Genomic DNA, 144,179 nt, shown 5'->3' with positions numbered 1-144,179 from the left:
AAAAAAAAAGACTTGCCGATTCAGACGATTACATAAACTATTAGTTGAGTGATTGACCAAACATGTTCATTTTACTCAGTGGGTCAAGCTCAGAGAATTGTAGCACTCAGCAATAATGCATCTAGTAAGACCAGAGCAGAAAATGGAACGATATGGCCGGTATGATACATGTATGATCAAAATCCAAGACAGTATCCAGTCAAGTATTATACAATTAATCTCATATCAGTACACTGAACAATGTTTTTTTCCAGACTCTAGAGCTTGCATGCAATGCTGCATTCATTGTGCTTGAATTAGTCTTGATGAATTGCCTCGGCTGCAGAGTGAGTGAGTGAGTGAGTGAGTGAGTGAGTGAGTGAGTGAGTGAGTGAGTGTGAAAGTGAGCCCCCTCGTATCAGCTCAACCACATGCAAACAGTGCAGGTTTATGACAGTACCAAATTAGACTTGGCACCCTAACCCTGACCCACAGTCCTTCATTTCTCTGCTCTAAATCCCTTAATCCTCACTGAGGTACATCCTGTTGGACGCTGCTCCCGGGTCATCCTGCAGAGGAGAACTGCCACAGCCCATGGGCACAAGTTGGACTCCCATTTTTCCCCACTGGGGACTAACCCTGCTAAAAATACAAGTCACTATACTGCAATTTTCACCTGGCAAATAGGGCTGAAGAGAGGGCACAGCATTCACTGAAGGATTGGGGAGGGGGTTATGCTGTGCCATTGTGCAGGAAATGATTCTATTGTTTTGCAGCGTGGAGATTAAAAAAGGTACCCAGAGTGCTCGGCTGTAATGGGTTTATTAGAGAGCATGGCATGTGCCAAATCTCAGAGAAAACACAAATGTACTCTAAATCGTAGCCCCTCCTTTGTGTAGATGCGTATTATTTTTTAAATCAGCAATCTGCAAGCCATGACATGTTCCCATGCAGGTCTTGTCTTGGCTTGTAATGTCAATATGCACTGCACATTCATTTTCACACAATGTAGCGTTCTGTTTTCATTCATCATGTCTACCTCATTGTTATAGCCTGAATATTAATGTACTGTCATGACGGCTCCTGCCTTTTCAGACGCTGCGGTCTTCTACAGCGCACAGTTGATACCAGAGAGCTTTCAAGAACCAGTATCTTAATCTCGGCTGCTGATATAATTATACCTATTAATGGCTGCTAATATTGCTGCGGTTACACAATTTCACTATGCTCAGGAACAAAGTTTCGTTTCCTTTCATCTAGCCTACCGCTGTCGTTTTGCTTCTACTAACGTTTACATTAACGCCGATCATTACACTGACAAAATGAAGAAAACGCTCCGAAAAGGAGCCAGCGTGTTTAGTTGTAGTCAAGCCTGTCCACACTCTACAGGTTGCTATAAACACAATAGAACCACCATAAATGGAAGTACGTAAGCTGTCCCTGAATGCCACATGTGGCAGACAGAGGCACAAGTCGAGCCCTTAAAACCAGAGCTGACCGCCGCCGCCACCACGCCACGGTGGAGCAGGGCAGCGAAAACAAAGCAGAGCCGTGTGAGGAGAGGAGGAGGGGGGAAGCAGAGGAGGACCCCCACCGCTGCATACGGCCCGCATGCAAAGCAACAGCGGTGCAAAAGCCGCGTTGGTACAATGTGTCAACACCCTACAGCATCTTCCTGTTGACATCTTTGCATACCAGACCCGTTAGATTTCCTCTAAACAATACAGTGCGGACGCGTTTGTGTGCGCGCGCGTTTCCAAGCAGCAGTGATAAACACGTACCATGCCGCGTGGTGCGCTGCACGAGAGCACAGCCACCATTAGCGCCCCTAACAAAAAAGAAAAAATCACAATAATTAAAACAGAAGAGTTGTCCTACCTGCAGGTGTTGCTCCGAAGATCCGCACCACCGGCACTTTCTTCACCTCGCTCTCCCTGAACTCGGAGTAGCACACGTCCAGGTCTTTAATGGGACTTTGCAAATAGAAGTCTGCGGTGACGATACGCACGGCGAACATGACTGCCGAAAACCGTCAGAAAAGCCCCCAAAAACTACCGTCGGGAGTCCATAAGATGCGTGCTACTCGGCGGCCAGTCGATACCAGCCGAGGGGGGTGCTGTCACGGCGGTAAAACAACGACAAAGCGGAGGGGAAGCCCGGTTGTGTCCCATGAAAAAACGCGAACAAAGATTCCCGTGGCTCCAGCGCGCCCCCGAGGTGCCGCCGTTTAGGTTCAGCCGCGGCCGGGGGAGAGCTAAACTCGACGGCGAAGAGTAATTACCGGACGCTCTGCAGCTGTCAGGTCCATGTTGAACTTGTAATTGTGGCTGTCCCGTGATTTAGCGCTCTCTATGGTGTTTTTGTTTTCCGCCAGTAAGACGTTCCCCAGGCTTCCGGTAGCTAGCGTTATCTTTCCCTATCACGCCTCGGAACTCCAAGCCAGCCCCGTTTTATCAGACAGTCCCTCGGTTGTGCTCCTTCTTCGTCCATAACAGGCTAGCCCGCATTAGCTCGCCTATGAGGGGAGGCAAGCTAGTAAGATGGTTCAATAATAGTACTTCCGACTAAAATTTTCAGAATAAAAGCAATGTTGACGCGTCACCAGCGCAGTCACACAAAGCACCACGGTGAAAGTGACCGCTTTATTTTGGAAGACTCACATCTGTCGCAGTTGTTTATGGACAGCCGTTACGGTCGCTGCTTTTATCGACTGCCTAGCCGGCTAACCACGGTAGTGCGCAGACGTTTATTTCGCAAGCAGGACTAGGTCTCGGAGGTCTCCCTTCGACATTTGTTAAAAGGGTAGGATTGATTAAACAGACCGTTTTTGGTGTTGTCCTCAAGCACAAACGGTGCAAATCAAAACGTACATGATTTTACCGGTAATATCCGGAAGCATCATGTTTGGCATTTCAAAATAATAGCATACGACCCTGATGATTCAGAACAGAAACAGGTTGTGGGTTTTCACATTCAAGGGAGTTCTCTTGCTATTTTGGTGCGTAAAAGTCACGATAAACACAGTAAAAGAAAAGAACTAAAAATTCTGGAGACCACACTTTAGTGTTCATGAGGCTGGATGAGAGTCAGTGTCAGTGGGGGTCCCGGGCCTTGTTGATGAGGCCAGCTGCAGACGGGAAGAAGACCCAAGAATAAAGATTCAGCATTCAGTGCTTTATTTCAACATAGTTGATTAGAATTTTATTTTGTTGAGCTCACATAAAAACATCTTCACATACAATTACAACACTATATGAAACAAGTGGTAAAAACATAACATGGCCATAGTCATCAATTAACCCATTATGCATTAAACAATAGGCTAAATAAATAAAACAGGCGTTCCCATGGGGATGTCAACAGCACCATAAACCCACTATACCATTGTGAAGATACCATCACAGTGTTTTATGGACATGAGAAATTTAGGAATCAAGTACATGAATGGCCTCTGGGTGAGTGCTGCCGCAGAACCTGGCTGTCTACTACTTTTCTGTGTTTTATAAGAATGGGGAAGTTAACAAATGGTTAGCAGGGTAAGAGGAGTCTAGAATGCACCCTTAATTGTTTCTAGAATGATAGTGTAAAATGTGTGCATGGATTGAAAATCAGCTGTTGAATTCAGTTTCCACTCCTAAATGGTTCAGGCCACATTTCGTCCTCTGCGTGTGATAATTGGAAATGACTTGAAGCCAAGGTCCGTCTCCTTTTCAATCACAAAACGCAAAGAGGGCATTTTAGAAAATGTGGCCATCCTCTCTGCTCTATATGCTTAAACAATACAGGAATTATAGAATGCAGACACACAAAAGCTTTAGAAAAATGTCTTTAGACAAAACAATAACATTGGAGAGCATATTGTCAAAGCTAGAAGCCTAGTTATTGATCAGTTCATCATACTATATATCAAATTAAACCTGCAGGAAGCTTAGGCTCATACCTGACTCCCTATTTATGTAATATGAAACTTAGCCTGACTCCTTAGATAGCACTACAGCCCGGTGGAAAAGTACTTTTAGATCATAAATAATGAAAGAGAAAAGGGATGAAAAAAACCCACTTTATTTCTTTAGTCCTTTGCATATGTCTAGTGTCTGTTTATTTAATAACTAAAGTTGTAACAATTAAATGGACATCATGCAGCGCTGCAGCAAGGATTGCCAGCAGTTTCAAACTGACGCCCTTGGTCGACTCTTATTTTGTAACTACATGCACTTGAACAAGGAAATGGGGAAACAGCATTGTGGAACTTGATGGAAAGCTTGAGACAGTTCACCCCATTTGCCACTGCAGCATCAAAACAAGGATCAGACCCACATCAAAGAGCTGGAAAGCATCACTTTCCCTATTGGTAAGGAACACGTTTCTCATTGGCTGTTTCCTGTGCTTGGGGAAAAAAAAAAAAAAAGCTATCCTAAAATACATCAAACAAATAGGTATCACTTAGAAACATCAAATCCATTAAGAAATTATACAATTTAGGCGTATTGAAAAATCCATTAAGAGCAATTGGGCTGCCCTTAGCAGATATGCTGTTAGCTTATATGGGAATATTACATTGATACAAAAGGATGACATTATCATAAAATACAGTGAGATGAACATGAGGCCACCACGGAATAACACGGACATGTTGTAACATCTGAAATATTCATATCATTTATATTCATTATTGACTATAGTGATTTTTCATAAAGGCAGTTTTTATGGAGCTTATGCACAAGCATTTAAATTGCAGACAGATGAACCCAGTCTTGGCATATTGTATACTGTATCTCCTCTTCAGGGTCGTAGCTCATTGCAGACATTTTTTTTTTTATCAATTGATATTCTACATCTATCACAAATAAATTCTGGCATTTGATATAACCAATATTCTTAAATGTGACTGGCATTGGAACAACATTTAGACCATTGTATAGGTAAATACAAATATAATTTAACAGTTAAATTAACGCAAACAATGTTAAAAATACAAAAAATATATATTCTGGTGTTTTGGGTTGTAATTTAAGAATCTCTTGGGGGGGTGGGTGGCACTGGTGGAATTACAACTTATGACCTCAGAAATTTCTGAAATTCTGCTCCTCTGGTAACTTTTTGTTTTATTTATGATTTTAGTGTCAGAATTACAATTCATCAAATGGAAATATCTGTTTTGACTCGGAATCGACTTATTATTACAGATAAATCTAATATTTCTTCTAAACGTGATCACACTCAGAAAAAAATATTTTATTGGTATTATAGTCTTTCCACCTTAAAATCAGTCATGCTATTAAAGTCACACATTCAATTAAAGGTCCCATGTCTTTTTTTGTTATAAATCAGGCTGAGGTGCTAAATAAATACTGTGAATGTATCAAAACGCTCAATCCACAGAGAAACGCACACAGCCTTATTCAGAAACTGTGCCTTTAAACGAACCAACGGGACTTTCGTAAGGTCGTGATGTCACAACTATACTGTACATAGGTAGAAAGTGACGCTACAGTGCTGTTACATTCAATTCATTCCCTGGCTGCAATGACAGCGCAGAGACTCCGAAAGTGCAGATGCAGAAGACCCGGAAACACTGACCAATCAAAACTGGCTGGGCTTTTTTAGGAGGGGGGGCTTAAAGAGACAGACGTTGAAACGGAGTGTTTTACACAGAAGGTAAATACGGATATATTTAAACAGACAGTATGAGAAAAATGTGTTTTCTGAACATTAAAGCATGTAAACATATTCTATTAGAACCCCCCACCCCATATGAAACTTAAAATGAGCATAATATGGGACCTTTAAGACTTTATCAGTTATAACCGATAGCCTTGTTAATCTTTTAAAACCTCCCAAGCAGACGTTTTTTGTGACTCTGCCACAAGAGGTAGTTCACGGCAGTGTGTTTGATGCCGTTTTGCCTCCTACACGTTTGATCAATTTAGTATTCCAGTCAGATTCCTATAATGGCCTATACATAGCAGGCAGCAGTGGTGGATGTGCTGAGCTCACTGCTTTCTCCTCTCCACTGATAGAGCCATAACCTCTCTAAACAGCTGGTTCGGTCCGGTTCATGCCGGGGACAAGAATGAAAAGTGTTTCATTTGCATTTTCATCTTGATGGAGGGGGAACCTCTGTCTGCCAGAGTGTGTGCTGACCTTGAGTGAGAGCCTGACCGTCTTAATCAACCAATCAGCAGGCATCTGCTTACGTCTGCCAGCACCACGCCTGAGGTCATCGAGAACATACATTAAACCGACCCAGAAATATGATATATGCCATATTTAATGCAGTGTTTGCTGGGAGCTTTTATCTAAAGTGCTTCACAGTATACTGAGTGCATATGTATGGATGTCCTCAGTGGGAGCAGAGCCTCAAACTGTGATGGTGAAAGTGCCATTTACTACTTACCTCCATCATGAGCACCCACTTTCCTCTCAGCAATAATGATGGAGGAGAATTAAAGAAGAAAAGGAGTTCAATTCAATTTGCAATTTTATTCATAGTATCAAAGCATAACAAGAGTTTTTGCAAGACGCTTTAGAGATTGAGTAGGTCTAGACTCAATCCCAACAATTCCAATAATTTCCCCAAGAGCAAGCATTTAGTGCAACAGTGGTTAGGAAAAACTTCTTTTTAGGCACAAACCTCGGACAGACCCAGGCTCTTGGTGGGCGAGCATCTGCTGCTGCCGGTTGAGGGTGATGAACTGTAGCAATTATAGGAACAATAAAGATGATGAAATTATGACTAGAAATAATAGTTGTAGCAGTTCAGGGCGTAGCAGGGCACTGCAGGGCATAGTAGAGCGTAGCAGGGCATAGCAGGGCATAGTAGGGCACTGCAGGGCGTAGTAGAGCATAGCAGGGCGTAGTAGGGTGCAGCAGGGGTAGCAGGGCGTAGTAGGGCGTAGCAGGGTGCCGAGCAGGACCACGGTGGCAGCTGCAACCAGGATTTAGGTGCCACCCTGAGCCAACCTGTGGCTTAAAGGAAAAGATCCCCCCAAAAATACAAATCCAGACATCATCAAGCCAACCCCATGTCAGTGAAAACTGGTAGAGGTACACAGAGGAACCCTAATAAGTTTGATCCTAAACTATTTATGTCAACAGCCCCAGACAAATATCCCAGTGTATTCAGCATCACTTAGTTAACAAACATTACCAACTCAAGGGCCACTTACTAGCTTTTTCCTGAGCTTTCAACCAGCGTTTCCTTACCCAATGGAGTTTGCGTAGCTGTTATAAGAATGGCTCAGATGGCATGGGTCGTACACGGGGGGAGATGGTAACCCGTCTCTGTTCAAAGATGTCTGCAGCGTCATCCACTGGCTTCTGGTCAGTTACCTTTTCTTTTTTTTTTAACAATATTTTTATTATTTTTTCATTGCAATTATGACAGTATCACAGTAGCAGCTCCCCTATGTCTTCTTCTTTTACAAACCGGTCAAATAGCCTCCATATTTTCTCATACACCCCCAAGTCTCTGAATATATGTCAGTCTGTCCATTGACATACATTGCGCCATATTCTTGATCCGAGCACCAATTGTAGGTGCCTACATTTTCTTCCAGATGAGAGCTATAGTCCTTTTTGCCTGTATTGTAGCAAAATCAATATATTTCCCAATTCAGATTTGTTGGATACAGGTGCAGCAAAATCATCTTAGGGTCAAGTGGGTCAAAAATGTTTTTTTTGAATTTAACAGGAGTTGTGTATGTCTGCATCAGCCAATTTAATTGGAGTAGCTTTAAATTAGACACAAGTTTCCTTCCAATTTTTTTCTAAAATGTCCTCTTTTATGACCGCCCTCCATGTCTAACTATCGATGATTCTTTAGAGCCAGATGCAAGCCAGTTATTTATTGATGAAATGACTGTAAGAGCCATTTTCATTTGTTTTGGGTGTAGGACACAAATTGTATACTGATGTCACTAGTGTGCTTTTGAGTGTCTATTTAGGTAGGAACCTTTTAACAGGTAACAGGGGGTGCTGTTAATTGGAGGAGCACAAACAGTTTTTGACCGCATCAAATCGCTACACACCGCAACGCTCATGTGGATGTGTAAATGTTTGTTGATGGAGCTTAATGGACACATGGATTCTTGCACGTTCATTTGAAGAACATTTTGATCAATAAATGTCCATCAAAACGCAACAATGACTATTGGAGTGATTTCTACAGTAGGCTACTGAGCGGTGTAAGGTAGAAGAGAGCGCGTCAGCTAGTTTACTAGCCATAGACTGTTAGTTTCAAGTCTGTATAGCAGGCCCTCAGTGGCTTTACGTTTTTAGGCTTAGCCATTATAATGACCTTTGACCTCTTCCCAGGGGATGCGGTTTGGGTCCGGTGTTGACAGACAGCTGCTGTTGTCTGTTTGTGGGAAAAAAAGGAATCCTCCACACTCACGCTGCAGTGACAGAGGCAGGCTGACCTGATTGTTACTGATTCATCACACTGTGTCAGAGTGTCCCATTAACAAAAGCAAAAAAAGGAGGAGATACTATGACAAGAGCTCTTTAGACACAAATTAAGGTTGTTTTGATCCACTTTAGCTGGACTGATGGTTGTTGTGATGGATATATCAAGGCGCAGAAAATAAATCATAAACTGAGCCAGTGTTGGGAGTGTATTTTACAAGCAGCAGGGCAGATGGAGAGGGGGATCCAGATATCTACATCTGGTTGCTTTGGGCTCACCAGATAAGGCAGAGTCAAGTGGCACGCAAGTCCTGGAACAATGACAAACAGTGGATTTATTGGTACTGGCAGCACTGTGTTTACAGACTGCACCCTGTTGCAGGGGCTGATAAAAGCCTGGATGGACATCACCAGAGTTCCCCTCATACACACACTGATGTGAGCAAATCATTTTTGTCAGGTTTGGTAAACAGGCTGACAGAATTGAAGTAGTCTGTGCACACTGACAGGGCACAAATGATGAAGTTCAGGGTGAAAGCTGGCAGTTGGACGTCTCTCACAATACGTTGGCTTATCAGGGAGTTAGTGCTCAACATATGGACAGGATGTGTCTGCTGGGCCCCGTCTACAGCTCCTTCAGCACAATCATGACCCTCGTGAACTCACTGGGTAACAATGGCATTTATTCTAAAGCAATATGAAAACACAATATAAATATCATAAACTAATATTGAATGGAAATTGAAGCTATTGCCATGAAGAAGTCACCAAGACTGGGAGTAATTATTTGGGACATGCTGCCACCTGCTGGTTTATTTATGGTTTATTGGCTCTACAGAAATACACAAATGGTGTACTGTGGAACCCCTAGAATAAGTATAGGCTTTACAGTGTTTATTATGATCTATTAGTAAATAGTTCAATTTAAAAATAAAAGCAATTATAAATTGATTAACCCCTTAACGCCGACTGTCGCTAATTTGCATCAAACCCCTTCCATTCTGACTGCAGGCGAGATAGCGTGTGTATTCCCCCCAATGCCGGTTTGTTTACATGCGATACATACCTCGGAACCTTTTACACACACTGGTTTCTCGTAGGACCGGTCGGAGTGGGCGATACATCCGTTTCACGTAACCAAAATTAACCCTAACCCTACCCCTAACCCTAAACCTAATTCTACCCCTAAACCTAACCCTAAAGAAACTACTGTCAATGTTAGGGAATAGGAGAGTGTTTTCTTTCTTGCCGTTGTCAAGATCCATGTATTTGTCATTTACGGTTTAGAAGTTCTAACAACTTTGTGACATTAATGAAATCTACTATGTGTTTTATTAATTTTACCATTTTGTAAAGAATTTTACCATAATGCCTGTTGTCGCTAATTTGCATCATACCTAAATTTATATCTATTCCATATGCTATAGACAAATTAACAATCTCAACTTAATTTAGCATCAACTTGGAGCCAGAAACACACATAATATTTTGTTTATATAATTGTGAATAAATTCAGGCGTCAAGGGCTTAAAACCATTTAAATTCAAATGCTGCATTAATAAGGTCAAAATTAAATAATAAAATGTTGAAAAGATAATTAAATCAGTCTGTAATGATGGTTTAAAAATCACTATTTTAAAGTGGAATAGCAAAATGAATTGCAAAACGTCTTACTATCACTTTCCATTTCACAAAAATTTGTCTTCTGCTTTAATAATTACAGTTTCTATTTCATGAAGCTGCACTAATCAATATTTTCACATTAACAATCAAGGGTTAAATGACGTGGAATGTAATGGTGACAAACCCACAGAGAATTATCAGCCCTGCACTTCCCCTCAGCTCTCTGGAGCGTTAAGTCTCTTTTAGCTCGGAGTTTTGATGTAAAGCTATAGTGCGTAGTTTCTGTTGCTCCGATTAGGAATTCTAAGTAATGACAATACAACTGTCCGCGCGTCCACATGATACAAGCCTTCCGTGATCACAAACCCCCACCCCTCCTCCACACGGTTGCCTGTAGCCAAGGAGGACACGGAGGATTAAAAAAAACATGATGGACTCTTCAGAAGAGGTAATCATCTTCACTCGAGTTTCTGTGTGTGAAAGTCAAGCGGATTACATTACATGTCATTTAGCTGACACTTTTATCCAAAGTGACTGACAATTGCTATATATGTCAGATGTCGCATGCCTCAGGAGCAACTAGGGGTTAAGTGTCTTGCTCAGGGACACATTGGTTGATGTATTGCAGTGGGAATTGAACCCAGATCTCCCACACCAAAAGCATGTATCATATCCACTGCACCATCACCATCACAACACAATCTTCTGAACACAGTCATACTGAGAAATACAGAGAGAGTTGTGTGGAGCTGATAGTCATAATTAGCTTTGTATTAACTCATTTGGCAATGGCTTGATGTAACAGACGTTCATTAATATCAAAAAGTTACGCACCAAAGCTTTAATGGCACAATTTAACTGTTTTGGTTCACTCCCAACACTCTCATCAGCCTCAGCAGGAAGCTGTTTTCAGTGAAAAAGCTCTGATAAACCAACAGTAGCTACCTGCCCAGAAACAAACAGCAGACTGGACAAAGTTAGTGAAGATCTGGAAACATAATGGAGCATTTAGCAGCTAAAGAGAAGCTCTCAGACGCAGATGGGAACCAAAACAAAGTGATATGGAAAGTGTAGAATAGAGCCATACTATTCAGTGACCCTACGCCCACTTTCATGGCATGGACTCAACCATTCTCACCTGACTTCACTCAGTCCCAATCATGGTGGTCCAAACTCACCTGACTTCACTCACTACTAATCGTGGTTCAAACTCACCTGACTTCACTCACTACTAATCGTGGTTCAAACTCACCTGACTTCACTCACTACTAATCATGGTCCAAACTCACCTGACTTCACTCACTACTAATCGTGGTTCAAACTCACCTGACTTCACTCACTACTAATCATGGTCCAAACTCACCTGACTTCACTCACTACTAATCGTGGTTCAAACTCACCTGACTTCACTCAGTCCTAATCATGGCCTACTCCACAAGTCCCACCCATTTCCTTTGTTGTGGCTGGCAGCAACATGAAGCAGCATGTGAGGGCCCTTCTGTCCCAATGATTCAGAGACAAAAACCTATGGTTGTACTTGATCTTGTCTTTTATAAAGTACTTGAAAGCAATACTTAAGTAAAAGTACAAGTATCTTAGCAGAAAATGATTTTGGTAGTTAAAGTCACCTTTTAGAATATTAGTTGAGTAAAAGTCTTAAAGTACCTGATATTTACTGTACTTAAGAATCAAAAGTAATTTTATGATATTAAATGTACTTAACTATTAAAAGTAAAAGTAAAAAAAAAACTTTAATAACTAGTGTGGCTTCCTTATAGTGAAGCATAATATAATAAGCATAATTCTCCTTAAACATCAAATTCATATTCTGACATCAACTAAAGAGAAACAGAAACTTTTTTGTGAGCATGAATCTTTTACTCCAACGTATGAAAACATTTCTTGCAAGTATCACGTAACAAAGACGCTGAGGAGAAATGTATGTACAATGTAGGTTTAAATAAGCACATTGGCTGAAAGTAGACAAAAAAATTGTGGGCGTGAGAGCAAGTTATAGAGAAGGGACTAAGATGATTTTTTTAAGGCTCCGTGCTCTAGCGATGACATCACCGACTGTAAGTCACACAATACACACCCATTATAATCGTCCTGAAAGGAACACAAAACTTAAACTTAATATACACAAAAACTGTTAAATATATCAATTTGCTGAGATAGAGCCTAATAGCTGAACTTTTTGTGAATGGTTTAAAGTTTGATTGGTGTCTGTAGGTAAAAGTATGAAGTAGGAGTAGCGTTTTGAAGTAGAACAGGATTTGAAGCTTGCTCTCATTGACTTTTATTGTAAAACATTTTTTTTAAAGCTTAATATTTTAAAAAGGTATAAATAGCAGAACCAATGTTCAAGAAGTCCCATCATGTGCTTAAAGAACTGAACATTTTGATTTTTGAATGTTTTTTGTAGGTGAATGCAGAAGTTAGAGGCGACTAAAGAAATAAAGAATAAAGAATCGGATAACAATACTGTGAATGCTGCTGAATCTGGTGTCTGCTGGAAATAAATAGGGAACTGTTTTGCTAACAACTTTGTAAACTGATGATATTTTAATGTTGTGTTTACAGCTTGTTCTGCGGCCCCAAATCAAGATTAAACAGTATTCATTACTATGATATTAGAAACACTGGTACATTTTGTTTTTATATATATATATATATATATATATATATATAAAAAAAACGAACAGCAAAGCTGTATCTGAAAACACTTTACGACTAATTTTCCACAGTATTAACAGTCCTCATGCATACAGCATGTTGAGGCCTTGACAAAAGGATCCATTTATTTTAAATTGCTTATGTTCCATACTTGTCAGTCCTTTGTTTAGTTTTTCTCAGAGGGGACGAACAGTGAGGGTGAGCCCAACCCCTTGTTGGGGGATGATGTAGCGCTCCTCCCTGAGCAGGCGCAGCAGCAGGTCCTGGGTGTCCTGGGGCCAGTGGTAGATCCTGGTGCTCTGGAGCCAGTTGGGGACATGTCTCTGTAACACAGACATACAGCACCAAGGGTAAGTGAGTAGAGCTAGCGCTAGTGTATATCAACAATGTTTCATTTCTGGGATTGTTCTGGTGCTGCCGGAAATTCTGATGGATGTCTCTAATTTTTGGCCAGATATCCGTCATCTTCCTCTTTCTTTGTGTTAGCATTTTAAACTCTGGTGGATTTGTGAGGACTATGGTTAACTGCTCCTCAGATCTCTGCAGGGTAAATCCAGACAGCTAGCTAGACTATCTGTCCAATCTGAGTTTTCTGTTGCACGACTTAAACAACTTTTGAACAAGCGTGTTCGAACATGTTCTATCAAAACAAGTTCCTTCCCGGGGCTATTTTGCAGAGGCACCGTGGCTCTGTCCGGCGCTTAGTGCCGCCCCATACAATTGTGATTGGTTTAAAGAAATGCCAATAAACCAGAGCATGTTTTTCTCCCATCCCGGAAGGGATGTGGAGGAAGGTCTGGCAATGCGAGACTAAGCTAGCGCTTAACCCAAAGCGGTATGTCCTAATGTACTGAAGACTAAAGTATTTTAACCAAGATACAACAATGACTATTGGCATCCAACAACTACATCTCCCATAAGTCTTAGCCATATATGCTATATGCCTGGTGTGAGAAAGGCCTATTGTCACTGGCGGTTCTAGAGGGGGCATTATTAAGCCTGGACCCCCCCCCCCATAACTGTGGCAAATGTTTCCCATCTGGGCCGACATTACTCTCCTTAAAAAGGCCCTTTTCAAGTTAGAGTGAAGACAATATCATATGAAACCACATGACCTAGGGAATCTATCGGTACCAACCATGCCATGCTAGCTTGTTGGCAACATTTTCTCTTAGCTCAAGATATCTGAATGAATATGGGTACCTACAGGTCTCCCCTTTACAGACATGCTTTATGATATTTCATGCAGTTTTTTCATGTGTAAATGTGTTATTTTCACCTATTTTAAAATTATGTATTTGACTATTTCTGTATACTGGGGTCCCTAAACGGTCTTGGAATTACATAAATTGGGTACGACTGCATAGCTGAGACTTTTGTGGATTCAATGAGTTTATGCGTGATGATGTTATTCCGACAGTACCTATTTCATTGTAGTGAGACCAATTTTTGAAACTTGACCTCACTGTATAAAATGACCTGCTGTAACCTCTCGAATAAGCACAGCCTCATGAAACTTTACAACCCCAAACTACAGACCTAGGGTATTAAGAGGATGTGTGGCTTTAGGTATATTGATAACAAGTGGGTTTCTGAGCAGTTTTCCAAAACAGAAGTGCTCCTCATCCAGTCGCCAAAATCGCAATTCTTACAGAAGTCTCCAAATTTTAAAGGTTTTTAAAAATCACACACCAAATCACAGCATGGATTTTCTATGGTTGTAAAAAAGGTTAAATTCTGCACCAAATCTGTGTAACAAATGGTATCAACCCCAAAATTGCTGCAACAATTTATGAGACATAATGGAGCATGAGAGCATCATAAACTTCTATCATAATGTTCTGACCCCTGATACACTCTAAAGTTTCATTTAAGTCATTTAATATGCGCAAAATGTTGAACTTGACACACAGTGCTGAGCTGCATCCTAAAATTTCTGATGACGTATACCACTTCTATGTGGCTTCTACTGTTAGCCTGCTATCTTCCCCTAAAGATCCACTGTCTCCACTAAAAAAAAAAAGACAAAAATGTGTCTATTGTGGATCTCTAAGGGTTAATATGCGTGGTGCCCCTAAAATCACATGTGGCCCCATGGCTGGCCGCCTCATCTAATACGGTCTAGAACGGCCACTGCCTATTGTAGCCTCTGTCGCCTCAGCTACTGTACTGGTTAGTGGTTGGTGATTTGAAATGAGGGCTAGCACTGTAGAGAACTGCTCATCTTAAAAGTTCACTTCACCCAAATCACAAAAACATGTTTTCTCAATTATCTCATGTGGTCTTCTTCATTCAGCAAAAGGAGCTGAGTGAAGATGTGGTTGAAAGCTCTGAGAGCTGACACATCTGTGTCAAGAATGAATTTTTTATGCTCATATTGTTTTTTACTTTTTGTAATTTGGGAGAACAGACTCTTCACTGTGTTTGCTGTTTATTGTACTTACCTTGGATGCATTAGGAAATACCACAGGTACCAGTCTGAAGTTAAGGCAGCCTTGTTGGATGAACTCATTTTGGATCTTTACCAAAAGAAACACATACTAATCAGTGCTTATAGTTTCCCATACGCTTAATAATACAGCCTAAAAAAATACTGTAATTAAGTGCTTCCTTTGCATTTGTGTGATTCAAAAATAGTTAGCATTTGTCTATGTGTCCATGTTAACTGTAAGTTGTACTTAAACTGCTGATACACTGTAGCCTGGACTTAAAAATGTACAGAACTCTGAAGTCTGAAAAAGGTCATGAATACAGAGAGTTGCAACACGCATCATTGAGCAGTGACAGTCTTCTAGGCCCACAGTCAGGTTGCTTGAGCCACTGTGACACACTAACACCGTGGGACAGTGGGTGGAACTGGCAAATAAAATGCCCTGTTTTTAAGTCCCAGTAGGCATTTCCTCATTCTCCTGTCCCTATTGTCATGTGGTAGTAGGGTGTGTAATGACAGAAACCTGCCACCAGAGGGTGATATTTCACACAGACCTCAGATGTTGACAGCTGTCTCGAAAACTAACATACAATATACATATTAAAACAAAGTACAATTAAAATCACAAAGTGATACATGAAAATAAAGTGTGGAGAAGTCATCCAAAGGCCTAGTGCAGGACCTTCAATGGTTTTTAAGCCAAGGACCCCTTAACTGAAAGAGATGGATCAGGGACCCCCTACTACATATATTGTAGAAAATTAAGTTGTATAATAAACTGGGTCTACAATAACGTGTGGGTCGTCTAAAGCTTTTATACATACATTTTTAGTGCATAGATAGCTAGATAGCTAATTAAATAATAGATGTTGGCATGATTTTATAAATCAAGGTTAATACTAAACATGCATGTGGCACAGTGAATCCTTAGGATTAACTGCATTTGTGGATACTTTAGATCAGGGAACCCTTAACTGAAAGAGAGATGGAGCAGGGATAGCCTGGTCCTACCAGACTCTGGTCGATTTCATTTGTACAGAGAGTCTGACCTCTCTCCATTGACAAGTGTTAACTTCCTTGAAGGCGGGTACTCTGTTGAATTTTAAAACTATTGGATCTGCCCAGTGCTCTGGATCTGACGTAACCAATCGCCAACGTTTGGTCGTGACGTATGTCATGCTCATGTGTAACATGAGGTTAAATTCAATTAAATTGTATTTATAGTATCAAATTATAACAGGAGTTATCTCAGGACACTTTACAGATAGAGTAGGTCTACACCACACTATAATTTACAAAGACCCAACAATTCCAGTGATTCCCCCCAAGAGCATGCATAAATGCGAGGTTAGACAGAAAAGAACTATCGGCTTATATTTAGCATTAGCATCGATAGCGTTAGCCTTAGCCAACTCCTTCACCACTAACGGAGCGAGCTGGAAAATCCAACTGTTCCCGAACCCTGTAAGTGGTTAAGTGTGCGAATTGTCACCTGATTGTGAATGTACTTGGTGTGCAGACCATGATCGTCATCTCCGTCTCCCTCCACGTCCTCCTTGTACTTGGGGCTGATGACCACGATGATGAGCACTGATTTCTGTCAAATGACATCTCACTGTCAGCATTACAAGTTTGATTCATTGTCTCCGCTCTGACTCATTAGTGCCACTTACGTCGTTCAAATATCTGTCCATCCACTTGTTGATGCCCATTCTTCGGATTGGATTATCAAAGATGTCAATCTGTCGACAGACAGGCAGAGGGTGGGTGTTTATAATGAAAAATCACTGAGAATCAAAAGTGATGGAAGACATGGCATAACTTACTGCTGGTTTGAACCCCTGGTCAGTCAGAAATTTGGTAAAAGGAATGATTTCTTTGGCTGTATCCACTGAATATGTGATGAAAACATTCCCTGTCAAAAGAAGGTCAGTGAAACATCCTTAACTATTACATTCTTAGGGATTAGAAAAAGAAGGTTACATGCACATGTTCATGCAGGGACATTGAGTAAGTTTACATGCACACCAATATTCCACTATTATTCAGAATATGACAATATTCCGAATTTGAAACGGGTCAAATAAACAGCATATTCCGGTTGGATATTCCGAATAAGGCCTTTTTCCAAATATAGCATTTTATGAGTAAAACGTGGGATATTCCGGTATTATTTGGGTTTTAGAGGCATTCTTTGGACATGTATACAGCGCATTCGGAATATGCGTCTCAATCTGGGTTTTTACCACAGTTTACGGCCTTGTGCCTGTTTACTACTTATGGTCAGCTCTGCGCGTTGCTATGGTTGCTGTACACAAACCAACCAGCAAACAGTTTGCAAGGCTGCAGACCAAGCCCCCAGGAACAGCACCATGTCTTGAAGCAACCATGGGTTCAGCGGCCAACGGTGGAATTGCAACGTCTGACAACCCGCTGGCCCAGAAAGACTTTTCCCATAGACTTTACATGGCAAAAAAATACCTAACAGGCCGAACACTTCTTGTTCAAACCATCATGTTTTAAAATTTTTGACATGCACTAATAGCCAAATCCAGAATTATTTAACTAGGCATGATGAACACACATATTGAACGCAAGCAGACCTGTAAAAATGGATACAATGGCAGTAATTTATCATATGTATTATCTTATGATACATCCGAGCGCTGTATGATGTAAAGCCTGTAACGTGGATGTAACGTTATTAACGACTCTGTTCCCAAACTGCCGGGGTTAGCTAACATTAGCGGTAGCTAGTAGCACGACTCAATGATTACATCTCCTTGGTTGTCTTAATACAAGCATCGTTTAATGTTATTTTGATGAGCGTTAAACAATGAAAACACAATGTTTAACATTAGTGAATGTTTCAGACATGATCGGCGAGTTCTCCACCGTAGAGCTACCTACTTGTTTCCAAAGAGAAAGCTCATGAACGAGCCGTGTTGCTAGAACGAGCCGTGTTGCTACAACAACTCAAACAAACTGTCGCTGTCACAATGTCCATTGTGATGTCATGGGCCAGTCAACGCAGAAGATCCGGGTATTTATCGAGCTCCATGACTGCGTCATGCGCTTTTGAGCAACTCTCAATGGAATGAACGGGGCTTGGCGCCGAACGAACGCTGTATCCAGTTCTCTTAATACCTCCATGCTGCAGATCCGATAAGGAGAAACACAGCTACTTTTCAATATCATCAAAGACTTGGATATCAACAGGTTTTTGGATATGCGCAAACATTGTGGCGACCTTTTCAAGAAGCTGGTTGAAAGAAGAGGGAGGCTGTGTTTGCACGGTACAACAAGTCCACCACCGTTGGTAAACTTTGACATTTTTTATTTATGTTGCACGGCTACATGTAAACGGGAATATTAGTGGAATATTCACTTTCATTAGGCATGTAAACAGCTTAGTTGGAATATCGTCTTTTTTCGGAATAATAGCAAAAACCAGAATATTACAGTATGTCAATGAAGTAACTTACTACACTCCTCAGACAGACTGATGGTCTTCTTGAACTCCCTTGTGGCTGGTCCTGGACCAGCCTGGAGGGAGCGATTCACACTGACTTCATGCATCACATCTCTCTGAGGGGCCACATACTGAGGCACAGACCCATGGGGAGCATCTTTACGTTGCAGCCTATTGTAGGGTGGAGTCCTGTGGAGGGAATAATAAAAAAACATCTGAATTCTTAGGAATTATTGTAGATGTAAGGTTAAATTGGAAAATCCATATTGCTCATGTAAGTGGTGAGGTCTTTGAAGATGCTTGGTATATTGAGAAAGGTTTATTCTTTGATACATCCGTATTCCTATTTAATTATTTATTATGGTCTAATTTTTCCCTATATCAACTACTGTAATATTGTTTGGGCTGCTACATCTCCTCCATTTCTCACCAAACTACTTGTAATTCAAAAGAGTTTCTTGAGAATGATTTCATATTCCAACAGAAGAGATCCATCTGCTCCTCCTTTAGGCCTTTATTTATATAGGACAGCTGAAGACATGAAAGAGAAGAGAGATGGGAAATGACATGCAGCAGGGGGTCACAGGGCGGAGTCAAACCCACAGCCGCTGTGTCGAGGAGTAAACCTCTAGAGATAGGCATGCTCTACCAGGTGAGCTACCCAGGCGCCCACATTTCACTTTTTTATTTTTATTTTTAAGATAATTTTTTGGGCATTTTTAGACCTTTATTTGACAGGACAGATGAAAACATGAAAGAGGTGAGAATGACATGCAGCAAAGGCCTGCACGTCAGAATCGAACCCGTGACCGCTGCGCCGAGGAGTAAGCCTCTATATATGGGCGCCTGCTCTACCAACTGAGCTATCCGGGGGCCCACATTTTGCTTTTTTTTTAACTCTTTCTTCAGATATTCACTCACACTCAACTAGACACATTTTTTTTCTTCCGTTTGCCTATTTGTCGTACATCAAGATATCCTTTTTGATAATCAGATATAGAGGTCCACTGCTGGGGAATTCATAGAATATGTCACTAAAACATGACTTCAGCTCACAGTTAAAAAAGTGTTTGATTTCATCTTAAAGTCACCCAGGTCTTGGGATCATTTTTGGTCTTTTTTGTCCTCTTTTTTTTCTCTCCCTGTTTTTTTTCTTGCTTTAACTGTGTATAATTACCTGATATATATTGACATAGTGTGTATGTTTACCTGTTTGTTTGTTGCTTCTTTTTTTACTTTTTTGTAGAGAAATGAGCATGTTTTAGTATATATTTGATTTTGTAATAGGGGAGGACGTTGAATAAACCTTTCGGGATTCTCTCCTCTCCTGCACTGTAGTCGCTTGTTTAAAAAAAAAAATAATCTATTGTATGTATTTCACTTCTTTGTGCAAATAAACCAAACTAAACACGCTGAGGTTTATGCAGGACATCTGTTCAGAGTTATACGAATCAATGTTGAAAACATCAGATCATAATGACAAACAGGACAGGAATCATTCTCATACCGTGACGGTTGGTGGTGTTGAGGCTCCTTGCATGGATCCGCTGGGTAATCATGCTCGTGATGATAATAATTGTTATTGTGACGGGGCAGATTTGCTGGAGGGCAGCACGCACATTGTCTGAGACGACTCCCCTGCATTGGGTTGGGGCCTGCAGAGACATACAAGAAGTTTCCAACTCAGCAGTAATGAGGTCATCCAGACTCAAACGGAAAACACAGTGCGCAGCAGCCAAATGATACCTTTTGGGAGGTTTGGGAGGCAACCTTTAGAACTAAATCCATCACAGATGTAATGATTACTGGATCTGTGCAGAATCAAATCAAATGTTCCAATTATGGAATACATTGTATCATTTATCCTACGTTTGGAACACAGTAATTCTAATAGTTTTTTTTAATGTAAAACAGCTCATGGTACCCTTTTCCTCTAACTATCACTTGAGACACACTTTTTTTCTCCTGTTCCTGCACTATCTACCTCTACAGCTAAGAAAGTTTATGTTTAAAGCCCCCCTCAGATTGGATGTAAGAACAAATGTAAGAACGTCTACACCACGTGTCAAACTCAAGGCCCGCGGGCCAAATCAGGCCCCTTGCAGATTTTGATTCAGCCTGCATATCAATTTAGGTTCACAATACATTTTGGCCCATCTAGTTTTTGTCACTTTTGCTGAAGCTTTTGGCTCTATTTTTTTTACGTTTTTGCCACTTTTCCTGACATTTTTTCACCCATTTTCTGATGTTTTTCTTTCGATGTTTTGTCAAGTTACTTTTCTGCAGACTTTTTGCGGTCTTTATGTTGACCAAACTGTGAGAAGGCTATATGAGACATGCAATAATACAGTAAAAGATGTTTGACTTTTTCTCTTAAATAAAAGCATGTCAATAAACATACAGTACATGTCTGGCCCTTAATGTGATTCTTATTCTCCAGTGTGGCCATTAGTGAAATTGAGTTGGACACAGTTTTCTAATGATAATGCATCACTGACACTGACCGGTCATGCGTGCTGCCGCAGGGTATTGTGATGGGACGTAGTAGGTGTAGTTAACGACAGACTTGAGTGAGAGAGGGGGCTCCAAGTGTTCTGCCTCCTCCACAGAGTGATCCTGGGGCCAGTTTGAAGGACTCGCAAAGCCTCTGCTTTGGTTTATCGTGAAGTCCTGTTCGTACAGCGGCGCCTGCTCTCTGAGGCCATGAGGCCAAACATCTGCAAACTGTCCCCCTGAGCGTGTAGCGGGAATGAAACAAGGTTCCGGGGCCACATGACAGGCTGCTCTGGGTTCATGCTGGTGCAGGCTCTCAGGGAGTCTCCACTGGCTGACATTGTTTGCTGCCCCCCTAGCTTGCTCATAGCCATGGTCCTGCAGCCGTTTGCTGGTCTCTGTATGTCCACTACACTGTTTGCAAGAGGCAGGCAGGGCCAAGTCCAGACTGGAGGATGTCATGCTCTCATCCATCTCAACGGGAACACTCTGGTGACGACAGAGTCCTAACAACAAGAGTTAACAAACCGGTTTTCACGTCACTCAGACATTTTTGACAGACTTATGACTGCTGCGAGTCTGATGGCGTTTTGTTTCCTACCTTGAGAAGAGGCCATTCTGTCACTGAGAAAAAGTGTCTGTTGCCTCTGGTGAAGAGAAAAGGAAAACAACGTCAAAGGAATTCAACGGAGTGTGACAACTTAAAGAGCCCAGAGACAGGAAAACAAGTGTAGTTTCAACTGAGAGATTCAAAGTCCACTTTTCAAAGTCATTACCAAGAAGTGAAAACTCTAACCCCGAATGGAAACGCACATTTAACAAACATAGCAGACAGAAAAGTATTAGAATGAAAGTATAAACTGTTGAGGCGTAGTATTCACAGTACACATTCTTGTTTCTTCCTCAGTGAATAGGTGTGAAACACTACACGTACCTTTAAAGGTGCGTTTGAGTGTGATATGTCAACACGATCGCTGCAAACTAGTACAAAGGTCAAAATCACGGATCTAAAGGTATGACAGGTATGCCTTCTTAAATGACAATTAAACTATCTCAAATGTTTTTAGTATGTTTGTCCATATAAATGTACACACAGAGAATAAAGCAGAACTTCACTGGGGTCCCACACCTACCTTTTTTGGATCCGCTTCTCCCTCAGCCGCAGCACAAACCTGTTCTGAGGCAAACAGGAAATATTCCCTCTATGCAAAGCAGGGAAGTCTCGTGACCCATTTATGCAAAACTAAACCAGTCAGGTTCAACTGTAACTTAGTCTGTAGCAAGTCTCATTTTCGTCAAGCAATGCAAGCATTCAAGCTATTCATTAAAATCAGTCAAAAAGTACACAATTGACTTGACATTTACACAAATAGAAAAAAAAATGTGTAGATGTATATGGGTATGCATGTGTATATGTGCCTGTAAGTAGGTATATATACACGTACTGTACGTGTATGCATATATAAATAAGCGACAAATTAAATTGTTTGTATAAACAGTAACTAGTATGTAAAAGTAGAAAAAAGGGGGTAGGACCAGACATGTTTTTTTTTTTACTTCTTCCTACTCCTTTTTTGAACATGGAAATCCTTATTTTATAAACATTTACAATCGTTTTAAAAGGTATGTTTGCAGAGTATTTCGTTTTTGTTGGTTTTCTTGCGTGTACTGAAATGTACATGTTCTTATTTATCTTTTATTTTATTTTGATCATGTTGAAATAAACTTAATCAAACAATAGCACTGCAGCACTGCTCACATTTATTCAGATTTTATTTGGAACAAATCATTATACTATTTAATGTTATGTGGCAGTTTTGGAGGAGCAAATATTTTCTAAATATTTTTTTTTAATAATTCTTTGGGCATTTGTAGACCTTTATTGATAGCTTAAAGGTGCTCTAAGCGATGTCACATGTTTTTTAGGCTACAACATTTTTTTGTCACATACAGCAAACATCTCCTCACTATCTGCTAGCTGTCTGTCCCCTGAACACACTGTAAAAAAAATCTCTTCACTATCCGCTAGCTGCCTGTCCCCTGAACACACTGTAAAAAAACATCTCCTCACTATCCGCTAGCTGCCTGTCCCCTGAACACACTGTAAAAAAACATCTCCTCCCTATCCGCTAGCTGCCTGTCCCCTGAACACACTGTAAAAAAAAACGCGCTCTCTGTGGACAGCCCAGGCTCCACAAATGGCAACAAACTGGGCAAACCTGCACCATCAAACATAACAAACAGTGTTCCAGCCAAGAAGGAGTTGGGGGTGGGAGTTGGAGGGTTAGTGCGCGAAAGCATGGAAGGGAAGGGACGGGATGAGGGGGGGCGAGCTAGCCTCCGTTTTGTTTGACAATACTTTGTACGCCAACAACAGGTAACGTCACCCAACATCGCTTAGAGCACCTTTAAGAGAGGAAAGGGGAGAGAGAGTGGGAATGACATACAGCAGGTCAGAGTCAAATCCACAGCTGCTGCATTAAGGACTGAGCCTTCGTACGTGAGGAGCCTGCCCAACCAGGTGAGTTACCCAAGCACCCCCTGTTGCTCTCCTTTTACTACTCCACGTGACCTGGGTGACTCAGAAGCTACAATTAGGCTACATACCGAAGAATATCTTTCAGTTATGGCCTCTTCATCACATGTATCGTTAATATAGTTCACCCCCACTGTTAAGGAGGGTTCAGGTTTAGAGGTTGATTGCCATCGTCATGGGGCACCGGTCAGAATGCATAGGAAAAAGCCAGAGAGAAGTTCAGTCCATTCAATGAAGATTTATTTAACAAAGGGGGAGGTAAATGATACTGGATAACATAACAGAACAGACACACATGGGTTGGAGAATCAGCTGCCGCCCCATGTGAAGGTGTTGAAGAGACTGACTGAGAGTGAGTGCAGTCTTAAATAAGGAGTGACCAGGTGAACTCAATCAGGTAATCAGAGCAGAAACAAAGCCAGTGATGAAGACAGGGGAGAAAAGGAAGTGAGGTACAGGAAGTGAGGTAAGTGTGAAAAGAAAGTGTCAGAATAAGATAAAAAATAGGGATCTTTAGTACAGCCGCCCCCAGATTTCTAGTTAGAAATGTGTTTACAGACCAAACCAGAATCAACGGTCATCAGGCAGGCCAGGAAGGGGGATTAGATTAACTACAGGTCTGACATAGGACTTGTCTTTCACTGTGACTGCAGCTGTCCTAATGTGGCCATCTTTGCTTGGTAGGAGGCGAGTCACCTTTCCTACAGGCCAAAGAGCTCTTGGTAGCTGCGAGTCAACAATCATCACAATGGAGTTTAGTTGCAGATCTGGTTTGTCCTGGTGCCATTTATGTCGTGTTTGAAGTGATGGTAGATAGGATTTGATGTAGTGTTTCCAGAAATGGTCAGACAATATCTGGGCATGGCGCCATCTCCGTTTACCGTGAAGATCAGAGTCTGGGTAGGACACTAGAGGGAGTGCTGTATCATGTCGTCCCATGATGAGAAGGTTGGGAGTGACTGGATCAACATCTGCGATGTCGGAAGACACATAGCCGAGTGGTTTTGAATTAAGGATGCCTTCAATTTCAATTAACACTGTCCTCAAAACCTCCTCAGTAACCATTTGTGCACCAATGGTTGTCCTGAGAGCACTCTTTACCGAGCGTACTTCCCTCTCCCAGACTCCACCGAAGTGGGGTGTGTGTGGAGGATTGAAATGGAAGTGGATTTTTCTCGTTGCCAGTACTGACTGAAGAGTGGGAGAAAGGTTATTCAGAGCATCCTGTAATTCTTTGTTTCCTCCTCTGTAGTTGGTTCCTTGGTCACATAGGATCTCGTTTGGTTTTCCTCTCCGAGAAATGAATCGTTAGAGGGCCATGAGGAAGGAGTCTGTATCCATATGACAGAGGAGGTCAAGATGTACACATTGTGTTGTGAGGCATTTGAATATTATACCCCATCTCTTCTCAGATCGGCGGCCGATCTTGACATTGTATGGTCCAAAACAATCTGTTCCTGTTGAGTAGAAGGGAGGTTTAAATAACCTGAGACAAGCCGCAGGTAGATCAGCCATCTTTGGGAAGATTGGTTTCGCTCTCCACTGCTGACATGAAACACAGTTGCGCTGATGTCGGCGCACTGCCTCTCGTCCTTTCAAGATCCAAAACTTCCGACGTATTTCAGCAAAGAGTCTCTCTGATCCAGTGTGATGCAGAATTCCATCATAATCCTGAATGATCAGTTTTGTCACATTGTGAGTGGGATCAAGCACAATTGGATGAATTGACTCCACATCTAGTTGATCGTTTTGACGTAATCGACCTCCAACATGAATTAGTCCAGTGGTACTGCACAGTTCTGGGGATAAACATAGTAAGCGACTATGTGGTGGAAGTGGTTTCTGGTCTTTGAGAGAAGCTAGGTCCTCACCAAAACTGTCCGCCTGTGCTTGTCGAAGGATTTCCTGTTCTGCTTTCAGGTAGTCAGTTGCAGAAGGATTTTGACTAGTCAGGTTGGTGAGGGATTTCGCAGTGACATCCAGAAGCTCTTGGTAAGTCTTGAAACCATTAGCAGCAGTGTTGATAATACCACAGAAGTAAGACCTTTTCAACTCCATCCAGTCATTAGATTCATCAGGTTCAACAGATTGAAGTTTGGGCCAAGTATCTGGAGGTTGATACAAGAATGGTGGGCCATTGTTCCATCGGTTTGGACAGAGGCTATCCGACAATGATTTGCCTCTTGTAACATCGTCTGCAGGGTTATTGGCTGAGTCAACATATCTCCAGTCCTGACTGCTTGTGAGATTTTGAATCTCCGATACTCTCGCTCCTACGAATACTTTGAAGCGGCAAGACTCTGCTTGAAGCCAGTGGAGTACAGTGGTAGAATCAGTCCAAAACGTTGTGTCTCTGATTGGTATGGTCAGTTCTTTTCTGATAAGGTCACAAAGGTGTGCACCGGTTAGTGCAGCACATAGCTCCAATCTTGGTACTGACAACTGCTTCTTTGGGGAGACACGTGAACGGGCTAACATAAAACCAACCTCCACTTGGCCTTTGTCATCTTCCGATCTTAAGTATGCAACAGCACCATACGCATGTTGAGAAGCATCACAAAAGATATGGATGTCTTGCACCGTGGGGGAAGTATCCATCTCTTTAGAAGTGTAACATCGAGGGATGGTGATTTGAGGGAGGTAGAGGAGTTCCTGTTCCCAGGATATCCAAGCTGCTAGGATCTCCTGTGGAAGAAGAGGATCATCCCATTCTCTTTCCTTTCTCCATAGTTGTTGAACCAGAATCTTTGCACGAGTTGTATAAGGTAGGAGGTAGTCTAATGGGTCATACAGACGAGCAAGGACTCTGTAGATGTAACGCATTGTTATGGTATGTACTTCCAAGGTTCTGTATTTGTACATAAAGAGGTCAGGTTTGCAGTCCCACAGCAATCCTAGTGTGCGTTCTTGGGGATCAGCTCGGCCTTCAGAGAGCCAAAGTTCACTGCTTTCGGATCTTGCTTCAGATGGTAAATGGCTGATCACAGCAGGATCATTGCTTGCCCATTGACAGAGGTCAAAGCCTCCAGTTGAAAGGGTAGCTCTTAATTTGTCAAGGAGTGTTTGAGCTGCGACGGATGAAGGGAAGCTTTGCAGGCAATTGTCAACATAGAAGCACTGGGTTACTGAATTCTGCACCAATTCATCAGGTTCGTTGTCCTTCACATGTTTCTGCAGGGCATAAATTGCACAACAGGGACTACAAGTGGTACCGAAGGGTAGGACTTGCCATTGGTACACTGTAGGGGGAATATCTTTGTTCATATCACGCCACAGGAATCGAAGGAGAGGCCGGTCTGGAGGCAAGAGACGGATTTGGTGAAACATGCCTTTAATGTCACCACTTACTGCTATGGCATGTTGCCTGAAACGCAGCAGTACACCAAGGAGTGACGGCCCAAGGATTGGTCCTGGTAACAGATACTTATTGAGGCTTTGTCCTTGGAAAGTGAATGAACAGTCAAACACAACTCGATCTTTGTTGTTATGCGTTACCATATGGTGAGGAATGTACCAAGCTTCGTTGCTGCTGCGAACCTCTTCAGGGGTCAGCTTGGCCACATAACCAGCTTTCTCAAGCTTAGCAATTTGATCACAGTATGATACGGCTTTCTCTGGATCCTTTGCTAGTCGGGTTTCAGTGTTACGAAGTCGTGACATTACTGCAGAATGGGGAATGTTTAGAAGAGGAGAATTTGCTAGCCTAAGAAGGGGAGTGGCATAGCGTTCAACTCCATTGAGTTGAACTCTTTCTGTGGCCTGTTCAAGACGCTTCAGGGCTTGTTTGTCTTGCCTTGATCTGATGACCGCTTTCTCACTGTGTATAGGTAGAGTGTCGAGTTTCCAGAGTCTTTCAACGTTGTAGTGCAATTCATCTGCAGGGGAACGGAAGGATGTAAACAGACATTGGACAGGCACAGCGTAATCTCGTGGTTGGAAGTCTGTGATAGGGCCTTGAAGTGTCCATCCTAGACAGGTTTTGACAGCTGCTGGTGACCTAGGAGGGCCTAGTCTGACAGGAACAATAGGAGTGATTAAGTGGATATGGTCTGAGCCTATGAGCAGCAGTGGTGATGCTTTGTTAATGGATGGTAATGGTATCCCTTGGAGATGCTTGTATTTCCTTTGAAGAGAAAGCACAGGGTAGGTGTGATCCGAGAGTGCCAACTGGCTTGCAGTAAATGCATGATTGATGGTGAAAGTTTTCTCAGGATATGCAACAGGAGAGAGCTGAAAACTTACAGATGAGCCATGAAGAGTTTCAACATCTTGGCGAACAGTTCTGAGTGATAGGTCTTCAGCTTTACCTTTCAGGCGAAGATGCTGAGCAGCTGACTGCAGAAGAATGGTAGGTTGAGAACCATCATCAAGGACAGCATAAGTCTCCAAGGTTTTCTTCCCATTCTGAAGCAGCACTTTTACAACTTTCAGGAGTACGCCATTGCAGTCACTTGGTCGGTCCAGATATAATGTCCTCACAGAGGTAGAAGGATTATTGGATCTCTGATTCATCTCACACAGGATTTGTAGATGTCTTCCTTTGCAGGTGGCACAGGACTTCTGCAAGTCACACTTTGCGGCTTGGTGAGTGCGAGCACAGCGCCAACAGCGTTTATTGTCCTTTATCCAGTTTACCTTTTGAGCCTTTGTCTTATCTATGAACTCAGAACATCTGCTGATATGATGTTCACATGATCGGCAGTATGCACAGGTTGCTCTTGACTTTGGAAGTGGTTCTTGAGTTGGCGTGGATTCATTGAGTTTGTGTGCCCCATGTAAAATGGTGGTTGGAGCAGGTATAAACTTACGGGAATGTCTTTGTTCATTGGAGAAGATGGAAATCTCTTTTCTGGATTGACAACGAGCCTCAGATTGCAACCAAGATGAAAACACAAGCAAGTCATACTTCATGATACCTTGGTTTCTGTAGACATGCCGTTTGAAGCGACTGGAGTGTTCTGCAGGCAGCTTGTCAAGTAGACGATCCACATGAGAGCCACAGAGAAGTTCTGCACGTCCTTGATCTTCCATAGTGCTAAGCAGACCAACCAGTGCTTGAACACGAAGAGCAAAGTTATCGAGAGCATGACCATCACCTGCTCTAATAGGAGGGAGATCCATGATGTTCCTGAGCTCCTTCAGTGCTAGTTGTCTAGGTTGCCCATAACGTTCATCAAGAGCATCAATGGCTTGTGTGTATGGGTCAGAAGCATAGGAAAAGGCAAGGGCTAGTCGTTTGGCTTGGTCCACTTTAAGATGATCTAGGAGAACATGATATTTGAAATGCTCCGTTTCATTGGGATTGAGTAAATTATTAAGTGCCATCCGTAACATCCTGTACTGCATTTCATCCTCTCGAGTAAGGTCCAGGAAAGAAGGACCCTCAAGCTTGTATACATGTGTTCTGCCTGTAGGGAGTGCCAAAGGTCTCGGTTTGTGGTGACTAAGAGATGTAGAAGACTGAGGCCTTAAAGGGGAATACGGCCTCTGCTGGGGGGAAAAGGAAACAAGAGGCTGAGCACATGAACTTTGTAGGTTAACCTCTGCTGGTGCTGCAGGAAAACTGGGAGGTGGCAGCTCTTGTAAAGGGATTGGTCCAGGTGTACCAGCTGAAGGAATTGCATTATCGAGGTTTGGAAAGTCAGGTAAATAGGGCAGGCTCGACGACATAGCAACAGGATGATGTCTGATCACTGGTGGACAGGAGGAAGAGTGATGTTGCAATTCAACACTTGGAAATCGAGCAGCTTGCGGTTGCGCTTGAGAAACTGCTGTTGGGACATGCACTGAGTGTCTACTCCCTGTAGATAACCCAGGCCAGGATGAACAGGAGGAATGAGGAGTAGATCTATCCATCATATGCTGAATACCCCTCATTGTCACTAAAATTTCCTTCATGATTTCAACATGATCAGTTGGCACAGGAGGATCATACATCTTATCTTGCCCTTTGCCGTCATCCTGCGACCCATGTGTGTCTGTTGTATGATGTGGGCATACTGTCTGGCAAGCAGCACCTTTCACTCCAGGATATTGAACTTCATAATCTTATAGATAAGCAGGAGGGTGGGTTGTCCGTTCAGAACGTCGAGGAGTTCCATCTAATGGCTTTGCATCCATGACAATGGTATATTATAATCTGGCTCGAAGGACCATGTTAAGGAGGGTTCAGGTTTAGAGGTTGATTGCCATCGTCATGTGGCACCGGTCAGAATGCATAGGAAAAAGCCAGAGAGAAGTTCAGTCCATTCAATGAAGATTTATTTAACAAAGGGGGAGGTAAATGATACTGGATAACATAACAGAACAGACACACATGGGTTGGCGAATCAGCTGCCGCCCCATGTGAAGGTGTTGAAGAGACTGACTGAGAGTGAGTGCAGTCTTAAATAAGGAGTGACCAGGTGAACTCAATCAGGTAATCAGAGCAGAAACAAAGCCAGTGATGAAGACAGGGGAGAAAAGGAAGTGAGGTACAGGAAGTGAGGTAAGTGTGAAAAGAAAGTGTCAGAATAAGATAAAAAATAGGGATCTTTAGTACACCCACCCTACATTATAATGTTAACTTACTCACAATGCCAATGCTGCCATGCTGATGTTTTTCAGGTATACTGTTTAACGTTTGCTAATCAACACTCAACACAAAGTACAGCTGAGGCTGATGGGAATGTCATAAGTTTCTTTTTTTTCTTTCTTTATTTTCTATTTTGAACAAAAATTAACAATAAAATAAAATATAAAACCACAATAAGTGCGTAGCAACACACCAAAAGGAAAAACAATATCTAATCTGTCCGAAAAGGAGTGGGATGAAGCCGAAGCTTGTTTTTTTCCCACCCCTCTATATATATATATATATATATATATATATATATATATATATATATATATATATATTTTGTATATGTCTGTATCATATATTTTATATTATATATTAATAGAAAGATAACAAATATACATAAGTACAGTCAGTATAATAACCCACCCAAGGTGTCTGGTATACTCGCCATACCCGACCTGTCGAGCGCCAATGTGACGTCATGGGAGCGCCGTTTTTATTTAGATGCGCCGTATACTATTTATACCTGCGCTGGTGGTCACGACACTAGCTACAGTCTTCTCCTGAACAGAGGTGGCGCTGATGAGGTAAGGCTACCGACTTTGCTGTTTCTACGGACTAGAAGAAGAAGAACAACGGCAGAACTGGCAGCAGCACTGACGTCAATGCTTCGATTTGATTGGATGAGCTACTTGGTGGGATCAAGCCTTTCATTCGCCATAAAAGAACTCATCTTAACCCAGTAAGTTTACAAGAGAGACTTGCAGTCACTCTGAGAGTCCTGGCATCACGTTACCCTCGAACTCATCCATGCTTCCTGTTTCCGCTTTGTCGTTTGCTGCGAGTGGTGCACGCGCCAGCGAAATCTACATAATTTTGACATCACATTGGCATCTACCAGGTGAGATACCCAGGCGCCCTTTAAACAACTTTTTAACCCCTTAACGCCAACTGTCGCTAATTTGCATCACACCCCTTCCATTCTGACTGCAGGCGAGATAGCGTGTGTATTCCCCCCAATTTGTTTACATTCGATACATACCTAGGAACCTTTTGCATGCACTGGTTTCTCGTAGGAACTACATCCAGTTCACGGAAGCGAGATTAACCCTAACCCTAACCCTAAAAAGACTACTGTCAATGATAGGGAGTAGGAGAGTGTTTTCTTTCTTGCTGTTGTCAAGATTCATTTATTTGTCAATTACTTTGTGACATGAATAAAATCTACATATCTGAGATGGGAAAAAATGTGTTTTATTAATTTTACCATTTTGTAAAGAATTTTACCATGAATGCCTGTTGTCGCTAATTTGCATCATACCTAAATTTATATCTATTCTATATGTTATAGACAAATTAACAATCTCAACTTAATTTAGCATCAGCTTGGAGCCAGAAACACACATAATAATTTTTTTTTTATATAATTGTGAATAAATTCAGGCGTCACAGGGTTAAACTTTATAATGATTGTACAATGTTTTAGCACCAGGTCCAAAAACCCACCCCACAGATCGTGATGCACATACTTTTTAAAGTTGTTCTTATTTTGAGCTTTTTAAAGTTTAGTTCTTCTCTCAGATTATACCCACCCTGCCTTTCCATAAATATGTTTTGTAAATTTCCCAGAATTTCCCTTTCTTTGAACATGATTTGTGCTGTCTTAAATTTAATCAAATCAATCAACTTCAGAATAGCTGGTATTTCATCACAATCCAAGAATTGGATTCATTAAAACCCTGAAATGATGGTGGCGCTAGAGGAAAAGTGAAGGCGTCACCTCCTACATGTGTGCAAAAGGAAACTCCAGACAATGACTGGAGCTTTTATGAGAAAACAGTTTAAGATTAATCCTCTGGGGGCCATAACATTTTTTTTTCATGGAAACACGTCAAAAGGTTCATATATTTCAGTCTGGACCAAAGTTGCGACTGACCAACCTTGCCATCCCTAAAGCCTAAAAACCAAAACACGAAAACAAAGATGAAAGGATAATCTGACAGTCTTAACTCAAGGTCCACTTTATCACGTGTTCACGGCTTTTGTGGGGATGGCTTGGTTGTCATCACATGACCTAGGTATGTATCCGTCAATGAGGACTATAAAATGTGGTTGAAAGCCCTGAACAAAAGGTAGTAAGTAGATTATTTTGTCAGATAAAAAGATAAAAGAATAAACGTTCATACTTTTTGACTGTCTGATCTCTGTCCATTCTTCCAAATCCTTTCTATTCTGCAATCAGTTTGAGATTGGTTAGCACTACAGTCACAGGCTCCCTGGATGGCGAGGCCTTATGATCAACCACTGAGAAGACTTTCATGGTGGTGTGGGTGATGACAGAGCTCAGCTTACGTGCCTTTGCCTTACAAGTCACGACTTGGACCAGCTCCCGCCGGAAGCGCCGGCTGACCATGCAGTAGAGCAGGAAGTTGGTGGTAGAGTTGAGGTTCTGCAGCATGTTGGCCAAGTCTCCAGCCACATTGATGGGGATGTTGTAGTCGTTCCGGTTGAAGTTCTCGTGATTGTACTTGGTCCTCAGGGTGCAGTATGTGACAAAGCGGGGCAGGCTGAGGACGACGAAGGCCACAGAGACCGTGCCCAGCAGCAGGATGGTCCTCCTCAACATGCCCCTGGTGCTCCTCCCATGCATGACGCGACGCTCTTCCTTGGTGAAGAGGTTGCTGGCGTTGCACAGATGGTACCCGATGAGGTAGTTGAAGATGATGACCAACACAATAGGGACTCCTCCTGAGAGGAAGGTAGTTATCCACACTATGACAGTAGAGTAGGTGTGATCGCGGTAATGACACCGAGGCAGCCTCATATTTTCCCCGTCCACTGTCAAGTTAACAGGTGTGACAGTGTTGATCCAGCCCAGGGGCACAGATACAACATGTGACACCAACACGATAGCTACACACGTCACTTTAGTGACCCAAGGCTGGTAGAAGTGCTGCTTGGCCGCTGTGCTGCGAAGAACAAGGTAGCGCTCGATGGTGAACACCACCACGATCCAGGAGGAGCTGTAGAGCGATCCATACTGCAGGAATCCCAGGATGCCACACCAGGGATGGGAGTGCCAGAAGGGCTGCAGTAGCCAGAAGGTGAGGGTCAAGTCGATGAGGATCACCCACACCAGGTAGAAGGTGTCTACGATGGCCAGACAGCTCAGGTAAATGATGGCCGTGTCGGACATCCCGCAATTACGGAAGCAGATCATGTAGAAGGTAAAGAGGTTGGCTGGAAGACAGGAAAACAAAGTTTAGATGGCTACATTTGCCTGTCTGGTCGAACTTTAATTATATTATGCTTTTTGGCTTTTTCCCTTTCCTTTGTTGTGTTATATATCTTTTTGTGCACGTTATAGGTTTACAAAGTGAAAAAGCCCAAAGTCCCCCCCAAAGGGACTTACCATCTCCAACAGAAAACACTGTTCACAAACTGCTCCAAACAGCTCTACTGTAGTCCAGCCTTTACTTCAGAGACAAACGTGGTCACTTTGGAACACACGTTATAATGCTCGCCTAGCTTTCTACACAGAGAACCCCACTGAAGACAAAGACTCTGAGAGACTATTCTCATTTTCCCAAAACACAAACCTTTGTAAATCCACCTTTTAAAACCCTAACTACAACAAGAAGGAGGAGCAGGGCTGGCCTGGCGGGTCAGCTGACCCAGAGCTACGGTGTGGTCACCGAAGCAAGCAGCAATCTTCCGATTCGAAACCATGCAGTGTCTGGGTGAGTCAGTTTAACACAGCACGGACCCCTCTAGATGTAGAAAAGACATACACTCATCCAGGCAAGTTTTGTCTCATTCTCACGTTAAACGCAACATGTACGGAAAAGGGATTAACGTTACGAGTTAGGTTAACCATTAGCAGCTGTGTGTCTGTCATACAAGCAGAGGTTAGCTTTAGCTTTGTAACACTGACTGAAAACCCAAACCATAATCTAGAAAATGCTTAAACACAACGTAGCACTGAGGGCAATTTACTGCAGAGTTTGGCGATAACTCTCTGCACACATTAGCATCTAGACATTTGATTAATATTCTGAAAAACAATATTGAATAGTGCCAACCAATTATTTTAATGCTTAATAAATCAGTCACTAAATTAATGGACATTTTATGGTTTGCCAGAATGTTTAGCCTAGCTTAGCTCATTTCTAAATCACATGAGGTACCCTGGTAATATGGCTTAAAACCCTATTCGCACAGGACTTGTATACACACAATAACACAACCTCTGTGTTTGGCAAAATATGGTAGGCGGTGGAATTTGTACTTGACAAATTACAAAAAATGGCAGATTTGCACCCTCTCCGTGAACCATCACCTTATCGTGGTGGAGAGGTTTGTGTGTCTCTGTGAACCTGAGGGCTGTGTTGTCTGGAGCTTTGTGCTCCTGGTAGGGTCTCCCAAGGCAAAGTGGTCTCAGGTGAGGGGCCAGACAAAGAATGGTTCAAAAACCCGAATGCAAAAGCTAAGCAGAGATGGAGTGACCCTGCCCGTAGGAAGCCCGGGGCCCCGCCTGGAGCCAGGCCCAGACGGCGGGCTCGCCGGCGAAGCGCCTGGTGGCCGGGTTTGCCACGGAGCCCGCCGGGCACAGCCCGAACAAGCTACGTGGCAACTCCCTCTCCATCCCATGGGCCCACCACCTGTGGGAGGAACCGTTGGGGTCGGGTGCGATGCCACATGGGTGGCAGTGAAGGTCAGGGGCCTCGACGGACCAGACCCGGGCGGCAGACGCTGGCTCTGGGGACGTGGAACGTCATCTCTCTGTGGGGAAGGAGCCGGAACTGGTGCGGGAGGTGGAGCGCCACCGGTTAGATCTGGTGGGGCTTACCTCTCACGCACAGTCTTGGTTCTGGAACCATACTCCTGGATAGGGGTGGACTCTTTTCTTCTCCGGAGTTGCCCAGGGTGTGAGGCGCCCGGGCGGGTGTGGGGATACTCACAAGCCCCGGCTGAGCGCCCGCTGTGTTGGAGTTTACCCCGGTGGACGAGAGGGTCGCCTCCCTACGCCTGCGGGTTGTGGGGGGAAAACTCTGACTGTTGTTTGTGCATATGCACCAAACAGGAGTTCGGAGTATTCGGCCTTCTTGGAGACCTTGACTGAGTCCTGCATGGAGCTCCAGTGGGGACTCCATTGTTCTGCTGGGGGAATTAAACGCACACGTGGGCAATGATGGAGACACCTGGAGGCGTGATTGGGAGGAACGGCCTCCCTGATCTAAACCAGAGTGGGTGTTTGTTGTTGGACTTCTGTGCTAGTCATGGATTGTCTATAACTAACACCATGTTCGAACATAGGGATGCTCATAAGTGTACCTGGTACCAGAGCACCCTAGGGCCGAGGTCAATGATCGATTTCATAATCGTTTCATCTGATCTGAGGCCGTATGTTTTGGACACTGGGTGAAGAGAGGGGCAGAGCTGTCAACCGATCACCATCTGGTGATGAGTTGGGTCAGAGGGTGGGGAAGACTCTGGACAGACCTGGTAAGCCCAAACGTGTAGTGCGGGTAAATTGGGAACGTCTGGAGGAGGCCCCTGTCCAACAGACTTTCAACTCACACCTCCGGGCGGAGCTTTTCGTGCATCCCTGTGGAGGCTGGGGGCATTGAACCCGAGTGGACAATGTTCAAAGTTTCCATTGCTGAAGCTGCGGCGAGGAGCTGTGGTCTTAGGGTCTTAGGTGCCTCAAGGGGCGGTAACCCACGAACACCGTGGTGGACACTGGTGGTCAGGAAGCCGTCCGACTGAAGAAGGAGTCTTTCCGGGATATGTTATCCCGGAGGACTCGGAGGCAGTTGCAGGGCACCGAAGGGCCCGAAGGGCTGCAGCCTCTGCCGTGAAAGAGGCAAAGCAGCGGGTGTGGGAGAAGTTTGGAGAAGACATGGAGAAGGACTTTCGGTCGGCACCAAAGTGCTTCTGGAAAACTGTTCGCCACCTCAGGAGGGGGAAGCGGGGAACCATCCAAGCTGTGTACAGTAAGGATGGGACACTGTTGACCTCAACTGAGGAGGTAATAGGGCGGTGGAAGGAGCACTTTGAGGAACTCCTGAATCCGACTAATACGCCCTCTATGTTAGAGGCAGAGCTGGAGGATAATGGGGGATTGTCGTTGATTTCCCAGGCGGAAGTCACTGATGTAGTCAAACAACTACACAGTGGCAAAGCCCCGGGGATTGATGAGATCTGTCCAGAAATGCTCAAGGCTCTGGGTGTGGAGGGGCTGTCCTGGTTGACACGCCTTTTCAACATTGCGTGGAAGTCTGGGACGGTGCCAAAGGGGTGGCAGACTGGGGTGGTGGTTCCCCTTTTTAAAAGGGGGACCAGAGGGTGTGTGCCAATTATAGGGGTATCACACTTCTCAGCCTCCCTGGTAAAGTCTACTCCAAGGTGCTGGAAAGGAGGGTTCGGCCGATAGTCGAACCTCGGGTTGAGGAGGAACAATGCGGATTCCGTCCCTGGTCGTGGAACAACGGACCAGCTCTTCACTCGCAAGGATCCTGGAGGGAGCCTGGGAGTATGCCCAACCGGGTCTACATGTGTTTTGTGGATTTGGAGAAGGCGTATGACCGGGTCCCCCGGGAGATACTGTGGGAGGTGCTGCGGGAGTATGGGGTGAGGGGGTCTCTTCTCAGGGCCATCCAATCTCTGTACAACCAAAGCGAGAGCTGTGTCCGGGTTCTCGGTAGTAAGTCGGACTCGTTTCAGGTGAGGGTTGGCCTCCGCCAGGGCTGCGCTTTGTCACCAATCCTGTTTGTAGTATTTATGGACAGGATATCGAGGCGTAGTCGGGGTGGGGAGGGGTTGCAGTTTGGTGGGCTGGGGATCTCATCGCTGCTCTTTGCAGATGATGTGGTCCTGATGGCATCATCGGCCTGCGACCTTCAGCACTCACTGGATCGGTTCGCAACCGAGTGTGAAGCGGTTGGGATGAGGATCAGCACCTCTAAATCTGAGGCCATGGTTCTCAGCAGGAAACCGATGGAATGCCTTCTCCAGGTAGGGAATGAGTCCTTACCCCAAGTGAAGGAGTTCCAAGTACCTTGGGGTTGTGTTCGCGAGTGAGGGGACAATGGAGCGGGAGATTGGTCGGAGAATCGGCGCAGCGGGTGCGGTATTGCATTCAATCTATCGCACCGTTGTGACGAAAAGAGAGCTTAGCCAGAAGGCAAAGCTCTCGATCTACCGGTCAGTTTTCGTTCCTACCCTCACCTATGGTCATGAAGGCTGGGTCATGACCGAAAGAACGAGATCCAGGGTACAAGCGGCTGAAATGGGTTTCCTCAGGAGGGTGGCTGGCGTCTCCCTTAGAGATAGGGTGAGAAGCTCAGTCATCCGTGAGGAGCTCGGAGTAGAGCCGCTGCTCCTTTGTCGAAAAGGAGCCAGTTGAGGTGGTTCGGGCATTTGGTAAGGATGCCCCCTGGGCGCCTCCCTAGGGAGGTGTTCCAGGCACGCCCAGCTGGGAGGAGGCCTCGGGAAGACCCAGGACTAGGTGGAGGGATTATATCTCCAACCTGGCCTGGGAACGCCGATCCCCAGTCGGAGCTGGTTAATGTTGCTCGGGAAAGGGAAGTTTGGGGTCCCCTGCTGGAACTGCTCCCCCCGCGACCCGACACCGGATAAGCGGACGAAGATGGATGGATGGATGGATGGCAGATTTGCACAGTAAAGTAATCCCCAAGTAATACTAGTCCCTTGCAAATAGGGCTGGACAGTGTCTTTTTTTAAATAGTCAGAACGAGGCTAACAGTTTTCCCCTACTTCCAGTCTTTGAGCTAAACTAGGCAAATCTGGGCCAGATTAGGCAATGTAGACACGGGCCTGTCCCGGCAGAGACATGGCTGCTGGACACGGCTGCCCGCACCAAAACGGGTTCTGGCCCTTTTGTGGCTGCCAAATTTGGGCCAGATTAGGCCTTGTACACACGGGCCTGTCCCGGGAGAGACATGGCTGCTGGACACGGCTGCCAGCGCCAAAACGGGTTCTGGCCCTTTTATGACTACCATATCTGGGCCAGATTACTTTTAATACTTTAAGTACATTTTCCTGATGATACTTACATACCTTTACTTAAGTAACATTTTCAATGCAGTATCCTATTTTTACAGTGTGGTATTAGTATTTTTATTTAAGTAAGGGATCTGAATACTTATTCCACCACCGCATCCTGCAAAGAACACCGAAACTTATCTTGAAAACAAAGAAACCTTGTTATCTGAATGTGGGTTTGAATCCCAATGTACATGTATTACATATGTGTGTAGCTTATTGCTGTAATGTTAGTCATTCATAAACAATGGTTATTGATTTCTGAGGGCAGAGGGTCATAGTTTGCAGGAAAGGAGGCTGATTGCTGCCTGCAGGACAGAGTGAGCTTAAAGTGATTGATTAACAATAATAACGCCATTAGTTACCTATAAACGTATGACTGCTCTGATAAAAGCTATACAAGCATGGACAGCCAAAGACCAAACGAGATGACAAGATACAAACCTGGAATACCCATGACACAAAGCAAAGGGTAGTAGATCTTCTGAACGGTGACGAAGATGGTGACGCTGGCTTCCTCCATGGTTCACTCACCGCCAGGCAATAGCTAACATGCTAATACCTGTAATAAAGCCATTAGAGAGGTGAAGGGGAAGAGGAGTACAATAAACAAATACTGATGAGGGGTGATGTTGCAGATTACAGCTTTTAACTCTTCAGTGTTGGAGCTTTAGAGCTTTTATTATTTAACTATTTCTTTTGCACATTAAGGTGCTGTGAAAACAATTATCACCTAAATGACTGTAATTTGCATTTCATTTACTTTTGGTTGTACATCAGAGGCCATTTTATCTTTTTAGCCTATTTGTCTGTGTCAGTACTCTCATAAATGCTTTGCTCAACTATCAGAACTTGCACACGGAGATTAGACAGGTCCTCATATGTTACAGTGACAAAAAGAACTTGATTCAGTTTCCAGTTGAAGTGAGCCATTCAGCTGATGACTCAGTAAGCACTGGATGAAAGCTGATCTGCCTGTTTGGGTGGGTCTCACCTGGGAGTCACTGCAGCGGAGGTTTCTGTCTCTCTAACTGCCGGGAAAGTAGCTGTCCAGTGTTACATAATAACAGTACACTGATCCACTGTTATCTTGATGCTATCGCTGAGAGGTTCATTCATATTCAAACAACCTCTTGTGCAGACTACTGTTAAAAGCCATGTGTATTTCAGTTTGCGCAGTGACCATATGGAATGGACTAAACAATGAAATCAAACAGAGCCATAATGTTATACAGTTCAAAAACAGATTAACGGAAACAATACTTGACCAATATAAAAAGGAAGGGACCTGAACATAGGAAATTATTGTGTAAGTATTTTGCTGTATGTTGTGTATTGTGTAAGTTATTATATGACCTAAAATTTCATATACACATATCTTTTTGGTTTTGTAATAATATGATATTGTAAAGTAAGGGAAGATTTTATAAGCATTATACTTCCTCCTGCTCCTTCTCAAACTCCTTTTTTAGTTCTTTGTTAAATTCTGAATAATTGGTCTACGTTTGAGTTTATGTTTGTTTTAATAATAATAATAATAATAATAATAATAATAATAATAATAAAATTAATTTATTTAGCGCTTTTCACAAACTCAAAGTCGCTTTTTGTTTTTAGAACATACTGTTGATGGTTAAATAAAACATAAGAATACAAACTATGAATACAAAATCAATACAAAATAGAAATAGCTGTCTAATGCTTGTTTTACTGCGGCTCACTTTAACTTAACATAATCAAGGTAGAATGTTTCAGTCATCTCTTTGTCTTTCACAGCAATATCAAAATCACAGGTTTATTATCTTCATCTGAGTCAAAACACCAATATTACAATGGATAAAGTCAGACATACCTGGTGTCTATATATATATATATATATATATATATATATATATACTCCGTGCTGTGTTCTATGTAGCTATGAAGATGTCATACAGAAGTGACTTCTGCCACAGAGGTGCATAGCAGCTGGTTATGTCTCCACAATATAAAGACTCTATGAGGAGGGATGGATGAGACAGCTCCAGCTGTGCTCCCATAAAGCTTCAGGAGGAGGGGTCAGGCTCAGGTGTTCCTAAATGATACTCAATGATACCAATAATTGATGGCACCAAATGAAACTATGTTAGGAATTAACCAGTATTTTCTAAATTTCTGTGAATAGAAGTTATAGTAATGATTATTTTTAAACTCATCAGTTTGAATAGGCAGAAACCAGCTACTTCCAGTTTGAGATGAAAGTGCTAGGAGAGAAGATACAAGGATAGCTGAGGACAGTCAACATCAGAAAGATGGTAAAGGAACGTGGAGAGGACATGACGTGTCTATTGAACCGATGAGTTTTGAGGTCTAACAGAAACCAGGGAGCTTATCCTTATGTTTTCGCGCCTCGCAGTTTTCCATGGATTGGGGTGGCACCTGGACCGTGGTTGCATCTGCTTCCGTGGTCCTGCTCAACGCCCTGCTACGCCCTGCACTGCTACTATTAGTTCTAGTCATAGTCCTTATTGGTACTATAATTGCCACTGGCATTGTTCATCATACCAACTGCTATAATTATTATGAATGTATCAGTGTCTCCGTGCCCACCAAGAGCCTGGGTCTGTCGAAGGTTTCTGAAGAAGTTTTTCCTCACCACGGTCGCACCAAATGCTTGCTTGTGGGAAATTGTTGGCTCTTTGTAAATTATAGTGTGGTCTAGACTTACTCCATCTGTAAAGTGTCCTATATAACTTCTGCTGTGATTTGACACTATGAATAAAATAAAATGTAATTGCTCTGCAGAGTTGCATGGGAAACTTTGACCCGGGTAAACCTTTAGTGGGCTATAAGCACACACTTTACACCTCCCACCAGTATTGATCCATCAAACAGTAGAGGACAAACAGAGGCGAGGACTGCAATAGACCTTTCTCATAACGCCCATATTGATTTGTCACATACTGGTGTAATAACACAAATATTGGCTGCATTCCATCTTGGTGTGCCAGTGCCCTGCTCACTGGCTTGGTTTAGGCGACTGGGACACCGAGATGAAATCATTAATGATTAAGTTAGTTTCACCTGTGTTTTTCCTGATATGGCACTTGAAAAGTCGCCGCCCTGTGAGAAAGGTCTGTTCTTTCATCTCAAGAGGAAATATAACTAGAGGTCTTCATGGGCCCACTCAGACTTGCTCCCAGGTCTAAATTATATTCAGTCGAAACCAAGTCTGTGTAGGGTCCTGTTCTATTGCTACAGGGCTTGGGTCTGTATGTACAATACTGACACAACCGGACTCATTTCAGTTCTGATTACATGGTTTGTTATAATCAAGAATTAGTTTTTCAGGTGAATTCAGAGAAAAATATATAAATTGGTGGTCTTTTTTAACATATAATAGCATGCTAATTGGGGTTTTATCATTCATCTGTTTGGGTCCAACACATTTGAATCTGTTTTAATTTCATTAGAAGCAGTATCTCCTCCAGTTTGGTTGTCACAATAACACAACGGGCTGTGTGGGAAGCCTGTCGGGGACCATGTTAGAAATGACTACAACCACACAGTGCATCAGAATTAAGCATTCCAACGTGGGGCAAAACCCTTTAAATAGAAAAAAGGAAAAAAGTGCCCTCTACTGTTGTCCCCTGCTTCAGACTTTATGACGTTCAGCACTGTGTCTACCTGGCACTAGTCTATAGGCTACCGACGTTTCATTTAGGGGATTGTAAGCCCGAAAAAGCTACCTCTCCTTATGACCTGTCTCTCTTAGTTACGTAGTTATAGTTACGTTGTTATAGTTCTAGACTGCCGGGGGACTTCCTTCCTTCCTTTGACACACTGACCTGCCTTCTCCTCTCCCTTTCTATTACTATTACTATTACTATTTGTGTGCATCCCGTCCCAGAAATGCTTGTTACTAATCCTAGCTTCTGGGGAGTTTACTCCCCGGAGTCCTTATGTTTTTTCCCCCAGCGTATTTCCTTGGAGAACGTCGGCACCAAGATCCTGGTTGCAGCTGTCGCCGTGGTCCTGCTGCACTCACTGCTGAGCTCAGCGGTGCCCTGCAATGTCATGCTGCTTCCTGCTGAACCCTGCAGCTTCCTGCTGCTTCCTGCTGAACCCTGCAGCTTCCCGCTACATCCAGTCACTGTTCCATTATTAATGTGACTATTATCGCCACTGTTCATCACACCCCCAACCGGCCCGTCAGACACCGCCTACCAAGAGCCTGGGTCTGTCCGAGGTTTCTTCCCAAGAGGGAGTTTTTCCTCGCCACTGTCGCACTGCTTGCTCTTGAGGGAATTACTGTAATTGTTGGGGCTTTGTAAATTATAGAATGTGGTCTAGACCTACTCTATCTGTAAAGTGTCTCGAGATAACCTATGTTATGATTTGATACTATAAATAAAATTGAATTGAACTGAATTGAATTGTTTCGGTGGCGCCGGAGGTTCCGCCGAATGTCACTCATTTTTGGCCGGATGTCCGTCTCCTTCCTCTTTCTTTGTGTTGGCGTTCTAACCTCCGGTGGATTTGTGAGGACTATGGTTAACTGCTCCTCAGATATCTGCAGGGTAAATCCAGACAGCTAGCTAGACTCCAATCGGAGTTTTCTGTTGCACGACTAAAACTACTTTTGAACGTACACATGTTCCACCAAAACAAGTTCCTTCCTGAGACTATTTCAGAGGCACCGTGGTGCCGTCCGGAGCTTAGGGCCGCCCATGATGATTGTGATTGGTTTAAAGAAATGCCAATAAACCAGAGCATGTTTTTCTCCCATCCCAGAATGCTGTGTGGACTAGCCAGCCCCTCCTCCGCAGCGCTGTGGAGGACGGTCTGGCAATGTAGCTAGGACCAAATAGACTTAAATAGTAATAGTCAAAATGCATAAAAATACATGTAATGGAAAGACAGCTTTCTGGAGTCTGAAAAATAACTCTGATGATGTCATTAGTGTTATCACAGCTTGGACTTGAGACTTATTTATAACTTATTATTCATAACAGAGAAACTAGTTGTGTCCATGGAGTTGCTTCACAGGGATGTAGTGTTTTTATTTAAATAGTTTTTAGTTAAATCTGGATATGTCTCTTGTGAATCCCATACTAAATATGTTTTCTCCTCTCCCATCAGACAGCGTGCTGGGTTTGACTTCACACACAGAAGTATGTCATGGTTTCAACACAAACACTGGCATGTGGAAGGGAAGTGTGTTGGAAAGAGTGTAAAATGTTTATTGTTCTTTTCTGAATTCCAAACGCCAAATCACTGAATTAACAAAACAAGTTGTGTTAAAAAAAAAAATGGAAATGAAAAGATATAAAGGAGGGAAATTAGCGACACTTAAAACCATTTAGCTGTACAACTGACACATAAAGGCTTTTCCATTGGCCCCGAAAACCATCTGCAATAAGATCAGATCAGGGTGGGTTGGATCCGTTTTCAATTCAGTGGGTTCCTTTGTGAATGCAAACCTTAAAATCTTTATTTTCAATTCTGAATTGCAACGTGAATCGGCCCCCGAGCCTCCTCCTGATCATACAGTACGACTGGGATCACTTTAAAAGGGTTAAATAAGAACATACTCAAAGCAAAGACTCAAAATACTGATAGAATATGACCGTGTCAGTAAAACATAAAAGAAGAAATAACTCGGGAGAGGAGCTGGTCCAGGTTCAGCTGATCCAGGTTCAGCTGGTCCAGGTTCAGAGATGGAGAGGAAAACGCCACCGTCCACGCTGACTTCCCCCGGGAAAAAAAAAGCCGTCCTGGCGAGGAGCGACCAATAAGTCGTACATACTCTCTTCTTAAATTAACTCAACCTTTCTTTAAAGACAGAAATATTTTCCACCCAAATTGTTTCCGAGTTATAAGCGAGGAGGGATATGTTCAAAATCCTCGCACGCTCGGTTCTCATTCACCAAAAATGTGAGTGTGTATATCGTTTGTAAAAGAACCTTGTCCCGTACAGCAACAGGCGCTCTGAGGAAGCTGTTTTTGGGGGGGTGCTAGAGAAGAACAGAAGGCCAATGGAGGGCTGCGTCATGCTCGTCTGAAGAAGCCTCTGCAATACGCAATACTACGAACCCAAAAAGTCAGGAATAAAAGCAATCATCTTTTTTTTTTTTTACACATTATGGAAAATTAGAAAAAAATATATGGAGGCTTCCAATTCAATTTCTAGAACATGATAGAGGAGCTGCAGTATAATACACGTACAACGTCCTTCTCTTCTTTTGCCTTCGTCATGTTGGTCATCATTATTTTGTGCAGGAGAAAATAAAATCAAATCAAAAAGCAAACAAATAAAACTAAAACAAGCCTTTCTTATTTACATTGAATACATTGCATTAACCCTAACCCCAGTTACCTCCGTCCATCCTCCACCTCCTCCACTTCCTGTACTTGGTGCAGACCCCGGCGGGGGCCCGGCTGTACAGATCCCTAAAATAAAGGCCTGACTGGGAAGGCTCTAGAGTTTTTGTAACAGCGCTGATTGGGCCAGTCCTGTCCCAGCCCCCCGGGCCAACCCCCCCTCCCCTGGGCGAGACAGGGGGTCTAGAGGTTGTCCCCGGGCTGGTACTGAGGCTCCGTGGCTGTGAAGTAGTCCTCCAAGAAGGCCTGCAGGTACTCGAAGGTGGGCCGCTCCTCGGCATCCTTCTTCCAGCACTGCAGCATGAGCTCGTGCGTCGAGATGGGGCAGTCCTGGGGGCACGGCATCCTGTAGCCTCGCTCCACCTGCTCCAGCACCTCGCGGTTGTTCATGCCTGGAAAATGAGGCACACGCAGAAGGTGAGTAAGTGCACCAGGGGCTCTTAAACCGATCGATGTGGCAGCTGCGTGGAGACCGACTGCTTTGATTTTGCCGTGGTGACCTTCCACGCAAACACAATCCCACTGCTCCCAGTCCGGTGATTCTCAATCTGCAGTCTCCCAATCAGTCTCTCCAGTCTAAACCCAAACCAGAGGATTCTCTAACGAGTTACCTTTGCTCCATTACACGAACCTGGAGTAGTTTTAATGTTGCTTTTTTTTTTTACTCTCACTCAACTACTTCATATTTTGGGAGAAAACTAATATTTTTACGTAAGGATGCACGCCCTGTTCTTTCCTTCTCACATTTCTACACTCAGACTGGTGGAGCGCTGATCTGCTCTAAAGACTCTGTTCACAGAGATTCAGATCAGACAAAACATCCGGGGTCCCTCTGTTCATTTCTTTTTTTTTTTTTTCACTGTCGGTATCTTGGACTGTAGTGAGCTCCAGATGTGAACACTGGTCTGAGGTCAGTAGCGTCGGGTATCAACTCTGTCTGTTTACACTTGCCTTCATGCCGACACGTTTAACACTAAATATATGCAGAATGTCAGGCATCACAACTACTGCCTCTTTTGCTCCTAATGTAAATATCCATAGTGCTTACAATGGGCCACAGGGCCAGGGCCATATGCTTCTGTCCCCATTTAATTAATTCAGTCTCCGTCGTCCTGACGGTTTAAACAGAAAGAATTTATATGAATGAATGAAATGAGGGTCGCCCCTCAGTGATCTCTCCGGTCAGTCCCTCCAGAAAAACGGGATCATGTGATCGCATAATTCAACGCATAATCAGCCAAATTCCGCATATTTATGCAGGGCCGCATTTTTTCAAATATGCCGCACTTTCGCTGCATAAATTGCCGATTTCCGCGCAAAATATGCGGGGCTTGCATGATTTCGCATTTTCGTTGCAAAAAAGTCACATAATATATCTTAGCAGAAAGTTGAAAAATGTTGCGTTTACTTCACACAAGAGCAGCCTTTTTCCCCTGTTGCCATGGGAACGTTATGAAGTGACATTATGAAGTGACATCATTGAAAAGCTTGGGTAAAATGTTGGGGGAAATCACTTTTTTTTCTCTTTTTCATCAAACCGCAGTTTTTGCAAGTCCCTCATGTGAGGAGGGCCCAAAAAGATGCTAAAATGAATAGCTGTGGATGTGGGGAGGGGTCCATAGAAAATGCCTTCCTACAGGGCCCAGAATGTCGTGCTACGCCCCTGCCCATCTGGACAAACGTGTGTTTCCCTCCCTGCATGGAGCTGCACTTGGAGTCCTCTCTGGGCCCGGTCCAGGCCCGGCCTCCCCCTCCATTTCGGTTTGACTTTCTGTCTGAGATGCAGTTGTCCCACAGGCGAGCGGCGGTAATTCATAAAGGGTTATCTCCCATTCTGGCAGGGAAAGCAAGGTTACCCAAGCATTAAAGAACCTTCTACGAAAGAAGGAGACATTGGTTGTTGTTTAACAAAAGTTACATGTATAAGTATCAGTGAGTGCAAAAAATCAATAAGGACATTGATAAAAATAAAAAAATAAAACGTTTTATATCCATAACCAGCGGGAGGGGCTTGTTGTCATAGAGACAGCTGTGTGTGTTTTGGTAACAACTCATACGGCCAGGTTTCTTCTTGTCTGGGCGCTCTATCCACGTGTCCTGAATGGCCCGAGGTGAAAGCTGAGTCACGCCCCGCCGAGCCGAGCCTCTGCTGTCTGTTTAACCCTTTTTTTGGACCCTTTATGTTTTTGTCGCTTTTTGACAATTTCTTTAGTCATTTTTGCTGCTTTTTTTGACACCACTATTACCAATTTATTACCACTAGTTTTACTCTATTTCATGGAATTTCTTTAGCTTAAAAAGCAGAAATTATGAATTATTCTGACTCACAGGAACATGCGTTGATTGGATAATCAGACTGGAAGAAAAAAACTTTGAAAAGGGGTCAAATTTGACCCGAGCACAACATAAGGGGTAAAACCCTCCCCCTCCTCACCCGGGTAAGGCACCCGACCCTTGGTGACCAGCTCCGTCAGCAGGATGCCAAACGACCACACGTCCGACTTGATGGTGAACTTCCCGTACAGCGCAGCCTCGGGGGCGGTCCACTTGATGGGGAACTTTGCACCTGTAGGAGAGCAGACATGAAAGAAGCTGTTAGATGTGGACATGTCAGCTTCTCTTTCCTGTGACCAAACACACGTTTGGTAACAATCTTCTCTGCTTCTCCTCATAGTTGTCAGATTCATCTACCGACCCTTATAGAGCTGGCTCAGGTCTGCCTCGGACCAGCTCTTAGTTATGCTGCTATAGTTTTAAACTGCCGGGGGACTTCCTTTGACACACTGAGCTCCCCTCTCTTTCCATCTGTGTGCATTAATGTCCCAAAAATGCTTGTCGCTAACTTATCCTCATGTCTTCTCGCCTCACAGTTTTCCTCGGATTAGGGTGGCACCTAAATCATGGTTGCAGCTGCCGCCGTGGTCCAGCTAGACACCCTGCTATGCCCCGCATCGCCCCACTACGTCCTGCTATGCCCCGCTACGGCCTGAACTGCTACAACTATTATTTCTAGTCACAGTTCCACTATGTTTATTGTTACTATAACTGCCACTGTTCATCATTCCAACTGCTATAATTATTATGAATCCTATTTCTCTCTATCTGTATATCTGTATCAGTGTCTTTGTGTCCAAAGCAACAGTGCCAGATGCCGCTCACCAAGAGCCCGGGTCTGTCCGAGGTTTCTGCCTAAAAAGAACTTTTTTCTCGCCACTGTTGCTCCAAATGCTTGCTCGGGGGAAATTGTTGAGTCTTTGTAAATTATAGATTGTTTCCGAGCTCGGAACTCGGACAACCTCGCAGTACCCTGAGCTCAAAATCCAACATGGCTGCCCAGTGCATCAACAGTAGTGAAAGCTGTAGTAACATACAGTTTATTAGCACGTCGGTCATATTTGTTTCCCACTAAATCAGTCGTACACAGTCCTGTCCACCGTGTGTCTGTGGACATGTTGCTAACATGTTATAAACTAGGAATTGCTAACAATGGCTAAGCTGGCTAGAGTTTAACCCCACAATGAAAAATCCATCTTGTAAATGTGAAGCTCCCTCAGTAGACATTTTTAAATCTAGATTGAAAACCCAGCTCTACTCATCATACTCCAGCCAACCATAACACACCATCCTCTCAGTGTCCTTCACAAACAAACCCATTTGCACTTATTCTCTTATGTTGCTGGTTTTGTATTGTTTATTATTATTGATTTAATGCTGCTCATTTGTTTTGTTGCTGTCTGTTATATCTGTGTTCCTTTAATTGTAAAGTGCACTGAGGCCATGTTTAATGGAGGTAAATGGAACACACTATTCCTACTGTTACTTACTCACTGGGGAACTCCACATTATACAGATCAAGATCAGTTTAGCCTGTCATAAGGAGGGAAACAAAACAGCAGGCTAGCTGGCTAAATTAGCATTAGATTAATCGTCTATCTATACAGCTAACGTTAGCGTTACTAGTGAACTTATTCATGGGTTAGCCCAGTGCTGTTAACCATGGTCAAAACAATCATACTAAAAAATAACTTTATGAGCGTGTTGAACGATGTTGTAACCTCATTATGTTACCCACCAAGCATTAGCATTAACGTTAGCTACTTGTCAACCAGCACATTGGAGTAAGCCACTGACAGGCGACTAAAGGAAACGACCCGTGTCTTAAAATAAAATAACAGATTTCTCTGGGTTTGACATTTGGTGGAAAAATTTGGGATAGTGTAAGAACACAACTCATAAAAATATATAACATTTTTAGATATTTTAATGCAGAAATGTTACATATTGTACCTTTACATGATTATTATGCTAATTTATTTATTTAGGTATTTTAATGCATCTAATTTAGGCTCATTTGAAATACTGGAGAGGAAAGCCGGTAAAGCCTGTCTTTGTTGTTTTCTTGTTTTTCATTATTCTTTTTTCCCCCCCGCTTTGCTGTACCCGAAAGCATCCCAGAAAAGTGGTAGTGTAAGCTTCTGGCTAACATACACTAACATACTAACTACTACTACTACTACTTACTACTACTGGCTAACATACGGAACAGGAAACCGATTTTCCTCCAATTGGAGTGAAGTTTTTTTCCTTTACTCTACTTTTAATTGCCAAAATATAATTAATAATTTATATACTTAAAAATAAAAAGGTTTGGATGAAATGTTCGACTGGAAATTTACATTTCTGCCTAGAATGCCTCTGCCTAAATCCAGACACCTGGTAGTACTCTTTAAATCTGCTTTTATGTACAAGGGGAGTATTGCACATGTGTTGCCTGAGTAGTAGCTCATTTTCATTCTGCTCAAGAAGCACCTATCCACTTCCAAAAGCTGAACAAGTGCAGCCACATGTGCTTGGCAATAAATAGTTTCATTCCATTATATAATTTGCCATGATACTGTACTGTCTGATGGTGTTGGTTCGACCAAGGCATATTCCACATAAGTGTACTTATTGTGGCAATATAACCTTTTTTTTTATTCTGATTTAGGAATGTAAAAAATATTTTTTTAAGTAAAAAAACTTTTTTTCAGTTCTATCTGGTGGCTCACAGATAGAAATGTGATTGTCCAAACTGTAAAGCTACTTAATGGACGAGTTCAGAAGGTTGATCACGTTACAAACACTGCTATAAACTGGGGTCGTGTTAGGCTGAATGCCAAAAAAAGAAGGTTACACTTCTTAAGGCAAAGCTTCAAAAACATTGCGCAGCAAAATGATTGCAACGGTCAAAGAATTCTCAGAATTGATGAGAGAATTTTCTGAGCACAAACAAACTGCAATCAACAGGAACAGCTGTTATGAGCTCAGACTGACCAACAGGGAGATGACGGACATTAACATTTACCGAGGACTGGCTAACCCAAACTTCTAATATAACCCACATTTGTAGCAGAATTTGAAAACCGTGTTTCACGAGGTGTTTCTGTTACTTTGTGTACATATTAAGTAAAGAATATGTTTCTATACTATTTATGTATACAGAACACCGTGAGTCTGTGAATGAACCATAGATGTAGATTTCGTTGGGGGATGCAGGGGATACCATGGAACCAGCACTGGAATTATTTCATATTTAAAGGAAGACTGAGCCTATAGAAAATGTGTATTGTATTTGGATATACAGTTTCTTCAAAATGAAAACAAGTGAAACTAATAATGAATGTGATATTTTGTTTAGCAGAATTACATTATGTTGTATCCTCTCCAATCTTTCCCATATTTATTTGCAGATTTTCAATGCTATATTCTCATAAAATTCCCTCCTCCCCCCCCGACTGATTATTGGTCCCCCCTGTGCCACCCCACTTACAAAATCCTGGAATTGCCCCTGATGTATACATCAGTCACATACCAGAAAACAATGTGTCATTCAGTGTGATTATCAGGAGAGGAACAATGAGTTTCCTTCCTCGTACATGTCTTCTAAACTCTCGTCTTGTTAATGTGGGCGTGTTGCAAATGTTGCGGTTCTGCTCCTGAGAGAATTTCCTCCATGACCTAATGCAGTCGTAGGGTATGTGAATGTGAGTGGGAGTATTACGTATGTGCATTTAACCAGAGACAGTTTAGGACCGAGACGCCTCGACTCAGAGTAGTTTCCTGTCTGCTGTGTCCCGCGGGTTTCTCCACCACCACGCCTCTTTAGGAGACTAGCAGCAGGTCCTGAGTGTATTAATTCCAACAGGAGCAGTGAACGTGAACACAGATTACGACCGGTTCTTTCGCCCTGTAGTCACCCAAGTAAATATTGGAACCATTCTTCACAAGCCACATATCTCCAGAACATTCGGACACTACAACAGTAATTTTCAGACGGACGGATCAGGAGAAAATTAACTTTGTTTAAGACCTGTTTCTATCTCAGGACCAAACTCTTGAGAGATCTGGCAACACAGAGAAGCTAACGTCAGCTAATGTTTTTAAACGCCCTACCTTTGTGGTGCCTTATGTTAGCAAAAGAAAATGTTAATAAATTATAAATTATACAAATAGACCAGTGGTTCCCAACCTTTTTTCCTTGGCGCCCCCCCTACTCATGTCTAAGAAAAGCTGAGCCCCCAAAACCGAAGTTGAGGTAACTCTCGAGATAGAGCCTCTCTTTCTTTTTTGATACAGAGGAGTTATCAGCACTGTTTCTCCGGCATGTTTCATTCATAAGATTGTGATGCCGTGGCGGCAGGAAAATTGAGGATACAAGAAAATATATAGTTTTCATACAGACTTTTGTATACATTAGATATTCTAGTGTATTATAATTTGTTTAACATGTGCAAAACATTTTTTTTTTACCTCAACCTCAAACCAGATAAAGACTCGCGCCCCCCCTGTGATCTTTGCCGCCCCCCCTGGGGGTGCCCGGACCCCAGGTTGGGAACCACTGAAATAGACGTTCACTATATGTTCCAATGAGGCCATGCCAGTTGAGGAAACAGGAAGTGTGTAATGTTTCATACCGTTGGTGCTACTTGAAATGCACTTATCACTTATTATACTAACATCGTTAGTATAGTAAGTAAGTAAGTTTGTGTGTGTGTGTGTGGGAAGCCTCACCTTGCCGAGCGGTGTACTCGTTGTCTTCGATGAGCCTGGCCAGGCCGAAGTCAGCGATCTTGCACACCAGGTTGTCTCCCACCAGGATGTTGGCGGAGCGCAGGTCTCTGTGGATGTAGTTCATCCTCTCGATGTAGGCCATGCCTGCGGCCACCTGAGGCACAGCACAGGGAGCACCGCAGTCTTACCGCTCAATACTGACACTGGGATTGGTTTCAGGACATCACATCTCAATCTCTACATATATCGGACATCACATCTCAATTTCAATAATCTCGGACATCACATCTCAATCTCTATACGCTCTATAATCTCGGACATCACATCTCAATCTCTATATTCTCTATACTCTTGGACATCACATCTCAATCTCTATATTCTCTATACTCTTGGACATCACATCTCAATCTCTATATTCTCTATACTCTTGGACATCACATCTCAATCTCTATATTCTTGGACAATTATGTACAATAATTATTCAGTGCAGTAATTTTTGCACTGTAGCTATACAATTATTGACTAGGTCTTTTTCTAAGTTAGGTATTATGTTGCTGGAAGACTTTTAATGCCAAAGACTTGTAAGGAAGAGTTGTTTTTGTCTTTAACAGCGATCGAAAGACAGAAAGGTAGAAACAGCTGTGTTGGAGAGCCTATCGGAAATAGTGCACTATATAGTGTGTTCGCCATTTTGTAGTGGGGTTGGAATGTTGTGAATTTCATAGTCCACTATAAGATACCCACAATGCACAGCTAATTTGAGTGTACATACGGTGTAACCTACATTTGACTCCTGTATACCACAATGCAACGTGTATACAACCTTTTATTATCCTCCTGAGTGCTCGGTTTGGTTCAGGGACGTATTCAAAGTATTTTTGTTTGTTTACATGATGCTCCATCACACAAATAACCGGCTCATCTACTGACGCAACGATACTTTCAGTGAGTGTCCGAAATCTGGTTTTGGTATTTAATAAACACTATACAGGGAATAGTGAATGACTGAATGATGGAACGGTTTCGAACACAGCTACTGAGTTACAGTGGTAAGGAGAGCTGAAACAAATATTAATAATATATATTTGGGACTTTGGCCTGAATTATGGATATGTCACCTTGGGTTTTAGGAAATTATAAGGGACATTTTCACTTTCCAGCATAGACCTAATGGAGAAATGAATCTGTAGATTAATATCACTAATGAAAAAATCTTTCGTTGCAGCTTGACTTGTAACATACTGAATTTATCAAGACAACATGTGAACATGGCGGAAGTGTTGAGTTTTTTTTTTAACACACGACCAAATTACAAAACAGGGAGGCTACTGACTAAACATAATACAATATAAAAACAAAGGCTAGTATCTGTAAGCCTATTTCAAATAAAGGCCTGATTCTCTGGGCTGAGGTCATTAGAGTTTGCAAGTTTCTGAAATCTTTTCTGTTGTTTTCAGGAAAGCAGACCAGTGAGAGGTGTACAGATAAAACGAGGTGTACCTGTGCTGCCATGTCCACCAGGTTAGGCAACTTCAACGCTCGTCCTTCTCCATCCTTCAAGAAGTCCAGGAGGCTTCCTACAGCAGACATAAACAGATGTCTGATTTCAGTCCACGTACACAGACAGACACTGAAGACTAGGGGGGTACCCTGGAAATCCAGAGTTCTCGCCCTTGTAGCCGAGCTGCACCAATCCCATCGGTGTATCTGATATAGGCGGGCCGGAGGCGAGCTAAACTGATGACGACGCTGCAACGTCGAAGTCCGGAATCGTTCAGTAAACATCGGTCGTAGTGTTATCCAATTGCGTGCAGTGATATTTTCAAATGCATGCTTGGTGCCGCCCCTCCAGTTGGGCCATTTTCATTACTCATAGCCAGACCCTTAATCTTTTGGATTTGGGTCTGGGGGGTCCCCGACTAAGAATTTTCGCAGTCGAATCAGAATGGTCAAGTCTTGCCTATTGTCGACTGATCGGCGAATCATGTTGGTTGGGGGCGACCGTTGGTCGCGGATCACGGAAAGTCAAACTTAGATCTGTTATGGGACGGTTGGATTTATTTACCCACTTTAAAAAGATTTATGAAAAGCTTCAAAGATTCGCGGCAAGACGAAAACGATTTAGAACGTCAACGAGCGCCCACAAGCACGGTATGTCGAGCGACTTAGAGTGACTGAAGAGAGCGAGCGGCGTTAAAACAAAATAAAACGTGTTTTCGCTGTTTCATTACTAGAAATGAGGCTGTAGCAACCATTTCACTATCACTAATGTTATCCACATTCATATTTAGACGCAACAAATGATATTCAACTACAAAAAACGCCTTAAAGTCGGAAGTTAGGACGGAAGTACAGAGAGTCGTGCTAAGAACACGTTGCTCTCGTCACGTTGATGTAAACTAGCTGCTTTCAGAACGCTGCAGACCGACGCGTTGTAGCTTCAAGTTTACACTCCTTTCCTCCAGAATCTTTGGTCTGAACTGGACTTTTCAGTCTCTTTTGATTCTAAGCATTGAATATTCGACTATTCGGGGGCACCCCACACAAACTGTATGTCTCATGATGCGTTCCAGACACAATTTTTAGCCTGTAAGCAAGCGTCAGCAAGCCGAGCTTTGGTGTCAGCAGACGGACGTTTATGTACAGCAGATTTGTGCGTCTGATGATAAAAATAATGACATTTGGCACACCATCAAAGCTGGCTAGCTAAACATTGTGCCATTGGCAGGACACAGGTTAGGCTACCTAACGTTAACGTTAGCTAGTGGCTACCTAATGCTAACGATAGCTAGCGCTAGCTGATATTAGCGATTTCTAGTCGGCGACATATTTTGGGCTTCATTTAATAAACATAACCTGTAGTAGTACACAATCGTATATGTATTGTTTTAATTACAATGTGCGGAATTACTTTACGTTGCCTGTCTATGTCTATTTATTTCTATTTCTCACCGTTAATCACCGGCGTCTGTACAGCATCAATAGGGGTCGCCATTGTTGTTTATGTGTATGTGACGTCAAAAACAATCTGGTACCAGTTCAGAGGTAGTAAGTTACGGGTTTGACCACCGTTCCAGGGCACTTTCACCGATAGAAGGTTGTGAAAACACGGGTTACGGGTTGCCTAACACGCAGCATCAGATCCATCAGCCAATCAGTGGGGCCCTATTGCCCCGCACCCCTACAGGAACTGTTTTTAATTCAGCAATTACCAACCACAAGCAATCCTCTGACAGCTGAATGTCAGAGACATGAGGTTTGTAATATGTCTGTTCACATCTACTTTTATATCATCAAAAATCCTTAGTTAGAATTAGAGGATAAATACAGGACAGGGGGACTTTATGATCACCACAAATACATTTTGGCATTCATCACATTTCACACTGGCTCTGCTTTTCAAAAACGCTGAACATGTGGCAACCACAGACACAACAACAGACACAGTGATGCACATCAAAGTTTCCATTCTTGGGTTCAGTGGTGTTTAATGTGCGTTTCTTGTGGGGTTTCTAAATGCCAGTGTTTTGGGAGGATTGTTGTTTTGAAGGCCTTAATCATCTTCAGTCTCTTTGAAACAAAGGGGTTTACTAAACCAGAACAGCTACTATTATTCTGACTGGAATGGAAGTAAAACATTTCTGCTGAATTGAAAAACATTTTGCAAATGTGCTCAAATACACACTAGCACACAACAGGCTATATATAGAGTACGCTGCTTTAGATTTAAAGCATTTTTTACGCTTTACTGTGCTATTGTATCATGTCTTTGCTATCGTGGCAACTTAGGTCAAACAGAGCAAAATGTTGAGACTAATCCTATTCATATTTTTGCTCCACAAGCAGTAGGGCTGTCCATCGATAGGTCATTCCATCTACAAACACTACATTTAGTGTGGGTATACATGGTCCTCAGAGGATCATTCTAAATGATTTCGAGGAACCCCTGACGTTTCTTCTTGTACCAGCATCAGGCAAAACTCTCCACTGGCACAAACATCCACATCGAATGTGCAGAGTTTTGCCAGTTTTGCTAAATTTATTAAGCATATCCCAGAAGGATAAATCCCTTAGATCTGAATGAATAATCTTTCCTCTACCACAGCCCTACTGCTCTAACCCTACAGCATGTGCAGACATGTATGACACATGAACATGTCTAGGCATTACTTATGCTGACTTTAAAGTTGTGCACCTCCTTAAAATGTAAGCTACGTCGGGGCTACGGAGAGATCAAATGGGGACCAGAAGAGACGGCTGTGCAAATTATCGCTATTTTAATCGCAATTAGGATTTCAGTTTCTAATGATCACAAAAACAGAAAAATCGAGAAAACGATTAATTAGCACATTACATTTTGCAAGTAATCTGTAAGGTTTGCAAGGTTTAGTGACTGCAAAAAATTGCTGCGCGTGAATTTGCCTGAGAGTGTAGCCAAAGTGTTGCATTAGCCTGGTGAGCTAACCGTCAGTATCAGTATCAGTTGGGACCAATCGATTTGGGTCTTAAAGGTGCCGGTACAGGTTCAGCTCTCAGCTTGAGACCTCTGCTAGTGGGGCCTTACAGTTTGGGTCGTTTGGCTGTTTTAGTTCTACATTTTGATACGGCTTTCCACAGTTCTGTTTTCTGATTGACAAAATGGAAAGAAACTTTTATTGAACTGAGTTTAAGAAACTGCATAGCCAACTGTGCAAAAAGTCATTGGGACTGAATTTTTAAAGAACTGTATCCATGCCTGTTGTGTGTATAATGTATATGCATATGTTTGTGTTCATCTACTGTACCTTTGCCCATGTACTCTGTGACAATGTAAATGGGCTCCTCAGACACCACGGCGTAGAGCTGCACCAGCTTGTCATGGCGGAGTTTCTTCATGATCTGAGCCTCCTCCAGGAAGGACTCGGGGGACATGGTGCCAGGCTTCAGAGTCTTCACCGCCACCTTAGTGGTGCCGTTCCACGTTCCTGGCACACGCACACACATGCTGGCATCAGCACAGAGGAACCGCGATTCATATTCAAATCACATCATTTCAAGTCAGACTCGCCAACCCTGCTGTCTAACTATAAGAGATGATTGGCAGGTGTGAGTCAACTGTAGTCAATAACAGGGGGAAAGTCTGGCTTTGAAATGACAATGAGGTAAACATGCAACACAGAATGAGATCAGGAGACAGTATGAGAATCAGCGTGTCTGTTATTCTCATGCGCAGAGGTTGTGCTGAAGGATAATTAAATGGGTACGAGATTTAGAGTGGACCTTGATTTGAAATGGCTTTAAAAAGCCAGGAGAAGGGATCCAGCAGGGCTTTGAGAGCCACAATACGCCAACACAGGAGCAGATAATCCTTTATAGGATGATTAACAAAGGCAAGCCTGTAAGCTCCTCACTGGTCCCATGCCAGTTACTGCAACACAGCAGGACCATGCCACCAATGTGCCAGAGGATGCAAAGACACTCCAATAAAGTAGTACTCCATTTATCTCATTCTGTGACAAGTTATGGGTGCAGGAGTATTAGTAGTGACCCAGAGGGAGGACAGAGCCCATCAGCTAACACGTGATCTACTGTACATGTGTTTGTGGGTTTAATTTAAGAGTAAGCCCATAAATCAGAGTAGGCTTCTTTAGCGATGCAGACATTCTGAGAGTCGGGACTGAGCGGGTGATGGTCACCTGCTGGGTTGTGAGGTAATATGATCCCAGAGGCCGGGTGTCATCTGGGACAAACCCTATCCTCAGTATCTGTCCAGCTGGAATACGACTAGAATGCACACCCTCATGTTCTGCAGTATGGAAGCCCAAAATGGACCAAACTAAACATTAGGAAATTATATGAATGAAAAGTGTAAAACATATGTAAATGAGCAAATTATTTAATTAATTAAAATGTATTTATATAGCTGAGGTTCTACGTATTTTTTCAAGGAAATGTGATTATATAGCCTACCTTTCAATTCACCTTTTCTTTGTATTGTATTTTTTGTTTCAGTTTTTACCTTCTTTTTTCATTGTATATTCAAATGCCTTTCTTAAGTTTCTTTCTCCCTTTGACATTTTTAAAAAAAAATGTTTATGTCATGTAAGGTTGTAATGCTCATTTGATGGAAATAAATGTCTTATTTATATATTAGTGCAATGCCAAATTGTGTAAACATTATTTGTATCTGAAAATATTCAAATGAAGTTAATAAAAAAAAAAGAAAAAAGCTAACATTTCATTAGCAGTAATGTTGATGAATAAGGACCACACTATTTAGCGGGTACGTAAGCTGTTTCCAAGTGCTACAACTGACTAGCTAATTAGCCATGTAGCCTGCGAACTGATGTAAGTAGTGTTCCTTCCCCCAGTGGATATTTGTTTGCTCAATTGTTTGGCAAACCAAACAATACAAGATGTATATGTAGATAAGAAGCCGGCATAGGCTTGTTATGTCATTAAACCAAATACTTACAGAAGTCCCCCGGATACTAATTTACTAAACAGATATGTACGCTATAGCAGAAAAAAAGCTAGCTTTTGTTAGCTAGAGTAACAACGCCAATGCCAAAGTTATTTTGTAACAACCAACTAGCTGTTTCTGTAAATAAATATTTAAAAATGCAAGGCCTCCCTTTCGTCTTTTAGCTTAACAAGTCTGCAGAATGCTAACTAGCTAGTTTTGAGTTTGACTGAGCATCAAAGTAAAGAGCAAATGTAAATAACAGCTGCTAGCCGCCCGATCACTTTGCTTACTTCGTCAGGGTTTTCATTTCACACGTGTTCCTTAGAGAGAACCCATACTATTCCTCTTTGGGTGCTTTGGTTTATACATGTTATATGATGATTATTAATCCATAATATCTGAAACACGTATTTAGTATTGCCCTTTTTGGAGTTCCATACTGCATTTAATACTGTACTCAATTAATTACAGCAACGTAGAAACTTGTGTTCATGAATAGGTACTGATTTTCAAAGTCTTATTTTATGGATTTTAGAAGAAAAAAAAAAGAGAATCCTGCAGGAATGCTGGAGAGGGAATAAAAAGCAGTCGCTTTCATCTCCAATTAGCAGACAAAATTGCAACTATTTTTTTGGCAGAATGCAGGTATTTATTTATTTCCAGGGTGGCCCAGGGTGAACATTTTAAAAAAAAATATAGAGGTACTTTTTGGGGGGATTTCCTTACCGTAAAAGACATCAGCAAAACATCCTGTCCCCAGCTTTAGTTCCAACTCAAGTGTGTCTCTGCTGACCTCCCAGGCATCATGACTCAAGCCCACAGTGTCAGGGATGTAGTTCACACACACGGCCGTTAAATTAAAGCACAAACCATCCGCACTCTCTACATGGGGAGGGAAGGCAAGGCACACAGGGTTAACTACTGGGGAGAGGAACATGCAGTAAGGGACATGGAAGGGAGCCATCTTCAGACTGTGAGAGCAGAGTCTCTTGACACATTGCATGTTTTTCCAGATGATTTTGGAAGGGAGGGGTCAGAAACCAGAAGCATTTCCCAGCCAAAAGCCCCAAACTGAGAATGATCCAAATTTCCTGCCCCATTTTCTCATTTGATCCACTCCCTTCCCCAGGCCACATTATTTGCTTGTGTTGTGGTGTCTCTGCTAGCTCAGTGTGGCCCCTTCCATGCAGCCTCTTCGTCCGGCGGTCCCTGGATCCGTACCCATCCAGACCTCCCCAAACTGTCCGTTCCCAAGACGCTTGATGAGCTGCAGCGACTCCCGCGGGATCTCCCACACGTCTTTGGTTTTAACGGACAGGTCGGCGAGGCGGGGCATCCCTTTGTGGCAGGGAACCACCAAGCGACAGCAGAGCCCGGCGGCTCGGTCTGCACACGCCGCACAGCGATGCACAAACGGGACCATAGACAGAGATGTACAGAGAGTTAGCAGAGCATTCTGCAGGAGAGGGGAAAGCCTCAAGGCGACACAAGAACTAAAAACAAGGGCAACAAAGAGTAGAGTAAACATGGAGCTGAAAAGCCGTCTGCTTCCAGGTCAGGGGATCCATCAACGATCAGTCTAATGCGGTCTCCACGGTCCTTACTGATCACCAGATTTATTTATTTTTATTTGTATATTTAACAGGGACAATGGACAGCCATTGACTGTCCTACAATTAGCTCATTAGCTACATTTAATCATCAGTCAACCAGAGTGCTGCCAGGTCACACACATCTCAGCACACATAACCATAGAAATAAACAAGACTAGAATAGACATTCCCATTCAAATCAATATAGCAAATATGGTCATAGTAGAAGTCATTTTTATGTGTACCGTTGCCGTTGCAAGAGCTGTGACCATTCTATTTCTATGGTCAACACACAATGCTAAGAGCCATTTTCTTTTGAACTAGTCAAAGGACCACAGCAAACAATGTGCATTCTACTCTCACTCTAGCTTGGATGCCAGCCGAACTTAGCCCCGCCCACAAAATTCGAGGTCGGGAAGTTCGGTCTGGAGTCGCTCCGTTGAGAAGCAATTATTGCCCGAACAGGATCTGTTCAGACCAATCACATTGTCGGAAAGATGATCAACAGTAACAGAATCAATCACGTCACCAAAGAACGCTTGGGTTGAATTTGGCGCTAGAACAAAGCCGTGAATCAGAGAAATAAAACGTGTTTTCGCCGATCCATCTCTAGAAATGCAACTGTAGCGAGCATGTCACTATCACTAACGTTATCCACATTTATATTTACAAGAAACAAATGATATATCCAACTTCAAAAAAGTCTAAAAGTCGGAAGTTAGAACGAATGCATTGTGCAAAGAGTGGTTGCTATGGAGACGATACACAGTGTTGAGTTCCGTTGCTCTGATTGGTTGATTGGTTGGAGGTCTATCCAATGAATGCAGAGGCATTTCTTTTCCTGGTTCGGTTGGAACACGCCCCATAATCACAGCCCAATGGAGCGGTTTCAGACTCACATTCTGACTAGAATCTGAGTAGGACCACGTCAGGCTACTCTCACTCTACACTCACTCTTTATTCATTCTATGAATAAAACATTCCCAGGAATTTATCTTCAGGAGCAGCAAGACAGCAGTGCTGTCACAGTCCTAACACCACTGATTTCACACATCAACATCATTCTTCTATTCATGGAAAGCACTACTCAGCCTGTAAAAACAGTTGTGTATATGTCTATTGCTGATGTCGTCATGGTTATTCTGATGATGTCATCATGTTTTTTTGGCTTGGGCTTGGAATCTACAAATCTGTAATGGAAAGCCTGAGTTATAAACTGGGGGCATAGTGTTTAAAAATTATGACAGGGAGGCACTATTTAGTTGCATTATGGGAAGTGTAGGTTCCAGCACTTTTGGACCATAGACCCATAGTAGTTTCTGCACAGATTTGGACCATATTTTCATTCTGACTCTTGCTTAACCTTATTGACAGTATCAAAGGAAATGGCTGGAGTAATAAAAAAAAAAAAAAAAAAAAAAAGAAATTCTGACCATTTCAATGGATGATATGCTTCCTTACCGGCAACTTTTACCTGTCCTTAATTTCCACCAGCTGCTATTTGCAGACATGTATTATAACTTTAACCGGGATAGACTACACAATTAATCTTGGCCGAGAGATGTAGATACAATACTTTCTCTTTCTGACTTGCATTTTATTATCTTCAGGAACAATTAGCAGTGTGGTATACACAGTTTATTATAAGTACACCTACCTAAAACAAACTCAGTCTGATAGACTGTTGGAAGCGTTTCTGTGTTGGCAAGAATAATACCTTAGGTCAGCGTTTCACATGAACCATTCTCTGTCAGTTGTATTGAAGTCCATTCCATCCTTTTATTGATGATTATTGTTCCATCTCTTGCATTCAAAGGGTAACTACTGTTCTTTTTACTACCGGTCCTGCAACAAATCCTTCATGAAAGTACTAATGTTCAGATTCTGTTGAAAGGGTTTCAGAGAGGAGATGATTCCACTATTTGATCATTTTGGAGGCTGCAGTTTGTGATTCTGTTGAACCGCATTATACAGAGAGGGGTTTCTGTTATTTAGCCTACCCTCATTGATATAAATGGGGTGGACAAAATGGTACAGTCTTTTTTGGCAGAGTGTGTGCTCCGTTAACAACTGGTACATTACACCTGGCAATTGAGGTAAGCAAATATAAAGGCATTCTTTAGGAGTAGTGTTTATGTGGTTTTAGGATTTTGGTGTTTTTGTAGAAGAGTTTTTATTTTGTGTTTCATTAAAAGGCTGGGCACTATATTATTGCTTCTGAGGGACTCGTTGCATTTTGACCACAAGGACCAGGTACTATATTTAGTTCTGGGGACATTTTCCAGGGCCTTTTAACCTCCCCCAGATTGGAGGGTAGTATTTTCTGAAAGTACAGGAACCTTCGGGGTGGGGTTTGCATTGATGACCGTTGCGGATTAGTGAACCACACACAGACTGCAGCTTCAACCCGCCGACTGCTTCATTCATAAAACAAGGAAGTACTCTCATATCTATTTGGGACCATTTTAGGATGAGGGGAGAACATTGCTCTCTGTTTGATAACGTTAAAAGTAACGAGAGGCTTTCCTGTCGGCTTCCTGACTCATTTTAAAAAAGACAAGAGAGAAAAAGAGAGAGAGCGATCGGGCGAGCTGCAGGCTGCAGAGACGTTGCGCTGCGAGCTCAGGCAGGCGCAGAGAGCAAGTGTATTTTCTGACTGTGTCAGAGCAGTTGTGTTCTAAAGCACAGTGAGACAAAATCTATGTTTTTTAGATGAAACAGGTGGCACACTGAACTTCAGCTGCAGCTGTTCGACCCTGCACCACCAGCAGCCCTCATCCTCATACAGTCATGTTGCTTTGTCGTACGTTTTTCGACTAATTTGCGCAATCTTCACGGATCTTTAGACCACGGTGGAAATGCAGACATCAATGCCACTGTCAACATTAGGCTAAAGGAACCTGTTAGTTTCTTAAAATGGACATATTATACTTTTTTGTATTTTCTGTCATATCTACAATGTTATAATGTCGGATTTTCATGTTAAACGTGGCCAAAACGTAAAATAATCCCATGAGCTAAAACATTCAGATTTCCAACTGTTCTGAACGCTCCGTTTTCAACAGTTTTTTTCTACTCTCGGCTAAGTCTTACGCAACTCTAAGCCGGTCTTTTCCAGCCTTCTCTGATTGGTCATCTGCTCCAGGTAGGCAGGACTGGAGTGTAGCTACATGCTAACAGGCGTAAAAGTCATCTTTGCTGCCAGTGTTGTTAAATTCTTCCCAATTCCAGTTCACATTACCCCTGAAAGATTTCCGGTTGTGTAGTATTTGGTTTAAAAGCCTTTATCTGTAGAAAGAGCTGCTATATTTTATTAGTGTCCACTGCTAACTATAGTAGCTACATGCTAACGGCAGTAAAAGATGTCGTCTTGGCTGCCAATGTTGTTAGATTCTGAAAAAAGTGTCTTTTGAACATTAAAGCATGTAAACTGAAAATGTTCTAGTAGAATCACAAAATACAAGTATGAACCTGAAAATGCTACATAATAGTTCCCCTTTAAAAGTTGTTCCAAGAACTAAAAACAAGGAACGTTGGGTCAAAACGCAGCTATAGATAAACCAATATAGCTACATGTAGCTTTGGAGTTATGTTTTAGGGAAACCTGGTAGTAAAATGTTATTTAGGGCATGGTTTTCTCTGCTGTATATTTGAATCTTTTTGTAGTGGGCCCCATCTTGCTAAATAAATGTACAGTAAAAGGTTGTCATCCATCTGCTAAAGCTGGAGAACCAAAGCAGCAAGTGTGGGTGCAGGTCATAGAAAAAGTAGGGATCTATGTTATAGCTCACTATGGCTAATGACTCCCATACACTTTACGATAATGACAGTAATTTATGTCAAGAGAAAGCTCTGGCTGCCAGTCACTCTTCTGGGAAATGTACGTCAAAAACATAAGATGGAGCACAAGGACTTTATGCACCGTGAGAAGCATTAACGACCATGCCTGTTGTGCTCCAGCTGCTTCCATTTTGATCCTCTCTGGCTGTATATGCTTGATGACACCATCTCGTCTGTGTCATAAAATCAAAACATCTCTTGCTTTTATTCTGGAGGAAGCTCTCATGTTTGCCTACACTTGATTAAGCCAGTGGATTAGGGCAGAGTTTCCGTTGGTACCTCCATGCTAATATCTAGTGAGACACCCCCCTCCTTAATACTGCAAGTACAAAGTGATAAGGCCCAAGGTTGTTTGCATGAGGCAGTAAAAAAGAGATAAAGGCCCGTGTCTCACCCACGGGAGTGTTCAACCTGTAGCTCGGCCATCAACGCTGCCTCAGCTGCTCCACTGAGCCATTGATCAATACAGCTCTATGTTGACTGTGCTGGCTGTCATAAAACCTGTCAATATGTGGACCGTAACCACGTACCACGCATCAAAACAGTCAGTGTTTTCTAGAAAGGCGTGGCAGCTTCAAATGATTCATTTTGTGCTTTGATTGGAGTTAGTTACAAAGTTACATCCTTTACTCCCCGATGAAAGCTTTTTATTTGTAAAAAAAAGTATCTCTCGGCTCGATCTTTGTGAGGGAGCAATTATTCAACTTGCTAAACTAGATTTTAGCTCACATTAACTTTTGGCTTTCTAATCATTTTTAAAAATGTCTCATTTCATTTCTAACTTTGGCGCCGCCAAGTGGTAGTTTGAAAAACCTTCCACTGATCCAACCTGGGGACAATGACTGAATGAATGGACATAGACCAGGACTGTCTCATGTTCCTACAAACAAAAACATCAGAAGAATTTGAAACTTGCTATAATCACATATAACTTTAATACATAGTGGCCTTAAATTGTGACTATGCAATTACAGCATGTGGGCTCATTGAATTTCCCTTCATTTTCCTAAGATTCTCTTGAGTCAGGTCATCATAAGGAAAAGGAACTACACCCGCCAACCGTAAACATTAATGACCTACTCCTCAGCTATGCTAGCAGTATCAGTTAGCTATAAATTAGTCTATATTGACAACGGTTCATTTATTGCTTATTTTTTGGGCATTTTAGGCCTTTATTTTTATACGACAGCTGAAATCATGAAAGGGAAGAGAGAGGGGGAATGCAGCAAAGGGCCGCAGGTCGGAGTCAAACCCACGGCCGCTGCATGGAGGAGTAAAACTCTATATATGGACGCGCTCTCTACCAGGCAAGCAACCCAGGTGCCCCACTTCAAACCCCGGTCCCATCGAGGAAACCATTAACCGGAACCTCGGAGCAAAGTTACACACTGAAAATTGCAAGTTGTGAAGAAAATAATTCAAATTATTGACTCAGTAAGTCATTATTTGGATTTACTATCTCATAAATACTTAATGAGTCAACATTGGTTAATGTATGAGATAATAAATCAACATTTAGACTTGCAATTTCTATCTAAAAAAATTGGACTTAGTAGTTCATAATTATGAGATAGCAAGTCAACATTTTCTACTCAATTTTGACTCATTTTAAATTAGTATCTCATGATTTTGATGTCTGTTTCCTTTCTTTTATTGGATGAATTTTGCAAGGCTTCTTTATGCTTAGGACTCAACTTTGTAATTGCAAGAGGATGAACTGGTTGATCTCTCAAACCTTACATAATCTCACTTCAAACACGATCTGCATTCACATTTGCAGCGTAGGTGATTCTCAAGGCCACGTGTTTTTGCTTTCTCGTGTGTCCCGTTCCATCTGAAGAACAGCAACAGTACACGATGCCCAATATGCTCTTTAGCTCTTTAAAGACATGAACATAGAGGAAAGCAGAAAGCAATCAAAAGCACAAGCCCTGAAAAGAGTCAAGGTTATACGGCTCATACGTCATCTGGAAGGGTAAATCATATATGGTGAGAATGTAAAGGGACGGTTAATGTGCCATGACACATACACACAGAAAATCCATGGTGTTGATTTTAGGGCTGAAACATCGATATGTCAAAGTGCCAAGTAGAGCGTGACAGGATACTTTTTTTTTTTTTTTTTTTTTTCAGTGAGAGAGCGATAAAACACAGACTCAGTTATACTTTGTACATCATCGTTACTCTGAGACACAGAGAGAAACAAAGGGAAACAAAGTGAAAAAAGAGGAAAAACACAGAGTACAACTAAGGACAATAATCGCTGTCTCCGCCTGTAATCTGTGTGTCAGATACGTGTTAGCAGCACAGATGCAGGGGTCAACACACACACACACACACACACACACACACACACACACACACACACACACACACACACATCTGGATAACATGACGCAAACTGTAACTCACACACTAACTCACTCTGATTAAGATGAGTCCCAAATAAGTGCTTTTCTACTCTAACGTGACATCATATTTCTTGGTATTTTTTCTCAAAAGCCCAGAATCTTTTAGGGTTTTAAAATAATAGGTTTCAGGAGTGAAAATGAATATTCCTATACATTTGTTGTGTTCTGGTTTCAGAATGATAAAGACAGTTAGGGAACGATTAGACACAATGATGTAAAAAGTTGAAAAAAAAAACGTTGAAAAAGCGACAAAAGTCTCTAAGAAAACGTCGACAAAACCGAAAAAGCTTTAAAAACGCCAGAAAAAGCGACAAATACGTCAAAAAAAGCGACACAAACGTTAACAAAAGTGGAACGTTGAAAATAGCGACAAAACCCCCCAAAAAAGGCAAATAAAGTGAGAAAAAAAAAGCCGTCTAGGTATAGGCTGAGCCCCGAATGTTTTCAACGTGTGGCTCCGCCCCTGCTCATGGTGAGTGCCACCTTTTATTCCTGTATGTGAAAATGGGCTGCTGGAAGACCAGATGCAATTATAGTGTAACAGTGTCTGCTTAATGCATTCTGGATCAATTTAGGGAAATGGACACCGGACAGAAGAGAAGACTTTAAAGTTGCTATTTGGGCAAACGCTCTCCATCTCCATCATAACATATCTCTCTATGGCAACATCTGTCTGTTTCCCTTTTTAATGCAGGGTGGGCAATGCAATGCTTCATGGGCCATATGGCAGCCAGACCACTGAGTACAAGTTTTTCAAATATATTTTTTGGTGCTTTGAGGACCACAAGCCGAGGGTCATCTAGTTCCATTATATTTGAGAGAAGGCAGACATGTCTACGGCCGATATCTCCAACTCTGGGCAACTCACACCAAAACAATGTAGACTTATACATAACACTATAGGTAAGAGGAGAAACGTGTATTTTTGATTTCGGGGTGAACTCCACTTATTTTAACTTAGTATATCATGCATACTGATTATATACAATTAACTGGAATACATCGCTAAACTCCACTTTATATCAAGGCTGAAGACCTTTCTTTGTGATGCTGCCTTTCTTTAAATAACTTATTATATACACTTCTTATACTGCACTGGAACTTTTATTCTCGTATTTTATCTGTTTTTTGTAATTGTTTTAAAATCTATAATGCGTAGTTTTTGTCTCCCACATTAGGAATTCTAAATAATGAGTTGGGACTGTTGGCACGTCCCAATAATAATAATAATAATAATAATAATAATAAACTTTATTAGTACCTTTCATAAACAGAATGCAGCTCAAAGGGCTTTACATTTGGAGCATTTAACACAATAATAGAAAATAATAATAATAATAATCTTTTTTTTTTAAGATTATTTTTTGGGGCTTTTTCCCTTTATGGCAAGTGACAGTGGATATATATGAAAGGGGGAGAGAGATGGGGGATGACATGCAGCAAAGGGCAGCAGGGCGGATCCAAAGACGCGCCGCTGCCCCCACATGGGGCGAACGCTCCCACTGGATGAGCTAGAGCTGCCCCGATAACAAATGCTTAGGCCCCGTTGATTTGGACTCTAAGCGGTTAGCCTAAGTATGTTCTTAGTATTTGTTGTGATTATATGAATTTATATACAGACGTTTAAGGAACATAACGACCGGAAAATTGGCAGTCTTAATCCTTAACCCCCTACAAGCACGCCATATGGCAACAGTGGCAAGGAAAAACTCCCATATTCCCAGAAGAAACCTTGAGCAGAATCTGACTTAATGGGGGGAGCCCATCTGCTTCTGGCTGGCTGCAGCTCTAATAAATGCCGTCCAATGTAGAATAATCCAAAAAAGTAGTCTTAAGATAAATAGTTAACTAAAAGCTCTCATACACAGGTATGTTTTCAGGTCTTTTTTAAAGACATTCACTGAACTCGCCTGTCTGATGTACAGAGGCAAGGTGTTCCATAGCTTTGGTGCATGGTGGATAAAGCAGCGGCTCCACTTTAATTAAAAGATTAGCATTGGAAGATCTAAGTTTCCTTTATGGTTGATAAGATACTTAAATCTCAGAGATATATGAAGGTGCTATGCCATTCAGAGCTTTATAAGTAATTAACATAACCTTAAAATCAATTCTTTAAGAAACAGGGAGCCAGTGCAGCTCTGCTAACATAGGGGTGATGTGCTCTCTCTTTTTGGTCTTAGTTAAAAGTCTAGCAGCAGAGTTCTGTATGAGTTCCAATTTCTTTATATGTTTTTTTGGGAGACCAGTAAAAAGTGCATTGCAGTAGTCTAACCTACTAGTGATAAAGGCATGGATTAGTTTTTCTGCATCTTGTTGAGTTAAAAAGGGCCGTACTTTGGCAATGTTTCTCAGGTGAAAATGAGCTGTCTGGGTAACTTTACTGATCTGGGGCTTGAAGCGTAACTCTGTATCTAAGATGACACCTAGGCTTGTTACTTGTGGTTTGACCTGGTGTGCCAGGTTTCCAAGATTACTAAGAACGGTGTCTCACTTTGATTTTGGTCCAACCAGAGGTACCTCTGTTTTGTCATCATTTAGCTTTAGAAAATTGTTGCTCATCCACTGATTAATGGAGGTTAAGCATGTGATAAATGAATCAATGATACAAGCCTTCCGTGATCGCGCACGTGCCCCCACCACTCCCCCACAAAGTTGCTAGTAGCCACCATGGTAGCCATGGAAGATTAAAAACACATGAAATGAAAGCGGTTATTATCTTCACTCGAGCTTCTGAGTGCGAAAGTCGCCGGACGCCCCAATCTTCTGAACATGGTCATACTGAGAAATCCAGAGAGAGTTGTGTGGAGTTGATAGTCTTAATTAACTTTGTAGCAACTCATTTGGCAATGGCTTGAATGTAACGGACGCTCATTAATATAAAAAAGTTACACAGTAAAGCTTTAACTGCTCTTTCATGTTTTATGTATAGCACTTTGAATTGCCCTGTTGCTGAACTGTGCTATACTGTACAAATAAAGCTGCCTTGCCTTCTGAGTTTGTCCTTAACACCCATCATGATCTAAAAGCAGCGTGAATCATTCAAAGCGTAGCGTTTGTACCTGAGTAGTGCTGAACCAGCTGCTGCAGCGTGTCAAACTGAGCCCTGGTGGTGATGTAGTAGCCGCCACTGTCCAGCTTGCGGATCTTATAATGCTTGACATGGTCACCTTTCACATCGTCCCAGTCCCGTATGGACAAGGAGAAGGCACCTGGGGGGCGGGGGGGGGACACAGTACACGCCAAACATCAAGAATTCTCCACGATTTAAATCAGGAAACATCTCATTATGGCTGGGCAATATATCGATATTATACCGCCATTGATATATCAGGATAGATATCGGCTTATATTTTGGAAATCATAATATTGTGATAAGAAACAAGTTTATTCTTTTCCTTGGTTTTAAAGGCTGTATTACAGTAAAGAGATGTCATTTTCTGAAATAACCAGACTTATTAGCTGCTTTATTATTTGCCTTTACCCACTAAGTCATTGTTTCCCCATTATTGGTGATTGTTTATCAAAACTCTCATTGTGTTAAAGGTGCCCTGCCACACAAAACCGTTTTAACTTGTATTTTTAAAAATATCTTAGGCTCATATGTGTTTGTGTTATGTGGTGAATGTGAAAATGAACTGCTACCTCCTCTGTCAGCTCTAGCCACTGAAAAGAAATAAGAGGATAAATCAGGCCAATTACAAAAGCTGGTCAGTCTGACATCATGTTGCCTGAGCTCATTACTATTCATGAGCTCGCCCAGTTGCCTTGGGTAAAGGATACTGACAGCCTGGCTCTCATTGGCTAGCCATTAGCCAATCAGAGTCAAGCAGCTTAGCTCGTTGAATATTAATGAGAACTGGCACAAATCGAGCCGAGTGTTCCTGCAGGCTTTCTATACCACGCTAGAATGTCTTGAAACAAGGTAACCAAGTTACAGAGTCCATGGTAGAACTTCAGACATTACAAGTCATGAAATACGTGTGGCAGGGCAGCTTTAATATTTTGTCAAACCACCAATAGTCAAGCCTACAATATCGACGCAATATTGATATTGATGTATTTGGTACTGTTCACGGAGCGGATGTGCTGCACACGGCGTAGGATTGTGTGAGTCATAGGAGACACAGTGAGCGTTCCCTCTGCGATTGCTGTCGTTTCTCCAGTTTTAGTGGAAGCGTAGAGTTGGAATGTACGCGTGCAATGTAGCCTTGTCACTTAAAAAAACATGCTGCTGTGGAAACAATTTGGTAGGCACTCAAAAAGCACTTGTAATGACGCTCTCAGGCTGGTGTGAGTGTGAGTGAATCTGTCGTGTGTGTGTGGTTTTACCCTTTGTGGTTTCACTCTCCCGGATGAGATAGGTTCCGCGAGGGTTGCCGGTGGACAGCAGCTGCCTCTCGGCATCCTTACGGCCCAATTTACCAAAGTACCAGCTGCAATTACAGGACATGACATGTTAACTTAGAATTCACTGCAGGACCGCCTTGTTCTCTTGCTCAATTCTTTTTGCTCCATACCATTTCTTATTCATTTTTAACACAAAAAACAAACAATTTGCAACACGAGCATATCTACCAGTACCACACACAGTACCAATACTACTGTAGTAACTATTAGGCATTGTAGCCAATAGCTTTTGACTCTACACACCTGTCATAAAGAACTTTGTTGATGTTGTAACCTGAAAGTCCTGATAAAAGCACTTGGGATCAACACAATTAAAAAAAAAAAAGCTGCTCAACTCAGTGCAGATGTTGGAAACGTTTTCCTTTTCCCTGCTTCCCCGAAACACATGCACATGTGACTGAGCCAGGCTGACTGCCCGCACAAACGCTTTCCAGACCCAATGGTTCCATCCGTGGCGATTCTTTTGTCTGAGGATATAGCTGTTAGAGCGTGTGCACGTTCAAAAGTAGTTTTAGTTGTGCAACAGAAAACTTCGATTCCACCAGTTTAGAATGCCAACACAAAGGAAGAGGAAGGGGACGGATTTCCGGGCCGAAAATTAGGGACATCCTGCGGAATTTCTGGAGGCACCTGAACATCCCGGATATAGACTATATGGCCGTGACTTGTTCAAGGCCTGCAGCCCTCGTTTCTCATTAAACTGCAACCAAAAGCAACGGGCAACAATAAGACGGAGGTAAACTTTTTGAACTTACACGTGGTCTGAAACTACACCGAGAAAAGAAGAAAAAAAACAGCAAAATGTGAGCAGTGTGACACCAAAAGGGTTCATTTCACAGAGGTAGATCTGTGTTGATAAGAGGAGCTGCACCCACGCCCCCTCTGTTTTTAATCCCAGCATGCTCCAGTGAGAGTCTACCTCACAGTGAACTGAATGAATCCTTCAGAAGCCTTGTTCTGACTGAAGGGTGGGTGGGTCGGGGTCAGGTCTGTGTCAGCAGCCAATGCTATTCACAGACAAAACCACACACAGGATGAGAAAGAAAAAAATACTTTCATTTCCTCCTCATCATATGTTTGATTGAAACCTAAAATGGTTTAGGAGTGAATGAACTGTCAAATAAAAAAAAAAAACTCCCCCACCAACTTGGATATATGGACCTCTCACCCACAGCCTGGCTGGCATTTCAGTTTCTAAATTCATCTCTTTGTAGTGTCACATAAATGCCTTTTTATCAGGCCCTGCAGAGAAAGTAGAAACTGTGGGATGACGACGAATTTTTTGCCTGAATTTCGTTCCTCAGAAGATTAAGGCTGCACGTGTGCGGCTGTCAGTCTGAGGCCTTGCCTTCTCTAATCTCCAGCTACTTTAGAGCACATTCTAGGGCCAGTGTACTGTAGGTCTCTGAGGAGCACACACACACACACACACACACACACACACACACACACACACACACACACACACACACACACACACACACACACTACTTACTCCTTAGCCTGGATGGAGTCCACTAGAGCCACTCACACACACACACACACACACACACACACACACACACACACACACACACACACACACACACACACACACACACACACACACACACACACACACTACTTACTCCTCAGCCTGGATGGAGTCCACTGAGCCACACACACACACACACACACACACACACACACACACACACACACACACACACACACACACACACACTACTTACTCCTCAGCCTGGATGGAGTCCACTGGAGCCACACACACACACACACACACACACACACACACACACACACACACACACACACACACACACACACACTCACTACTTACTCCTCAGCCTGGATGGAGTCCACTGGAGCCACGTAATTACTGGGAATGTAGCCACTGCCACCAGTGGTGAGCGAGCGAGCATCCCACCAGTCCCCTTCACTGAAAGAGAGAGAGCGAGAGTGAGAGCGAGAGGATTGGGAGAAAGGGAAAAGAGAATTAACAGAAGAAGCACATTACAGTGATAGACTTTATTTCATATGAGATGATGACATGATCTGTGCCATTAAACACATCAAAAGTACAGCTTTAGTTGGACTTGCTCCCTGATGCTGTTCATGTGGAAAACACACAGGATCAAGTGAGTGTGTGGGGAGTGGACCGGGGGCTGTTTAGCTCTGGAGCCACCCCAGTGGTGGATGAGGTATTCCGATCCTTTACTTAAGTAAAAGTACTAATAACACATTGTAAAAATACTCTATTACAAGTAAAAGTCCTGCATTGAAAGTGTTACTTAAGTAAAAGTATGTATCATCAGGAAAATGTACTTAAAGCATTACAAGTAAAAGTACTTCATTGACTTGTAAACCTATATCTTGTTTGGTAGTTTACTTTAGAATCAAACATCAGATTTTATAAACTACATGTGTTCTGTGTGCAGAAATCTGAATGTGTAAAGTAACTAGTAACTAAAGCTGTAACAGATAAATGTAGTGGAGTAAAAAGTACAATATTTCTCTCTGAAATGTAGCGGAGTAGAAGTAGAAAGTGGCATGAAAAGAAAAAGACTCAAGTAACGTACAAGTACCTTGAATTTGTAATTAAGTACAGTACTGGAGTAAATGTGATAAATTACCTTCCACCATAATAGTTGAACAACATTTTTAATCATATGAAAATGACTGCATGCTGAATGCTCTAGTCTTAGAAAACCTACATAGCTCAACTGTTTTACATGTTCAACATGTGATGCTGTTCTTCAGCCTCTGTTGTCTGATGTTTGCGACACATAAACTGAAGTTTAGCCGCTTTGTAGAAGCGTGTCTGCTGAATGTCCTTAAGACTTCTCCGCCTGGACACCCACACAGCCATTAGTGTCTCTCTGATGTCTCTTCCTCACCGACCACCAGCTCTCTCTCTCTCTCTGGGCCCATTCATCTCTCACTGTGCCTCTCATTGATTTCATTTGTCCATTCACCCAGCTACTCATCTTTCATCTTCCACCCTACCTCACATTTCATCTTTTCCTCCTTTCATAATCCCACACTCAGAGTTCAAAAAGTCCATCACACCTCCTTCTTCCTCATATCTTTCTCAGCATGAGAAACTGAACTTTTCTCAACGTTGAAATGCATGCAATTGTGGCCGGGTTGGTTCAGTGGGTAGAGCAGGCCCACGTATACTGAGAGGTTTATGCCTTGACACAGAGGTCCAGGGTTCCAATACGACCTGTGACGATTTCCTGCATGTCTTCCCCCTCTCTCTTTCTCCCCTTTCTCACCTAGCTGTCCTGTCAAAATTAAAGGCGGAAAAGCCCAAAAAATTATCTAAAAAAAATCAGGCAATCATTCCACCAATTGATCGACAATAATTGCCTGTCTAAAGTAGGGTTGCACAATATATTGTTTTTTTTTTATCGCCATCACAATATCAACTGGCTCAATACACACAACGAAAGGTTGCGACGAATCGTGATAGACACTCAGAGATTTTTTTGTGTCAGTTGAAAGAAAATATCAGCAGAAAACTACCCTTTGTAATGTAACTCATTCTTCATTCTCATGTTCAATAAAAGAATGTTAGAAATGATTTCCGTTCATTTGTTTTAAATTCAACAATCATTTGTTAAGAATACTGAGAGCAGCAGAACTGGGGGGTATATTGTTTTTATAACTCACCCGTTCACATTATATTCAGGCTTTAAGTTATGCATAATTAACTCTCTGAGGACGAAAGACACACTGGCGTGTCCAAACGATGTTTGACAAAACTCCTACTCAAAAAGTGATATAACAAAATTTCATTTCAGACATTTACTATTTTAATCATGGTTTTCTGAAGCAGCACACAGTGGTAAGAAAAAGTATGTGAACCTTTTCATAGTTTTCATGGTTTTCTAAATATATGTGATCTGATCTTCATCTAAGTCAAGGGTACTGACAAACATAATGTGTCTATGTTTTGGACGTTCCATCCATTTCTGTCAGGTCCATTAAGTCAAGAACACACATGACAAGAAAATGATTTAGGTTATTTTTATTGAAGTATAACCATTAAGAAAGCTCCAGGATTTCCATATACCCCCCTATGGAATTTACTTGATGAAGGTCTGTATTTTTCTAAATAAATTATTGCGTGCCTAATGGTCAGTGTGCGGGACTTTTTCTAAAGCTTCTGATCTGCTACTTTTGATCATATCCTACGCACCTGCCTGACAAAAGAGGTGTGCAAAAAAGCGTTCCTACATATCCCCACCTGAAAATGCCCAATGACACGCAATGACATACTTTCCATTATAGTTTTGATATATTTAGAATTGTCATCTGTGTTTTTTTTTATCTTCACATAGGCTAAATAAAGGGATTTCCACCGTAAATTGGTGCAATTGGTGGTGTATCAGAATTAGAGGTCGACCGATTCATTGGTTTTGCCGATTAATCGGCACCGATAGTTGATTGGTGGAACTATCATTATTGGCAAAAATCCATACCGATAGTTTTTTCTGGTTGTGTCCGTTGCTGGAGCGGCTGAGAAGCACGCGCTGTCATTCATTACCCAGTCCACAGAGCTGAGAAGGCTCTGCTGGCATCATGCATTACAATAGCGGCCTCTAGAGGCAAAATAAAAACTATCACTGATGCCTCGTGTTTATTTTCGACACGTGTTACTCCGCGCTGCACCGAGAGCACATGCTGTGCGGAGAAGGCTGACATCAGATGCACGTTTAAAGCATCGACAGCAAAAAGGTATGTATACAGTACATTTTGTCATATCATTTTAAAGTTATTAATTTGTTGAATAGATGCTGCATTAGTAGAGAAACAAAAAGTGTGTTTGCTTTCGAGGCTGAGATGACGCTAAACATTAGTAGTAGGCTAACTAACCTCAAGTCCGACCCAAATGGATCGTCCACGATCCCAAACAGCACCTCTGATTCATATTTAGATAATTTAATAACAGTTAAATGTAGAGACTTACTGATTACTGCAGCTAAAAGCTAACGAGTTAGCCGTCACGGGGGTGTCTTTCTAGCCTTTACAGGTGATTTTCTATCCAGCCTGGAACTTGTGTCTTTTTTCGGGGTTGTTGAGCATTAAATCCAAACTGTTACATCCAAGATTTATCCACTTGATGTCCATAATTCATCACATTTTCGGTCATTTCTGCCGCTAACTCCGTGCTACCCATTGACAGTAGGTGCTACCGACAAGGGAATCTTCCATGATGCCTTTGTTTATGTTTTCAACCAATGGGAAGGCAGGTCCGTCACACATTACGCCTTATATGGGCATCCAAGCGAGAACAGAGAGTATATAGTGGGAAAGATAGATCCCTCCAGGTCAGAGATCGTCTGTTACCATTCTAAACCGTTCTACAGAGAAGAATGGCGTCACTGTTTTGAGATTTGGCATACATTTGGGCCTTTTTTGAAGAAATGTAAATAATTTGTCCTTTATATGAATTATAATGCTCATTATGTTTATTTTTGCACTGGATGACTCCAAATACGTAGGAGAACTGTTTTAGACAACACACATGCTTGTGTAGCATTGCTGTGGGTGTACCAATTCTAAATACTATCGGTCGATTAATCGGTTATCGGCAAATACAGCCCAACCTAGCTATCGGTATCGGTAAAATCCAGACTTCTAATCAGAATACAGGAAATGAAGTCGTTGACGCTCAAAATTTCCATGGTTGAGGACACCCAAACCCCCCCACTATGATATGCCACCCCCCAATGTCCCATTTTGGCCCATATATATATATATATATATATATATATATATATATATATATATATATATATACATATACAGTACACCCACTGCAATACATTAGACTACTCCACTGGTTACTAGTTACACAAAGCACATTTTTATATAATTATAAAATATGTTTTATTATAAATTAAACTAGCCAACAATATAACAGCCTACAAGTCCAGCTGAAAAGTACACGATTAATCACTTAGTTGACTGACAGAACTGTTTGTTTCCAGTTTCTAAAATGAGTGAGTACTTTTACTTAAAAACATGATGCAACATTTCCAATGCAGGACTTTTACTTGTAACAGAGTACTTTACAGAGTGTTATTAGTACTTCTACTTAAGTAAAGGATCTGAATATTGCGTCCACCACTGCAAACACTCTCCCCCCCCCCATGTTTCTGCACAGTACTTCTCCACCATTTCCATTCCTCTATTCTTCTCGCCTTCTCTCTTCATTCAGCCACTCTCTTCTTCTTCACACACATCAGTATCTGGCTGCCTCAAGGGACAGCTAGCAGTTTTGGTTTACCAGCATTACCAGTGCTTACACATGAATGCACAACCACTCATGTACATCACCCCCCCATCACTGTGCTCTGACACACTTTGCCACCCTGTGCTTGTTTCTATCACATCCCTTACGCACCAGGAGGGAATGTCTTTGGCTGTGTAAGAGGGACGCTAAAGACAGAGAGAGACGGGAGTGGAGGAAAGGGGGAGGAGAGGCGTTGTTGGTCCTTCATTTCTGCTGAATAAAGACATGATGGGGGATTGCCTGGGGACGACGTCCCAGGCAGAAACAGGCCCTGCTTCCCTTTGTTGGTGGAGGATCCCTCAGGAGGGAGGGGAAGGAGGGAGAGATGGAGCCGCAACAATTCGCCTTTTGAGAGCCAAGAGCATGCCGGAGCGAGAGAATGTGTTTGTGCGGTGTAAGATGTGTCGGTATGTGAGTTTGCGTGGAGCCGGGGAGACATAAACAGACGGGGCGGGGCGGGCCCCAGTCTGTCCCGCTGCCTCTTTTGTCTCCAGAAAAACAAACCTCCCTAAACCAACTCTGCCCTGACACAAAGAGACAGAAAGCAACAACAAGAGTAAACAAAGACCGTCCCTCTTGTCTCTGGATCCTCCCTCCCCATGGTGACAGCTGATGAGAGAATAAGTACACACAACACCACAGCGTGTTTATTCACAGCCTAGCGCTTCAATCAGAACAAAAGTCATTTCATTTACTAACAGCGTCGACTTTTCTGATTATGTCTGATGAAGCGTCGCAATTGTACACTCCCGGGGGGTTATAGAAAGCCTGAGGTGAACACAGCGGCTTATACACACACTCAGGGATGGAGGCTGTCGCCTGAGGGATGCCATCACAAAGCAAAAAGGGACAACGGAGCCTTCTGTCAGCTGGGATCTCTGGTGGCCCTGCTTCACGTGAGCCCTGCCTGCTCAGGTCGTCCAGTGCCGCCCTCCCCCCTCCCCCCCCACCAATCCATTGGGCTAGAGTGCCGTCAATCTGACAATTGTGATTTCCACTGGATCAGAGTACTGTTACTTGGCTGCCAGCTGCCAGCCCTTGTCACATGACCTATTAATGTTTCCATGACGACTATCCAAAATTCTGATACCATGGAACTAACACTTTAAGTGGCAGACTGAGCCTATAGAAAATGTGTATTGTATTCGGATATACAATTATTTAAAAATGAAAACAAGTGAAACTAATAATGAATGTGATTATATTATGTTGTTCTATCCTTTCCAATATTTCCTAAGCATGTTTTCTCTGCTGTATTCTGATAAAATGTCCCCCCCGACTGATTATTGGTGCCCCCCCTGTGCCAAAAGTCCTGCAGTCACCCCTGCTTCCTGCCAGCTCTGACAGGCTGGAGCAGACGAGGATTTTAGTCTTTTATCACCCTAGTCCAGCAGGGGTCAGTGTGTCCAGTCCATATTTGAGGCTGGTTGAAGCAGTGAGGCGTGGGCAGTCGAGGGAGGTGGAGAGGACAGATGGAGGAAAGGGGGAGAGATGCAGCTCTCTCTGGCCCCTGCCGAGGAGGAGGAGAAGGAGAAGAGGAAGAGGAGGGAGTCTTGGCTATAATGACGGTGTCTTCCTGCTCTGGCTGAGGCCCAGCGGGGGCCGAGGTGTGTGCTGGAATGTGCAAGATGCTAACTGGGACAGGATGCTAACTGGGTGTGGTGAAGAGGAAGACTGACCTTGCTGGGCCAGAGGCGGAGATGATCAGACAGCCATGTACAGCAGGGCAGGGAGCTTTGAGAATTCATCAGGAGAGAGGATTTATTTGGCAAAAGCATTACCATTTTTATATTTGAGACACTGTATGTTTGTGTGGAAGCAGTTTGTGCTTGTGTGGAGGAAAACATAAACATAAAAGCAACACTCGTGCTGCATTAACAGGTCTGCATTAAAGGTCTGCAAAACGACCCACAGCCTACTGGCTGTGTGTTTACCTGTTTCCACAGAAATGAGAGCTAGCAGTTGAGTGACGCTACATACAGTAGGACAATGACCGCCACCCACTACACAGCACGGCCATTAAACAGAGGAGCATGTCCAGTGGCAGACTTCTGTCACTGTCATGCTCAGCAGACAGGTTGAGGAGGTCCTTTGTCCCCAGGGCCATCCAGCTCTTCAATACTGCGCAAAGGGGGAGGGGAGAAATGGACTTTAAGCATGAGCCATTAGCCCTCCTACACAATCTGGACTGTGGTCATAACATCTACATCTTATAACTTATTCCCTGTTATATATTGTTGTTTTAATATTTAATAATAAGCTATTGCACTGTTCAATCCCTACACTGTTCACTGTTGCACTACCACCACTGCAAACACTCTACCACAGCACCTTATTATGGTCAGTCCATACAAGACCTTTGTAATCACTTCACAAATTGTTAACTCTTTAAATTTCTGTGAGTGATTTTTATGTATGTGAGATATGTGTGTGTATGTGGGTTTGTTGTGTTATGTTTGTATTTCCTGGATGCCTAAAATTTCCCTTGGGATGAATAAAGTATCTATCTATCTATCTATCTATCTATCTATAGGTCATCAGTGTAATTATGAAACAATAGAGTCACAGTAAACCTGCCGCCCCCTTTGCAGTACTGCACAGCACCTGCGCAGAGCAGCATAATTACCACCAAACCTAAAAGAGAATCGGGTCGGGGCACAGACCCAGCAGTCTGCTCAAATGTCACTGCACCACTGCAGCGACCCAAACAAACAGAGAGGCAGCTGAGGGCAACTCCAGCAGGCTGAGACACAGCCTCACGTACACAGAACCAACATGAAAACTGGCCCCGAGCTGAGGCCATGATGGTCAAAGATCATGCCCCTTCTCCCATCCCCCAGTGGTGGAAGAAGTATTCAGACCCTTAACTTAAGTAAAAGTAATAATAACACAATGTAAGTAAAAGTCCTGCATTGAAAATTTTACTTAGGTAAAAGTATGTAAGTATCATCAGGTACTTAAAGTATTAAAAGTAAAAGTACTCAATGCAGGAAAACCCTCCCGTTTTAGAAACTAGAAACGGCAGTGTTTCCTCTATGTTGATTGGCAAGTGGCGGTCCGCCACGGTTAGATTTCTTCCGCCACGGTATCTGAAAAAAGCCGTCTATCAGCAGTGATTGTTGGAGAGTCGCAGAACAGCGTGGACACGCGCTTCAGAACGCTTCCTCTTTCTCTATCTCTCTTCTGCCCACTTAGGCTACCACCTTAATGCCCACACTTGTTACTGGAGGCCGCTAGTTACGTTTCTCTGACAGAGACTATGATTATTACTAAGCAACCAAGATGCATCTTCAACCACGCAAAACATTAAAAAGCAAACTGCAAAAATTGCCAAAATAGGTAAGTAGGTAAGTGATTGTATTTTCTTTGCCTTTTGTGTAATATATATAGCCTAAAAACAATTTTAAATGAAAATACAGACTATTTTAGGTAAAGTAAGGTACCAGCAGGATTGTATTTTTTTATTTAGCAAAGTTATTACACATATAAATTTCAAAACGGTAAAAATGACCGTCCAGGCCACAGGGGGACCATATAGCAGGATGTGTGCTACTCAGCATTAATGGGCCCCCTCTTTCTGAATTCCCCTATAACCGAGCCTTGGTGTTATTTTTCCAAAAGCCAAGAAAAATCAAATGCACACAGCAAGTTTTTTTTTAGATTGTTGCGGCCCAAAATGCCTGATTTTGCGGGAGCTTTTGCAAAGAACTGCGATAAAAGTTGCGAAGTCTTTTGTACGTTTGTTGCAATGAAGTTGCGAGAGACAGTGAAAATTACAAAAATAAGTTCGGATTTTTTTTGTTGGGTATAACTCTTTAAAAATAAAAAGGAAACTTATTTTGGGGAGAATAAAACCACTCAGGCTGAGTTGTCCTAGTAACCTTACCAAAAAAAACTCAGGATGCTCCAAATGTTGGTATAATATGAAAATGGCTGGTGGTTAAGTCAAAAAATAATAATTTATTTAATGAATCAAATTTGAACATATGTGTCAGTGGCTTGTTGTTCTTTACATTGTTAGTTAATGTCCTATCCTATCCTGGGCTGGGACACACATTCATATGGTGTGATAAAGGACTTATTGGACTTTAACTTATCATTGCACTTACAATAACGAGCATAGCTGTCCTCAATTGAGGTCATTTCACCACTGCCACCTCCACCCCGACACACACACACACACACACACACACACACACACACACACACACACACACACACACACACACACACACACAGTACTGGTCGTCTGTAGACCGGAGGACAGATTAGCCAACATCTCTATGGGTGGAACAGGGCACTTCCACTCCAAGCTCAGAGGGAAGGGTTCAAGGCCCACCACACTCATGCCAGCTGGCTGGAGCTCGGGCTCCGCCCCGGGTGAACCCTAAATAAACTGACTTTACTGCTGAGTGTCATATAGCATGATCAAGCCACCACTTTGGCTGCATTTGAAATGCTTTGCTGCCAGTTCTGTCTTCTTAAAGCTTTAGTGTGTAACTTTTTGATATTAACGAACGTCTGTTACATTGAAGCCATTGCCAAATGAGTTGCTGCAAAGCTAATTAAGACTATCAGCTCCACACAACTCTCTCTGGATTTCTCAGTATGACTATGTTCAGAAGATTGCGGCGTCCCGCGCAGAGACTCAAGTGAAGATAATGACCTCTTCTGAAGAGTCTGTCATGTGTTTTTAATCCTCCGCGTCCTCCTTGGCTACTAGCAACTGCGTGGAGGAGGGGTGTGGGGGTGCGGGATCCCAGAAGGCTTGTATAATGTGGATGCGCCGGCAGTTTTGTTGTCATTACTTTACATTACTCACGGGGGCGACAGAAACTACGCACTATAGATTTAATTTTCATTGGGTTGAAGCCATTTCTACACCTGTAAATTACTTCACTTGTCAGTGTTGAGGCTCCCAGGTTGGTTCTAACAACTGAAAATGATTTTTCTAATCTTATACTTCCACAAACTCAAGTAAAGCAGAATTACTTTTGGCTGGCTCCAGATTAAGAAACCAAAACACTACTTTTCCATGTACAAGCAGCCACTTTTACCTCAGCCTTGTGTGCTCCCCTCCCAGCAGCACCCTCCCCTTTAAGATGAGGGAGTCTCTGAGTGCAGGCAGTCTGATAAGCAGCTGTAGCGACTTACGTGCTGTTGATAATCTGGAACCTTTCTCCTTTCCGGAAGCTGAGGTCGTCTTCTGTCCGCGCCTCGTAGTCATAAAGTGCCACAAAGAGGGTGACTCCTGCAGGAGGGATACAAACGGCGTCAGCGCTCAGCAGATTAACGAGAGAAAATAAAGGTCAGAATCAGGTTTAACTGAGGCCGCACTGGCAGCTGCAGCACACTGAGGAAATAAGGATCCATCTCAGGTTTGAATTTACAGTAATGTTGACTTTACTAGGAACCAGTGGTGGAAGAAGTGTTCAGATCCTTTACTTAAGTAAAAGTACTAATACCTCACAGTAAAAAAATACTCTGTTACAAATAAAAGTCCTGTGTTGAAATGTTACTTAAGAAAAACTCTGTAAGTGTGATAAGGAAAATGCACTTAAAGTAATAAAGTAAAATTACTCAATGCAGAACAATCCTCCCATTTCCGAAGCTGGAAAGGAGCCAAACAGTTGTGTGTTTAATGATCATTTCAGCTTGACTTATAGGCTGTTACGTTGTTTGGTAGTAATAATAAAACATAATATTTTTTAAAGAACATGTGTTTTGTGTGCAGACATCTTAATGTGTAAAGTAACTAGTAACTAAAGCCGTAACAGATGAATGTAGTGGAGTAAAAAGTCCAATATTTCTCTCTGAAATGACGAGAAGTAGAAAGTGGCATGAAAAGAAAAGACTCAAGTAAAGTACAAGTACCTCAACATTTGGACTGAAGTACAGTACTGGAGTAGATGTACTTAGTTACATTCCACCACTGCTAGCAACTCATCAGATTTTACAGGTTAGAATTGATGATCAAATTGAATGAAGACAGGAAGGGTTTCCCAACGATGAAAGCTGTTTCTGCAGGAGAAACGTGTCCTTATTTTTAGCCATGCGAGCAGCAGGGCTCTACGGAGAGCAATGTTGGTCCAGACTGAAATATCTCAACAACTATTGGATGGATTACAAGAACATTTAGAAACATTTGAATGTTCCCTACATTAGATCTGTAATCGGGCCTTCAATGTTCGGCCCGACAAGGCCCGAGCCTGACAGAATTCGGCCCGAACCCGACAAGTACACTTTGATTGACAGATTTTTAAAAGCCTGAACCCTTTTACAGCCCAACACAGCTCTTTTGCCTTTTGTCAAGAATGAGTCATTTCTAAATTTTGTAACATAATTTATTCTACTAACGTAGGCTAAAGGCCACTTGGAAGTTGAAACAAAGAAATAAAAGAAGTCCTCCAGAGGCCAGCCTCCCTTTCACCTCCTCAGCATCCATTTTTGTGCTAATTGAAATGCATCACCTGACCGCTCATTTACCGCGCAACCCGGAGCGCAAGACCGAGCCCGGCCCGAGCCCGTGTAAAATGATAGAAATTAAGACCGAACACGACCAAACCCGTCGGGTCCGGGCAAAGATCTTCAGCTCTATCCCACAGGATGAATCCAGCCCACCGGGAACAGCGCTCACCCTTTCCAAATTATTTCCCGGTAGCCACTTGCGGTATTGCCCTGAGAAATCCCCCTGTGACCCCAGAAAGGAGATTTCCCGTGGGCCAGCATTGGAAAAGAGAACTGCAAACGAGGTCGGTTGTGACCCTTTATATTCAGAATTTTTGATCCATGGGCTTTTCATAATTGCAAAAGTTTCCGCTAGCCGAGAAAAGCTATTTAAAAACCTGTGACGTCAGCACAATGTAAAATCTATGGGTCGAGCCGGAACTTGTGGGCGGGGCCAGCAGGAGAAACACTACTGCGCATATTTAGTGGGCCACATATTAAGGAAGTAAACCTGGAATCATAATAACTTTTTATCTGGTGCCAGCAGCATGTCAAACCTTAAATCATCCAATGAAAAATCTCAACCTCTACTTGATGGATTGGCTGAGTTTGATAATGTTTGGGGCTTTCCTGTATAGACACTCGATTTTCTGTGTCAAGCCTACAAGACATGTAAAAGGGAGATCATTTTTGGAGAGAGATCAGGGGGTCAGTGAGATGCAGCCCGGGAGAAGCTAGTGCAGCAGGCTTTATGCCCGGCCTTCCTATGGTCCTTCTGAACAGCTATAACACTTCTGTTATTGTCAGTTACAGATTTTACAAACAAGTCAGTTCCAAGCACACTAAACTCATTTGTCTTGTCGTGTTGGTAACATCTGCTGTAATTAGGGCTGGGTATCATTAAAAAAATTCTGATACCAGTAGCGTGACTTTGATACCGGTTCCTAAACGATACCTTTTTCGATACCAATTTTATAAAACTAAATCTTTGTATTTCTTTTCCAGCTCCTTCTACTTGAGTCGCCTCTGTGTAACGTAGAGTTTTTCCTGCGTGTCTCTACGACGCGTAACGTTAGACAGCCAATCACAGACATTATTAGATCTTGGTAGAAACATGCTGCGTGCTTATTGGCTCACTGACGCAATGAGATTTACTCCTTAGGTATAGAAAGACGAGGCATTTTTTGATACTCGATACTTTATATATATAAAACGAACACCATGTTCGAACATAGGGATGCTCATAAGTGTACCTGGTACCAGAGCACCCTAGGCCGAAGGTCAATGATCGATTTCATAATCGTTTCATCTGATCTGAGGCCGTATGTTTTGGACACTCGGGTGAAGAGAGGGGCAGAGCTGTCAACCGATCACCATCTGGTGGTGAGTTGGGTCAGGGGGTGGGGGAAGACTCTGGACAGACCTGGTAAGCCCAAACGTGTAGTGCGGGTAAATTGTGAACGTCTGGAGGAGGCCCCTGTCCGACAGACTTTCAACTCACACCTCCGGGCGGAGCTTTTCGTGCATCCCTGTGGAGGCTGGGGGCATTGAACCCGAGTGGACAATGTTCAAAGTTTCCATTGCTGAAGCTGCGGCGAGGAGCTGTGGTCTTAGGGTCTTAGGTGCCTCAAGGGGCAGTAACCCATGAACACCGTGGTGGACACCGGTGGTCAGGGAAGCCGTCCGACTGAAGAAGGAGTCTTTCCGGGATATGTTATCCCGGGGGACTCCGGAGGCAGTTGCAGGGTACCGAAGGGCCCGAAGGGCTGCAGCCTCTGCCGTGAAAGAGGCAAAGCAGCGGGTGTGGGAGAAGTTTGGAGAAGACATGGAGAAGGACTTTCGGTCGGCACCAAAGTGCTTCTGGAAAACTGTTCGCCACATCAGGAGGGGGAAGCGGGGAACCATCCAAGCTGTGTACAGTAAGGATGGGACACTGTTGACCTCAACTGAGGAGGTAATAGGGCAGTGGAAGGAGCACTTTGAGGAACTCCTGAATCCGACTAATACGGCCTCTATGTTAGAGGCAGAGCTGGAGGATAACGGGGGATTGTCGTCGATTTCCCAGGTGGAAGTCACTGATGTAGTCAAACAACTCCACAGTGGCAAAGCCCCGGGGATTGATGAGATCCGTCCAGAAATGCTCAAGGCTCTGGGTGTGGAGGGGCTGTCCTGGTTGACACGACTCTTCAACATTGCGTGGAAGTCTGGAACAGTGCCAAAGGAGTGGCAGACTGGGGTGGTGGTTCCCCTTTTTAAAAAGGGGGACCAGAGGGTGTGTGCCAATTACAGGGGTATCACACTTCTCAGCCTCTCTGGTAAAGTCTACTCCAAGGTGCTGGAAAGGAGGGTTCGGCCGATCAACGGAACAACGGACCAGCTCTTCACTCTCGCAAGGATCCTGGAGGGAGCCTGGGAGTATGCCCAACCGGTCTACATACTCCATACTGTGGGAGGTGCTGCGGGAGTATGGGGTGAGGGGGTCTCTTCTCAGGGCCATCCAATCTCTGTACGACCAAAGTGAGAGCTGTGTCCGGGTTCTCGGCAGTAAGTCGGACTCGTTTCAGGTGAGGGTTGGCCTCCGCCAGGGCTGCGCTTTGTCACCAATCCTGTTTGTAATATTTATGGACAGGATATCGAGGCGTAGTCGGGGTGGGGAGGGGTTGCAGTTCGGTGGGCTGGGGATCTCATCGCTGCTCTTTGCAGATGATGTGATCCTGATGGCATCATCGGCCTGTGACCTTCAGCACTCACTGGATCGGTTCGCAACCGAGTGTGAAGCGGTTGGGATGAGGATCCGCACCTCTAAATCGGAGGCCATGGTTCTCAGCAGGAAACCGATGGAATAATTTTTTCCGGGTAGGGAATGAGTCCTTACCCCGAGTGAAGGAGTTCAAGTACCTTGGGGTTTTGTTCGCGAGTGAGGGGACAATGGAGCGGGAGATTGGTCGGAGAATTGGCGCAGCGGGTGCGGTATTACATTCAATCTATCGCACCGCCAGGACGAAAAGAGAGCTGAGCCAGAAGGCAAAGCTCTCGATCTACCGGTCAGTTTTCGTTCCTACCCTCACCTATGGTCATGAAGGCTGGGTCATGACCGAAAGAACGAGATCCAGGGTACAAGCGGCCGAAATTGGTTTCCTCAGGAGGGTGGCTGGCGTCTCCCTTAGAGATAGGGTGAGAAGCTCAGTCATCCCTGAGGAGCTCGGAGTAGAGCCGCTGCTCCTTCGCGTCGAAAGGAGCCAGTTGAGGTGGTTCGGGCATCTGGTAAGGATGCCCCCTGGGCGCCTCCCCTAGGGAGGTGTTCCAGGCACGCCCAGCTGGGAGGAGGCCTCGGGAAGACCCAGGACTAGGTGGAGGGATTATATCTCCAACCTGGCCTGGGAACGCATCGGGATCCCCCAGTCGGAGCTGGTTATTGTTGCTCGGGAAAGGGAAGTTTGGGGTCCCCTGCTGGAGCTGCTCCCCCCGCGACCCGACACCGGATAAGCGGACGAAGATGGATGGATGGATGGACCATATTTTTGTTGTACTGCACATTGCTGCAGCTCCTCTTTTCACCCTGTGCGTTGAGCTCTCTGTTTGAGCTACAGAGTGAGACCTCTCACTTCTATCTTTGTTGGGAGTTGCACATGTGCAGTAGCTAGGTAAGGACTACTAGCCAGTCAGAAGCAGAGTATGAGGGTGTGTCCTGACAGTACCTAGTTAAGGACTACTAGCCAGTCAGAAGCAGAGTATGAGGGCGTGTCCTGACAGTACCTAGGTAAGGACTACTAGCCAGTCAGAAGCAGAGTATGAGTGCGTGCCCTGACAGTACCTAGGTAAGGACTAGGCCTGTCACGATAACAAATTTTGCTGGACGATAAATTGTCTCAGAAATTATTGCGATAAACGATAATATTGTCATCGAGAGACCATTTGCATCTAATATAATGATAATGGCATAATAATGCAGGTACACCTTTTCAAAGATCAATATACTTATTTCTAAAGAATATTTAACACTGGAACTGGAAGACATTTTAAATATCCACAATATGTCTGTGATCTCCTTTAGTATGTCGTCTTTCACGCTGATGTACAGTTGTGGGATTGCCGTTTGTGACACGTAAGTTCTCAGACTACAGACTCTGTACTACATTTTACAATTATTTAACACTAAATATTAAATTTAAATAATATATAATTAATAAATTAAATCTATCTGTATGGCTATATGCCACATGGCCAGTAAATGTACCAAAATAGTTCTGTTTTTCAGTCTTCATTTTGGCGAAGGTGCGGCTTCTGCTCCTCTTCAGGTCGGAGCTTCGTGGGGGCGGGCCGACACATACACACACACACACACACACACACACACACACACACACACACACACACACACACACACACAGTCCGTGGACAGCTGTAGGCTTGTACCGTTAATGTTCTGTGCATTGTCGGACACATGCAGCCACTTTCCTGAAACCGCTTGCGAGACTGACGAGTCCAGCGGCGTGTATGTCCGAGCCTGTCCCCCCCTCCACCTGCAGGTTGTCAGTTGCGTGGTTTGGAATGAAAGGAAGAAAACGGGACGCCGAGTAACACGGTGGATATCGCTCATATACTTTTTTTTTTTTTTTTGACGCCGCCTTAACTGCAAAGTGCTGCGGGAAACCCTGCTCCAACTCTCAACTAGCGTTTTTCTGTCTCTCTCTCTCGGCCTGGAGTCCCGCCCACACAAAGACCATGCGACTGACAAGAGTGTTCACTCCTCGTTACGCTCAGGAACCGAGAGTGTTCCTCCAGTCTCTCTGGTAGAGAGAGACGAGGAAAACAAACAAACATGGGAATTATCGCGGCCGGAAAAATTATCGAGCTCATTTTTTTTTATCGTGCGATAACTCGATTTATTGACTATCGCGACAGTCCTAGTAAGGACTACTAGCCAGTCAGAAGCAGAGTATGAGGGTGTGTCCTGACAGTACCTAGGTAAGGACTACTAGCCAGTCAGAAGCAGAGTATGAGGGCGTGCCCTGACAGTACCTAGGTAAGGACTACTAGCCAGTCAGAAGCAGAGTATGAGGGCGTGCCCTGACAGTACTTAGGTAAGGACTACTAGCCAGTCAGAAGCAGAGTATGAGGGCGTGTCCTGACAGTACCTAAGTAAGGACTACTAGCCAGTCAGAAGCAGAGTATGAGGGCGTGCCCTGACAGTACTTAGGTAAGGACTACTAGCCAGTCAGAAGCAGAGTATGAGGGCGTGTCCTGACAGTACCTAAGTAAGGACTACTAGCCAGTCAGAAGCAGAGTATGAGGGCGTGCCACAATAGCACCTAGGCGAGCATTATAACGTGTGTTCCAAAGTGACCACGTTGGTCTCTGAAGTAAAGGCTGGACTACAATAGAGCTGTTTGGAGCAGTTTGTGAACAGTGTTTTCTGTTGGAGATGGTAAGTCCCTTTGGGGGGGACTTTGGGCTTTTTCACTTTGTAAACCTATATCAAATGCGCAAAAAAGATATATAACACTATAAAGGAAAGGGAAAAAGCCAAAAAGCATAATCTTTTACTTTAACAGATCGCAGCAGGAGGTTAACAATACAAATAAAAGAAAAACTAAAATTGTTAAACTACCCTTTTAGGTTCGGTGGGGAGAACATAAACATAACTAATAGTCCATGATTAGGAGACAACAGAGAAGAAACTGAAGAAAATATTTGTACTAAAGAAATAAACTCCTCAGGGCCAAACTAAACCTAATCTGGCTCTCATTTCAATACTGCTTCAATTAAATTAACACAAAATGTAAAATTACACTCTAAAAAGATGAATCATTTGTTCTCTTTTAATTGTGGTTACAGGGCTATGTAGTAGTTTGACAACTCCATCTGTAAATGAACTCCCTGTCTAACCACTGGCAGGGAATAAGACACTGAGCCCTGTACTGGTTGACTTGTGTGTGTTTCTCCTAATAAGAGCATCAGCTAGCTCCCTACAACAAAGTTGCAGCGCCATTGGCAAGGTGCAACATTGCCCTTCCATGCAAGTGTTTCTGCTTATCTCAGGCAAATCCAGCGCCTGAACTGCATGAACTGACAGAAATGTGAATCCAGACACTAAGTGTTTCAGACATTGGACGGTCCACTGACAGAAGCTGGGATTTGGGCTGCCTCAGTCTAGTTGGACTCCGATCAGCAGGGCTGGACATGAACTTTTTTGCCCACCAGCCACTGTGGAAAATTACGCTTTAATCGGTTTTATTTGAATAAAGTGGACAATTAACTTGAAGAACCAGATTTACAACCCTTTAAAATGTAAATGAGTACTGTAAACACCTAAATCACAACTAGGGCTGGGTGATATGGAGAAAATCAAATATCACAATATTTTTGACCAAATACCTTGATATCGGTACCGCAACGATATTGTAGTGTTGACTATCAGTGCTTTCACAAAATATTTACACAATGAGATTTTTAATCATCAGTTATATGGATATAATGACTAAGTGGGTAAAGGCAAATAATAGAACAATTACAACAATCTGGTAAGTTCAGAAAAGTACATCACTTTACTGTAATGCAGCCTTTACAACCAGGAAAAGACAATACCGGTACTTATGTCATATTACAATATCCAAAATCTAAGACGATATTTAGTCTCATATCACGATTGAAAGCAGTTAAAAGTGACGTGCAGCGCTCGCATGTCACTAAGCAGCCGGCACGCGCCCTCAGTGACGGGAAGTGGAGCACGCAGACCAAATGTCCTGCCAGAATGTCCTGCCAGATTGACCTGCTAGATTGTCCTGCCAGAATGTCCTGCCAGATTGTCCTGCCAGAATGTCCTGCCAGATTGTCCTGCTAGATTGTCCTGCTAGATTGTCCTGCTAGATTGTCCTGCTAGATTGTCCTGCTGCATGCTCTCTCTGTACTTCTACAAACCTACACCTTATACAGTCTATGCCACTGCACACTGGGTCGCAGCCACCAGTGTTACAATATAAAGGCATGCCACCCGCCAAAGTGGCTAGTGAAAGTGACAGTGTTGCGGGTGCTAATGTCAAGCGGATCAGGCAGACTAAAAACCTCTCTAGATAAAGACCAATATCTCTACTGAGGCACCAGACTGGGAGCATCACAGTGGCTGAGACAGAGCAGAATTCAGAAGGTACTGAAAAGTGTGTAACTTAAAGTTTTTGCACAATTTCCAAAAAGCTTATCTCTCATGCTGTCGGCCTATCTAGTGATAACGGGAAAAACTGAAACTATTTTCACACTACAGCAAGAGAGGTGTGGAAAGATGAAATCTGCCAGTGCAAAACTAGCAAAGTGTGAAACTCCCGGGCAATACACTACTTTGGGGGTTATGTATTTTAATTGAATGCACTAAATACAGTTCTGCTGACTGAGGCTTCAGTAAATTGAAGAGATGTCCATCCCATGTCTACTTTAGACTATATTAGTCATGTCACTTAGGAAAGATAAAACCTTACAACAGTCCCTTCTTGATGGCAGAGTATGGAGGAACTCCCCTTTAAGCTACAGCACATCAGCTTGTGTTTTAGGATACCTCACTATTTAGACAACACAGCAGCTGTACTCTGAATAGGATGCCAGTGTCTGGTAAGGAGACGCTGAATTAGTTAACATTTTTCATATAGGACCATTCATGCACAGAATGCAGCACAAAGTGCTTTGCAATTCAGCAGAAAAAAAACAAAAACACAAGTTTAAAATCACACACATACACATGGGGGAAGGGTGAAAATGGGTGTTACTATATCTAAAAATAAGAGACAATCTTAAAGAGATGTTAGAGGCTACATTAAAAAGATACATTTTGAGTTTCTGTTTAAAACTGTCCACTGAGTCAGCAAGTCTAGAGGGTGAGGGGCAATTGGGTTTGTTTCCAACTGGTCTGATCGTGTGACTCTTGTATTTCTTGCACCATCACGCTTCATTTTAGCAAAGTCGTGACATTCCCAGATCTCAACAATTGATTTAGTGAGTAGTATTATAATTACAAATAGAAATGATGGCTACAATGATGAAGCATGTAATACACTTTAAACCTTTAAAAGGGCTTAGATCTCTATCTGACTGACTATCTTAGTTTGAGTTGTCTCTTCTCATCACAGAGCACATGAGACAAAAGGAGCACTCAGAGCGGTTAGCTCAGCTCGGAGGCTGAAGCTGTTTCGTGCCTCCGAGTGTTTGACAAATGGAAGTTAAATGGGCACTTCTTCAAAGTTCACTTAAACTCTCTTGATCACATTTTTTTTTATTTCCCAAGTCATTTGACTCTAGACTAAGGCTTTCTGGGAAACAGTGTTGATATGAAGAGGGTATGTGAGGCTCTCGCTGATAGGACTGCAGATAGAGAGGACCTGCTGCTGTGCATGTGATAACGAACAGGGAGAAAAGAGAGTCGACTGTCTGATCCAATCACTTCACAACTAGGGCAGGGTTTAAAGAAATACATTTTCTGACTCAAATCGATCTTCATTTCAAATCATTCGATATTGTGTCATAAAATCCCAAATTTGATCTTTTAAGAGGCTCCAAGGATTCCATGTCATGCTAAATAATGCTCCAAAGTAAGGCAAAATCTTGGCAAGGGAGAAACACTTGAACAATTTCTCTGGTCACTCAAAACTCACTGACTGTAGAGTCGGTGGTGTTGCACTTTATTGGGTTGACTGCTGTAGTGTGTTCATGTAAAAATAAAAAAGTACATTAATGTAACTGCTTTGGGATCAATTCTTAATATCGACATGTATATTTTTAATAATTCACCAGGTTAGAGGGTTCCTTGTACAGCATGGGTTGTCTGAGAATCTCTTTCATAGCCAAGCAAAATTGGTAATATAACTGAAAAAACCTAATCAAATCAATACTGAATTTATTCAGTGTCAAATCAGGGACGATATATATCCAGCCCCATTCACAACATAACCAGACCCTGAATGCATCACAGCTGTGGTTCGCACTGCTTGAATGTTCCATTCGGTTAGCAGAGGTGGGCGTTAGGTATGAACTGCTTTATTGATTCATCTCAGAGTCGTCTGCTGGGATCCTACCCAATTAGCTACATAAGGTCATAGGAGGACTAGCTGTGAATTTCCATTTGGGGAAAATGGCATTAGCAAAATATCAACTGATAATCAATAAGATTTCCGGTGCCAACTGCAGTTTGGGTTCCTCTGCAGTGCGACTGAGCAGCATGATTGTGGCTGTTAGGAAAACTAGATAGGCAGCTGTGCTATGAAAGGGGTTGAGAGGGAAGGGCGGCTTATGTCCAAATTCCCCACCAGAAGAAAATTAAAAAAAGCTAAACTCTATCTGCTCCCCTTTCTGCTCCGCTGCCACTGAGTGGATTTGGATTATACAGCGCAGAAAATAATCCACACTTTGAGGGAGAGGACTCCTGCTAAGTTGAGTGGAAATGCTGAGTTCCTCTGCAGAGCAGCCTGGGCTCAGTCAAACATAAAGGATATCCTGAGTTGGAATATTCCCCACATAAACAATGATCCCGGCACACAAAGCCCTGTGCTAATGCCAGCCGGACGTTCCTGACAGGGCCGGGCTGGGGTTGGGGCTCTGAGTGAGGATTGTCAGGATTTTGGGATGCCATAGGAAGTCTTTAACTGCACAAATAATCCCTAAGAGTTTGTGCTATTGCATTCGGAGGTGGTTGCGTTGTGTGTGTGTGGGCGGCTGTGTGCGAGAATCATAAAATGCTGTAACTGTGTGGGAAAGAAGTGAATAGAAATGACCTTTACACTCCGGATTGTGTTTCAGATACTTTCCCTGTTCTGACAAAACAATAAAGACACATTGCTCTATGAAGTACCCTTCAAATTAATGACTTCCTCCTTCTGTGCTCCTTGCAAACAAACACTTGTCTCTCCGAGCTTTGACTGTCTCCTCAACGTGCTCCTGCAGAGATTTTGAATGGATGACCACTCCTCACTTTTGACTGTCATTTGTGGTAACCCTGGAGATGACCAGGGTTCTACTTTACTTCTGTGGTGATTGGTTTTGCCTTTAATTTTATCAGGGTAGTTTCAGTTTCAGTCACATTCAAGTCTGCGTAGGGTCAAGGTTGGCGAGGACAGACACTAGGTCTACCAATAATTGGACTTTGCCACCGCAGTTCGTTTCCTGTTTCACATCGAGAGTCAACGTTGGATCCTTCCCTGAGCGTGACCTAGCTGTTACTGCTGTCACCATGATGATGAAGGCCCCCCAACCTTTGTGGAGTAGTTATTTTAACCACAACTACAATCTTTCTCTAAACCTAATCAAGCTGTTTTTGTCCCTAAACCTAACCAAACATTTACCATAGCATTAATCATACATAGCACATAAAACAGCATGTTAACGTACCTACGTTGTCTCTCCTTCCCTATGGCCTGCACTCTGGCAGCCTGCCAGCTGCTGTCAATCAAAAACTAGTCTCGCATTGCCGGACCTTCCTCCACAGGACTTCAGAGGAAGGTCTGGCTAGTCCACACAGTACTCCGGGATGGGAGAAAAGGTCATAGGACCAGCTGTGAATTCCCATTTGGGGAAAATGACATTAGCAAAAGATCAACTGATAATCAATAAGATTTCTGATGCCAACTGCAGTTTGAGTTCCTCTGCATCGCGACTGAGCGGCATGATTGTGGCTGTTAGGCAAACTAGATAGACAGCTGTGTTATGAAAGGGGTTGAGAGGGAAGGATAGGAGAAAAATCCAATCACAATCGCCTTGGGCGCAATGGCAGTGCCTCTGCAAAATAACCTTGAGAAGGAACTTGTTTTGGTGGAACGTGTGTACGTTCAAAAGTAGTTTTAGTCGGTCGACAGAGAACTCAGATTGGACAGATAGTCTAGCTAGCTGTCTAGATTTACCCTGCAGAGATCTGAGGAGCAGTTAACCATAGTCCTCACAAATCCACAAAGAAAGAGGAAGGTGATGGACATCCGTCGGTCTTCCAGTGGTACCGGAGCAATCCCCTAAATCAATCGTCATCCATATAGACTAATCAACAGCAGACATGGACACGCCCCTTCTGATAGATCCCCAAAGACCCTTTTCTTCCTTTTAATAATAAAAAACTATTTACAAAATGTTTGAAAAACCCATTGACATTATTTTTGAGGATAAAGGATGACTAAACAGGATTTCAGTTGGACTTCAGTACACAGCTACAGTATATATTTTAAAGTGCAAACAGAAAAATTTGGATTGACTGACTACAGAGTTAGCCCCGGGCGTCCCCGGCTACAGCCGCAAATGTTTAATGAATAGCCCAGGAGCTCTCGCTCTTTCTCTTCTGAAATATAGTGATTGTACTCTTGTAATAGCTTATTATAACTTTATTTTTCCTCAAAATATCACGACACCTCCAAATCTCACGGATGGGATGGGATATTACAGTCCAGGGGTTTATTAATTCATTAAAATGAATGAATTTATCATTGAGGTGAATAATTGTCATATGCACATTTAAGGAGGAATTTACTTCCCCAACAAAAGATGAGAAAAGAGTAAATGATGCCTAGGCTATATGTGCAGACTCCGATATAATTAGAAAAGCTGATCTACAAGAAAATAAATAGTTGAAAGCAATATGATTGTAATCTATGTTTCCCTTTGCATACAGATATTTGCAGCATAAATTGATTTAGAAAAAGGTAGAAATTGGTGCATACAAAATTCACCAGAATGCAGGAAATGAAGTGTTTAATGCTCTGCCAGGCCAGTTATGATTCGGCCAAATGTTGGTGCCATCTAACTAACATCTACAGACTGGGCAGCTAAAATGAACATACACTGGCTATTAACAAGCTGGGCAAGCCAAACGCTGATTTGCATTACATTCAGTTTATTGAAATGGGTCCGGGCTAAGCCCTGAACCTCCTCAAGTCCTAGAAACGCCCCTGACTGACCATGACTGTTCCTCACTAACTTTGAACATCACATATCCCTTACCCGTCCCACCACGAGTCCTCAGGGTTCCAGTGTGAGAGGACGTGCTGACCCCCCCGAAGACCGCCATCCCCTGTCCAACGGGGGCGTGGAAGTTGTTGTAGTTGGGGATGGCGGTGACCCCGAAGCTGGGGTAGTGCTGTGGCGTGGGGTCGGCCCCATATCGGTAGCCGGCTCCCTGGGAGATGCTGGTGTCTCGGTCGTCTGTGAGTTTAGTTGCTTCCTTATCCTTGCATTGCACACAGCCCATTATCTATAATCTGTGGACGACAAGAGAAAGAAAAGTTGGGTTAGATGAAACTGGTAAATCAGAAGGGAAATGGCTAGAAAAGCCTAAACGCGTTACATTAAAATAGAAAGACTGTGCCGCTAAGATGAAAACTTCAAGGGATTCATATAAGACAGCGTGTTAAGGCAGACTGAGTGATGGACACATTTGGATCATAACTCCTAACAGAATGGGACAGTGGCAGATTACATGTGATAGTGGGATGGAGAAATAAAAACAGGCTAAAAGAGCCTTAATGCAGGCAATGAATTCAACTTCTACACTATAAGCTGGACGATGGATCGATAGGATGAAACACGCTGTCTGGCCGCGCTGAACTGAACGCATCACACTGCTTTCTCTACAGATGACATCCTTCCACTGATTAGCACTCTGCTCTGGGAGGCAGGGAGCTTTTGTTTATCGCCTGACACACATCTTGGTCTCTGGATGACTCACACAGTGTGTGTGTGTGTGTGTGTGTGTGTGTGTGTGTGTCTCTCTCTTGGTCAGGAGGAATAACGGCTCCTGTAACACTGATGTCAGGGAGGCCGGCCGGAGAGAGGGGGAGATGTGGAGGCATGGCGCTGTGCTGTCAACGTCACCCTGTTGATCCTCATGGAGACTGGTGGGAGGACAGAGTGGTGGGGGGACGGAGTGGTGGGAGGACAGAGTGGTGGGAGGACAGAGTGGTGGGGGGACGGAGTGGTGGGGGGACAGAGTGGTGGGGGGACGGAGTGGTGGGGGGACAGAGTGGTGGGAGGACAGAGTGGTGGGAGGACAGATTGTCGGCTTCTGGACGCTGGTTTAGTCACGGAGCCGAACAATCAAAGTCAGTCTGACAAGCCAAAAGCAAGAATATTTACCTGTCGTTCGCGTGTTGGACACTATCAAAACATTCAACTATATTTTTTAATGTGCAATGTGTCTACCGATACATCCTCTCCCATAATCCTCTCTATAGAAAACGTTTGACTGTAGTGCAGGGTAAGCTGCAAATTCTGACTTTCCACTTTAAAAGCTGGAATTCTAAGTTGCAAATACAGCTACTCTACCTTACTTTAAAGATTCAAAGAAGAATGGTCAAAATGGAAGCAGCAGAGGCCGAGATATCCTGACTTTTAGTCCAACTATTAGGTGAAGCTCCACAAACGCTGGACCTGCCTGTGATAAGACGAAACTATTGGGTTGCAATGACCCAGGAATCCATCCACTGTAGACAACTAGAGACGAAAGAATGTTTCTGTTGTAAACATGTACTTGTAGGGATGTAGTAATGTAGAACTGCTCCAGATTAAAGTCTAAAAACATCTTGAATTACTTGCTTAATAGTTTATTTATGACTAAGCTACATGTAAGGATGGTCTTTCCCTCGGCGAAATAAAATGCTCAGATTTGAAAAAAGACACCCGCCACACCCCAGAGGGGGCACGAGATTACCCTTGGACAATGTTGTGTACTCCCAGAGGAATGATTGCCATCTAATTGTTTCTCTGCAAAACAAGGGATGAAATACCAGTGTTGGCATGGTGTATCAGCGCAGACACAACGGGCGATAAATCCAGGCTCTCCTCGGAAGACAAAGTGCCGGTCTGGCCTTCCGCTCCAGTCTGTCCTCAAATGTGTCACTTGCGAATATATATTCCACTCCCTGCTCTTTCTTTCTTCCCCCCCCTGCCTTCCCTCTGTCTTTTGGCTCAGTCGCCTCATCTGACTGCAGCCAGAAGCAGGACATGTACTCACTTGTGACACGCTGAGGACAGAGAGAAGAATAATAAAAGAGGAGTGGGGGCTTCCCCTTCTCAGCAGCAGCAATAAACAAGTAGAGGATCAGAGGGAGGAACCACACTCTTCTACAAACTGACAATGTCACTGACAAACAATAACCACTCTGAATAAAATAATCACAGCCCAATCTAATGACAGAAAGTAACCCAACAGCAACACTATGACACAATATCTATCTACTGATAAATCCCACGGAAATCCATCCATCCATCTGTCGTCATCCGCTGTAATGTGAATATAATGACTAAGTGGGTAAAGGCAAATAATAGAGCAGCTAGAACAGTCTGGTAAGATCAGAAAAAACAGGTAAAGACAACATGTGTCATATCACGACATCCAAAGTGTAAGACACTAATTAGTCTCATATATCGATTTCAATATAATATCAATATATTGCCCAGCCCTAAGCTGGATACTCCAAAAAACGGATCATAATTAGGATACTTGTGTGCTTGCAAAAGTACCCATTTTTGCACTACTACAGTACAGTCATGGAATCTTTACCGAGAACAGAAAAAAATTATTTATGGGTAATTTAAATTATAAGAGAGAAGAAAAAGCGTTCTAAAATGTCAATGCTGGGGCTTCAGCAGGCCTGCAGCACTGCAACAGTAACATTAAATAACACATATCACATTTCAGCTGGAATTATAATGTCAAAGTGCACACGGGTGTGACGTAAATGTTCTCATCAGAGGGTATACACGTAGGCTCTGTGCGGACCAAATGTGAAGTGGTAGCGTAGTGATCTCCTGTGCGTGTGGACCGCGTCCTAGGAGTGGATAGTACTGTATTAACAGACCTACTGTCTGTGGACGCGTCCGTTCCGGAGTCTAATCGAGCCTTTAAGGTGCCGTTTGGATTTGGACACCTGCACAAGCAAAGAAGATCTGTGTGACATGAAATATCACATTTGTGCTCCTTGTAATTGACCCGTGTCTACAACCTGGCATCAAACCCAGAGTGAAAGTGGGCGGCTCACACATGAAGCAGCGGTGCAGCAGCAGCACACGCCACCACAGCTCCGTCAGTGGGGTGATGTAACCGCTTGTGACAGGACGCGGGACAGGCAGGGCGCCAGGCAACAACAGCAGCGATGAAACGCTCAATGCAAGACCGCAGAGCATCTCTAGTCCTATATGCTCACAGCACCGACCAAAAACTGCAGGCAGACAAAAAAATGTATTGATCCCTCTGAGCCAGATAGACAGCTGTTCCTTTCCAGTTGTTAAATGATCGTGTTATCAGGGATTGATATGGCTAAGCATTACAGGTGGTCACACGGAGCTGCATGTAGGTCACTTCTGACTGGGGGCGGATCAGAAGTGACAAAAACAATACAGCAACACACAAGGGGTATCTCTCACCACTGCAATATGTAAAACAGTGTGGAGGCCTCACTACACTACACATCAAGCAGTCAGTAACAACTGGATCTGCTGCTACCAGAGGCCCAGTTGGAGTTTGTCAGACACAGCCCCAAGAGACAGAAAAGCCCTAAATAGGAAGGTTACTTTCAAAACTACATGATATTGCAGGCCTAATTAAGGAAAATGACACACGTAGGATACAAATGGGAGAACGGGGACATGTCCCTACATAGCTAGCTGGCTAGGTCCTTTGCTACATCGATGAAAAATAGTAAGAAATAAATGCTTTGTGGACTAGCAAGACCTTCCTCTGCAGCGCTGTGGAGGAAGCTCTGGTCAATGCGAGACTAGGCGCCCATAAATCAAATGTATTATACTATTAATATTATTATTTATAGGTGTTCCCGTGATTCTCGCGTACATCTCGTGATGTTGCGAGAATTCAGCTGCCGTGCAAGGTTTATGTTTGAAATATCCCCATCAAAATCCTTACGTCTTCCCCAGCAATAATCCATCAAATAGCACATTCTGTTATTCAATTCCTGTGTTTTTTCTGACCAACTCCAATCAATTAGATTAATCGTTTGAGCAATCAGATTAGTGGATTCATGTTAAATGCAATCTGCGTCAGTCCAAAGAGCCGTGACAGTTCTAAGCCCTATTTGCCTGCCTCCTTCCTTCCAGCCTTGTGCAGGCCCAGTGAGGGCCGAGGCTCAACGCTGATTGCTCTCTTTGAACTGAAGGCTCTTTCATCTCTTTATTTCTCTCTTCCTTCCCTCCTTTTCACGCAGCCCTCTCTGCTGATTAATTATTCCTCCTTGGCAGAAAAAAAGCCGCCACCTGCTTGCCGTAGGGGCTGTTTTGCTGTTTACTCCCCCAGTCTCTCACTCCTCGTCCCAGAGGGCTGCAGTGAAACAGCTCCTGAGGCGACTAAAGCCTCAACCAAAACTGAGGCCATTCATTGCATGGTTTCACTAAAATGAACCGTCGCAAAGAGTCTTTTAAAATGCATAGACTTTTCATACAAGGAAACATGCATTTTGAGTATCAGGGTTGATATCAGACCAAGCAACTCCTTCCATGTTTTAGCCACTTTCAACATGAAATCAATGAACCCTCTGGGAAAATCCAATTACAGAGCAGGACGTGACCAGCAGTGGAGTCAGATCTATAATAAGTTAACTCAAGAGGCTCTTCATAGAACACTGGACGGACAAAATTCATTATGTTCTTTAATTGGAGCCAAAGACCCAAAGCATCAGAACATGTAAAGAGTGGGATTTAAAGAGATGAAAATCGATTAACTCAACATTAAATGAGATGGCGTCCACCTGTGCGCCATGACTAAGAAAAGACAGGGCGCTAAAGAACAGGGCTGCACAATATATGGTCTTCTTACCGTCACTGCGATATCAACTGGAGTAATAAACACATCTCAAAAGGCTGTGAAAGACACATTTGTTTGAACCGATCACACGTCAGTATCTGTTTATTTATCGCACGTAATATTGTTATCGCGATATTCAACAGCATTATCAAATATCGCATATTTTCTTCATATCGTGCAGCCCTAATAAAGAAGCATTTTGGAGGGGTTGATCCAATGGCACGCCCCCGTCCACGTCCCACTCGGGTGAATAATTCATAGAATGGTTGTGCAGAGCTGAAGCTATGTTATTGCGTTTCGGGGGCAGCCGTCGAGGGACTGGCTGCATCTATATTTGATGTGGAGGTGATGGGGTGGGGGTTCATTAGAAGCAGGAGTGTGTGTGTGTGGGGGGGCTCTGGGCGGTTATGAAGGAGGTGGAGGGTACACTGTCTAAATATCACGTATTAAGGCCTCAGGGAAAGCTTTTTTTCATTCCTTTTGTCATTGGAAGTCTGAAGTGAACCCAGACGGTATGAAAACACCCCCGGCTCCGGGAGAGTGGAAACAGGCCGGGCGGAGGCTGGAGAGGCGGACTAATAATATGTTTCACACAGATTGGGACATACGTGCGGGAGCACATATCCTTGACAAGGACACATTTAATGTACAACAAGCTTTACAATTTGAAACGGTGCGGCTGGAGACAGACTCACTTCACTACACCTGGCAAGTGCAACAGATGCACAGGTAACTGTGACGAAGGATATGGGGATGTAGGAAGGTATCAAGAAATAAGAGGAGCCTGGAGTGTTGAGATGAAGAGCAGTTCCTTCTGAAGGAGCCTTCTTTTACCCCGCTCAGCCGGCAACCAAACCTGCTGTTTCTCTCAGGCTGTCGTGGTACAGACAACACATCATGAAATAATGATTCACTTTACAGTCACCTTCATCAGGAGGAACACCAAAATAGACAGAGAGAGAGAGATAGAGAGAGAGAGATAGAGAGAGAAAGACAAAGAGAGAGAGAGGTCTGCATGGAGTTATAATGAGATAGAAAAAGATTACAGGGGCAAAAGAGGAGGGCATGGAGCAGAGTAGGAAGAACAGTGGCTTATAGGAGGGGGGGGGGGAGTCGACGGGGGAGGGGGTGATTGAATGGATAGACAGGAAGATGGGGAAGAGGAGGGGTGAGTGCCCAGATTCTTGACAAAGGAAGCAGGCTAATGATGGGCTCCGGGTGTCTGCCAGGGGATGCTCCCAGCATGCCGTCCTGCCAGTGTCATGCAGCATCCCGACACACTTAACACATCCTCTCTCTATCGCTTCCGCTTTCATATATTCATATTCATATAGACATAAGCTACAAGCATGTATACAGCCAGCAAACTACCAAGTTATCGCCACAGCTGCAAGTCTCTGTATGCTTCAGATCAGGCGTCAACATGGCAGCAGCATCCGGACAGAAAGCTGGGTACCACAGTCGACCCATCAGTTCAACAACAATATGTATTCCGCCTAAAAGTGTCCAATCACTTGGCTGAACACTGGCTCCTCATCACATCCATATCCTGCTGTGAACGTCCATCATTACTAATTATTCACTGATAATTAAAAAAAGAGTGTGTAGGAGAAAGATGAGGAGCAAGAGGGAAGAAAGGAAAAGAGAAATCAGAATCTACTGTAGGGGCGGGCATGCCTGGTAAACTGGTTACTGTATAAGGGAAATGACAATATTGCAAGTATAATCACGTTTGAAAATCTTTATTGCATATGCAGTAGCGTTTAACCTTAGTGTTTGATTATTGTGAATCGTGTGTGAAGATTCTTCTGAGAGAAGGTTTCTGATCTCATAGGAATGTTGCTTAAGCAACGTGGCATCATGACTTTGCGTCATGAACATACACGCCACTTTCCTAAAGCCAAATGGCGTGTTATCTGTACGCATTTTGAGCTATCCATGTGTACGTCTACGCTGTATACAGCTGATGTAAACATACATGTTATTGCGAGAACGTGCCGTACTATCGCAAGAACGTGCCATACTATCGCGACAACGTGCCGTACTATCGCGACAACGTGCCGTACTATCGCGAGAACGTGCCGTACTATCGCGAGAACGTGCCGTACTATCGCGAGAACGTGCCGTACTATCGCGAGAACAACGTCACACGCTTGTAAAAATAAAAAACCCGGTTGGGTTTAGGAAAAGAACATTGGGAAAGGCTTTAGTAACACAAAAAACCACAAAAAAATACGCCTTGGCCGGTTGGAGATCAACCAGACGGGTTAGGGGTTAGGGTTAGGGTTAGGGTTAGGGGGTTAGTAGTGGTAATTGGTAACATCCCAGATGCTGAGGACAAGCAGCCTTTTCCGAAGGGAGTAGGGAGAGAAGGAGATGAGATAAGACTGTCCCAAGGTAGAAGAGAGACAGATAACTCCTCATCTGGGTGCACTATTGGAACGTCTTGTGTACCACGCTCTGAAGATTAATAAAGTGTACTGTGACAGTACTGTCAGAGGTTGTTGTCTTGTTCCTCTTGGTCACAGTTATACACTGTGTTAGTGTTATACACTAAGTTATATACTGGGCTGGGACCATATGCTTTGCTCCCGATTCGAATAGAATAGGAAAAGATGTTTATATGTCATTTTGACACAAATACATTTAATAAATGACATTTTGATGTTTGAAAGTCTCTAGGTTTTGACATAAATGCAGATATAAATGTAATTTAAAAAAACTTTAATAAATATTAAAGATTTTCAAATATTGCAACAGAACCAAATATTCTGTAGCCTATTTTGCCATCAATACTGCCGACGTTGTCTTTGCTGTAATCAGATCAGTATATATTTATGTTTAACATTTCATTGTATCAATGGGAAACATCCATGTGTCCAGACGAGGCTAGCAGCAGCAGCACCACGTCAGACACGTTTCTGGTGAGCAAAGACATAGAAAACGCCACGCAGCTGACACGCCACGCTCACGCCACGCAGCCAGTGTGCAGCTTGTTTCTCTAACCTTCTCTAAAGGTTAGAGAAACAAGCTTGTGACCGGGAGGCCATCGGTTGAATCCCCAGACCGGCAGGGTAAAAACTGCGTGGGGGAAAGTGAAAGAGCAGCGCTTGTCCCTCCCCTCATTAGCACCACTGAGCAAGGCCCTTCACCTCCAACGGCTCCAGTGGAGCAGATCAGACTGGGGTTGTACTGGGCAGCTTCCAGGTATGGATGTGGAACTGTGTGAATGTGATCAGGGCATTCCCGCCTCTCAGTGAACCTTCCCTCAATAAATAAAGGTAAAGAAATAAAAAATAAAACATGGGTGTCGATTGATTCTAGAGACAGTATATCATGAGACATTTCTAAAAACTGATAGTTTCCTAAGAAGAATGACATCACATGTCAGCCAGTCAGTCTGACGTTTATTTACTTTGTAAAGAGGAACATAGGAATTTCTGTTTTACTGGAAACAGATATGATGTAGTCACCGTCGGCGGTACCGTAGAAACAGAAACTATTTAGTTCAATCATTGCTTAAAAAAAGGACAAAAATTCTAGGGAAAAGAATTGATTCTAAAATCGTCGCAAAAACAATCACGATTCATAAGATTATTATATAGATGTGCATATCAGTAGGCGTACATGCTTGCAGCTATGAATGTTTCTGAATGTCTTTTGAATTTCTGTCTGAAATCCACACATTTGGCACAAAACATTATCATGTTATTTGCATACATGCAATGTTAAATGAGAAATTTCGGCAGGGTTAGCAACAGTAACTAAGGGGGCCGCAGTGGGGTGTTAGTCAATTAGAATACATTCATTGTGAGCCAATAGAACTGTGGATTGTATTTTTGTTAAAATATAAAATAGGGAGTGTTTCCAGACTTTGGAACAAAATGTAAAAAAAAGGGTTACACTTTACTTGAAGGTATCTACATAAGAGTGACATGACACTGTCATGGATGTGTCATAAACATTATAAACAAGTCATAAACGTTTATGACATAATGCTTCTTTTAGTAAGTGTCATTTGGTTTTTGTCATGACAAGTTATGGTTAGGGTAAGAGTTAGAGTTAGGGTTCATTTGTTTATGACAGTGTCATGTGTTCATGACAGTGTCATGTCACTCTTACGTAGATACCTTCAAGTAAAGTGTTCCCAAAAAAAGGTGTCCATCTTTTCAGAGTTATTTGTGTGGTATTAAGTAAAGGGAGGATTCTGCTCGACATGTTCCGGCTCAGGCAGGCCTGGCTCGGTGCCGCCGGGTCACTGAGATCAGCTGGCGCATCACAGAGGAAACGCTGCCGACACAACACCGCCGCCGCTGCAGCAGCAGCTGTGATCCGTGCCTCCCCAAAAACACTCCATCACACCAGCATTTTCCAGGGAAGCTGGCGTTGCTGCGGTGAGTGAAAGGAAAAGTCCACACAGCTGACCAGAGACACTGATACAACCTGCGGTGGAAGAAGTAATCCCATCCTTCACTTAAGTAAACTGATACTAATACTAATACCACACTGTAAACATACTCTGTTACCAGTAACTTGTAAGTATCATCAGGGAAATGTAAAAGTACTCAATGCAAAAAGATCCTCCCATTGTAGAAAGTGTAAAGGATCCAACCAGTTCTGTGTTTAATGGTCTAATCATCTCAGCGTGACTTGGAGCCGTTATATTGTTGGTTAGTTTACTTTAGAATCAAACATCAGATGTTATAAACTACATGTGTTTTGTGTGCAGAAATCTTTATGTGTAACTAAAGCTGTAACAGATGAATGTAGTGGAGTAAAAAGTACAATATTTCTCCCTGAAATGTAGCGGAGTAGAAGTAGAAAGTGGCATGAGAAGAAAAGACTCAAGTAAAGTACAAGTACCTCAACATTTGTACTTAAGTACAGTAAATGAGTAAATGTACTTAGTTACATCCCACCACTGGTTACAACAGCAGGAAATGATTTCTAACGTTCGGACAGTGTCAGTAAAAGAGGATATGTGGAGAGGAGAGGAGAAACTAAAAATGTCCAAATTTAGGACGACTGTCAGACCTCAATATGACATGAGGAGCTGTTAGCGGCCTCAATGAGGTCAACTTTAAAGAGCAAAGTTTTAACCTTAAGTAAGCATTCCTGCAATTCAAAGGCTAGCTCCTGCACCACCAGCTTTCAGCTGATTTTTAAAGAGGCTGGGTGGAGTAGAGTCTATAAAGTCAAGGATCTGGGCTCCATTATGTTGTTTTCACGGCTCTGTTTTTCTTTTTTTTTACAGCACGTGTCCCTGCAGGAGGTCTGCCTGAGGATGCTCCAACCCCCTTCATTAAAAACTCTCCGCTGCTTTTATCCCTTTCAGTGTGAGCCCCTCGGAGTGTACAGGTCGCCTCGCAGTCAGGGGCGGGGCTAGAAGGGGGGGGCACGGGGTGCCCCCCCCCCCTCCCCCCAAGGTTAGAGTGGGGCTAGAGTGCTGTCAATCTGACAATTGTGATTTCCATTGGATCAGAGTGCTGTCACTGCCTGTTCCGCCTATTTTCCTAGCCCTTGTCACATGACCTATTAAAGGTGCTCTAAGCGATGTCACATGTTTTTTAAGCTACAACATTTTTTGTCACATACAGCAAACATCTCCTCACTATCCACGAGCTGCCTGGCCCCTGAACACACCGTAAAAAAACGCGGTCTCTATAGACAGCCCAGGCTCCACACACACCAACAACAACAAACTGTGCCAACCTGCACCACCAAACATAACAAACCAGTCTTCCAGCCAATAACCGACAAGAAGGATGCAGCAGCGTTAGCACGTAGGCTACTTCCACAATGCGCGTTCACGACTGTTTCAGGAAGCACGGAAGGGAGGGGGAGGGGACGGGATGAGGAGGAGGGAGGGGCGAGCTAGCCTCTGTTTTGTTTGAATACTTTGAATGTCAACACAAGAAGTGACGTCACCCAACATCGCTTAGAGCGCCTTTAATGTTTCCATGGTGACTATCCAAAATACTGATACCACGGAACCAGCACTGGAATTGTCCCCCCCAACCCCCCCGTGCCACCCAACTTAAAAAAATCCTGGAATGGCCCCTGGTCCCAGTGAGGAGATGATGAAGGCTGGAAACAGCCACAAATACACAAAGAGGCAGTCAAGTTTGAGGATTAAAATATCTCCAGTTTTTTTTTTTAATGGTTAATCTCCTCTCCGGTATGAGCTGCGAGCTGTCAAAACCCCCCTAACCCTGAAACAAGCCTCCCTCCTGCCGCCCGGCTCATCTGTGGTTTGGGCGGAGGGGGGGGGCATGTCTTCCTGCTGAGTGAGCGCGGATCACAACAACACAGGGCCTCAAACATTCCTGCTCCCATGACTAGGGTTGGGCTCCTTTTTGATTTGAACAAATTCCATTTCCGATTTTTCGGATGGCCAGTTACCGTGGCAGCAGAACATGCAGAGAAATGTCTTCCTCGGAACAGACAGACACCAAAATAGACCTATGAAAGAGTTGTCTCATGACTTGCTATGTTGTTTTCAGACAATGACTATGTTGTTTTGGCAACTGTTTCCAAGCACAGCAATACAACTTTGTAAGTGTAATTGTGGCCAAAATGCATTCGGAATCATAAGTCAAAGCATTCACTGTCATTGCACTTTGAACTATTTGAATTTAAATAACGCCTGTTTTAACTATTTGGATTCCAATTCGGAAATTTCCCTTTTGGTTCCGGTTCTTATCGATTCTCCAATTTGATTCTTTGAGGGGTGGAGCTGAAACGGGTCACATGTAGGGCTGAAACGATTCTTCCCAGTAACTCAAATAATTTGATTACTAAAGATCCTCGATGCAAAATTCTTTGCCTCGAAGCTTCGTTTAATTAACGTAACTGACGTCGTATGGCTCACTGTGTTTCCGCACGGAGGATTATTAGTGTCGCACAACGGGCTGACGCTGGACACGAGACTGACGCCGCAGATTACAAAATGAAGGAAGACAGCGGAAATAGTGAGGGTCTTAAGAGAAGAGACAGGCAGGAGAAAACGACAGAGAGTTTGGGATCATTTTAAGCTGCAAACATGCTGCTACATCATCTCTGTAGAAACATCCAGCGTGCTCCTCCATTCAGCGGAGCCAACCCGACACGAGGCAGGCTGACTGACGTCGGCTCTGTCAACTGCTCTCCTTCGGCATATCCAGTGCAAAGAGCCAGAGGCAAGAAGGGGAAGGGGGCGAAAAAGACATTTACATTTGGGCCACCAAAAAATGTACTTACAACAGAATAAGGGGCTTGGTGGCCCATGTGGCCTGTGCTTAAAAATATTAGCATCTATCCCTGTTATTGTATGCAATTTAGGCAATAAAAAAGGTTGCTTTCGAAAAAAGGAAACCTCTTTTGTATATTTGCTATTGCTGTTTACTGTAAAGCAAAAGTATTTCTTATCCGATTAATCGATGAAATAATCGGTAGTATACTCGATTACTAAAATAATCGGTAGCTGCAGCCCTAGTCACATGCTTATTTCAAGTATAATTTGGTGTTTTATTTTCGATTCAACGGTGATTTAGAGTTTTACCTTTAGCTTTTTCAATGTAAACTAAAGCCACAGCCACACGTTGGAGTGCCTGGAAGTATGGCGGCTGCGACGGAAACAAAGGGTGCGTCTGAAATCACACACTCAGTATGCATACTATCGTTCAGCATACCTTTGTGTTAAAATAAACAGTAGTGTGTCTCTTTTTCAGGCGCACTAAACTGTAAATTTCAACGTCACTTCCTGAGAGCCTCCTCCTTGAAGACGCGTAACCGTGGTAACCCCTGCCGACCCCCAATCTAGCGGCATCGCCAGATAACGCTTAAATGACTGAAAGAGGTGAATGACTAGACCAGCAGCTGTTTAAATATGTAGAAATGTAAATTAGAGCGTTACTGACGTTACAGAGCTCCGTGGTTTCTGTCCGTTTGTCTGTCGTGAACATTGTTGTTACTACCGCATTGCATTGTGGGATACTTGCCGGCGTACTGTCAAGTGTTTGCATACTGTAAAAATTGACAGGAAATAGTATGCAATTCGCGTACTATTGGTTTCACACTAAGATTTTGGACGTAGAAAAAAATCTCACATACTGTTTTAGCTACTAAACAGCATACTAGTGTGGAATTTCGGACGCAGCCAAAAGCTGTTAAATTTGGATTCAAGACCACATTTTCCAAACGATTCCAATAAAAAACGGGAACGGGTTCTCGATGCCCAATCCTACCCATAATCCTCTCTCTCTCTCTCTCTCTCTCTCTCTCTCTCTCCCTCCTCGCTGCTCCTGTCAGTCAAATTCGAGGTGGGCGGGGCCAGTGGTGACACCATTGTGTCAGGGCAGCTCAGCGTCAGCAGCCATACTGCTAGGAGCTGAGGGAGGATGACGGTGGACACCTACTGCTGATGGAAGAAGATACAGAACCATCAAAACCTGGACTTACAGACTGAGGAACAGCTTCTTCCCCAGAGCTGTAGCCCCCCCCAATAGACCATTTTCACGGCAGACATAGTAGGAAAAGCACAGGTGTATTCAACACCATTACTGATGGCTGCATTCCACTTAGGAGAGGTCCTGGTATTAAACCATTAATGATGGCTGCATTCCACTTAGGAGAGGTCCTGGTATTAAACCATTACTGATGGCTGCATTCCACTTAGGAGAGGTCCTGGTATTAAACCATTACTGATGGCTGCATTCCACTTAGGAGAGACCCTGGTATTAAACCATTACTGATGGCTGCATTCCACTTAGGAGAGGTCCTGGTATTGTGCATGCTGACTCACTGAAATAGCTTACTGGGACACTTGATGGAACTGAGCCATCATTAAGGTGATTCATTTCAGCTGTGCTTTTCCTACTATGACAAGTCAACATGTCTGCTGTGAAAAAGGTCCATTCAGTGAGTAATCGTGATATATAATCAGGATTTCAATATTGACCAAAATAATTGTGGTTTTGAACATAATTGATCAGCCCTATTATGAACATGCATTTTCTTTATTTTTCACAATTTCATTAAAGACCTAATGTGTCGTTGAACTTATTTGTGTCGCAGGCCTGTTTTGGAGTCAATATGTGCAGGGTCTCGCCCCAATATATCTTCTATTTGTTTTTATGGCGAGGTAATAAAACTCGCTCCAGATGCCTTGTGCGCTGCGTTCTCCTCGCGGTCTGGCTTTTATTGGAACCAGAAAAAAATAAAGTTGAAGCTGGAAGAGAAGGCTCCAGAACCTTCATTAAATGGCCTAGAAGGTTACAAACATGTCAGCCAGAGGCGCGCAACAGAGCGCCCTGCTTGATGTGAGCCCTGCAGACGTGTGCTGACAGCTGACCTTCTGTTAATAATGCAGCCCCCCCACCCCACACACACACACACACACACACACACACACACACACTCCTCCCCCTGGGCAACACAAATATTCATCTGTCCCTCGGAGGAAACAATTAATTATCTTCATGTTTTATTCAAGTGCTTTTCGTCGGTGGTACGCGGGAGGAAACCTCACACTTTACATGTTGTTTCAACTGCAGTTTCAAATATAGCGTTTTTTGCGACAATTTTTAAAATTGATTCTCTGGAATCTGTATTCATTTTAATTTTTTAATTTTTACCGCCGATTCGCCTAAATATTTTCTGTTTAACCTGCTTTTTCAACATTTTTGACGATTTTTTTTTAAAACGTCTATGTTGCTTTTTAAAACATTGTTGGTGCCTTGTTTGACACTTTTTTCAAAGCTTTATTCTGCTGTTTTCGAGGCTTTCAATGCCGTTAGTCGCTTTTTCAATGTTTTTGGCGCTTTTGTCACTCTTTTCTCTGTTTTTTTTAAACATTGTAATTGTATTTGTGAAGAGCGCTGCGTTGAACCATCCATGTTATTTTCGGGCAATTTTGTTGAAAGAAACCCCAATTTCTGATATAGAAAACTTTTAAAAGGGGCCAGACCTGACCCGAGGACAACAGGAGGGTTAAACCGTACCGCTGACGGCGACAGCTACATCATATCCATTTCCAGCAAAACGAAAGAAGAAAATATATTTAAAAAAAACATGTCATGTACTTTACAAATGAAATAAATGTCAGACTGACTGATACTCAATACTATGTAATTGCAATACTTCTAGAGTCACAATAAATGAAAATCACAATGCAATTCCAATCGGCACCCCTGTAATCGTGAAAGAATCGAATCGGGACAAAAGCATATCGTTCCAACTCTATTACTTCATCTTTTACAGTAAATGACAAGCCTTCTCTGACAGCTGGACCGCTGGTTTTAGGGCATTAGTATATTATTACACTTGACCTGATGGGCTGCTGAATGTTGTCAGGCAGTGATCAGTCTGCTGTAGCAGCACCACCGGGCTCTGGCTCAGGAACAAAGTAGCACATGAGCACAGAGACGCCTCCAGAGTCACTTAGTCCTTAGAACAGCTTGACATTCTCAGGTGCCTACTTGTCTTCACAAGACGAGACGCTGCGGGAACAGGAAGGTTTTACATTTGTCCTTCAGATTTGGAAAAGATAGCCTCTTTCCTTCTTTTTTATCCCCTCCCAGAATGCTGTGTGGACAATCGATGTCCTCTGCTGCGGTCCAGAGAAAGACTAAATACTGCACTGAAGAGCAGCTTGCAGATCAACATAAGCGTCCCTTATTAAACTTATTAAGACGAGTGACTGTCAGAACAACATCTTCGGAGACTGCTGCGATGCTGACTTCATGTACCAAGTGAAACGGCGGGAATAAACCATCGTTAGAACTCGCTGCTGTAATTTCCCCAAGTCGTCACCATTCAGGGCAGTGGTGTCAGGGTCACATGCTGTATTCAAATGACATATTGTTAGAAAAGAGGCTGTGCACATGCTTCCAATGATCCTGTGAGTGATATTTTTAGGGGCTAGCTTCTTACAGGGGGCATAGGCCACATGTTTACTATTACAATGCTAAGGAAATACCCTTATGAATCAAAACGCAACTAAAAGCTCAAAGTGACAAACAAAAAACACTGTACAAACTGTGCATTTCAGCTTGTGGGTGCTGCATCTTCCTGCAAATGTGCAGATCTATGTGAAGAAGGTGCAACACCCTGCTGAAGCCCCTGGCTGGGAGCCAACACACACTGAGAGCTATCTCAGCGTCATCACTTATAAGACTGCCTGCAGGATGTGGTTAAAAGCTTCAAATGCACCTTGAAGGGTGTTAATTTCCATTCACCTCGCTAAGAACAAGAGCTTTGTCATAATATGGCTCTGACTCAAAACGCTGAAAATAACCTTGTTTTTCCATTCGGAGGAAGGCAGTTTTGCTGATGAAGTGACTTATCAAGTGGACCAGTCCTTCTATAAATAGGCCAAGGAGTCCTCTGTGTCCTGCTCCAACTCTCTGCACTTCATCTTCACAGTTTCACTTCAAGGAACGGGCCAGCCTGCAGTCAGACAAGGCTACGGGACGCGTCCCGGGTTTGACTCTGGCTCATGTCATCCTGACTTCTGTAAAGCCTCCAACAGCAGGGGAAAAACTCAGAGCAGACTTTCAACTATACAGCTGCACACACATATAAAGCTATGATGCTTATCCACTAACAGCACATGCGTGTTTTATTTCCCAGCAACCACGTGCATTTTTCATGGCCTATACAGACAGGATAAATGCGTGGGAAGCCATCCTGTTCGCTGCTGTAGTAACTTCCTTTACCTTGCCAACAAGGCTCTATCTTTTACATTTAACCTTTCTTCTCTGGTGTCTATTTTACATACCGTCACTGCTGGCAGCAAAAATGGCATCTTCAAATTGTACTCATTTCTGTGTTATTAGTGCAGTAACCATGCAGCCAATGGGTTTCATAACAATATGTAGTTAAATCAATCAATGTCAAAATGTCAAATGTCAATCAATTCTTCGATATATTAGAAATATATCTAATTTTTGAAACCCTCTTCCTATAACTTTCCCAGACTTGCGTTCATGATATGATTTTGTCTTATTACATCTTAACAAGTGGTGATTTGATACCGTTTTTAATTATGGAATATGGCATTTTATATTACAATATAAGAATTGTAATACTGTACATTCTTTTGTTTATAGATACAATACTTGCTGCCTTTAATGTCTTTTGTATTCCTCTATGGTGTCCTTGAGTGCCGAGAAAGGCGCCTTTAAATTAAAAAAAAAGTATTATTACTATAAATAATAATAATAAAGAATTTGAATACACTGATACAAAAATTCTGTGAATCCAGTAATGCCCAATCTCATTAAAAGCACAAGCGTTATATATATTTCATTGAGTCAAAATGAACTACAGAGTGTGTGTTGATGGTAATAAAGGAACATGTCACACAGTGTTTTATAGCCCAGAGGAAGACGATATCTCAGGCTTTAGACTACAAGGAGATACATTCACGGTTGGCTTTGTTGGATTTGTACTTTTATTGAACTGTGACAGTTAGAGATATAGAGAGGAAACATAGAGAGACAGAGAGATTTTTGCTAAAGAAGTTTTGATTTCATATTTGCCCAATGAGTTTTGTGTTCATATTTGCTCAATTGCTTTGGCAACGTCTACTTCTGTTTTCTATGCCATAAAGCCCCATTGATTGATGGAGAGTGAGAGAGAGTGAGAGAGAGAGAGGCCTGCATGCATGCAACAAAGGTCCCCACCTGGATGCAAGATCTTCTGTTAATAATGCAGCCCCCCCCCACCCTCCCAAACCCTGCTCTTCAACTTTAACTCTCTCTTTTCTTGGGTTGTGGTGGCACCTGGATCGTGGCTGCGGTGCTGCTCGACGCCCACTGCTACTATTATTATTATTATTATTATTCGTCATAGTTCTATTATCTTTACTGTTACTGTTGTCTAATCCTTACTGTGTTACTGTGGCTAAGTGCCACTGTTCATCATCTCCTTCCATTACACCCACTGTTATAATTATCATCACACATCACAATTAGTCACATTTCTGTATTTAAGTTTTTCCTCGCCACTGTGTGCAATTGCTCGTAAGGGAATTGTTGGGTCTCTGTAAATGATAGTGTGGTCTAGACCTACTCTATCTGTGTGATTTAACACCATGAATACAATTTAATTGAATGTTCATTGTTGCTGAATTACATTCTTTTCTTGAAGATTTTTTTTTTTACTCTCTTTTAAAAAAGTGCTGAATAAATAAGATGGCAAAAATAAACAAACAAAATTGAGACATTTCACCTGATGATGACCTGATGTCTGTCTGCATTAAATAAACAACGGAGAGCAATACTGAAAATAAAAGAAAGTGCATTCAAGTACACGAAGGACAGCTGCTGAAGCGGAGAGGGTGACATCACTGTGAGCGGGGCGAGGCGTGGTCGCCCATCATCGACCCGACGCGGCGATCTCTCTCCAGCCCCGTCGCTAGGCGACCACATTCCTGAGCACAGTGAGTACTATGGGTTGGCAGAGCCTGGGGAGTGGGAATGACACAGTAGCCGTGACGATGTAAGATGACGTGAATGATGGGAGGATGAACCGGGAGACAGGCAGTGCAACATCACGATACCTTTGGCAGCGCGGCCCTAAATGGGTCTCTGGAAAGAAAACTATACATGTGGGTTCCTGTGAGTGTGTGTGTGTGACTTCAGACGTGACAATGTGCTGTGCCTCCGAGGAGACACTGTGAATCAGCTGGGACACCAGTGTGTGCAGCTGCCCGTCTCAGTACAGCACGCTCCTGCACACAGAACTACATCCGTCTAGACAGCAGCCAGACTCCAAAAGGCCCCCACTGCTCGGCACCGCCAAAGAGGATTGTGTTCCGGCTGGGGATAATCTTTAAGGCTCAGCGTTCCTTGTCTTAACATGGTTTATATGTATGGGTGCAAATGCACACAAGAACACGGCCCAACACAAGAGATGCAAAGTAAACAGCAAGAATACACATTTTACACACTGTAATTGTAGAATTGAACTCCTCCTCGTGTTGTTACACCGCCTCCCAGTTTCACAGAAATGCCACAGAGGATATGACCTCAAAGTTCCAACTTTAGCTGTGGCTCTCCCAAAGATGTTGTGATTATATGGTGTGTGTCTTGATGTATGTAGTTACATAGCTGCCATTCCCTGTACACACAATAGTGAAAGTATGCATATATTACAGCTGCATGATATGAGGAAAATATGCAATAACGTTGTTGAATATCGCGATACTAATATTATTGGTGATAAATAGATATTAAAGCTGCTGTAGGTAAGATTGTGAAGATCCAGGACTTTGCCAACACATTTGAACATCGACAACTTCTCAGTCCCTCCCCCCATTCTGCTGAAGTCCAAACCGTCTCCTAAACCCCTCCCACACAAGGGAGTTTTACAGAACTGCCGGCATGTCAGACAACATTTTCAATAAATAAAACACTAACACAATGTTAACTTTACTCAACAACATAACTCACCAACAGTAAAACGATGCTAACTAGCAGGCTACTGTTAGCCATTTCAGCATCATATCTGACCGACCACTGTGCAAACGTTACTATTATCCTCACCAACATAGCTCTGTGGACTTTTGACTGCTAATAACCAAGTGAAAGCTAAATCATTCATGGTAATTATGTTACCTGTCGAGAAGAAATGTGGCTACGTCTGCATCGTTCTTCAGATCTTTAAAATCCCGGAGCTCACGCCACCTCTGAAAAGCCACTTCACCACCGGAGTTTTGGGAAACTTTTCTGCAGCTCGTGCGCGGGGGAAGGGGGAGGGGAAAAGCTCTTATATGCGTGTACGTGCCTGAGCAGTGATTGACAGGCAGATAGACCCCCCCCTGTGGCCCTGATTGGAGAAAATCAACCGGGAGCGGTGGAATTTTGCCTACTACAGGCTGTAGGTGGTGCCAGAGGAGCTGGATTTTTTTATATTACATAATTCATGTAGTTCTACTGGAACATAGGGTCAGTTTCAGCAAATATGACAGAAAGTTACTTTTATAAAACTTACCTACTGCATCTTTAAAGTCTACTCAGTTCTGCAGCTTTCAGTATTCTGCTAAAATACAACAAATTATTTGTTGAATTTAAAACAAATGAAAGGAAATCATTTCCAAAATTTTTTAATTGAACTTATAAAAGGGCACCACTAAAAAGGGAGTGACAGTTCCAGTTTAACGTGCAGTTTTCTACTGATATTTTCTTTCAACTAACACAAAAAATCTCTGTGTGTCTTTTGCGATACGTTGCAGCCTTTCGCGATGCGTTTATTGCGCCTGTTGATATCGCGATGACAGTAAAAATACGATGTATTATGCAGCCCTAGCATATATAAAATATACTCATAATACTCTACTGCTTCCTGTGTTCTCACCACGCTGTCTGTCTCCAACATCAACAAGTTGTCCCGTATTACACACACTGCTTCCAAAATTATTGGTCTATCAGCCTCTGATTTCAATAACACTGGACACGCCCTCAACACGTTTCATATCTGCAGTTTTTTCACATCTGCCATGCAATCCAGATATTAACTTTGAGATACCTTGGCATTGACCTTTTGCTGGTCAAGAAAAAAGGTCGGGAGACAACGTACAGAACTTTCAAGACATTAGGAATCCTCCTCTGGGGACCATTAATATCTTCACCAAATGTCATGTCAATCAGGCCAGTACTTGTTGCAATATTTTGCTTTGGACCAACAAATATAGACTGTCTGAATGGCAACAGAGCGTGCTGGGTTGAGGCGGGGCTGTGTGATGGGCCAGGGGGGCTTCCTGTGTGATTGATTGGCCGTCAATCACGGTTCAATCGCGTGAAGCCATGTGGAAACAAACCTGTCAATCATGTTGTAGGAGAGATCTGTGGAGTCAAGCATCAAGCAGAACCAGCCCCCAATCACCCCAATCAATACATCTATATATTTATGAAACTTAGATCATAACATTATATATATATATATATATATATATATATATATATATATATATATATATATATGACTACAGTGACTCTCGACAACGTTTCATTTACGGCGGTGTTCCGGTGCCGCCGGAGGTCCCTCATTTTCGGGCCAGATGTCCCTCACCTTCCGCTTTCTTTGTGTTGGCATTCGGTGGATATGTGAGGACTATGGTTAACTGCTCCTCAGATCTCTGCAGGGTAAATCCAGACAGCTAGCTAGACTATCTGTCCAATCAGAGTTTTCTGTTGCACGACTAAAACTACTTTTCAACGTACACACGTTCCACCAAAACAAGTTCCTTCCTGAGACTATTTAGCAGAGGCGCTGTGGTTCTGTCCGGCACTTAGCACCGCCCAAGACGATTGTGATTGGTTTAAAGAAATGCCAATAAACCAGAGCACGTTTTTCTCCCATCCCAGAATGCCGTGTGGACTAGCCAGACCTTCCTTTGCAGCGCTGTGGAGGAAGATCTGGCAATGCGAGACTAGGTGCCCATAAATCAAATGCATTATACTATTATTATTATTATTATTTATAGGTGATCCGGTGATTCTCCCGTGATCTCGTGATATTGCGAGAATTCAGCTGCCGTGCAAGGTTTATGTTTGAAATATCCCCATCAAAATCCTTACGGCTTCTCCAACAATGTCACTGTGACAATGTGGAACTGTTTTTTTTGTGTCCAGGTCTTGAAAAGTCTCTCTTCAAAATCAATGTACCCTGCGTGATAGAAGCATGTGTCCTTACAGACCACAGACACCAAAGCTGTGAGTCCATATTTTGCACCTCTCAGACTTGGTTATGAACGAGGCAGACTTTCACTCACCACAGTAATATCACGTGGGAGAGGCAGCAATGGTGTCTACAGATCTCAGAGGGCTTATATAAATTAACCCTATGTGTAGTTTGTGTACTTGGTTGATTAAAACGTTATGGGTATGTTTCTCCTCAAAACCTTAAGCCATTGGTGTGGTGGTTTGTTTGGAGATTTAAATCACAATTTTGTTTAGTAGTTTATTCAGGTAAAGTTCTTGTACAACTACTTGTCTGTGAACTTTGGCTTCTTTTGTTAAATAAAAAAAAATGGGTTTTGTAGAAAAACATGTTATTTATTTCTAGATACCTTACTATATTTCAAAGTAAAGTATGTAGAGTTTTGTTGTCAGTACTGAATACGTGGTATTGTGTTGCCACTCATATCGCAAAATTCAAACAATTCTCAGCCTTCCATTAACCGAAGTCGGAGGTCTGAACCGGGAATGATGTCACACCCAAGTTGACCGTGTTCCAGTAACAAGTCGGAAAACCGTTATATTTAACAAAGTAGGGGGGACTATAGCCAGGTTAGCCATTGTCAGCAATACCAGTTGATATCAACGCACTATGCTGTATTTTGGGCATACAAGCACCGTAGCAACATGTCAACAGATAGAAGATGGACAGGACTGTGTGTATGACTGATTTAATGAGACACAAATAAGACAGAAGTGCTAAGAACTGTATATTCATACAGCTTTCACAACTGTTGATGCTCGGAGCAGCCGTGTTGGATTGTGAAGTCGGGGTTGGTGAGGCTCCCCCTAATTTCTAGTCGGAAATCCGACTTCAGCGGGCGTTCCAGTTGACGTTTCAAACTGGGAACTTAGAATTCCGACTTTCCAGTTCAACTGGAACACATCATTAGAAATGGAAGAAGAAGAAGAAGAAGAAGAAGAAGAAGAAGAAGAAGAAGAAGAAGAAGACATTTAATTAATCCGCCAAGGGGAAATTACATTTTACACTCATTACAAACATTAAAATGCCTGGAACACACACACACATGCCCATGACCTATACATGCACTAATTGGAGAGATGTCACACAATCCAGCCACAATCCATACTTTACCAGGACTTGAACCGGCGACCCTCTGGTTCCCAAGCCAGGTCCCCACAGACTGAGTTACTGCCACCCCTGATCATAGTCTTCCAAGTCTATATCGACAACGATTCATTTAGGGGATTGCCCAGGTGCCACTGGAACTAATTTCACAAATTTTTGGCCGGATGTCCGTCCCCTTCCTCTTTCTTTGTGTTGCCGTTCTAACCTCTGGTGGATTTGTGAGGACTATGGTTAACTGCTCCTCAGATCTCTGCAGGGTAAATCCAGACAGCTAGCTAGACTATCTGTCCAATCAGAGTTTTCTGTTGCACGACTAAAATTAATTTTGAAAGTGCACGTTTCACCAAAACACGTTTCTTCCCGAGGCTATTTAGCAGTGGCGCTGTCACCGATTGTGATTGGTTTAAATAAATGCCAATAAACCAGAGCCAGTTTTCTCCCATCCCAGAATGCTGCGTGGACTAGCCACCGCAGCGCTGTGGAGGAAGGTCTGGCAAAGCGAGACTAGAGTCTTCCGAATTGCTCTGATGTTGGAGGAAAGTGTTGAAGCTCTCTCCTCAAACAGTTTAGAAAAAAAGTCTACAAGCCTGCTTACAGACATGATGAGGTGGCAGCGTCCTCTCCCCCACCCACCCCCCATCAGTGGCTATAATCAGCTGAGCAGCGGGCTTCTCCCAGCAGCCAAAACACTGAGGTTAAAGAAGCACTAATTCCTGCGGGGTTGCTCATTAAGCTACTGGCTTAGTCCCTGGGGACCGAGGCCAGCATATGGGCAGCCCAACCGCTGCAACTCTCCCCCCTCTACATACCCCTTATCCCCTCCCATTACAATTAAAACCACCTCACAGCTAAACCTCCAACATGTGGAGCGCTGATGGAAACTGCGGCTGACTATTGACAAGCCAGACTGCCCCGAGCAGAGGAAGCTAGCGCAACATCAAAAGTGCTCTCATCTTTGCCTTGGTGCTGGCACCGTTTAACAGCACCAGACCACTTGACAGGCTGCAGTCAGTAAATTGGTGAATACGACATAATGACAAAGCTGAGCAGGAACACTGAGAGCTTTGAGTGATCAAAGTCCGGTCCACATGGAGAGTTTAGATAAGTGAAACTCTGTGTAGTGACCTCAATGGGATGTGTGGCGTTTCTGGCGCAGAGGTTTTCTTTGTTACAATTGTCGATGGTCATCTTTGCCTGGGTGGGTTAAGATCGGGCTCATTTGCAAACCAGAAATGTTTCAGTGCAAGGTTCTCAGCCCCGCCACGGCCAAGTGAAAGACTCCATTGTTAGCCTCGGTGCATCTGTGTCCATAATAAGCCCATCAGAGTGTAAAGCCACTAGAAGGACTGGAACACCCAAAGCCTCTTGCAGCTCTGGTGACAATATACCTGTCACATATCTCAGCAGGCTGGGCAGTAAGTCTAAAGCGTGTCACTGAGGAGCTACAGCTGCTGTTGTTCCAGCCATCTGATTCCCCAACCCCTGCTTTTTCAAACTGGCCATTCAAAACCTGCGTTCATTCTCTCCTCCCAGGCCATATGGTGGCCTCGACACTTAATCTGCATGCCTTTAGACAGATGATGCATTTCTGCTATGTTAGAAACAAAGCGGGGTTTATGGTTCTGCAGTGGCTTTACACAGAGCTTACGGGTTACTGCAACGCCTATGTAAGTGACCTGAGGTTTATACTAGTGTCCGCTTCGTTCTAGCGTATCGCTATAAGAAAACAGCAGGGCCGGCATGTGTATGTGCGTGGGGAGTGTGTGGTCGAGCGAGTGAGAGAGTGACGGCGATTAGCTTCAGAGCGAGTACCAACTCTAGACTCATAGTGAGAGAAACAAAGTGTCTCCCCCGTTCTTTCTGACCACGGTGGGAAATTTTTAGATGGAGAAGTTAACCCTCTCCTTGATTTCATTTTGTTTATGGAGAAGGAGAACCAGGAAATGAGTCGGGGGAACTGCAACGCTACCAAGCCACGGCCAAGTGGACCAATCACAGGTGTTGAGGTCTGCGTGTAGTTAAATTTTTTTGCGAGGTGCACGTTAGGTTATGGCGTAGGGTCTGTATCTCTAGGTACCTACTGACGTAGCTACAGCGTAGATTCAAGGCAGGACCGTATCTTGGGTTTGACAGGAGAGACAAGAGGGTGCAGTGACATAAAATACACTCACACCTTGAACCCGACAAGTACATGTATGAGAAGAGATTTCAAAAATCATAAATCAGTGAACAGATCCAAAGCAAGTCATTAGGGAGCTGCAGCACGTGTTGAAGGTAGAGTTGTTCCGATTCCGATACCAGTATCGGAAATGCCTCCAATACTGCCGAAAATGCTGGCATCGGTATCGGCGAGTACTGGAGTCCAGGCACCGATCCGATACCACGTACTTTATTAGAAATAGGAATCCATTTACTGGTTAGCTCCATTGACATATATATAAAGCTCCGACATCTCTGACACAGTTCTTCTTCGCCGCTTTTAAAAAAGTTGCGCTGTGCTGCCATCAGCAGCTGCTGTTTTAGAGGGGCGAAGAAGAATTGTTCACCTGGCGCCTCCTTAAAAAGGAGCTAAGGTTAGCACATCATGTCGGCGGTTTGGCAGTACTTTACAGTGGCTTTTCCCACCAGTAAGATGGCGACATGCAACATATGTAAAGAAGCAATTTTGAGGGGTGGCACGAGTTTTGCAAATTTCAACAACAGCAACTTAATCAAACATCTGAAGACGCGTCACGCTAAAGAGCACGACGAATTTACCAAAGTAAAGGGGAAAAAGAAGAACGAACTGCAGCAGCAAACTCTGAAAACTGCCTTCCAGCGACGAGATAAATTCCCTAAAGACAGCCAAAAAGCAACAAAGATAACCGACAAAATTTTGGAGTTTATTGTCCTGGATGACCAACCCCTGTCTGTTGTCGAAAATGTGGGATTTCGCCGCTTAATGGAGCATTTGGAGCCAAGGTACTGTTTGCCAGGTCGTAAATATATATCCGATACTGCGCTACCCAAATTATACGAGGCCGTTAGGGAACACATTTCGTATATGCTGAAAGACGTGCAGGCAATCAGCTTTACCACGGACATTTGGAGCTCCGACGTGTGCCCCATGTCTTTGCTAAGTTTACCGTCACACTGGGTGGACAGTGAGTCAACATTTACCCCTCGAAGTGCAGTGCTGCACGCCAACGAGTTCCGAGGGTCACATACTGGCACATTAATTGCCGAAGCAATTGAGGGGATGCTAGTAAAGTGGAAAATGTTCATGTGATCCTGGAGAATATTCAAAAAGATCTCCAAATGACCATCAAACGTCTGCACCAAGACGTAGCAACGAGGTGGAAAAGTACCTACTATATGGTTGAGATATATATATATAAAAACCATGAAAACAACCCTTCTTGAGGCTGTCCAGAAAAGATTCAAGACCATCGAGAACGAGCCCTTGTATGCAGTTGCCACTCTTTTAGACCCAAGATTCAAAGACAGGTTTGTCTAATATTTTTTTTATTCAAAGTCTATATTATAAACAAAATTTTGAAATGGTATTTTGGATAACTAGATATTGCATTATTATTGATTACTATTGCATTAATATGTTACCACTAAAAACTACTATGGAGGAGGTTGCTATTTTTTACACATTAAGACATTTATTTATTATTTGTCATTGTTTTTAGATACTTCACAGGGGCAGACAACATCAAGAGGGAGAAGATGGAGGCGTTACTGAGCAGGACCACACCTGAGGGAGCAGAGACAGTGCCAGAAAACCCCCATAAAGCTCCACGTACAGTATGGAAGCACAGCCAGACAGCAGCAGGAGCAGAAAGAGCAGCTGCAGAAAGAGCAGCTTGAAATGCCTGTTTGAGGAAATCCTGCAGGAGCATGATGAGGAACGTGGGGCAAGTAGCACAAGCACACAAGTTCAAATACAGACATATTTGACAGAGCAAATGGTCCCACGCTCAGACAGCCCATTCCAGTACTGGGGAGTCAACCAAATTCGTTTTCCGACCCTGGCTGCCACTGCTGCAAAGTTTCTCTGTGCTCCTTGTACCAGTGTTGAAAGTGAGAGACTGTTCAGTGCAGCGTCCAGCATTGTTGATGCAAGAAGGAACAGGCTAGGAGGAGAGAGGGCAGAAATGCTCATCTTCTTGAAGAATAATCTGCCTTTGCTCTTGAAATTATGAGCAATACTAAATTGCTAAAATGCAATGTGTAGCCTACTTGTTTTAAAGTATTGTTTATTGTGTAGCTGCTGCTCTTTTTATTTTTATTTTTACTTTATAGGTTGGTGTTGCACTATTGTTAAATACTGCACTATTTAAAGATTTTATTTTAGTACATAATGGCTGCACTTTTTTTTTTAAAAAGGAATTATTAAAGTTGCTGTTTGACTGTTTTATACTGTTCTATTTAAATGCCTTTTTTATTTTACAAAATTGTGGCTGCACTTAATGTTTTTTTTTAATTTTTTTTATTCCTATATTTATTTAGTTGCTGTTGCACTACTGTTTTATACTGTTCTATTCAGACATTTAAAAGCCTTTATTTTACAATATTGTGGCTGCACTTTATTATTTTTAAATAATTATTCCTATATTTAAGTTGCTTTTTCACTACTGTTTTAAACGGTTCTATTTAAAAATAAATTTCTTCCATTTGCTGTATTCATTCATGTTTTACAAAGGGTTTAACCTGAGCCAGGCCTTACCACAATGATAATCATATCACAGTCATGCAGGCGTAGTATGATCTCTCTTTTTTTAACACACTGGTATCGGTACTCGGTATCGGCCGATACCCACAGGACGTGTATTGCAATCGGTATCGGGAGGGAAAAAATGGTATCTGAACATCTCTAGTTGAAGGTGGGCTCTTTAGCAAGTTGGAGAGTTAGTAAAACAGGATGAGGTTATGGCGCTGTAGCATTTGCACAGTAGGCTCTCTCGCTCACACACAACCACACGCACGCACGCTCACACACACGCACCCTGTAAGCAGTAGAACAGCACTCTGCCGCCAGCATCCAGCCAGCTGTCGGCGCTGAACAGAGAGAGACAGCTCATAAACTATAAACCATGTTACTTCCCCAGTCAAACAAATGAGACAAATCAGTACAAACACACTGCCTAAATATCCCGGGTGCTCTCGGAGCCAAACGTCAGCCTTCTGCACGTGGCCATCCACCCACCCAGCTTGCCTCTGTAACAGGCAACGGTAGGCAGACGAGGGCGTTAAGTGCGAGATCATTAAAATGTCCCCCCCTCCAGCCCCTGACTTTCCTACGCCCATCCTGGCCTCATTTTTCTAACGTAAGATGTGGGATGAAAGAGAAGATGAAACATCAAAAGAACTTTCTGTAGAGGTGTAGATTAAAACCACTCGGAGCAGGTGGTCAGTCAACCCACCTCTTCTGGCTCTTTTTCCTCTCCACGTCCTCCATGTTTTTTTATTACTCAACTACAGTGTTTGAAAGACACATTTAAGAGTGAGAGAGCAGGGCACTGCAAAGAACACAAATTCCAACCGTAACGCATAATTCTTGCTGTGCAAGCCCGACCCGGCTACTGAGGAAAAAGCCACCCTAAAAACAACACTATTGGCAGACAAACCTGCATTTTTGGTTGGGTGTATATTTTTTATCTTGGGACATTTCCAGCACATTGTTCTACAGTCATGCATGGGAATAATTTGTTAAGCAAACCTCCCCAGTGTTCACTGACGTGACATGTGCCCTTTACCTTTCATTACTGACATGTATAACCAACTGAACGTAACAGGTCCTTATTGTTATCTTTGGTATGTTTCCAACTGTATTATGGGAAATGTAGGAAAAAGCTGACTGAACTTGAACTACAGATGGGTGACAAATTAAAAGAAAAACCTTTAGAATTTAAACATAACAAATGCAGATGCTTTTATACAAGTAGCAAGAGCTCACTGAATAGTTCTGGGTATTTTATTTTCTTGATTCATTGATTCATTATTGGCTCTGTACAATAACATGTCGGAATAGTGTTAAATGTCCATCACAGTTTAAAAGAACCCCAAGGTAACAGTACCCAAACGTATCCAGTTTATATTCACAGCGGAAACCAGCAAATCAGACTGATCTCATGAAGTGGCGTATGTATGACACGCCAATTCGTATGCCATTATTGCCGTGTTATCAATACTCATACTTTTTTTTTAGCGTGTTTATCAACGCCCATTTGGCCTCCATTGACTTACATTACCGTATATGCCGTAGCGAGTAGTATAAAAGGGTGAAAAGCTGCGTAGGGAGGTTGGTCGGGGTGGAGGATGGGTCAAACACAGGACTTTCACCCAGGAGACCGGGGATCGCGTCCCACGTGTGACTTTGTGTCCCGCGTGTGATGTTTCCTTTCCAAGTTTTGTGTTTTCCTAAACCCAACAAGTTCTTCTTGTCCTAAACCCAACCCCATTCATCTTGTCCTAATCCCAATTTACTACATTTTGGTTTCCGTAGTGGCCGCCATACTTCCAGGCGCTTGTTGTGTTGCAGCCATGGAGCACAGCAAGTGGCGCTTGAAAGTGTGGCTTTATTTCACATTGAAAAAGCCCGGTAAAACTGTACATCTCTATTGAATCTAAATAAAATGTTCCTCTTATTATCTTATCTGTTATATGAGCGTGTGACCATAGAAATGAAATGGACAGAAATCAACGTCAACGTCCATTCAAATCAACGTAGCAGAATGGTCAGAGCAGCAGCCGTTTTTATGTGTACCATTGCCATGGTAACCTATAAACCTCCAATAATAACCCAACTTGCGGCGAGTCGTGGAGCTGAGGTTTTGCAGTAACGGACTAACGAGCAGCAGAGTAGTAACGCTTTGCAACCCCGCGTCAGGCTGCGGTGGCCAGTCATGTAACACAACAGGATGTCACAAAAATAGGCCGTTTCATTGACTCCCCCCCAACCCCCCATCCGCTGCACAACCCTGCAGAAAATCGCCGGGTTGTTATTTTTGGTGTGGACGTAGCTTAAGAGTGGGTAACAAGCACAGAGAGCCAACACACAGTAGAGTACATCCCGTGAGCTATGGTGGCTTCACTTCACTTTGCAGTAATTAGGGGGAGGGAAGGCATGCGGACGAAAAATGTCACCAGATGTGTCAATATTATGGAGTAAAGTTGAACTAGGTTCATTAGCGGGACCACTCCTGCCCACGGCCTGGCGTCTTCTTACCATCAGGCAAACTGAGAGCCACAATGGAGCCGCCATCTGAGGGCGACGCTGACATTTCGGTGAATAGCTGCGCAGCCCACACTGGCACAGTCATTATCCTGGAGGTACCCCAACGCTTGGGGGAGGAGAGGGCTAACAGTCAGCTTTGGAGCTGTGAGGAGAAAAAAAGGCGAACACAAGTATGTGTTTGTCTCATGGCTGCAAATGATTCTAGCGATGAATATCAATGTCTCGGATGACGCGAGGATAATTACCAGTGTGCTGTTTAGCAGAGAGGCAAAGAGAAGTGGAAGCTCGGAATCGGTGACTCACTTTCTGTTTCTCACCAGCCTACAATACCACCCACCCGCTGAAGCACAAACGCGCGCGCATGCGCGCACACACACACACACACACACACACACACACACACACACACACACACACACACACACACAGATGGAGGGATGTACCCAGGTATGTGTGCTCCACGTTCCCACACTAAGGCTGCTGTTGATGTGCTACCGTTGCAGATCTACAGAGCGTCTTCTGACGCCTGCCGTGTCCTGTGGCATCTCTTCTATGTCACCCTCACCTCAGGAAAAAAAGAGCTGAGTCACATGCAAAATGCCGCAAAGAGCCCGCTTTACTTGCTCCGTCTCGGAGCAGCAGAGACATTGCAGAAGCACCCGGGGAATTTGGAGCCCTCATAATAAAGGAGCTACTAGCGTAGCGATGACTGAGCCTGCATAATGAATACACTCGCTACGAATGTCGGATCGCCTGGTTTCCCGGAAGAATCCCTCGATTAGCTGGTTTCCACTAACAAATTGAGGAATTCTACCACAAAACCCTCCTCTTCATTTTTAGCGGTTTGGCGGTTGCTCGGCTGGGTTTTTACAATGTGTCTCCTCTGTCAGCGGGCTGGGTTTTGGATTGTTGGAAGCTTACACTCGAGAAGAGGAAGCTACAGAGTGAAATGCCTCTGACTAGGCCAGACACGGACTTCTCTTTCAATTCAAGACAGGGCGCAGAACTAGTAAAGCTAACAAATGGCTGCTGTGTCAAATAGAAAGCTCTTGACTTGGGTTGAACTTCCCGACTTAAACATGATGAGGCCATGCTGCTAGCTGCTGGTTTATAACAGATAGATGGGTGACAAATGAAAGAACATAAAGTGTCTTAGTGAGGGCCGCAGGTCGGAGTTGACTCTAATTATTGATTTAAGTTCAATATTAAAATGCCAATGAAATGTATCAAATATTTATACAATAATAGGTGGGAGTCTTTTGTAATAATGATGCAGCAATACTGAAATATTGACTTTTGTTTGTATTATTGGCCGATGGAAACTAAGGCATCTCAAACTTCAGATGGTTAAATCAGAAAGATACTAAAAATTTGAACTTCTTGGCATGATTTGAGGACTGACCGCAGATCAGAGGCGGAATAAAAGTGCATTATGCTGCCTACACTCCATCACATGATGTATGCTTGACTTTCACCGCTTTATTTCAATCCCAAACTCCTGCCTATTTATCAGCCATGTGGCATGGGATGAGAAAGAACACCCACACTGATCATATGAGAAATCACACAGTGGAATAGACTTCACATTAACCCCTGCAGAGTTTAATGGGCCGACCTCACTGCTGCTGCTTAGTGCTGCGGATTAAAGATGGCAGCAGCAGAAATACACAGTCGGGTCAGGTTGTATGCTGTATAAAGCTGTATATAAATATATAGGAATACAACACTTTAGCTTTTAGCTGGTGGCATCTGTTTCCCTGTAGGACAACGTGAAACAACAACCAACGGCTAGTTGTGGCCAGCTGGTGGGTATCTGTGTGTGTGCTTTAATGCGTGTGTGTGTGTGTGTGTGCTCTGCTATCCTTATGACACACATGCACTAAAAGACGAGGAAAGTCCTCCAGAATGAGTATGTTTTGCAGTCCATCTGCTGTTAGTATCTACATGAGGTTACTGTAACTCATGCAGGAAAAACACGCCTGAATTCATGGACAAGAGGATCTGTGTGAGGTCACAAATGGGCGTGAGAGGGTGCGAGTCCAGCGGGGTGTGAAGATTCATACCTCTGGTTTTCAGCGTTTCAGGATTTTTATTTCCTCCACATTGCTTTGCGTGCCGCCGAAACAGAGGCCCTGCAGGGACATAGAGACGCTTTTATTATTCATCGTCCCATTCCATAAAACATGAATATCAACTGCATGTGCCAGCCGCCGTCGTTGACACTTCGTTGTGAAAATGGGTCTTGCAAACTTTTCCCAGAATGCTTTGGGACAATGGCAAGGGACCAACATATGACTTATATAATAATGACATGGTCCATGTATGGTTCACAGTGTGAATTGTCAGGGCCCTCTAGGGCCTCAGAGAGGGTCTAAGTTATTCCAAAAAAGTTATATTTAAAAAGGCATCAGTTATAATTCATACTTTGACAATCAACATGCAGACAAAACGTTTTTGATGAAAAAAAACCTTCCAATCTGCCTATTCAGTTTGTGTTGTGTGAAGGGTTAAATTAATCGTCAACCTATAAGGTTTAGCTGCCTCTGTAGTTGCTAGGAAGAAGATTCACGAAAAAGAGGAAGAAGACTCACGGTTCACGCACGCACACACGCGCACACAATCCTTGTTTTAGTCAATAGCTTTTATTATTGATGTATTGAGTTAAATTACCAATATCAACTTGCCTGATAAACTTCTAGTGCCTTTTGTCCATTTTGAGGCTTTAATCAGTTATTTTTATTTTAACCTTTTTTTTTCAAAGGCTCAAATAGGGCTAGGCAATATATCAATATTATATCCACAATGATATATGAGGCTAGATATCGTCTTATATTTTGGAAATCATAGTATTGTGATATGACACAAGTGTTTTAAAGGCTGCATTACATTCAAGAGAGGTCATTTTCTGAACTTACCAGACTTATTAGCTCTTTTTATTGTTTACCCACTTAGTCATTGTATATAAATGTAAATGGGCTGTATTTATATAGCACTTTTCTAGTACGACTAAACACTCACACCAGTGCAGTGTTTCCTCTATGTTGATTTTGTAGTGGCGGCCCACCATCGCAAAATGTCTGCCGCCACTGTATCAGAAATAATGCACCCCCCGAGGGCTGCTGCTCACACTGCAGTTTAACAAGTACAACTATTGAGAGGTCATTGGGCCGTACCAGTTTAACTCCCCATACTGTTGTGTTGATGGAGTTTATCGTCAAAACGTTGGCTTTCTTCCGAGTCGACTATTAAACGAACAGCTCCACCAAAAACCTCACCGCGGTGGGTCCGTTCTGATTGGACAACGTTCAACTTGTCAGCTCATTGTCCTGATATCACACATCTGGAAACAGTTGTTTGGACAGACCTGTCCCCACTCCTAAAAAAAAAGGAAACGCTGCTCACACACATTCACACACCGATGGGACATGGGACTGCAGGGGTCTATGACTACATCATGACTTAAACAGTGAGCTAACCTGAAGAAAGAAAGAAAAAAAAAACATTCTGAAATAAAAAAGTTAGGTCTTTTTTCCTCATTGAGTGAGTGCAGAACTAAACCATAAAGGACATTTCTGAGACTCTACAAGGCTACTTTTACCCACAAGATAAATCTCCACCAGACTTGGATAAACTTGACAGTGGCTTCCAGCTCTTTGACTGACAGTCGAATGACACAATGGAGTCATTGTGTGGCAGGAGGGCCGGGGGTTAACTGCATGGCGCACCTCCTAACTGCCCTTTATTTACAAAAGACGCGCTGTCACTGCTGCCAAATATGTTAGAACCCATTAGCTGCTGATTTGACTTTAAAGCTCAGCCCCGCTAATCTAATTTAATCTGCCTCTGTGGCTTCGCCGACTGCTGGAGCGGAGCGCTAATGGCGCTGCAAGTGAACGCAGGCTTCAGCGATGTGATGCAACTATCTGCTCTGCAACAGCAGACACCCACATGGAAACTGCTGCTGATGGTTTGTGTATGTGGGGGGGTCTATTACATGATCATTTCCTGTTATTGGCTGAATTAGGCCTCCACAGAGTAAACAGTTCATCTGATCAAAATTAACTGATTTCATAACCACAAGATCGGGTGTGTAAAAAAAAAAAATCCCCCAGTGTAACAGCTGAATGGCAGAGGTGTGGATGTAGATAGTGTGCTGTGTGGTGACTGCTAGGGTCTCTCTGTCTCACCAGAAGAAAAAAAAACAGACATAGCGTAAGAAGAGGCAGAGGAAATAAGACTGAGAGAAACAGATAAATAGGACAACAGGAAGAGAAGAGACCTGCTTCCTTTCCAGTTAAGTCTGTGCCGTTATCTTCTCACATATGATGATGCCGTATGAACGGCATCATCATCCACCTGTGCACGCTCTCATCTGGTAAACGTCCCTATGAAAATCACATACGTAAAAAAGATTTGTAGTGTTCTTCAACATCAACATTTATTTTGGGCCCGAGGCCTTCCATCCAGATACATTTTTAGCCCTTCAACTGAAAGAATTTGGGCACCTCTGTACAGCAAGTATTCAAATGTTCAGCCAGAAACAAAACCGTTTAGTTTTTTTTGTCACAGGTGACAGCGTGTCTGTTTTGGAGATGTGTGCATAAGAACTGCGAGGGTGTCCTGAAATACAGGAGCCGCCCTCAGTGTGTGAGCGGAACGTGTGATTTAAATCTTCTCCACTCTGTTGGCCTCCTTCCTCTCGTCCGCTCTCTCTCTCTCTCTGTCGCCCGATGCAGCCATGGCGACGGGCTCCCAGCAGGCTTTGCTGTGAGTTTGAGGAGCCTGTGGCCCCGGAGGGATAGTTGACTCTCTCTTTTCATCAGCAGCCTTCTTCCAATAAAACATAATGGCACCGAGGCGGGGGAGTCATTCAGCTACACAGAGCTGTCACATGTGCGGCCGAGGCACAACAGGCTCAGTCATTCTGCTGCTGCTGGGACGGATGAGGGGGGGGCCACTGAAGAGGCCAGACACACAGCAGGATCCATAGAGAAGACCCTGCACTCAATGGGTTGGGCTGCCACAGAGGAACAGTGGGCAGGAAGGCAGGAACTGCATGCACTGTACTGTACAGAAAAATCTGGCTTTGTTCGGATTTTCTTTTTATTTCATTTTAAGCTGTTTCCCCCCCAGTATAGAGCTTGACAGATTGGTTCCGGAAGTAAAAATCCTGTTCATTTTTCTCCAGAAGGATTTTGATTGTCAGCCATGATGTCGAAACCATCCGAGGTAGACAGAGCACGAGCTCCGAGATTGTGAAGTCATTCACGATTCATTTTTTTGCACCACAGAAAAACGAAATTGTAGAGCATGCACCCCATGTACAAAGGCTCAGTCCTTGCCGCATGTCATTCCCCCTCTCTCTCCCCTTTCACATCTTCAGCTGTCGTATATAATAAAGGCCTAAAATGCCCAAAAAATAATCCAAAAAAAGAACAGCTAGAACAGTCTGGTGTGTTCAGAAAATGACATCCCTCTACTGTAATGCAGCCTTTAAAACCAGGAAAAGACATCTTGTTTCATATCAGGATATTACGCCTGATATTTAGCCTCATATATCGATAAAATATCGATATATTGCCCAGCCCTATCTCGGTGACAGGGCCACACTCCCTCCCCGGCTTCCCACCTCTGAGCCCAGCCAGTCATAATCGTTGGGGGTCCCGGGCCAAGCCGGAGGTGCCCCTGCTGGGAAATGAAACCCTCTGATTATGGGCGACTGCGTTCCTTCTGCGCCGCTCGGACGCACCATCCCTTGGACAGTTTTACATAAAACTCGCTGTCAGCCACCCACTTCTGGTTCATTTCAGGGCTGTCTCTAAAGGGTAAGTAGGGCACTTTGCCATTTCAATAATAGCTGCATTTGCAAAGCTTACAGCTGCAGGCTACAGCCTTTACATGGATTTAAAACAAGCTTGCAGACTGTGGGGTAGTTCAGTCGTGATAATAGATTCAGCTGCCTGAATTCTTTTTTAGCTTAAACTTTGTCATGGAGTTCATGGTAAAGATATGAGATGTTAGAACGCTAATTAAATCCAGAATGTTTCATCCCCGTTCCCATGAGCCCTGCTGGATGTACTTTGATTGACAGGTCGGGACTGCCAGAGGGCTGCGAGCCCTCACTGACAGGCTGACTGACAGTCACTGCCGAGGAGGGGGATTCAACTGGACCACTAGCCTCTCAGCACATCAGGCCAGTGGTGGAAGAAGTATTCAGATCCTTTACTTAAGTAAAAGTACTAATACCACACTGTAAAAATACTCTGGTACAAGTTAAGTCCTGCATTGAAAATGGATACCTGAGTAAAAGCATGTAAGTATTATGAGGTACTTAAAGTATTAAAAGTAAAAGTACTCAATTCAGAGAAATCCTCCTATCGTAGGAAGAGTAGGATCCAACCAGGTGTGTGTTTAATGGTCTGATCATCTCAGCTGGACTTGTAGGCCGTTATATAGTTGTGTAGTTAGTAGTAGTGCTTGTCAGATGAACAAGCTGTCAGATGAATGTAGCAGTACAAAAAGTACAATATTTGGTTACACTTTACTTAAAGGTATCTACATAAGTCATGAACATGTCATAAACATTATCAACAAGCCATAAATGTTTATGACATAACGCTTCTTTTAGTACGTGTCATTTGGTTTAGGGTTAGGGGTTCATGTGTCATGTGTTCATGACAGTGTCATGTGTTCATGACAGTGTCATGTGTTCATGACAGTGTCATGTCACTCTTATGTAGATACCTTCAAGTAAAGTAAAGTGTTACCCAATATTTCTCTCTGAAATGTAGCGGAGTAGAAGGAGAAAGTGGCATGAAAAGAAAAAGACTCAACATTTGGACTCAAGTACAGTACTGGAGTAAGTGTACTTTGTTACATCCCAGCGCTGCATCAGGCCTCGGGTGTGTCTGCAGCTACACCACACCAGAGGGGGATTTGCCCGGCGATGAGAGCGTAACGCGGGAAGCAAAAACAAGTGTTCACGTCAGAAACGCTGGAACGCCTGAGTGTTCACAGGAAGACCCAATCAACAAGTGATCTGGGGCCACCCTGAACACCGCTAAGTCTGGGGAACTCCTGAATCAGGCTAAAATAGAATTAGATAGAAACACAAGAATACAAGTTTCAGTGCAGTGTAGGATATGAATCATTATTTGATGAAATAGTTTGTAGGAATGGGTTAGGGAGGGGTCGTGGTGTCCTCCCCCAGAGAAGTTTTGAGCATCGGTGACTTCATTTCCTGTATTTGGAAACCCTTTTATGCACCAATTTTCGGTGGAAATCCCTTTATTTAGCCTATGTGAAGAAATAAAACAGATGACAATTCAACATATATCAAAACTATAACGGAAAATATGTTATTGCGTGTCATTGGGCATTTTTAAGTGGGTATATGGAAATCCTGGAGCTTTTCTTAGTGGGAATACTGCGTATACCCGCGTATCACGTAGACTACACCACTGGTACAAGAACTGTATTTCGGGTATCCAACAATACCGGAAAAAAATGTCAACAGTACCCAACCCTATCGGTACCAGAACCGCTATTGGATATTTTTAAACTGTACCCAGCCCTAACCAGCAGAAACACTTTATATTCTAGATGGCCGCAGTAGGAATACCATCTTTGGCGTTTGGGGTTATTTGACATGTGGCAGCATCGTGAAGATAAAGCCCTGTGTGACGGAGAAGGCCCAGGTCTGGCGGCCCAGCGCGACGTCAACCTTCTCCTCCGTCAGCATCTCGCAGCCGCATCAGCACTGCAGAGAAATGACGCTGCACAGTCAAACGGAGAGCAGAGGGCAGACGGGCAGCAGAGTTCAGGACACTGAACACTGCTGTGGAGCTCTTGGCGAGGACTCTGACGCATCAGCTGCTACCTGAGAGGAGAGATGAATGCTCAGAAGCCAGAATTCTCCATAGGATCAGCCACTGGGCTCTGTGTGGGAATCTGTGCACATGAATCAGGAACTGCATTAAGCCCACATTTAAATTCATAGAAACCATAAAACATAATAGCTTCTTTGCAATGCAGATATTTCTTTTTACCACCACAGGGAGGCTTTGTTGGGGCAGAATATAGTCTTTGTCACTCACACATGACATTAGACACAGCTGGAAATCTCACAGGAAGTTCATTATGTATGAAGCCCATAAACATACGTGCAGAAGGCACTATTGTTTTCCACTTAAAATACAAACACGTGTCATCAGTCTGCCTGGCTGCCAGCATGGTAAACATAGCATTAATAAATAATAAAGCCTAGTGAAATGTATTGTGCACCTCGCCCAGAGTGTCAGCGGGGAAAACAACACCCTTTTGTCAGGAGAGCCTCAAATGTTCACACACACACACACACACACACACACACACACACACACACACACACACACACACACACACACACACACACACACACACACACAACGCCGATGTATTGAGATTTTCTCTATCAGAAAAAGCCTCTGCTTGTGGCCGTATTGGGCGGGGTGGGGGTGGGGGGTGAGGGGGGATTGCACAACGCGCTATATATCTATTTTGCACTTCATCAAACTCATGCACTTCCGCTGCTGTAAAAAATCTCCAGGAAACACAGAAACCTCAAAAATGTTTTGGCTGTGGCATAAATATGTCTGTGGTCATACCAGATAGTTCCTGATTTAAATAAAAAAGAAAAACAAAAAGATAATTTTAGACTATTTTGAAGGGCACAGTTCCTTGTGTTTGGACAATGTTTAATATTTGAGAACACTTTGGAGTAAAACACAGTTACATTCCTCAGAGTAAGGTAAGTTCATATCATTTTGGTATCAGTGCCAAAACTCAGGCAAACGGATTGGATCTAAAATCGAAACATTTCAAATGATACCCAGCCTTACCTAGCCTAGAAATCTAGACGCACCCTAGCGGCAGCAAATGGAATTTGCAGCCGGGGTGGGGGGGTCTATCAACTCCTTGTTGGCTTGCAAGCTGGAAAAACCAAACTCTGGTCAGACCAATCACATTGTGTATAGAGTTGGTGGGCGGGGCTTATGGCTGCTGCTGCTGGGAACAGCGGTCTTCTGGAAGACTTGGAGTTCAGCTTTTCTTTGAGAAAAGAACAAAGAACTATCAGCTAGTGTTGCTCTGGTGGGCTATGAGAGAGAGAATTTGAAAAACAACCACATCTGGATGTGGGTATGGCTTGTCAGGCTAAGCCTTACCCAGAATACTGATGAAACCCTACTCTCTGAGGAAAAGAAAGCAACAGTAGTGAGACACCAAAGGCTGTCATGCGCTTTGCTAAATTCTACAAACACAAAAAGCCATTGTAGGACGCTATGCTTTTCACACACGATCAGTAATACATCGGAAAACCTGCGAGCGGTGCTGCATTGCATGCTGGTCCACTGAAGCTCCTGTGAGTGAGTTACAGCTGCCTCTGAGAATGGGACGGTTGGACATCACTGTAACATGAGTCTATGCTAATAGGGGGCTTTCACACCTACCTCGTTTGGTCTGGACTTTCGGACTTTTCAGTTTGAAAACCGGACCAAACAGCCGAAATTTGCTCTGACCATAAAAGGTGGTCTCGGTCCAGATCAAGCTGTACCATGGTCCGGTTCGTTTCCAGTGTGAAAGCATTTTTTGGAAGGTTGGGACTTTCAGACCAAATACAGGAAGCTCTGGCAGGCCGTCGTCGTGTTGTAAGAACGGCGAAGCTCCTTTAAGAACAGCTCAGAGCTTAGCGTGTACATGAGAGTGTGTGTGACGGTGGATGTGCTCAGAGCAGACAGCTGTCGGCTACCAGAGCAGACAATAAATCAGCAGTTTACTTGTTAAGTGGTCGTAAATGTACAGCGTAGGTTTCAGCTCTCCTCTGAATAAATGCTGCAGCTCTTCAAACCCCCAAGTAAAGTTCCTGTGTCTCGCTTCTCAACAACGAAACAATAAAAAAAGAGATGCGGCAGCACGGGGAGAGCAACGCTCAGTTGGTAAAAACCTCAGACACCAACGTGACATCATGACTTTGCGTAAACATACACGGCAATTTCCTTGCGTGGACAGCTCAAAATGCGCATAGATAACACGCCATTTGGCTTTAGGAAAGTGGCGTGTATGTTTACGTGAAGTCATGATTTCACATTGGTCCATACAGTGTGGCAGCATGGATATACAGCACAGTATACACACACACACACACACTTACACACCTGTGTTTCCACACTCTTTATCCCATTTACTACTCTATATATTCTACATTACTGTCAGCCATTTTCAAAAGCACGCTGTTGTGTTTGAATGGGTTTTCTCGTCTCTCTAAATTCATTCCCAAAATCAACTTGCAGACACTGGATCTTTTTCGTGATCGTCTATCTCGATCGGGGTGATCACTAGAGCTAAAAACAATTAGCAAAAATAATTGATCATCGACAACAATTTCAAATGATTGATTGTTTAAGAAATGTATCAAGAAGAAAAATGCGCTGCTTTTCTTTGCTTGAAGGAATTTGGACTTTTTGGTGAGACAAAATGAAGAACGTGAAGACGCAAAGGGCATTTCAAACGCTTATTCTACTTCATTTAAGAATGCTTGATTCTGATTGGCTTGTGGAAGGTTACCGTAAGCCATCCACAAGCCGGGCATATCAAACTGTTATTGCCCTGCCTCTCGGTGATTATCCCTTACTTAATCAAAAGAATAATTGAGACTTTTAATAAAAAAGAATGTCTAGTCGATGCTCTAAAAATGACATCTGATAATTGCGAGATGGACAAAGGTATTTCAAAAATATAAAAACGACAGCACGCTTTGTAAAAGTGTCAGCAGAACATATAGTAGGCCTATGTGCTTAAACATATACACAAAATATAATCTTAGAGTCTTAGAGAGTATAACGCATGGAGTCAGTAGCCTCTCTCTCCGCTGCTTCTCCAACCACCACACGGTGCCGTGGATCTCTCAGACAATCCCAGGCTTTCCCCCTGGGATTGTCAAAGGCTTGAGTGTGAATATTTGGCGGAGGGGTTTATGGGTCCTCCCTCAGAAAATGGGATGTTTTTCAATAGAAATAATTCCTCAATTTCACATTCTCTTGGAGCATTCTTATCACCGTATCTGTGGCTCAAACGATGGTGAAAACTAGAGCAGATAGGGAATAAATAACACAAAAAGCTTTCTAAAGAAGTCCAGTGGAGACCAAGCTCCGAGCATTAGATCGGAGTATTTCGGACAGAGGTTAGTTTTGATGCTTGCATTGGTTTTTAGGCCTGTTGCAATATGCAATAAATCAATTAATTGCATGATAAATACAAATGACCTTGATCATTTTTAAAGGGAAATGATCGCGGCCGGAAAAAATTCCATTTTAGATATTGGTTTTGATTGTGTTTGGTTTTTATTCCAGTGCATTTTTTTATTGCGACTGAGAGTCCATTTTATTTGGTTTGTTAATTAACTGTGGATATTTAAAATGTCTTCCAGTTCCAGTGTTAAATATTCTTCAGAAATAAACGTGTATTGATCTTTGAAAAGGTGTACCTGCATTATTATATGCCATTATCATTACATTAAATGAAAATGGTCTCAGAACAACAATATTATCGTTTATCGTGATCATTTCTGAGACAATTTATCGTCCAGTAAAACGGGTGCCAAAAAGAACGGCTAGGGTGCTGCACCTAAGCCGTATGATGGTAGGGAAAAGCCTGAATGGAGGAAACCTGTTATAGGAACCTACCATAGTCCTTCCACTGCTTCAGCAGCAGTACTTAAACCTTCGGGGTTGGGTGATGGCTGGCAGAATTAAAAGAGTTTTGCTCGATTTATTCAGTGGTACGTTTTTAAATATAGACCGAGCCGCTCCAGTGCACTCTTGAACTTCTGAATGAAGGCTAAACGGACCTGAGAGCTATAATGGAATTGGAGAGATTTAGAAAAACACGGGGGGAAGATTAAAAATGGAGAAAAAAAAACAAACTGTTGAGCAGGAGATGAGAGACAGCCACGCTCGCTGGCGCTCTCGTGCCTCGCCTGTGCTCCACATGTAAATGAGCAACTGTGATTCTCTTCGGAGGAAATGAAGCCACTTGACGACCAGTAACTGAATTTGCATAATTTTGGAGCTGATGCGCGCGTAAGCACACACAGAGACGAGCTGTGGCAGGTGGAAGTGGTGGGCTGATAAGGGATCAGCTGGATAGGATCTGCTGCTCCTGCTTCTCCAAGCAAGACAAAACAACTGCTGCTAATTGAATCCCTTTGGAAGAAACCCCCCCCCCCCAAGACGGACATCTCCACGGGCCCCATTTTCACACGCTTTCATACAAGTGTATCGCTTTCACGCATCATTTCCTCCCTTGATATCGCCGCAGCAAAGGCTTATGCCTGGTTCGCAAACATTCCATTTATTTGTATTTTTTTTTTAAATGAAGCTGACAGATCGGCAGTGAAACCTTTTTTTTTTTTTTTTTAATTAGCAGAGTGAAAAGAAAAGGTAGCGGTTGTGATGTGCAGATGCTGGAGGGATCACATGATCTGCAGCGTACGTCTCCACCGCCTCCGTCCCATTGACTGTAACAGTCACTTCATCTGAGCCTGCGAGTGCGCGTCACGACTCCACGCCACGTTTCACCCCCTCTGCTGTGGCAGCGCGACACAAAGGGCCACACTGTTTACGATGCCGTCCTGACCGCAGAGGTTCAGGACGTGAGGCCGAGCAGCTGACTGAGCCAGGGTCAGCTGACCCACCGCGTGCCCCCCACGTGATGTCATCAAACTACTGCACTTTTCTCCAACTTGGACCAATGGGACAGCTGAGGGGGCTACATTTATTCATGTGAAAACCCCTGGCTCTGATTTAATAAGCAGCACACTGTTTTTGAACTGAAACATTGAGCTTTCCACCTTCCTCCACAGCGCTGTGGAGGAGGGTCTGGCTAGTCCACATAGCATTCCGGGATGGAAAACAAAAAAAAAGTGCTCTGGTTTATTGGCGTTCCTTTAAACCAATCACAATCGTCAATCGCACGGAGCCATGGCGCCTCTGCAAAACAGTCTCAGGAAGGAACTTGTTTTGGTGGAACATGTGTACGTTCAAAAGTAGTTTTTGTCGTGCAACAGAAAACTCAGATTGGACAGATAGTCTAGCTAGCTGTCTGGATTTACCCTGCAGAGATCTGAGGAGCAGTTAACCATAGTCCTCACAAATCCACCGGAGGTTAGAACGCCAACACCAATGACGAGGCATTTTTTGATACTCAATACTTTAGATGCAATTCGGTCTGTGCCTAAAACATACCCTTTGTATTATTAGGACTAAATCACGAGAGCAACTGGTACACCTCTACTGCTGCATTCACTTCATGTGGTCCACTGTCTAACCTCCTCACCTCTGTGTGATAACCGGCCTGATTCTGCCAACAGCAAGTAGCCTGTGTGTCAGTCAGTGACGGGGGGGGGGGGGGGTTGTTGTTGCAGGCACCTCACCACGGTGTAAGAGGATGAGAAGCTGTTTATAGATGTCCGTCTAACTGGGCCTTCACGCTAAACACAAGAGACGTTCATCAGTGATACCGAGCGTGCCTCGTCCTATTATACAGAGCCGAGAATAAAGAAAAGAGCAGGCCGCAACTCATAACTCACCCTAACACGAGCAGTGGGTGGGGGGGGGTTCCTGCAAAAAGCCACGAGTCCGACAGACGTGGGGACATCTGCAATACAGAACTTCACTGGAAAAATAGCAGATTTAACACAAACATGGACGCAAAGATGTTTTATTTGATATCTGTCGTTTTCTGATGTGGTAGGATTAATGCTGACTGGATTTGTTAAATTGATGAGCCTTGATTCAGACCTGCAGCACCAGACCTCAGCAGCCTGGTCTGGTCTGCTAGCCACTGGCACTGCTCAAAATCCAAGGAAGCTGGCTTCCTGAAAATAGGTATAATAGTACTTCTACAGCAAACGAAAGCAGGGGAATTAAAAACTCCCTTCCAGTTTGTTCTGCAGTCCCCCCCCGAGAGCCACCTAAAATAAATTCAGTACACGTCTTGCTGTCCGTCGCGTGTTGCAAATAGAAGCCGCTTCATTAAGAAACCCTTCTTAAGAGGGGGAATGCTGATGTAAGAGAGAAGCTGTTGGGAAGCTAATGGCAATATCAATAAATGACACTAATCCTGCGGGACACGACGCGTGGAACAGATGACCCTGGTTCAGACTTGGCCGGGATTAATGGGCCGAAGAAATGGCTGGAGGGACGCCCGTCATTGTTTTTAAAGGTGAGAGAGGTGACGAGAGCAATTAACCCCAATTACCAAAGCAAAGGAGGGAGAAACTTCACTTCACACGAGGAGGAGGCCCTCATATTAGGAGGGTCTTCATATCCGCAGCACAGCGCAATGTGGGGCGGCAGCTTAGTTGGGAACCGGAGGGTAGCCGTTCAAGCCTCCATATGGACAAAAGTATGGTGGTGGCCACTGAAAACTTGAGAGGTGCCAGTTCACCTCCCGGCCACTGCCAAGTAGGGCTGGGCAATATGAAGAAAATCAAATATCACGATATTTTTGACCAAATACCTCGATATCGATACCGCAACGACATTGTAGTGTTGACTATTGGTGCTTTCGCAAAATATTTACACAATGAGAGTTTAGATAAATAATCATCAGTAATATGGATATAATAACTAAGGGCCTAATTTACTAACACTAGCGCTGTTTGCGCTGTCTGTTTATGCGAGTTGGGTAATAGCGCATGCTATGCTTCCACATTTTGCGTAGTATTTATCAACCCTGACACCCATCAGCCAATCAGCGTCTTTCTCCGCCCACTAGACCGTAAATTGCGCTGTAGCAAAGCGGTACTTGTGCTATGATACGGCTGAGTGTATGACTGTTTGAAATGATCCTGCTGCCGATATTTGTAACGTAGCGAGGAGTTTAACAACTGCTGGAATGGGATGTGAACACTGAGTGGGAGATTCAATGTCATCTTTGATTTCTTCCAGTAGCTCTAATATTGCACGGCTGCTTGATCTGTAACGCTAAATGATGTTGTGTTCACTGACAAAGTGTGATTCTTGTGTTAAAAACATTTTCAGCCTCGCCTATGTCTTCGTCTTGCTCAGATTACTGTTGCCATTTCACCAGCGGCATAAAGGTCTACGAGGAAACTCGACTGCGGCTGGTTCAGACCTGCTTTTAAGAGGCGGAATAGAGACGCGCTCTTACTGACAGCCTTTGTAAATACCACAGAATATATAATTAGGCGCACTTTGTGCTTATCCTCCCACCTTTTTGGGTGGAACTCCCACTTTCCCCACGACCCTCCCATGAACGCATATTGAAAGCGCAACTTGTCTCTTCTCGCTCATGTGGAGGACAATCTGGGATTTTACCCAAGTACCCCTGTTAGTAAATAGCCCGCATCGGTTACGTCCGTCTTTGCGACCAATTAAACAGGTTTGGAAACAGGCGCAAACGGCTTGATAAATCTAGCCCAGAGTGGTTAAAGGCCAATAATAGAACAACAGTCTGGTAAGTTCAGAAAAGTACATCACTTTACTGGAATGCTGCCTTTACAACCAGGAAAAGACAATACTTATGTCATATCACGATATCCAAAACCTAAGACGATATCTAGTCTCATATCGATATATTGCCCAGCTCTACTGCCAAGGTGCTCTTGAGCGAGGTGCCGAACCCCCCCCTTCGGCTCGGGGTGCCTGTCCACCGACAGCTGCAGCCCCCTCCCTCTGCCGTCTCTCCTTTAGTGCGTGTGTGTCTACTGAGGGTACTGGTTGCCTGTGTGTAATGTGTATTCTAACAACAGAGTGAAAACATTGTAATTTCCCTAGCGGGATTAATAAAGTATGACTTGAAGAATACATAGTTTCATATTCCCCCTTGTTAAAACCTGCCTCAGTCTACTTTCTGTAAAGTATTTAGGACCAACATTATTTAGTGCCCAGTCAGTCCCTGTTCATAAAACACCATCTCAGATAATCCCAGATCTGGCATATAGGTAAGGTTTAGTCTTTGTTCTTTTATTTCATTTTCGTGGAGTTACTAATCTATGTTAATATTTTTTATTTAGATTAATTTTTATTTTACTGTCATTTAAAAAAAGGGAAAATGATTATGTTTTGAAACGTATTAGTTGTATTTGAAATTACGTTTTCAGTTAGCGTATGGGAGACCCTTGATAAGCCTTTTAGGTATTTGGCCTCCTTTGCATATTGTGTTACTAATATTGCCGTTTTCTGTCTTCATGTGCTAGTAAATACATGAAATGAAAGTGGATACAGGTGTTAACCACCATGTTATTTTATTGAAATTTATTGAAAATCCTCTACTCCTCAAACAACACAAAAATGATATGAACAAACCTGAAGATCATTGATTTCATAAATCACGTTCATTGTACTTTCATTTCATAAATAAGTTACATCAATTTCAAACAAGCGTTACAGTTGTGCGTCACATCTTTTGACAGAAACAATGTATCCAACCTACTCTTGAAAAAGTTAACTGAAGGGGAACGGAAGCTCGTTCCATGCTTTTACCGCACAAAGTGTGAAGAAATTCGTTCTCTTTTTTTATTAATGCATGTTCCGGGGTCAAGCTTTAAATAATTCCCTCGTAAATCATTCCTATTGCTCCAAAACTGAGAGATGGGCTCAACCATTACATCGGGGTCAGCCCTATGTTCCCACAGCCCAATGGTCCCACATTTCTATGATTTTTCTTTAAATTAGGCCCTATGTTAGGGTTAGGGTTACATTCCATCTGTAGTCCATTGCTACTGGATAATAGGTGAGGTGTAATTGGCTACCAAATTGGGAGAAAGGGGGATAAAATCTGATACAAATTTATTAAATGAAATGTGGGAACATAGGGCCTAATTTTGAAAAAAAAACAAAAAAACATAGGGCTGTGGGAACATAGGCACGCTCCCATTACATCATATATTCCATGTACAAGCTTATACACCTGAATTATATCTCCTCTGTATCTCCTGTGTTATCCTCCAAGAATTACATCCAAACATCAGGAAAGATACAGCAGCTTGGGGAGATGGTTCTAAAAAGTGATGCCAACATACTTTCCCCGGGCACCTTCTTACGTTATGTGTTGGAATGCAAAAGTTAACTGGGCACTGTGGTTTCCCCACGGCAAGCATTCGACTGTAAATGCATCCCAGATGAGAGGGGCCACTGTCCATCAGGAGAGGCTGTGTCCTTCATCTGACTCCACTAAGCACCAAAAGGAGATGCTGATGCTGACCATCGTGGTAAACAAGCGAGCCGAGGAACTTCACCCAGGATGCTTTGAGGGCTCAGTGTGATAACACTGACGAACACAATGTATGCTGTTCCTTCTGCTTTGCCGTTGACCGTGGATAACCTACTTGTCTAACGCGAATTAGCTTTGGGTGCCGTTATTTTACTCTAGTTACAGGCTCGACATGTGCTGCTGCTGCTGCTGCTGCTGTGTCCGTTATAATTCACTTCTAGACACCGGGTAACGCATTCAACACAGCCGACGCGTCACCCTGACAGCTTTTCCACATAGAGGAGCAGGAGAAAGAGTTAGCTAGCTAGCTAACAGGCTAAGCACATTTAACGTGCGTTCAACAAATGTCAATAATAGTCGTAAAAAAATACCTGGAAAATCAAAGTAAATCATTCCGCTTCAGGGATAAAAGCGAGCCGGAATGATGAGTCAAATTGTAAGAAAAAAAACAGTGTTTCTTACCAGTTTGAAACGCTTCTAATAATCCGCAGCAGAGTAATCCATAACCTTTATGATGGAGGGATGTGTCGGTAATGAAGAGCGTGGTGGAGCCGCCGTGGTGACCTGGTGTCGCCCTGCCCGCTGCTCGTCGTGGCCGCTGCGTGTGATGGCGCTTTGCTCTGCAGGGCCACAATGAATCTGCTGCTGCCTTCAAGAGCTGTCGGACATATCAGGAAAAGGCAGGAGTACACAGCCTACGCGACTAACCCATAGATATATACGACCAAGCAAAGACGTTGTACCTTACACAGAAGATTTATCCGAGGAATATAAGACCAGCAAAGTCCGCATTAATCTCATTAGCCGAGCTGCCGTATGTGACAATTAAAGGACAGAGGACACAAAAGTCACGACAGTGGTTTATTCCAGTGTTAGCTGGTTTATCTAAACTGCAGCCTACAGTAGGTTATTGTATTCTATGTGACAAGAACTAGTCTTGTTAAATATCTCCTTGTGTAACTTTATATGTTCTCAAAAAAAACAACAATTCTGCTTTTTTGAATAAACTTTGTTACTTTGGTTTGGTAATGTGTTGCTTTTATTAAAACACTTGATTGTGCTGACATTTCAGAATCCCGAGCTTTTAAGAAGCAAGAGAAGGGCGCATAACGGGCCCGTCCTATGACTGGCAGGACGCCCGTCCAATCAGAAAATACCGAAGGGCAGTAGCTGGGTGGGACAGAGATTGAAGCGGTGAGTGTGTATACAGTTAGGGTAAATACAGAGGACTTTGATTAAGATGTCTAGTAAACAGATATAGGTCCGGCGCTTGTATTAGCTGTTCGAGGCTTTGTAACATAGAGGACAAAAACAGTAGCCTTTGACAAGGTCTCAATAGAAATATAGTAGCCTAACATAGGAGCTATCTCGTAATTCAGTTTTGTTGCGATATTTTGATAAATACATTTCTAAAAGGACTAAATGTAGTTTTTGTAATAGGTGGCAGATGACCTGCTATATGTCTGTTTCAAATTAAGTTGTATGTATGAGCTGCAGTGCACGTTTAGTTTTTTTACTCGACATTGGAGCGCCCTCTTCTGTCTACACGTAGAACAGCACTCTTGATGCTGCCCCAGGAGACAGCAGAAAACTCATGTTATAACATATTTATTCACTTTCTTTCAGTTGTAGTTACTGTTGCTGGAAGTAACAATACGGCCCATAAACTGTAATTAGCCAAAAGTTAAAAAATATTGGGCCATCTAGTTTGGAGAGGTTCTTATGGAAGCCCTGAGAGGCGAGGTGCAAAACAAATATTTGGCCTTCTGCATGATTCTTCTGCAAATATTAGTTCATGAGATGCATGCATTTATATATGATGTTTGTGTAAACCCGGCCTGTTGGCTGGTATTTAAAATATGTGCATATGTAAGCTAATCAGAGTTTAAAGGTGTTGTACCGCTAACGAAAAAGAATCCCGCGGGTGCCACTGTATGATTCCATTATGTTTTACAGTGGACATTTGTAGTTAACTGAGAAGGTAAAACGTTTTTTGTTGA

At 43.2% G+C, this 144,179-nt stretch overlaps 3 protein-coding genes across 5 annotated transcripts in view; all 3 read right to left on the bottom strand.

Moving 5' to 3' along the window:
- rev3l (REV3 like, DNA directed polymerase zeta catalytic subunit) overlaps positions 1–2,569 on the bottom strand; it is a 113,440-nt gene extending 110,871 nt beyond the window's left edge. The window contains 1 exon segment of the mRNA XM_028605067.1: positions 1,858–2,569. Coding sequence (XP_028460868.1) covers positions 1,858–1,996 — 139 coding nt within the window. The 5' untranslated portion in view covers positions 1,997–2,569.
- Positions 2,570–12,795: 10,226 nt separating this feature from the next.
- Positions 12,796–20,244, bottom strand: traf3ip2a (TRAF3 interacting protein 2a). Its single transcript, XM_028606070.1, has 7 exons — positions 20,095–20,244; positions 18,601–18,776; positions 16,942–17,030; positions 16,789–16,857; positions 16,608–16,712; positions 15,129–15,203; positions 12,796–13,007 (listed from the first exon to the last, which is right to left on the bottom strand). Exons 1-7 carry the CDS (start codon positions 20,229–20,231, stop codon positions 12,861–12,863), a joined length of 798 nt encoding a protein of 265 aa, XP_028461871.1. The 5' UTR covers positions 20,232–20,244; the 3' UTR covers positions 12,796–12,860.
- Positions 20,245–44,235: 23,991 nt separating this feature from the next.
- On the bottom strand, positions 44,236–142,874 carry fynb (FYN proto-oncogene, Src family tyrosine kinase b). Of its 3 annotated transcripts, none has more exons than XM_028604527.1 (13): positions 142,642–142,874; positions 126,969–127,037; positions 95,060–95,316; positions 81,806–81,902; positions 72,188–72,286; positions 70,273–70,376; positions 69,003–69,152; positions 59,322–59,486; positions 56,440–56,619; positions 53,156–53,232; positions 51,656–51,809; positions 47,040–47,171; positions 44,236–44,997 (listed from the first exon to the last, which is right to left on the bottom strand). In XM_028604527.1, exons 3-13 carry the CDS (start codon positions 95,304–95,306, stop codon positions 44,789–44,791), a joined length of 1,614 nt encoding a protein of 537 aa, XP_028460328.1. In that variant the 5' UTR covers positions 95,307–95,316; positions 126,969–127,037; positions 142,642–142,874; the 3' UTR covers positions 44,236–44,788. The 3 variants fall into 3 exon arrangements, with proteins under 3 accessions (XP_028460328.1, XP_028460330.1, XP_028460329.1); XM_028604529.1 differs by lacking the exon at positions 59,322–59,486 and adding an exon at positions 58,827–58,982 and having other exon boundaries at positions 142,642–142,826; XM_028604528.1 differs by lacking the exon at positions 126,969–127,037.
- Positions 142,875–144,179: the final 1,305 nt, after the last annotated feature.

This window comes from Perca flavescens, chromosome 18 (genome assembly GCF_004354835.1).
Source record: "Perca flavescens isolate YP-PL-M2 chromosome 18, PFLA_1.0, whole genome shotgun sequence".
Lineage (NCBI taxonomy): Eukaryota > Metazoa > Chordata > Actinopteri > Perciformes > Percidae > Perca > Perca flavescens.
Note: the sequence above shows the minus strand (reverse complement) of the source record. Positions and strands in the feature narration are given on the sequence as shown.

Excerpts from the sequence above, each read along its gene's own strand:
- traf3ip2a (XM_028606070.1), bottom strand. The coding sequence starts at position 20,231 with ATGCAGGGGAGTCGTCTCAGACAATGTGCGTGCTGCCCTCCAGCAAAT. Across the intron at positions 16,713-16,788 it reads TGGACAGATATTTGAACGAC|AAATCAGTGCTCATCATCGT; the intron begins GTAAGTGGCACT and ends GTCATTTGACAG. Across the intron at positions 15,204-16,607 it reads CCAAGTACATTCACAATCAG|ATCCAAAATGAGTTCATCCA; the intron begins GTGACAATTCGC and ends CTTTTGGTAAAG.
- fynb (XM_028604527.1), bottom strand. The coding sequence starts at position 95,306 with ATGGGCTGTGTGCAATGCAAGGATAAGGAAGCAACTAAACTCACAGAC. Across the intron at positions 69,153-70,272 it reads GGAGAGTGAAACCACAAAGG|GTGCCTTCTCCTTGTCCATA; the intron begins GTAAAACCACAC and ends CCCGCCCCCCAG. Across the intron at positions 53,233-56,439 it reads CACAGAGTACATGGGCAAAG|GAAGCCTCCTGGACTTCTTG; the intron begins GTACAGTAGATG and ends TGTCTGCTGTAG.